This window comes from Lepeophtheirus salmonis, chromosome 6 (assembly GCF_016086655.4).
Source record: "Lepeophtheirus salmonis chromosome 6, UVic_Lsal_1.4, whole genome shotgun sequence".
Lineage (NCBI taxonomy): Eukaryota > Metazoa > Arthropoda > Copepoda > Siphonostomatoida > Caligidae > Lepeophtheirus > Lepeophtheirus salmonis.
In genome coordinates, this window is record NC_052136.2 from 5514049 (window position 1) to 5658227 (window position 144179).

General features: G+C 32.0%; 10 protein-coding genes and 1 long non-coding RNA gene across 15 annotated transcripts; 7 read left to right on the top strand and 4 right to left on the bottom strand.

The window, feature by feature from the left end:
- Positions 1-7175: 7175 nt before the first annotated feature.
- On the top strand, positions 7176-40561 carry LOC121119349 (macrophage mannose receptor 1). Its single transcript, XM_071889163.1, has 26 exons — positions 7176-7296; positions 7366-7520; positions 8441-8526; positions 8589-8710; positions 10711-10740; positions 11435-11590; positions 12909-13133; positions 13196-13357; positions 17007-17225; positions 17292-17492; positions 18314-18535; positions 19829-19867; positions 19929-20315; positions 22075-22470; positions 23366-23551; positions 26302-26570; positions 27853-27968; positions 29603-30088; positions 31356-32397; positions 32785-33120; positions 34732-34924; positions 36464-36716; positions 37624-37809; positions 37868-37927; positions 39988-40188; positions 40440-40561. Exons 1-22 carry the CDS (start codon positions 7245-7247, stop codon positions 36517-36519), a joined length of 5136 nt encoding a protein of 1711 aa, XP_071745264.1. The 5' UTR covers positions 7176-7244; the 3' UTR covers positions 36520-36716; positions 37624-37809; positions 37868-37927; positions 39988-40188; positions 40440-40561.
- Positions 40562-49076: 8515 nt separating this feature from the next.
- On the top strand, positions 49077-53035 carry LOC121119857 (uncharacterized). Of its 2 annotated transcripts, XM_071889164.1 has the most exons (3): positions 49077-49292; positions 49385-50069; positions 51241-53035. In XM_071889164.1, the coding sequence occupies exon 3, from the start codon at positions 51275-51277 to the stop codon at positions 52334-52336; it is 1062 nt and encodes a 353-aa protein (XP_071745265.1). In that variant the 5' UTR covers positions 49077-49292; positions 49385-50069; positions 51241-51274; the 3' UTR covers positions 52337-53035. The 2 variants fall into 2 exon arrangements, with proteins under 2 accessions (XP_071745265.1, XP_040570605.1); XM_040714671.2 differs by having other exon boundaries at positions 49077-50069.
- Positions 53036-62936: 9901 nt separating this feature from the next.
- Sardh (Sarcosine dehydrogenase) lies at positions 62937-69423 on the top strand. 2 transcript variants are annotated; one of them, XM_040713966.2, is made up of 15 exons: positions 62937-63161; positions 63213-63288; positions 63363-63619; positions 64514-64796; positions 64851-64933; positions 64993-65398; positions 67106-67311; positions 67374-67583; positions 67647-67892; positions 67948-68196; positions 68260-68450; positions 68510-68656; positions 68731-68993; positions 69053-69181; positions 69387-69423. In XM_040713966.2, exons 1-14 carry the CDS (start codon positions 63114-63116, stop codon positions 69100-69102), a joined length of 2715 nt encoding a protein of 904 aa, XP_040569900.1. In that variant the 5' UTR covers positions 62937-63113; the 3' UTR covers positions 69103-69181; positions 69387-69423. The 2 variants fall into 2 exon arrangements, with proteins under 2 accessions (XP_040569900.1, XP_040569901.1); XM_040713967.2 differs by lacking the exons at positions 62937-63161; positions 63213-63288; positions 63363-63619 and adding an exon at positions 63684-64359.
- On the top strand, positions 65799-67001 carry LOC139905744 (uncharacterized). The gene is made up of 2 exons (XR_011780773.1): positions 65799-66263; positions 66330-67001. It is a non-coding gene; the product is annotated as an uncharacterized lncRNA (long non-coding RNA).
- On the top strand, positions 69418-73096 carry LOC121119335 (lysoplasmalogenase TMEM86A). Its single transcript, XM_040713973.2, has 3 exons — positions 69418-69554; positions 72326-72641; positions 72702-73096. The coding sequence occupies exons 2-3, from the start codon at positions 72328-72330 to the stop codon at positions 73060-73062; spliced, it is 675 nt and encodes a 224-aa protein (XP_040569907.1). The 5' UTR covers positions 69418-69554; positions 72326-72327; the 3' UTR covers positions 73063-73096.
- LOC121119334 (lysosomal phospholipase A and acyltransferase) lies at positions 69453-71771 on the bottom strand. Its single transcript, XM_040713971.2, has 4 exons — positions 71629-71771; positions 71206-71577; positions 70470-70992; positions 69453-69959 (listed from the first exon to the last, which is right to left on the bottom strand). Exons 1-4 carry the CDS (start codon positions 71705-71707, stop codon positions 69689-69691), a joined length of 1245 nt encoding a protein of 414 aa, XP_040569905.1. The 5' UTR covers positions 71708-71771; the 3' UTR covers positions 69453-69688.
- Positions 73077-77853, bottom strand: LOC121119330 (gem-associated protein 5). The gene is made up of 3 exons (XM_040713965.2): positions 75600-77853; positions 73227-75539; positions 73077-73150 (listed from the first exon to the last, which is right to left on the bottom strand). The coding sequence occupies exons 1-2, from the start codon at positions 77391-77393 to the stop codon at positions 73227-73229; spliced, it is 4107 nt and encodes a 1368-aa protein (XP_040569899.1). The 5' UTR covers positions 77394-77853; the 3' UTR covers positions 73077-73150.
- Positions 77854-78815: 962 nt separating this feature from the next.
- On the top strand, positions 78816-80261 carry Taf11 (TATA-box binding protein associated factor 11). The gene is made up of 2 exons (XM_040713976.2): positions 78816-79175; positions 79234-80261. The coding sequence occupies exons 1-2, from the start codon at positions 79171-79173 to the stop codon at positions 79553-79555; spliced, it is 327 nt and encodes a 108-aa protein (XP_040569910.2). The 5' UTR covers positions 78816-79170; the 3' UTR covers positions 79556-80261.
- LOC121119333 (armadillo repeat-containing protein 2) lies at positions 80226-87313 on the bottom strand. Of its 2 annotated transcripts, XM_040713970.2 has the most exons (3): positions 86031-87307; positions 81366-81428; positions 80226-81302 (listed from the first exon to the last, which is right to left on the bottom strand). In XM_040713970.2, exons 1-3 carry the CDS (start codon positions 87244-87246, stop codon positions 80521-80523), a joined length of 2061 nt encoding a protein of 686 aa, XP_040569904.1. In that variant the 5' UTR covers positions 87247-87307; the 3' UTR covers positions 80226-80520. The 2 variants fall into 2 exon arrangements, with proteins under 2 accessions (XP_040569904.1, XP_040569902.1); XM_040713968.2 differs by having other exon boundaries at positions 80226-81428; positions 86031-87313.
- A 6603-nt stretch (positions 87314-93916) lies between these two features.
- LOC121119350 (general transcription factor II-I repeat domain-containing protein 2-like) lies at positions 93917-94621 on the bottom strand. Its single transcript, XM_040713996.1, has one exon. The coding sequence runs from the start codon at positions 94619-94621 to the stop codon at positions 93917-93919; it is 705 nt and encodes a 234-aa protein (XP_040569930.1).
- A 37562-nt stretch (positions 94622-132183) lies between these two features.
- Positions 132184-135286, top strand: LOC121120539 (uncharacterized). Of its 2 annotated transcripts, none has more exons than XM_040715422.2 (2): positions 132184-132262; positions 133066-135286. In XM_040715422.2, exon 2 carries the CDS (start codon positions 133086-133088, stop codon positions 134253-134255), a length of 1170 nt encoding a protein of 389 aa, XP_040571356.1. In that variant the 5' UTR covers positions 132184-132262; positions 133066-133085; the 3' UTR covers positions 134256-135286. The 2 variants fall into 2 exon arrangements, with proteins under 2 accessions (XP_040571356.1, XP_040571355.1); XM_040715421.2 differs by lacking the exon at positions 132184-132262 and adding an exon at positions 132279-132970.
- Positions 135287-144179: the final 8893 nt, after the last annotated feature.

Sequence of the window (144179 nt, forward strand, 5' to 3'; positions counted from 1 at the left end):
ATGATAGTGGTGCATAAGTACGATAAACAGTGCTACGGCTGCATCCAAACTTCTTGGATATGTTAATGGAGTACATGCTGTGTGAGAGAAGTTTCAAAATTTCACTCGGTTGTTGCTCCATTTTACTCGTTCTTGTTTTTTTTTGTTTTGTCGGTCGACAAACGAGAACGAGTAAAATGGAGCAACAACCGAGTGAAATTTTGAAACTTCTCTCACACGGCATGTATTTAGGGATGTTGAGTTTATGCCCTTCCTCTCATAGCTCCTTGCTGGTATTCTAATAATAATTGGCCTAACCTTTTTGCTTCTTCAAATTGAAAAAGAAGGATTATATTCTTATGTTTCATTAAAGAAAAGGAACTTTAATGAAGTATTTGAAGTTCAACAGTAGAACTTTAAAATTGTAACTTCTGAATCCCTTTACAAATAGAGAATATGGTTTAAAAACTATTTTCAAATAGCCATAGAGGTAAACTAAAAAACATCCTTTAAAGATTGTAACTTTACAATTATAATTTTTCATTAAATACAGAAGAAGATCGAATTAACAGGTCACTCTAAAAATTAGACACCTTATTAAGCACGCTAAAATAAAAATTTAGAAGAAGTTGATCTTTTTTCTAACCTTCAAACGGTACTTTATCAACTTAAAATGTTATATGTCAATTGCTTTAAGCATAAAAAGGCTTTAGTGTCCACAACATTCTCGAGTTTCTTTAAATTACTTTGAAAATTAATTATTAATTAAAAAATACGTGTTCATGTGTGTAATTTTGGGGGGAGGGTTGGCCGGTTTTTTTTTTTTTTTTTACTTGAATTAACATCCCCTACTATTAAACGTCAGGACAGCCAAACTACTCTCAGCCCCAACATCCTAGAGTTTCATGTCAAAATCACAGACATTCTCTCGATCCGTGATAATATAATAAACATACAAATGATTGTCTTGTTCTTGTTTTCCATGATTGCATTCCAAATTGAAATGTTCAAAAAAATAGTAAAAGATTTCCACAAAAGATAAAAATGATCTTATCTTTTGCCTCAAAGAATTGTGTGTGTGTGTGTTTGTTTTTTTGTTGTTGTTTTTTTTATCAGCTTTATATCCTGTGGCAACAAGTTTAACTTGATTATGAAGAATCAAAATTAAATTGTTTTATTTAAAAAAATATATATATTAAAGAAGTAAATATATTTTAAATATACACTTTTTCTAAATAACATTCAATGAATTACAACTAATCATGAAACTGTCCAATCCCCATATTTAGCTAAAGGCGTCTGACAGGCAATAATACAAATTGTGGGTGCCTTCGACCAAAAATTTAAATTTTCGTTGTGCCTTTTTCAATAATTTTTTGGGTAAATTAATTGAATTACATTTTTTTTTAAATAATATTTATTTTTATTATTAAAATTATCTTTTTAGATTAAAATTTTTTATGAAAATTTCATATCTGTGTGAAGATTATAATTAAAATATATACACAGTGAAGATTTTAAATTTGGAAAATTTAAGGATAATCTATGTATGTTACAATTTATTTCCCAAAATAAATTCAGTCATTCAAAAATATTTTGGTCTTAGATGATAGGGTCCACATTGAAGTCATTCAATTATACCAACCAGCTCCGGCTTCAACCTCAGCCTCCCACCTGTCCCTGAACCTGTTACAGACCTTTACGGGAAACTCCTTTTGCATGTTGGGCACTGGCTCGAGAATGGAAGCCCGAATGGAGTTAAGAGTGTTATGTGTACGTTTATTGGACCCTTTCTTCAAAACGCCGCAAAACATAGTAGTCAAAGGGGTTTAGATCCGGAAAGCGAGGAAGCCACATTTCCTTTGAATTTTTGCTTCAAGAAGTCTGGAGGGCGGTTTTTTTCTTTTCTTTTTTGCACTCTAAGCCTTAGCAACATCGTATACAATTGATTTGGGCAGCTTTGTAAGTTCAATAATTTCCTTAGGCGTGCACGCAGTGAGGAGGCCCATAATAATGGCCGCACATGGCTTGCATTCGGAAGACATCTCAAGTATTTTGTATATTTACTGATGAAGTTATATCAGTTAAATTTGATGAGGCAACTTTCATCCACATAAATCTCAGGGTTACCAAATTATTGAGGTCTAAACTTGTTCCGGATTTTAAATCTCAAACCTGTTTATACTACATGCGGCTTGTTACTACCAGAATATACCATAAAAATTGATAGTTTTCACATAAAGTGTGTCAATCACCTGAAAATTTTAATTTAGAGTTGTATTTGTGTTTTCACCTCAAGCCAAAGGCAGATACAAATATTAGCAATTTTTTTTTAATAAATCTGTTCATGACAACTCCTTATAATGGAAAACTCGTTACAAGAATATATCAAATATGTATGATCTTTTTATATCCTTGAGTTAGGGTGGTCTTGGATTACTTTGTATAGTAATTATTCTGAAAAATTTCGCTCTTTTCATGGGTCAACAGTATTTTAGGTAATTATTCAACTTGCTTGGGAATGCTTCTTTAAGCACGATCTGTTGTTGACAGTATATCGATACAAGAAATTTAAAGCTATAGACCTGTCAAATTATTGGGAGGAATTGGGGGGGAATTAAGAACTTTTGCAGAATATAATCCACAATACAATATTTTCGAAGATCATTAAAAATATGTACCTTTTATTAAAATCTTGTATCGGTGAGATTACAGGTTCTTGAATTTACGGACAGAAGCACAATATAAGAGACCCATCAGGGATGTATTTTGTTCTCAGCTGTAAATTCCTTCTTCTCCCTTGATACGTCATGACTACTTCATAGTTCATTCTTTTTGATAAATACACAAAGTAATAAGTTATTCTATACATATGCTCCGTTTCGTAAAGTACAGGAATACAATTTCTTGCTAATCCCCTGTCGTTAATATAATATATATATTAGCCAGTTTATTATTTCTATGAGGAAATTTCGGTGGTTTCTTCAAAGAAATATATAATAACTACTCTTTTAATAAAACATTTCTAAGCAATATTGTAATACATTATCGACTAAAATACTACGTAGATTTTAATAATATCTAATTCATTTTAAAAATTGTTAAAAATAGTAAACGACAGTTGGTATGATTTACTTATTTGGCAAACTACCAGATAATTTTGGCCCTTTTTTCTGTGTTTTTTAAGGGAAAGGTTGCGTGATACAATAAAGGTCACGAAGCGATATATAAATGTACCGGAGAAATTACGTTTTTTTCCAAAATCGAAAATTTATTTTGTGTCATAAATATCTATTATGACTTAAGCAACCACTATAAAATAATTATTCGGTTATTTGTTCTCAGTTACTTCAAAGTAATCTGTATCTTTTAAAAAGATTTTATTCAGTATCATCGACTGACAAATAGTTATGGATAGGGAATTTCTTACAAGTTGCCTGTTAAAATGCTCAGTTTTGCAGGGCACAATAACCCTACATAAAAGCTATTCTAAGGAAAATCTTTCTTCGATTTTTAAAGAAGTCATAGAAGAATGGAAATTATCAAGAACAGAATATTGTAAATGCCGTCAAATATACATTCTGGGGTAGACCCACAGATTAGCTATTCATCGTATACATTAAATGAATAATATACCGTGTATATTTTATATTAATCTTTATTTTTTTAGAGAAGTTAGGTATATTTAGGAATAATATATTTCTTCAGAAAATAAATTATTAAAGAATATACTATAAAAAAAACTGGAAAAATAATATTAATTCTATTTAAAAAGACATGTTACTATTATATCTTACCTTGCCGGGAAGAGGGTGTACCGCGGTTCTTACAGAATTGTGGGTTTAGCGTATCGTCCAAACCTTACTTAGTATGTCAATAAATAGAATCCCTCCCCCCCATCCTTTCATATTATCAAACATTTGATAGTTGATTGAGGTGGTTAAATTTCATAATCAGCATTCATTTAAAATATATGTAATGCTCTTTTTTGGTTACTCATGCAATGATAAAATACGTAAAGTTTTTACGAAGTAAACTCCTTCCATTTTTATAACTACTAGGGAGTTTTAGGAGAGGATCAAACCAAAATATACAATTTAGAATTATTGGTTGTTTTTTAAGAACATGTATAGCCTCTTCAATTGTAAATAGTTGGAAGTAATATTATACATTGGCTAATCCTAGGAATACAACAAATATAGAACTAACGTGGTTTTTTTGTTGATTTTTTTGACATACTAAGGGATTTTTTTAAAAAGAAAAATATTATGAATTGGAAAAAAAGGGAAATAAATAAAATCAATCATTTAATGAATGTCTCAAAGTGGGCTATGAGTATTTATTTGGTCTAGTCCAGTCATTAGACTTCCGACTATCAGTTCTTCGAACTATCAGTACTAGAACAGGTTAAAAAAGAAGAAATAAAGTTGAGTGACGTCATCAAGGAGCAAACTTTATAAGTTTTGAGACAGATATGCAGAACTGAACTGAACCAGGATGAAACTGAACTATACAGGACTGACAGTGTTCAGTGTTAAATAAAGAACGATTCAACACTAGTTATCACTGGTCTTGTATAGATCCTTCTTTCGGACCCCAGTCCTGCCCCTCTAGTCGGTCCTTTAAATAAGGTAAAATCGATTCCTTGTGACGTCATTGAGGGTGTATTTCATTTTTTAAGTATTATGTTAAATAAAAGGCCAAATTGTATATCTACATAAAGAAATGCTACATAAAAATGTTCGGTATAGTTATAATAGATGATTAAGAAAATTAATAAGTGAGTACATAGAAAGATTCCTTATAAACATATATACAAGAGTGGATTAAAAAGTATCTACGAAGTCCAAATGATGACACTACTGGTGTGTATGGAGATTATGTTTAGTTAGTAGCATCTCATGGAAGAAAGCATACCAACTTTCTGCCAGATCGGTTTACTTCTTTTAGTTTAACATTTGTTTGAATTGAGGAAGTGGAGTGAGTTTCAAAAAAAGGAAGAAGAAATGTTGATTATTTCTATTTCTATTATACGCATAATCCTTGTTGATAAAGTTGAAGAATAATAATTATTTGGCGAATAATACAAAATATGTAATCCCGAATCAATTTTGAGAAAAATCATTCTAGCTTGCATTTGTGTTGACGGCTATACAAATACTTTGTAATAGTGATGGGACAATTACGAAAAAGAATCCCAATGTTGATTCGGATGCAATTTTGATAAAGGAAATTCCAAAGTCCAAAACTATTCACAAAAAATTTAATTTTTAGTATAAATATTTCCAAAATCCATAGATTCTTACAAAAAATGATTTGTTTTGTAAATACTAAAAAATTCCCAGCTGTTCCCAATAAAGTAATTTTTTTGGAAAATAAATTTATAATATAAATTTTTGAAAAAAAAAAATTAAATATTGATTTTTTTAGAGAAAATTATAAAAAACTATTTTTAGATCATTAGAAAAAACGTAGCTTTTTGGTAAAAAGTTTGAAAAATTAATTTTTTGGTAAAAAGTTTGAAAAATTAATTTTTTTGGTAAAAAGTTTGAAAAATTAATTTCTTTTATATTTATAAAATTTTTATAAGAAATTTTGAAAAAGTAAATTAGATTTCAAATATTAAAATTTCTATTAAAAACAAAAATTCCTTAATTTAGGGGAGTATTTTTTTTTTTTAATCATTAAAATTTATTTTTTGCAATACCGATCCCGATTCCATTAATAACACCCATTTCTCCGATTCCAATTAATCATCCCATCACTGCTTTGTACTAACCAAATGTGATTAGAAATTTATCTAAGTTAGGGGTATACACTTTTGTTCAAACTCGAACCAAGAACGATTTTTTATTTATTTATTTTTTTGTGTTCAGTTTTCAGTGATATTTTCTAGATCGATTTGGACCCATATTTCTGTCCAGACTCCAATATTGAACCGTACACCGAAATTTAAACGTTTTAAAATTTTGAATTTACTTTTACAATTTCAATATAAACAGGGTACGATCGCTATTGACGCCGTGCTTAACATTTCACAAAACTTCTCAAACAGGACTGGACACGGGTCCAGGGGTTCACGACGTCCTTCTTTGGGATCTTGGAGAACACGTCCAATATGGAGACGATGAGATATTCCTTCATCCTATGGTGGCAATTAGTTCCTTTCAGCTACGCTTTATTCAAAAACGTCCAGGGAATTAACGTAAGGGGAACTTGGAGCCAGACATCCTTCTCCCAGTTGTAGGGGAGGTTCTTGGAAAGCCACTGCTGGTTATTCTTCGAGGTGTGGGCAGGGACACCGTCTTGCCAGAAGATGTATGACTCTTCCCCTGCTACCTGATCCATCCATTGTTTCCTCACCTAGAAGCCCAATATCCAAATCTCTTGAGCTATGACCTTCATTGACATTTCAGAGATATCATTGATGATATCATAGATTTTAGTGACAATATCGTTGGCATGCACGCCACTACGGCGCTTTCCATTCTCCCTCTTCATATCAAAGCATTAGGATCACCAGCATCCTCAAGTTACTCCTTTCAAACTTGTCTATAGTTCTTGATGGCATTGTAGGAGATGTTGTTGAACTCTGAGATCTCTTAATTGTCTTGTTTGTTTGTTTGTTTCGAGTGGAAACCATTTAACATGGTTCCTCTATGAGCCATCTGTATGCAGACATTCTTAGTTTCGACTCAACCAAAACTGTCCTGTAAAATCCTTTTGTATGTAAATCAGCTGATACTCAAGTTAATCCAGTACGGCAATTGCATCCCTTATCTAGCAAACTTTTTTAGGTCTAAATCTGTGTAGTACCGATTATTTCGCTATCCTGATTTACCGAATTTTACATTTTTTTCTTCATAACGGTCTCAGACTTAGTTTTCCATTCATAGTTTCGTCTCATACGAAACCGTCCTGCAAAGACCTTTTGTATTTAAATCAGCTGATTGCCAAGTCTGCCCAGTACGGCGATTGCACCCCGTATGTACCGACTTTTGTAGGTCTCAATTTGTGGACCCCCGATGATGTCCCTGTCCTGATTTACCGAATTTTACTTCTTCTTTTTTTTCATAACGATCTCAGACCGGTTGTGTTTTTCAGATCAAACACCAACACTAGAAAATGACATAATTTTAAAAAGATAACACTTTTGTCATAGTATTTTACGTACCAAAAATTCAATAAACCGCAGCTTTTATATTTGATAATAATATGTTATTGAGCATAGGGACAAAAATTCTGGATTTTAGTTTTAAAAAAACATGTTACGAAATCACATCACAACTGTATTAATTCTTCTCCTGCTTTTCGATTGTAATACATATTGTTTAATTATATACTTAAGGCCTATTTCTTATTTCTTTTTGCTGTTAATCCTTGTAGGGAGAGGCGAGTCAAAATTATTATGTAGAAATGGCTGGACAAAAATTGGAGGGTATAAATGTATTAAAATGATGGAAACAAAACAATCATGGACTAACGCAAACCAACATTGTATATTGGAAGGAGGTCAACTTTTAAGCCTGGATTATTTGACTGTAATCAAGCATCCCGTTTGGATACATAACTAATAGTGATACGAAGGTTGGCATGTCTCTGGGGAAGTCTTCTTGTCAAATTTGGCAATTCCCATTTTTTTTTTTTTTTTTGACAAATTTGCAATTAACATTAATAATTGAGTAGAAAAGAAAAAAACAGATTAATTCTTTCATTTGAATTTTTTGAATTATAAATTTCTTAAATTCAATTTAGAAAAAAATTTTAAAAATCCCAAAAAAATTTTCAATAATTCCAAATCTTACATTTTTTGCAAAAAAAAAAAAAAAATGTCAAGCTATTCCCAAAAAAGGATTTTTTTTGGTAAAAAAAATCACATATGAAATATTTTGCTCATCCGTATAATTTGCCCGAAAGACCTTTTTTTTTTTTTAATTTTTCAAAAAAATATTCACTTATTTTCTTGTAAAATTTATCATACTGACCAAAAAATTCTTAGTAAAAGCAAACATACCTTAATACAGTTAATAGACCTCCACTTTCAAATACTCTATTTGAAGCATACATCCTCTTCATCCAAGGCCTTAGAGATAAATTATATTTTTTTGTCGATCACTTTTATTATTTTTTGAACATAAAAAACAGAATATTTTACACGTTACCCCTCGTCCAATGGCATTTTTATCCCAGTAACTTTCTTAAAAAATATGTTCAACCAAATGTGGCTGGATTTTTTTTTTTTTTTTTTTTTTTTTTCAGAGTGCTTAAAAGATACTCTTACATCCAAAAAGATGGGTTAAAATTTAATTTCCTTATTTCCATAAATAAATAAATTCAGACAAGCTTTGTTATATCAATATAGATATGACATTTAGACCTTGCAAGTACCCCAGGCCGGCTATAAGTCCAACTACGTATAACTAATATAACTATATATTAAATCATATTTTCTTCAAACAAGGATACTACAAAACTTGCTCACAATGGTACAATTCACGTTGGACCTGGGATAGATGCAAAAGCAGAAAGCTCAAATACTCTATTAATGTTTGTAGTATTCATTTTATTTATATATTTTGTTATATAACACTCAACTTCTTGGATTTCAGGCCTGTGAAGAGTAACTCTATGGAATTTGGTGGCTCATGTTTGGAGTGGGTTAGTGAAATGGACTTGATTCGGGATATTGACTGTAATGACGTTCCAAATTCATTTACTTGTATTATTGAAGGTATTATAATTTTGCTAAGTGATGACCCATCACATAAAAAAGGGGTCCTCCTCTACCAGGCTTGGAGAGTGAGCATAAAATGATTGTCATTTTTAAGGAACTGACCAGGGGGGATTTAATTAACCAAGAAATACTCATAACATAAACACTTTTTTCAAGTGTAACTGTAAACTTGAATATTATTGTCAAAAAGTCTTTGTCATCTTTTTTCTTCTCTGAACATTATAATCTCCTTTAAAAAAGTGTACAGGGATACATACCAATATGCATCGAGAATAATTCTTAGTCATTTACTATCTTTATTTTTTCTTTTAAATGAAGTAGTCGTTTAAAGTCAAAAAGTATGTTATTAAAAAAATGATCTTTTAAAAAATTGCCCTAACCATTTATTAAGGCCTTAAAAACCTACATGAAGATGTTAGCAAAATCTAATTTTTGGTTTGAGCTTGATTTTTTGCAAAAAATTAAAAAAAAAACTGCTATTCAAAAAAAGAAATCAAAAAACCACAGGCATTTCCAAAAAATGCAATTTTTTGTAAAAAAATAAAATTATAAATTAAATTTTAGATACAGTTTTTTTTTTGGAAATAATCTAAATTATTTAAAACAACTTCGTAGAAAAATTTCAAATATTCATAGCTATTCTGAAAAAATTTAATGTTTTGAAATTTTTTTTTGAAAATCTAGAGCTATTCAGAAAAAACTGAAATTTTTTACATCAAAAATTGTAAAATTAAATTTCAAATATTAAATTTTTCGTAAAGAACTTCAAAAATCTATTGCTTTTCACAGACAATTTAATTTTTTGAAATGTTTTTTGAAAAATGTTATTCAATTTTCAAGTAATAATCAAAAATTCCTTAATTTGAGAGGGGCTACAGCCCCTTTCAGCTCCCCCCCCCGTTAGAGGCCCCAGATTTATTATGTACTGGTAGGAGTACCCAGTAATGTTCTGAATTATTTGACGTCGATGAGGAGATAAAAAGAGAGGTGTACTTCACTTGAATAATATAGATTTGTATTTACTTTTTCTTTTTTAATATGACAAGCTGAGCTTTAGCTACACACACTCGTTACTACAACTCTTCTTAATTCACATTCATTATTTTCAATGTTATGTACGCCCACTTTTCTGGAGAGCGTGCTAAGCTTTAGCTATCCATGTTCGTTGTTTAAACTGAGTCATCTACAGAGAGGCCTATAATCAAAATAAAAAATAAAAAAACTTTTTAATTCACTAAAACTTTCATTAAATGGTTGTTTTAATACATTCCTATATTTTCTTTTCATTTCAAAACTATTCATCAAAATCATCTATCAGGAAGCTGATACTAACAAACGTCTTAATTCTGTAATATCAATTGTCTCACTCCCATCTTCTCCGTGTGTTCTTTAAAAAAAAACCATCTCAAGCAATAATGCTTACTTACCACGATTACCTATTAAATAAGGAACAAAAAAAAAAGAAGAATAGCAAATGCAACAAAAAGTTTTTCCTTTTCTAATTTTTAAAGATAGTTTTCTGTTATCCTTATTCTTTAATTCTTAAGAAAAACACCTAAATGTAAAGTTACAGTGAGTGACTGAGAGTAACACCAATGATTTCTTGGGGTGGTATAAGTGTAAGTCCTTGTTAGACTCAGATTATAGTTTAGAATCGATATGGAAGTAATTCCTACCTGTTTTCTTGCTAGATAAAGAGAGGGGCTTGCGTTTATTTCCATCCTGTCATAGATGCTTATAGCTAATGAAATAAAACACCATGCAGCTAAATTGCTCTCCGCCCAAAAAATATTTTTCAAATTGTCAGGGTTACCTCGATAATTTTGGTTCTTTCAACGTAGGAGGAGGTCATAATTATAATTAACCTGGGACGTATTTGAGGATAATAAAGTTACATTTTACAATCCCCCCCCCCTTTAAAAATCTTATTTGTTCCACAGATATACTTATAAATTGTGTAAATAACATTATTAATCATATCATTTATTGATTCAAAGAGTCCCAAGAAACAAGACAGCAAGATGCAGGTAAGAAATCATTGCACTGTGTGTTATACCGGGTGTTCCATTGAAATCCAAACACTTACTAATTAAAAATTAATTAAAGTTCATTCATATTTTGATATATTAAACCATAAACAATTGATTAAAAAACAAAACAGACCTGACCTCTCTAGTTTACGTACAAGTCCAGAAAATGACAATTGAACGTGATCGACAAATTTCCAATCATGCACTCCAAGCAGATGGGCGTCTCCAAGACCACCATCTATGTCATCAACAAGTCTGAAACGTCGTAGAGGAAGTAGGGCTCTGTCAAAAAGTCCGAACTGGATCCATAGGAATTAAAGAAAATAACCCATGCCAACAGCTCAAGTCCATGAGGGCACATGCAAGAGAACTCGTGGTTACACACAAGACTGTTTAGAAAGCTATCAAAAAAGTGGGGGGAAAGAGGTATCAGGTCTTCTACCACCACCTGGAAGCTATGATAGTAGTAGCTAAGGGCGGTTATATTAATGATTAAGAGGGCTCAGAACTACATCTATTTATAGTATTAATTTTACTGAAATTCTATATTTAATTCTCTAAAACTTTTAATTTTTGTAAACTCCTGTTGATGTTTAAAATTGAAAGTGTTCAGATTAAAATGAATGAACTACTCGGTATTTAATTAATGTTCCACTAACTTATTCCATTTATTTCATAACACATTATTTAGTTAAATGCAATGACGGATGGATAGAAACTCACAATCAATGTTTCTTCTTTTCAACAGAGGAAGTTTCCAAATATGAGGAGGCCGAACTTAAATGTAAAAAACTCGAGTCAACGCTTGCTATTATTCGGAATGAATACGTCAATGATATTGTTAAGAGTAAGTATTTATGGATAGAGTTCTAAATCCTGAGCATGTACCATATGTAAATAAAGAAGATTAAAAATCAACATGGTAACCCCAACATTTTTGAAGAATGACTGGGAAAAGAGAAGGTTAGCGGTCGTGACGATTCATTAGATCTCCTCCAAGGTGCTGCTACTACGGATAGAGAGGGAGGAATAAAATAAACAAAGACATAGGGGCAAAGTTAATTGAAATACAAGCCCATACCATAATGCTTTTCCACTTTAAAATAGCTGCATGTTATTCAAAGGCAAAAAATCGCCGAACACGCAAAATGCTTATTACAGTTATACCTCTCACAAACAATCTAAACATATTATTTAGCTGAAAATGTAAATACATGTTTGTGGCGAGTGTAATCATAAAAAAATAAAAAAATCGAGCTTACCAAATGAACGTTGCCTGCAAAATTTGAAAAGTCGCATTACCTCCAATTTATTTTAATTCAATTTAAAATGAGAGGATTTATTCATATGCTATATGTCATATGGTAAATTGATTAGTGTTATTTTGTAGAAAAATATTTTTTTAATAATTATATTAGTTAATGATCGTGTACACAACAAAGTAGAAGAATACCCATGGATTGACATAATAATATCAGACAAAAAAAGTTACCTTCCCACAGAGTTGCCTGCTCTTGTCTGATATTATGCTTGTTCGTCAACCCATTACAGACTTTCCACATCGCCGGAATGTCTTGCAAGAGTTCATGTCAAACTCATAGGACAAGTTATCCACGTATTAACTATTGTAGCCTTCAGTGACTCCATATTTGTTTGTCAAGTTTAGTTGATTTCCCTATCCATTGAGCCTACTGAGCAAAGTCCACCAAATTCAAATCTGGCGAGGAAGAGGGACATCTATCTAGCCTCCTGGCCTTCATTACCTCTGTCATTAAAGGTGGCTTGGGATCCTTGTATACGAGGAAAATCCCATATCGCCCTTTACTGACCTCTTGAGGGTCTTAACAACCACGGAAAAGTCGTTGGCGATGCAATTGATCGATTTGGTGCGTTCTTTCTCCAAGATGGAAAGTAACTCCTGATCCTTTTTTAAACTGCCCCCTTCACTTTCTGCTTAGTTTTTTTATGCAAAGAGAATGGCTGAACCAGAATGTCAAAAAATAATCACTACACCTTTTTTATTCACGCGAAAATTAACATTATTTGAGAATTAATGTTTCGCCGTAGAACCCTCTACAAATATTGATCACGTGGTCTTTGTTTAGCCACTTTCATTATTGTTATTCTCTATGACATCTCATGGCTGTATTTTCTTCTTCTTTCAGATCAAATTGGAGGGACGGCATACATTGGACTAATAGCCAATAAACCAAAGTTGTACTTTGAATGGGCGGACGGAGCAGTATTAGGACATGGAGACTTTACATCTTGGGATACAAATTATCCAGTGAAGAATGATACAATTTTATGGGTGGAAATTGATAAAAATGGTAAATGGAGAAACGTGGGTTTTGAGGAAAAGAAATTCTATGCTTGCTCCAAGTATAAAAGTAATCTTAATAGATCGTTCTTTTAAAAATACTAATTTGAAATTCTCTATTTAAACCCATAGTTAATTGCCCAAATGGATTTTTACTTTTTCAAAATCAATGTTATTATGTTTCAACGGACTCTAGAAACATTGACGAAGCAGAGAAGGATTGTGAAAGTCGTGGAGTTGGCGGTGCATACTTGGCAAATATTCCTAATAAAGAAATAAATGATTTTATTGCAAGTAAGTGAAGAAGTTAATCGGTAGAGACAATAGAATTCTAGATACATGGAATAATCACGCATGCAGCTTATCTTACTTTTCTTCATTCCCTCTTGAAGGAATGGAGTCAAAAATGACGTAGACTCCTTTGCTCTTCTTTTTTATTATTTTAGCCAAACACTCCTTTTAGTTTCCTCTTATCTGGGAGTAAAAAATATGCGGGATTATTCCAGATCTCTGGAAATCCATCGTAGATACGTAAATGATAACTTTCTCCCGGTGCCTGTAAAATAATAATAATTGGATAAATTGCCAGCATGCTCATTCCAGAGTAATATTTTTTTTTTTTTTTTTTTTTTTTTGCTCAATTTACAACTAATAAGAAAACGAAAATATAAAAAGGGCAAAGAAAGCTCTAATGTAATGTCTCGAGCCTAAGTTATTTGCTACAGTCCAGTGTTTATATTGGTTCTTAGGTCTGTCAGAACTTAGTAGTAGTCTTTAACTGTCGGTCCTTGGAATTTTTCATACAAAATTCGATGAGTTATTAACCTAAATAAGATTATGTATAAACAAAGAACAGTGGTCATATCATGCAAAAATATTAATGTATAAATTATAATTAGTGATGTGCCGGGAACTTATTTTTGCTACTTGAGTATTTTTGAGTTTATATTTTAAAAAAAACCCCCGTGGACGCCTCTGACTCTACCAAAAAAAAAAAAAACTGTCCACGCTAACAAATTCGTCAGTCAAATAATCTTATTTTATATAGGACTATTGAAAAAAATTCAATTAAAAAAAGTGTTTCTTTCCCCTTCTCTAATTAGTTATAATGAGATTCGCATTATGAGCTGGCTCAGATGAAGCAGCTGTCTTCCTTTTGTGAACGCAAAACTTTTTGAATCCAAATAAAATAAAGTATTTTTGTGAGAATTTACATGCTTTAATATTCTCAAAAAAGAAAAAATTATAGAATTGGTTTTTATCAAAATCAGATAATTAACTTAGGAGAAAATTCATTTATTTTAATCGTTTTGGTTGATAAATAGAAGTGATGATACCATAAAAAAAAAATCAATTTTTTTTTGAAAAAAAATTGAGAAATTTAATTTTTTGGTATTAAATTTCAAATCCTAACATTTTTGAGAAAAAAAACTATCAAATATACAATTTCATAGTTAATATTTTTTCTAAAATCCAATACTATTAACGAAAAATTTAATTTTTTGAAAATAGTATTTTAAAAATCCACATCCGTTTACAAAAAATTATTTTTTTGAAAAAAAAAAATCCAAACTCCATAGATGATCAGAAAAAATTAAATTTTGTAGGAAATTAAATTCAAAAATCTACAGTTGCTCTCAAAAAAATTCAAAAATTAAATTTCTTTTGTAAAAAGCCAAAAAAATTTAGTTTGGGGGAAGGGGTCTATTTTTTTCATAATTAAGAGAAATAATAAAATAGTAAATACCAGTAATTCTTAATAATAAATAAAAATAAATAGATCCCTATATGCACCCAGAAAAAAAAAACCAATTTTGCCATTCCCGATTCCGATTACTCGTTCCATCACTATTAAATATAGATCGCTCCCTGTACATGAATCCCCCTCGTATTAGGGGTGTACTCCTACCCAAATTGAAACCGATTCGGATAACATCATTATGAACGATTTTGACTACGAGATATATATAAAGGAATTACATAAACGAGTAACAAAATGATTTCTTTTTTATAATGTTTAACTTTTTATTAGTTCAGACTTTACGAGAAAATACATAAGTATATCAATCATAATTATGATTACAATATGTTATAAATAATTGGAAATTGAAATTATTTAAAAAAGTTAGTTATTTTCTGTGCTCAGAAGTCAATTTATTCCTCGTTCGCTCATATATATTGCTCAAAATACTGAATGGATTTTGATTTTCAATAGATGGTCCCGAATTTTGTTATAGAGGTCTTATTATAATTAGATAAAATTGCACTAATTAAACAGGGGAAGAATTAGGGGGGAGGGGGAATTATGTATAAAGGAATATATGGAAATAATTGAATTTATCTATGAGCGCCGAATCAAAAAACTGATCTCAGTATTTTACTTAGTCATCTGAATTCTAAAATATTTGGAATTGTAGTAATTCGGGACCATTATCATTCAGAGTCATTTTTTACCGTTAAAACAACCCCCAAATTTAATGTAATATTAATCAAAGTAAGATTTTGAGAATAAGAGATTGGAATAAGGGTATACTAGCAAATAATCAACATTATTATTAGATACATTCAATTATCTATGAGCTCACGGACTTAATAAAGAATCCAAAACTGATCTCAGTTTTTCTCTCAGAAGGCCCGTTTTAATTTTCGAAATCTTTTTACAAAAAATTATTTTTTTGATGAATACTGGGAATTTTTATTTAATTTTTTTTTCAAAAATTTTCATCTTTACAATTATTTTGAAAACAGCTGTGGGTTTTTAATTTTTTTTCAAAAAATTTGGATTTTTTGATTTTTTTCTCAGTCATCTGAATTTTGAAATATCTGGAATTATAGTAGTTTGGCAATATATTCATTCAGGGTCATTTTTTACCATTAAAACATTCCCCACATTAAAAGCAGGATCTAGATAACTTATATAAATATATTTTTTATGATTATACAAGTGTTTATATTGTTTCTGTATCTCGTTCTGTACCCGATATATTTCGATTTTTAGGCTTAAAAATGATGAAAAACGACACTCTTCTTTTGAGCCTTATATCTTTATTCATAATAGATTGTGATGAGAAATGTTATAGTTATATCAGGGGTCGGCAACCTATGGCACGTGTGTCACTGTTGGTACGCAAATCAGAACATATTCCTGTGGTGTACCATTATTGTTGATAGTGGCGCACTCATTGATTATAAATGTTAATGTTGGCACTCCATGTCTCAAGGGTTGCCTTCCCCTGCTTTATATTATAGAAAAATATCCAATGAATAATTTGAAAAAATTATTTATAAAATATGCATCTCTAATAATTTTTGATCCATTGCCATTGCAAGTTTGTCAGCATTATTATCATATTTCCCCCAATTTCAATGCCAATTTTATGACGTCATGCCTCGTAAAAGGAAGATCGAGGCTATGAAAGGAAGATACTTCTAGCTTGATCATCCATCACAAGAAATTTTTGAATTCAGATTCCGAATTCTACAAAGGACGATAGGAGGAGAATTCATCTGAGGAAATCTACCAGGCCTCAAAAGGGAGTCAAATGGACTATTTCCTTGGGAATGAGATACCATGTTCGAAACAATAAATTGATCCTTTCAGATGAGTAGAGAATTTGAATGTTTGAAAATGGAGTCACTTAAATAATACAAATTTGAACAAAAATCCTTGGAGATGCATATTCTTAAATAGAATTGTTTTTAAAGGCCTATAGTCTTAAGCGAAGGTTAGGCGTATAGACTAACTGATCCTCACTTCTTTTTATTGGTTGAACATTTGAAATAATAATTTTTTATATATATTTTTTTGCTTAATAATATATACAATTAAGTAAGCAGGGTTATAGGTAGAATCGGCCCATTGAGCCCAATCGGTACACCCCTACGTAGTTTTAGTTTTTAATAATTTACATAATACCGCAAAATTAATTCCTTTGGTCCCTAGAACAACTCAAGGGACAAATCACTTTTTTTGGATTAACTTATAACGGTGAAAAATTTGTTTGGTCTGATGGAGGTGACATAAAGGAGAATGATTTTGTTAATTGGAGTGAAGGGATGCCAAAACCCAATCTTGGAGCGTGTACTGCCTTTGACGAAAACAAGAATTGGATAAGTACTCCATGTGGGGTTTCACAGAAATATGTCTGTGAAATTGCTCCTCGTAAGTAGATTTATACATAAAAATATTGTTTCTTTCTTCAAAACCTTTATTCACTTATACATCAAGATGAGCCCCCAAGTCATCATTGCAATTTTGATGATAATATGAACTGGCTTGAAAATCCGTATAATGGCCGATGCTATTTGATAATGAATCGAAGACGAAACTTTCAAGAGGCTGATGCAGAATGCAATGTGCACTCAGAACAAAACAATCAAGCCAGGTTGTTATCAATTCATGATCCCACGGAACAACAATTTATCACAAGTGAGTAAATGCTTTCCACAAAATATTATGTCATCCAAGGCCAGTTTTAGAGAGGGGCACATGTATCATCTTCCCGAGCTCACCCCTCTACTTTTATTTATAAAAAAAATGATTGTATAACATTAATCAACAAAATTTCAACTTTTTAGGTACACAGTATGAGAGTAAGGATATTAATTTCTGCGTACGCATAGATATTTATCTATTAACTTATCAAGAGAGAGGGTATATAATTAATTTTATGTCGGTTCCTATTTAGGACTAAAGTTCAGACTAAGTTCAGTCTCTCTCTAGAACAGTTCAGTCCTGCATATCAGCATTAAAACTCATAAAATTTTTAAAATTTTGTCCTTGATGGCGTTACTAAACTTTTTTTTTTTTTTTTTTTTTTTTTTTTTTTTACTGTTCTAGTACTGACAGTCCAAAGTACCGACAGTATTAAGGACCGATCCCAAGAACTGATAGGAGCAATAATAAGACTGTAAAAGTCTAAATAAATAAGGACCAACATAACACTATTTATAACTCATAACTATCCTTATTTTGTACTCTCAAAAGTATATTTAAGTTTAATAAAGTGAGGGTTAAAAGCAATTTCCTCTACGAGCCTATGTAGTGGCTATGTTACAATTTGTTTAGCCGCTGACTATAGTTTGCAGGGGCATGCTCATTGCAGTTTATTTATGTTATGAAATTCCTGAGAGAACAGGATATCGCCACTTAGTGAATGAAAAAATTGGACCTGTACATATATCTTAGCCAAGCCCCGCTAACACTGGCTTTTATCTATAATACTTCATTAATTATATTTTGTAACTCAGGCGCATTCTTAAACCTGGGTCATAGAGGATCGTATTGGATAGGGTTCAATTCTGAAATGGATTTTTATCAATGGACGGATTCAAGTCCCTTTAGCTATTCTAATTTTGTCAGTAATGATGTGAGTAAGACTTGTTTAAAACTGCCTTTGAGAAATGTATATGGCCATTGGGTTGACGCCGACTGCAATAATGAAAAACTTCCGAGTATATGTAGTAAAAAAGGTAATGCTTATCTAATTAATCAAAAAATACATAAGTATTGAGGGGTTTCATGCAATGTTGCAGGAACGTCCAGAGGACTATATTTTGGAGGTTTGGTTTTTGAACTTTTTTTTTTTTTAAATTACAATTTTTTGGAAAAAAATTTAAAACAACCAGAGCTGTTAACAAAAGAAAAAAAAATTGAAAAAATTTCTAAAATTAAATGGCAAATGTTTCGTAGAAAATTTCAAAAATCATGCATAAAATGTTTTGGAAAGAAAATTCAAAGCTATTTTCAAAATAATTAAATTTTTTAGAAACAAAGTTCAAAAATCCAGAGCCATTACAAAAAATTATAAGATTAAATTTCGAATAGAAAACTTTTTGCAAAAAAAAAAAATTCAAATATGAAATTTTTTGGAGAAAAATTCCACCATACATAGTTTAAATTAAATTTTTGGTTAAAAACTAAAAAAATTTAATTCAATTGACTGAAAAATATTATATTTCTAGTAATAATATTAAATTATTTAATTTGGGGGGAGCTATAGCCCCTAAAACCCGCCTACCGCGGACGCTTCTTGGGTCAGTCTTGTTGATTTCTGCTATTTTGTGAGAGACCTAATCAATCACGGGTTATATCAGTGATAACTATTTTTTCATTAATTCTCCGTTAATTAACATTCTTTTGAATACACGGTTAGTAAATTGGGTAAAAATACACCCCCAAAAAAATAGTAATTTATTTATATGAGAAATAGTTGAAAGATTATCATAATTACATATTTCAAATTTTCTTTCATTTTTTTACTATTTCTTCCATTTTGCAGACGTAATTGTGAATAAAATTACAAAAAAAAACATACGCATAACACTTAATTTTTACACTAAACCTCATTAAAAAGTTGCTGAATATACGAATAAATTTTAAACAAGGTATTATCAAAGTAAATAAAGAATGGCATAGGATCAGCATACTTAAAATTAACAAGTTTTATTCTTAGATACACGATGCATATACAAAGGAATAAGAAGCATTTTATAAATCTCGGGGTGTATAATATTCCAGTTCAGTAACGGAGGGTTAAAGTGTAGGAAATGATTTAATTGTTGTACGTCAAAATATATTCGGATTTTCATAATACTATATGAGACTGAAAAATATGGGTTCACGGTGGGAGACTGCGGTCTGGACCCAAAAATTGCTCTAGAAAAAATCACTATGTACCCGTCTCAACAACCCAAAACCATCCTTATTCGCAAATGATATTATAATGGCTTATAATATTTATATTTTTAATTATATACCTTTAGGCAAACACTATAAAGGACCTCCTCCGATTCCTGATGCAAGTAAGTTTTAATGTCATTAAGCATTTGGCTGAGTCATTACCACTTCTTTATCGAACCATAGATAATTGTCCAGAAGGCTGGCTCAGATCTGGGCATCAATGTTTATTTTTCTCATCCATCAAAGAAAACTATAATAATGCAAGAGCTAGTTGTAAAGCAAAAAAATCTACTCTTGCTTACATTTTGGATGAAAGAACAAATTATTTTATTCAAGGACAAATAAATGATGGCAGTGGAGATGCCTATTATTTCGGCTTGAATGATATACAAACCCAACATCAATATGTATGGCCAGATGGAACAATATTGAGTGGCTATAGTAATTGGGCGCCGAACGAGCCTAATGATAATCATCATGCTCAAAACTGTGTCGAAATGTTCATGGATGGTTATTGGAACGACAGAAGTTGTGATGGTGAAAGAAAATATATTTGTGCAACACAATATAGTAATTATTCTTAATGTTAAATGTGAATGTCTATGCGTGTCTTTGTCCTTCAATCACAACCAAACTAATGGATTGATTTTCCTGAAATTATGACTCCACAAACAGTTTCGGAAATAATTTTTCTGGCGTCAATGTCATGACGGCCTTTAAATAGCATTTCCTAGGACTTCACATGTAGTACAACATGAGGGCCGGGCTGTATTTTGAATATAGGAAGGGTTCTTTGATTCTGAAGGAAGTCTCGGTTGAAGAATTAAACCTGTCTGAGGGACCCGCATCTCATATACACCACCTGTGGACGAGATTGTATTCTGGCATATTAGAAGGGGCTCTTAAGTACTTATAAATGCGGCGGCGAAGCTGTTTCTTAATAATCAGGGAAACGATGGCGGAGAAATTTAACTTGCCTTGCGGCGAGCACTGGGGTAAATTATAGCATATTTGAAGGGTGAAGCTATATTTTGGTCCAGTACTTCACTTGTACAGTATAATGAGTGTATTTTGGGATATTTGGAGAGTTCCTTGATATTCAAGGAAGCGACTGCGAAACTGCAAGTTTCGCAGCTGATCACAAAATAAAGCAAACACTTCCTCTTTGAGTGAAAGAAGATATATAATGCCTATATATTAGTATAGTCATACTCATAAAAATCAATAGGAGATTAATTCATTTTAATTTCTTAATGACACAGGCAACACCTGACAGGCCTACTATAGTGCTTCAGTATAATTGAATGTCAACAGTTTTCCCTTTTGGATAACTTAATTTTCCAGAGGTAGCTTGGATTAGACACACCTAAATGCTAAGCCTACGTATGAAATTCTGCTCCTGGTTGAATCCATAAACAAAGAAATACATGGAGTGTGCGATGTAAAATCGCCGACTTAACTTTAAATCAATCTGGATTATTTTAGAGTGAATATTTGAAAATACCAGATTGTGCTATTAAAAGTAGTGACTATTCCAGTTAATTAACAACTAAAAAAAAGACTTTCAAAGATCAACAACCATTCAGGCCATAGATGTAAAAAGAAAAGTGTGTCTGATTTGATTCACACCCAAGTGAATCTCAAGGAGATCATGAATGTTGTTGGGTTCTGATTATCAATTATTCTATTCGAATAGTTGTCGGGTTTATATAATGTTGTTTTTATTATTATACAAATTTTATAATCTATTTTGTCCCTGGTTCGAATTCATAACATAGTAAGATTTTTTTCCTGTATGCATTGAAATTATTCCAACTTTAAACAACCAATTAAGTCATTTTATAATAATACACATTACGTATTTTGATGAAAAGATTCAAGATCGTTAGTTGAAGCGAGAGCTAAAAGTCTGGACTTCGCATCAGTAAACAATATGATCAAAACATTTAGAATATAAATTTGGTTCCGCACCCTATACAGTTAAGCCTGGTCTAACAGGCACCTGATTTTAGCGTGTTACAACACTAAGGGGCTATATTAAGTTTTCAACTTTATATTGTCTCAAAATCGGAAGTCTGGTCTTAGTGTACACCTTCAATTAGCAGGTGTGTGTTTTTTTTTTTTTCAGTTCTTGTCTGACCGCTTAATATAGGTTTATCTGTAATTAAATGAAACTTATTCTATTAAATAATTCCATGCGGGATAGTTCGTTGTAGAAAACCCCATAAAATCCGTAATCCCGACAGAGAAAACCAACTATCCCCCCAAATATATTTGTATTAGATACCTATAATTGAATTATTCTTTTTGTCCATTTCAAATTCCATAGATGTTTGTCCAGCTCACTGGCACTCAACAAACACCCGCTGCTTTTATACCTCAGATAATGATTGGGATTATGAAGAAGCTCAAAAAGAATGTACGAATAAGAACTCTTATTTAGCGAGTATTCATGACGAGCATGAAAATCAGTTTATTGCTTCCACTTTGCAACATCCTTCTCAGTCTTATTGGTTGGGTCTTCGAAAAGAAAAATTACATTCCGAATACGATAAATGGCTAGATGGAAGTGAAATTGACTATACAAATTTCGCCCAAAAAATAATGGAACTTCCGAATGAAGACAACTCCTCGACCTTTTATGGAGTTCATATGAACCAACAGGGATTGTGGAGGCCCTCGGAATCAACCACGAAGTCTCAATTTGTATGCTCAGCAAAACAAAGTAAGATTTTACACTATTACGGATAGGTCCAAGTAATATTCATAGGAGTAACCCGGTGCTCTTCCGGGTAAAATCAAAAAAGTGTTGGGATATGTATTTATATGGGTATTTTTAATATATACATCAGTAAGGATATGAAAATTATTGAAAACTTAGAGAGTGTAGAATCCCTACCTAAGATAATGTTAAACGACATATCTACTGACAGAGATACCTGCAGTGCTCTTGGCCTGTATTTTCAAGAATGAAAAAATAATTGATACGAGCAATAATATACTTTTCTTTCATGCTCGCCAGGATTTTGACAGTTTTCACATATTTATTTATCCCTATTGACAGATAGTTTTGAGTCTTGCCCTTTTGTAAGTATACTAGTATGAGCCTGCCACTTGAACGGGCGAATGGGGATGATAATGACAGTATAATGTGATGTAATGTTTGCTTAGAAATGCATAGATGTTTGTAACCTCATCATGTATAGAAAGATGATGTTGTCTTAAGTAATCAAGAAGAAATATTACGAAAATAATATATCAAATGTCACTATTTGGCTTTATTGAACAGATTAAGTTTTCATAAGTCTTCATGTGAATTACAACAATCCCAAACGAACCAACTGGCTAATGTAATCTTCCCTTCCCTTCTAATTTTTAATAGTAATGTGTAGAACAAAAAATGTTGCTGAGCAGAAAAAACGGAGGAGGAGGAAAATTCAAAAGATTTTTTTTGTATATAAGTGAGTACACAAAGGACTCATATTTTTGTAAATTTAAATACTATGTTCTACTCGAGCCCGAAGTACAGTTAACCATGTCGAAAAAGATACCATAAATCCATCCCTACATTTTTTATATTTGTATTATGTATTTACTTATAATTTAATTACACATTTTAGCCCATTTTATAACCTGTCCACCTGGTTGGAAGAAGTCTCCTTCTTCTTGTTACATTCTGATAAAGTTGGAAAAAACTTTCCACAAGGCGTCTCGGGAGTGCAAAGATAGAGGTGGCTATTTGGCTAGAATAGAAAGTATCGAAGAGGAGGATTTCTTAATATCATATATTTTCGATGAAAAGAAAGGTAAGATCATTTAGAGGAAAGATTTTTGAGTACATTTAGCAGGTAAAAATTATTGTTGAAACCGTCTAAAAAAAGACTTCAAACCATTCAGTCCAGCCCTAATAAAATTTTTACAATAACTACAACAACTGAAATGACGTAGTTACTTACTATTTATCAACCAAATTATACTTTTCCAAAAATATTTTAAGTTCCATATATAATGATCATGACCGGCTATTTTGCCTCTATAAGATCTTACCGTACGACAAGTTTTTTCGTACTTTGCTGTTGTATCTCAATCAGATCAAGTTTTAAAAAAATACAAGGTTATAACATAACGTATGTACAACTTCCACCACACTTTATAATAGTTACGTCATAGAATAATTTGCGTGTATTGTCAAAATCTGTTTTCTTGCCCAGCAGTCAGTCCGATACATCAAATTGAAAATTCAAACAATAGTATTGTCATAGAATATGATTGGTTGCGTGATTTGTCAAAATATGTCTGTCTTGCCTAGCAATGGGTACTGTTCATCGAATATAAAGTTATAGCAAGCCCGATTTCATGATGGTCTAACCTTGTATTTCTATTAACCATGGATAGGATTAATTATATAGTTAGGATAGGGAGAAAAAATAATGAAATGATTTATAGTGAATTAGTTCTTATACTATTTGGAGTAGTACGTAATTTGTTGTTTTGAAAAACATCATTCCCGATGACAAATTCCTCTTGATCAACACATATGAACTGTGACTAGTTAAAAAGCTATAATATTTATCATCATTGTAATTTGTATATCAATATCACAAGGTATTTTTAGCAACTCTTCCATTTTTGGACAATACTCGTATTTTAAATCCCTAAAAAATGAGGGATGGACAGAATGTAAACAGCTCAAAATCGAATATATATGATAAATCAATCATTTTGATATTATTTTCCTATTTTATTCTTATCCTTTCTATTCAATTAATCTGATGGAGATGGAACAGTAAAGTTCGAACCGACAATATAGTAACATAAAAAGGGGGCAAATATCTCCTCCAGGCAAAATACCAAATATACAACTATAGACAACTCTAAACGAATATGGACAAAAAAATTACTCTCGGCGAAAATGTTCCCGGCAAAATTATCGAATATTATATACATTTATCTGAAAATTTTTTATCGATATTTTATAATATTATCATTCAAGGAGTTGGTATACTCTTTGTCGCTTTGTTTACAAACTATTGTAAGTAAACAATATTCATGTCTCAACAGGGGGTGTCCATAGAATTATATTCTTGTGGAAGGGCTTGTTTTTTGTAAAAATTGTCATTTTGAAAATTAAATTTTTTGAAAAAAAATTTCAAATATTATATTTTTTGAGAAAATTAAAAAAAATCCATGTCTATATTAAAAAAATTAGATTTTAAATGTAAAATTTTATAAAAAAAAACTTAAATATGAAATTTTTTGGAGAAAAATTCCAAAAATCCATAGTTATTCAGAAAAATTAATTTTTTTTTGAAAAATATTATAGGTACAAAGTTAGTCTTCAAAAAATTTTTTGAAAAAAAAAATTCAAATACACTGAGCTGTTCAAAAAAAAAAAATTACGAAAACAAAATTTATAAAACTACATTTCAAAATAAGATTAAATAATAAATTTATCAGTCAACAATTTCAGAAAGTCAAAATTATTCACAAACTATTAAATGGATTCGGGGAAAATTTAATTAAATTTCAAACTTTCTATCATTGTGAATACCACTAGATATGAGATGCATTTACTAGCTAGTATTGTACAATTTTGTAAGCAAAATACAGGGACTACCTCCTTATTGTAGTTTTAGGGAACAAGAAAAATTCGGTTTCTACGGAGACTTTTTTGAATTAAAACCCTTAAAATGGGAGAAATTATTGTTCAAAATCCACTTTTTACTTTTTTTCTTTTTTGATATTTTTAGTATGGTTGGTTTTGACATTAAAAGAAACACATTTTATTCATCATAAATTATTTAAAATAATGTATGACGGACAAGAAACTTGTAAAAAAATATATTTATAGGGTAGTTTCTTGATTTTTTTAATTTGGTCATTTCAATACTATAAAATTTTAATAATTAAGTATATAGTTGTATAATAAGTAAGCCAAAAGTTTTAAGTCTGGGTATCAAATCAAATGCTTACTTTAAATCCCTACCTACTAAATGAATATATGGCATAATACGAACGAACTCATCAACAAATAAATAAAAAATTGTTTACATTAAGATATAGTTTTGTTATCATTTATTATCATTATATAAAAAGCACGACATCCGGACAATATACTGCACAATAAAGGATCTGAGAATAATTCCGCATTATGACAAATCTGCGGTGTTTGAAACAGCGTTATGCAGGAACCCTTTGTATTTTAAATTCAGTGCTAAACTTTTGCTGTCTGGTTTCTATTGTATAATAAAGTTTACATTCCGAGGATATAAAACTATTTTATTAAATTGATATCACTTTATAAACTTGGAAGTTGATCATCTTTTGATTTGTCAATTCATCTCAAGTAGCTTTACTCTGTTCATGTTTAGCTAATTTATCAATTTCTTCGTCTGTCATCGGCCCGTGTTCTTTATTGAACTTTATAATGTAAAAAAAGAGGTTAGTATGTTTTCCTACTGGGTCAACAATTTTTATTCTAGAAGGTTTAAAAAGCTCACATTTTCATTGCTCTCGTTATTATTCAGTCAATAATTATAATCTTTCATAATTAAAGCATTGGGCATTGAGCATGTTTGGATTGGATTGAAGACAAAAAAGAAAAGGAATCACTATTACACCTGGGAGGATGGCTCTGATCTGAGATTTTCAAATTGGGAGAGGAAATATCCGATTCAAAGCGAAGATATCAGCTGTGTTTGGTTGAATGAAAAGTTGGAACGCTTCTGGACAAATGTTAAATGTAGTTCACAATCCGCCTATATATGTGAAAAACCCCAAACAATAACTGAAAACCCTCCGCCTGAGGAAAGAGGATGTACTCATGTATGAAGGGCTGTAATGTCGGTGGGTCAGCACTAAAGGGTCGTAATTTAGTACAATCTAATAACACAAACTTTGAAAAGTCGATGCTAGAGGGTTATGTCGGTTGCAATTTATTTGGTTCAGTACAGTCATTCTTTTTTTAAATATGTCTATGGTTTATTATTTCATATAAGATATTTGAGATATATCTTTTTTCGAATTTCAATTACGGGTACTCCGGAATATGTGTGATATGTTATAGAAATGACCCATGCAAAACTTAACTGTCCTACAAGGTCATCTTTAGGTCACAGATCTCGATCAAATTATAAAGAAAGACAAAAACTCTGTACTTGGTGAATATTGATACTAAGAAATCATTTTTAGTTATTTTACGTTATATAATTTTGATAGACAATTTTCTAACCTATAAAAAGTATGACTATTTTTTTTCTTTCTAAAATTGTATTATTGAGATTTAGAAAAAAACTTTATTCTGTTTTTTTATGGGTTAACATAATATCTATTTTAATTATCTAATGCAAAATATTGATTAAAGCTTTAATTAAATTGTATTGAATAAATAAAAAAACCTTTGTCTCCTTTCAAATTTTGAATTAGACGTGCTACATAAAAGTGGTAACGTTGAAAAATGACATTCTACTTAGTTTATTTTCTTACCACCAGAAACACCAAACTCTACAACTCTAATAAAACATGTCACATGTCTAGTGATAAAATCATATGTATTGTGGGTAGGTAAAATAAACGAAAGCTAACAACTTGAAGAGAAGGAGAACAGCTTAGCTGTTATAATGTTTCATTGGATCTGCTACAACCAGCTGTGGCAAGGGGAGGAAAAACTAAAGAAGGACACATAGGCAAGAACTTAACTCTGCAACAAATCCTCAAAGTAAATCCCCTTCTTTTATGAGATCAATTGAATGCTCACTCAGGTTTGTGAATATAATTTAATATAGCAGAAAAAAAAATTTAACAGCTCAGGACTTAAATAATACAATAGACAACAGCCGAGTAGAAGAAAATTCAGTCAACAGATACCCAATTCCAAAAACAACGACCAACTTAAAAATACAAACGATTTATATCACTACACATGTGCCGCTTGCAACAGCCCTAGGTAGGAATGATTAAGGACGATTATTACAGGGTCAAAGTCAGTTGGTATGGGTTTATAAATTATAATTCGTATATACGTACTAAAACTGAGTGATTCATTATGCTGACCCAGTGATATGTAACCAAAACCTCTGTATTACGAACAAAATATATATTCTTCTAGGAACAAGTTCCTTACCAAGGTAATTGCTATGAAATTTTTCTGACCCAGAGAACATTCGACGAAGCCATCCATGCTTGTGCTGAAAAACAAGGCAGTCTTTTAAAAATCAAAAACATGTAAGTAACTAGTATATCCAAAAAAAACGGGGTTCTCAACCTATTGTAACTGCCTCATTTCGAGGCACGCCTTTTTAAATAAATGAATCAAATCCCTAACATCCTATTTATAGAACAGCTAATTATTTGTTCTCTGCCACTGTCAGCCTTAATGGCCAAAATACATATTTACTTAACCTCAATGAGACACTCGGACTTGCCTCTGGGTAATAATAAAATAAAGTCAATATGGTTTGATACACAGGGTAGTATTCAAAGTTGCTTACAGTTTCTTATTTCGGGGGCTACAGCCCCTCCACCCATCCCTATGCAGATGCCCCTTGATATGAATTGGTTGAGGCGAAAGTCTAGGAAAATTCGATACCTTATTTCGAAAAAAAGGGATATTGACTAGCAGACAGTATTCAAAATAAAGCAAAGTATATTTCTATGATTTGAAACTTCATACTACTGATAGTTCACTTTGCTTAATGATAATATAAAAAAAGCTTTTACCACTGACTCTGTTGCGTTTAGGTTGAGAATCCCTGCCATAGAGAAAGAAAGATATTGATAATACAAAGGGATTTAGACCAACAGTTCAGCATAGTTAGGATTTAGAAGATTAAAAACTCTTTAGGCGTGAACTTCAACTTTGACAAAGGGTATAAACAGAGATACAGGGAGATCTGCAGGGGGGTATGGCTGAGCCCCCCCCCCCGGATATACTCCATTGGATGCCCCTTTAATATTTAGAGATACGAGCTCCCCAACATACGAGTTTGTTTGTTTTAGGTACGAGAGTTAGTAACAGGACGCTAAAACTTCATATTTCTTAGGAGATAAATAGATTTGACTTACGAACTCCGTCTAAGAACAAATTAAACTCGTATGTTTAGCTATTACTGTATAGTGTTCTATCTCTGAGTAGAAGGCTGTAGTATAATTTTAACATCAACTAAAGGGGAAAAGTTTCATTAATTGTTATATCCAATAAAGTTATTAGCCTCTGAATGTAAGGGAAATAAACAAATGTGACGTTATTTTATACCCCCTGTTTCAGCTGATATAAAATGTATTTCTTTCTTAATGCTACAAATCCTTTTATAATTGGTGAAGTAAATAGTTCTGAGTGTTTATTTGTTTTATTTTGCCAATAAAATTAACATACTTAGGATTATCCGATTTAGATGGTTCCAAAAGGTTTTTGGCCAATATTCAGTTCCTGACCAATTGAATAAGTGCTCATTTACCTCGACTCAATGCTTCCCATTATTTTATTGACATTTACGACTTCCATTTTACCAGAACGGAATCGTTGGAACCACAGCTTTGGTTTTGAATTCGATACTGGTTTGAGTCCATAAACAGCACAAGTATTGGCCTCCAGCTCCAGGTTTTAACTTATAGGATGTATCAAGTTTTTTTTCTTTTTTTCACTTCCGTTTTGAAAATCTGTAACTCACAACTTGCTTCACCAAACACAAAGCTGTAAATGCACCTTTTTAAGTGTACGATTAAGCATACTCTAAGTTATTTTTATAAAATGTATTAATTGTGAGATATAGCTCCCTAAAGACATTTACCGACAAACGCTCATAACTTTTTACTTAACCTATTAAATTTATTTAAAATATTGAATATTGAATTAATAGGGAAAATCAAGCCATGCTTATCTCGATCATTCACAACACAAAAGGAGATTTTTTTTTGGGACTGAAATATGATGCAAACACATCTACATGGACTTGGCTTGATGACACCTCTTTAAATGGATATTCAAATTGGGGAGATGAGGAGCCCCAAATAGGAGACATAAATCCTTTGAATGTTTGTGCTATTATGACAAGCCAATCCTTATACACCGGAGTATGGAAGACAGCAAAATGTAATGATCAACATGATTTTATATGTCAATCACCAAGAAAAGGATTCACAAATCCTCCTGAACCAACGACCCCGCATACTACTATAGATCCCACCTTCAAATGTCCTGAGAATTATGTTTTCATCGATTCTTTATGTTACTATTTTTCTCCGTATAGGAGACATACTTTTGAAGGGGCTGAGAAGGAATGCTCGCTTATGAGAGGACATTTGGTTTCCTTCAAAGATTACGAACATGAAGATCGAGTTTCGGAGTAAGTAATGATCTCATTTAATTAAATACTAACCGAATACTCTTTAAGCCTTTGTTAGTTAACATCACTTTTTGAAGTACCAAGTGGTCCATTGAAATCTGAGCATTTACTGTCTAAATAATTCATTTAGGTTGAAGGATTGTAATTATTTCATACTACAAAATATATTAAAGCAACAAACAATTAAATAGCATATAAAAGAAACCTGAGCTCTCTTAAGTACAAGTCAAAAATGACACTTGAACGTGATTCACGAATTTCTATTCGTGCACTCCAAGCAGTTGGGCATCTACACAGCCACTGTCTATGCCGTTAGAGAAGAAGAACAATTCTGTCAATAAGGCGAATGAGTTAAAGAAAACAGCCCAGGTCAATACCCTCATGTCCATGGGGGCTACGCAAGAGTTTTACACCAGATGGTCCAGATAGATATCAAAAAGGGGGCAGAAAGAGACTTCTAAAGTTGTAGAGTGCACTTTTGACAGTAGAAATGAAAGAAACCTATCTACTGTATAGCAAAACTCTTTTCAATCAGGTTTTTTAACTCTTTTTGAACACTTTTGGTCCCCATAAAGCCAAGCTGCCAGCCCTTTTGACTAAGCCTTTTGAGTGTATGTCGAGGGGAAGGCTTATAGTGCCTTCTTCCAAACATGGAGGCCCTCAAAACTACTTTTAGCCAACACTGGAACGCCATGGCAAAGGACTACATCTTCAAACGGGAGTAGTCCTTCCTCCCACTGCCTAGAATTGCCGCTAAGGGAGGCTACATAAATGATTGATTAAGAGAGCTCAGGCACACATCTATTTAGTGTATTAATTTTGTTGAAATTCTCTTGTTAATTTAGAAATTATATCACTTTAAGGTTTAAAAATCAAAATGTTCATATTTTAGTGGACAACAATTTCCTTGCTCTCCATTAAATCATTGTATTATTCTTAGTGTTGTGTGGGTCCTAGTTTATTCAGTGGTGGTGTAGTCCAGTACCATCTTAGGACCGATCCTTAAGACTGTCAGTACTAGAACTGATATAAAAGAAATAAGATAAATAAAGCTGAAAAGCAGAACTTTATAAGTTTTTAGGACTGATATGCGAGACTAAACTGGGCGGAACAGCGGTGTTCAGTCCTAAATAAGGACCACCTCAACACTTGGAGCTCCCACTTTTGAGTTTATTCAGAATAATAAAAGAAAATGTGGAATAAAAATATATATATATAGATATTATCTAATTAATTAAAACTCCTTTAAACTTTAATCCAATTCCAGGGAAATATTATCCTTCTTTGAAGATCAGGCTTACATTGGACTAAGAGAATTTCCTCAACTTGGAGGATTTCATTGGTTAGACCCTTCTTTTCCCTATGGGAGCTATACTAACTGGGATGATGGACAACCAAACTCTTATGGTGGATCTCAAGCCTGCGTAAGCGTTCAGAAAAAAAAGTGGACAATGACAAACTGTATGAATGAACTCCCTTTTATCTGTGCCACGACTCCAAGCGCAGATCCCTTCCCAACCCTACCACCTGATCCAACTGTTAATCCTAAATTACCATGTGAAGGAATGGATAATAGTTGGTTTATGTTACCAAATCAAATCGAAAGTTATTGCTATAAGTTTAGTAGATTTGAAGAGACTTGGCACACTTCTTTGAGACAATGTAGAGATGAAGGAAGTGAGCTCGTATCCATTCACAACACTGAGCAAAATAACATACTTTGGCATATCCTCCAACATTTAGCTATAAAGGAGTGGTTTGTATGGATGGGTGTTAATGGTTTGAACGAAAATGAGGAGTACAGATGGACAGATGGAACTCCTATGAACTTTGTGAATTGGAAAGGTGATGACAGTGGGGAACATTCAAGCATGAAAAGCTGTGGGGAAATGTTGATCAGGGAAGGTGGACTCTGGCAAAAGTCTCATTGTGGAATAAAGAGACGATTTATTTGCAAAAAACCACAGCATGGTAGTTTTCCTTCACCTGCTCCTCCTATTATACCCAGAGGGCATTGCAAAGTGGGGCTTCCAGAGTACTTGGGATACTGCTATAGTATATCCGTCCAAGAATTTAACTGGAGTGATGCTCGAAAAAATTGCTTATCGTCAAAGTCTGACTTAGTCAGTGTTCACAGTATTAAAGAAATGTCCTTTTTAACCAGTAGGGTTTTGCCTCTATTAAATACATCTTTGTCGTGGATTGGATATCAGGATTTGATTCATGAGACAAACTTTGGATGGAGTGATGAAAGTCCTGTTGACTATACAAATTGGGCAGGAAATGAACCTGTCAGTGGATTCTCAATAGTAATTTCTTAAGATTTATGTCACCATAATTAAAATAGTGTTGGGTTTCGGTCTAGAAATAGTAGAACGGTTGAGACTGTTATAGTTTTGTAAAATCAAAATGATTCGGTCTTCAGTCGGTATGAACCAGACTCATAGAAAAATTCGGCCCGACCTAAAAATTACCCTTTTTATTTTTGAAAAAGACTTTTCGGTCTACCATTTAAATTTCAATATGAAGTTTACGACTGCTCCCTGGAATAAACTATTAATCCAGATTGCTATAGAAAACATCAATTGAGTTCGAACCGGATGAGAAAATTGGTCTAAGACAGAGTCTCAACACTAATATACATATTTATTTTATATACATTTCTAACCAGCTAATGTTGGCATTCTTATTTACAGAATAATGACTGTGTCGGCGCTTATACAAGAGATCCTCATAAAATAGGGAAATGGGCGAATATAAAAAATGATACAATGCTTAACTTTATTTGCAAGACTAAAGCTCAACCTTCTGTAACAGAAATGACATACAAACTACCAAAATGTAACGAAAATGAGGAATTTGATGAGTACGATGGGAACTGTTATCTATATGTTAAAGAACAAAAGTCTTGGTCAGAGGCTAAAAATTACTGTAGAAGTAAAAAATCGAACCTCGTATCTGTTCAAACCCTGCAGGAAAATTCCTTTTTAACTGCATATTTGGAGAATGACTCTTGGATAGGCCTTTATTTCGTAAGTTTACTATATTTTGCATTTTATGGGTTATTCCTAGAGGTGTAAATAAAAATCATGGCTTGGTTTCAGGTAATTTTGTCCCATGTATTTCGTTCTTAGAGATTTTTCCGCCTTTCTTTGTTTTGATATTATAGATTCAAACTTTTACGCTTTGTAGTTACTGTTAAGACCTTAATTTCATTCTATGAAGGAGTTTCTTCGAGCCTCAACTAAGATCATGATTATAATTCAATAATGACCCACAAGACCATGAGTTTCTTCAAACCACAGAGTGGTTGAGATAAATTTGGAAAATCTTTAAAGCCTTATAACTAACGAACAAGATGGCATAAAAACATTTCCTGTAATATCTAGTGTTGCAACTTTTGTAGAGGTACGTAGCACGCCTCGAATTCCTTTCGAGGTCCTATGTTTCATTCTTCGTGCTATTTATGTCATAACTACAAATCTTACGGCACACTTTTACTTCAAGAATTAAGATTCATTATTATGCTGATTGTCCACTGAAATTATAGTATTATTTAACACGCACCGATATTCAGTTTTTATTTACAGCTCCAGTCATTCCATATAAGATCTCCTATAAAAGGCAATTCTTCACCCAACCATCTCAAAATTTTGGAGAAATTTAGTAAAAAGTATATTTTTTAGGCCTAATTCCAAATCTATCTTCATAGATCCTGCTTAGGATCAAATTTTTGTATCTTACTAATATAATTTAATTAAAATTTCAAGACCATCATTTTAATCTAAAGAAAAATTGATCAATTAGACCAATGGCATAACATAAATTCAGATAGAAATTTGTCAACCAAATGCAAAAATGTGGAATGCCCATTTTTCTGCTCCTCTTTCCCTTATCAGTGTTTCAAGTCTTGATTAATTGAATTCAAATATCCCCTTGTTAAGTTATGAACAATTACCGACAATGATTGAATAACAACTACATAGTTGCAAAGAATTGGCTAACCACCAACTGATTTTGAAACTTTATTCTGTTCCTCGATCAAAAAATGACATAGCAAAAAAGTGCAATCCTTGTCAATAATAACATAAATGATTTTTTGGGGTTTACTTCGCCCTCAAGACCGATCATACAAATTAGCTCCTACAGGAAAGGTAGTGATATAAAATTACATAATACACTGGTAGAGGAAAGGCCGCATTGCAGGGCTCAATGGGGGGAATATAGAAACAAAGAATGGGGGTGGAAGAAAAGAGAGAGGGATGTAGAAAAAAGGAGAAAGAACACCCTCTTTATGAACTCGGAGCCTCCCCCTCCCCCCAAAAAAAAAAAATATATATATATATATATATCATAGGAACATGTATGTCATATATTATATATCTTCTTAATAAATTTGAAACTGATGTGTTCCACCATTTTGGATTCCATATGTGATAACACTAAAAACAGACTTATAAATATTGTGTATCTCTATAAGATTTCATTTCTTATTCAAATCCGAATTAGGTACCAATTTATTTGTATGCATGCCAAATTTAATTAAATTTTGTGATGTTGAGATGAAGAACGGTGGGTTATTTGATGTGTAATGATCGTAATATTTATAAACCTTTCTTACTTTTTAATCTTTGTTTGTGTAGACTAAGGAGAACAAAGAGGTGCAATGGACTGATGGGAGTGAATATATTTATGAAAGCTTTGAGTTGGATGAAATGTTGGATCCCAATATTTTAAATTGCGTTTCCTTAAATTCAGAAACTGGAAAATGGAATATAAACATTCACTGTGATAATTATGCTAAGAAGTCGTTTTGGTGTAGCATCAAACAGAAAAGTATTTAATCATAATTAATTAATTAGGGATGTGAAAAGGTCGAAGTCCCCAGAGTATAATAATTTTAAAAAATACAAAACATAAAATATCTTTCAATAGTTTTGTAAATAATTTTCTCTGTAATTTATTTTTTATTATCATTTTTTTTTTCTTTTTCAAAAATATAAAAGCATAGAGAACACCTATAGAGTGTAAGACAAATTAAAGATTGTGGACATGTGTTCCTACAAAATAAGTTTGAGAATTGAATTCAAAATTAGAAAATAACGGGTTTTTTATCAGAACTCGTATCTTGATCAATTTGAGAAAAGACATTGAATTTTCAAAATAAGAACGGACAATTAATAAGTGGCAACAATATATTGTAGATTGCTATCGCTAGACTTGGAAATGACCGGTAAAAAAAGGCAACCAAAAAATAATATGCTAATCCTGACAATTTGATTAATGTTTGAGAGCTGAGCTGGCATTTTGTTTAATTAAATAAGCTGTGATATGAAGAAAATAAAACACAAGGCATTAATTCTACACTTACAAGTATAACGAGTGATGTAACTCCGTTGATTTTTTTTCAGAAGTCAGTTTTTGTTTTTGTTTTTTAATTAATAATTTGAAAGACTGAATTTTCTTTTCCTTAGCAGTTGTCATTATTATTTAATAAAACTTCCATTCTTAAATATATTAAATTATATCAAAACCCTGATTGAACATTCGTATGTTCTCATACAAGACGGAGAGCAATTCCGGGGATTTGTTAAGGTGGTATAATTGTAGATCCTGGTTTGGCCCTTTGAATTGGCTGAGGCGTCCTCACGGAGAGAGTGGGCTGGAGTGGGTGTATCCTCTCTTGCCAAATCAAAGAGATTTTAAAAAATCATAGATATGAAACAAAAAATTATAGATGTTGTAGAACAAATTATCAGGTGAAAACGCAAAAAAAAAAAAAAAAAAATATCTAAAAAAAAAGTTTATCAATCAAATTATGCCCTAGAGCAAATATATAAAACCAAGCCCCTCCCCCTAAATATATATATATATAATCCTGCAGATACCTCAGATTGGGCATCGACAACGGAGTATTTCTAGAAAATGTCCTATTTATATCCTTTTCTCCTTCCTCCCTAGTCACATCTGATCTAATGAAACGTCATAAGCATTATTCTTTCTCGCCTCCACAACATTCTTCAAATTGTCAGGGTTACCATGTTTGGGGTTCTTTTTTTAACATTCCCATTCTACACTGGATTTTCATCACTTCTTATAACTCTTCAACAATGCATCGGCGTTACTCTCCGTCATTCATGAGCACACCTTCATATAGTTTCTCGCCTCAATAGGGATAATAGCTTTAGAATATTAAAAAACAACGTTTATGTTGTCAACAAAAACAACAATCCCACGCTAAAAAGGCTTAAGAATCGACATTCCTACCCATAACTACATTTTTATTTTTTTTATTCTTCTTTACGCTCCCTAAGAGTTCGACCATTTTCTCATCTCTAGTCATATGCAGGATATTTAAGTCATTTATCAATTAAGGAGAACCAACACCAGATTTGGTGGGGGAAATGCCCAGAGACTCATGGATGGGTTAAAGGTCCAATAAACCATTGCTACTTCTTCGGAGAGAAAGTTGGTCTATTTTATACGGGAGCTGAAGAGTTGTGTGCAAAAGTTGGAGGAACTTTGGCCGGAATACACACAAGAGCAGATAATGATTGGCTAAAAAAGAATGCTAATACTAAACATAAGGGTCATTGGATTGGTATTCAAAGGGTTGCTTTAGAAACAGGTATGAGTATCAATATTTTATCCTCTCCGTTAACACGAAGGCAATCTTGAAAAAAAATTAAGAAAAGAAAATATTACCAATATTTTAATTAAATTCATAAATGTTCCATTATGGATTTCTCAATACTTCATTAGACACTTTATAAGAAAAGGTCATTCAAGTAAATATATCTTTCATAAAAAAAAGTAATATTACTTTTTATAAAAAAATGTTATCAATAGCTAATAATAGTATGCTAGTAGATTTTTTATCTGGGATTGAAATGAGTTTCTGATGAAAATAACTTTAATACTACAAAATGTATGTTTTTGGGTGTCTACAGAGAGTATTATTTTATATAATACTCTTGATAACTCAATCTATCTTACAAAAAGCTGGAACTAAAATCTTTAACATTCAATATTTGGATGACTATACTAATGCCAATATTGAACTTAGAAGGGTCAAATTTTGCTATCATCATTAACATAATCTAGTCATTAGATTTTAAGTTTTTTATAATCAAGACCCTTTTATAAATAACCAATTTATACAATAAGAATTCAACAGCCCTAGACAGTTTTATTTCCTTTGAATTGTAAAATGAAGTTTTTATTTCAAAAATATATAACTATTTTATAAAAATGAAACACAAAAAAATAAACAGTCCTTTCCTGATGCCGATCCCGATTCTGATTTTTTTTTTTTTTTTTTTTTTTTTTCAAACAACCTTCACCAATGGTTACCCACCCCCAAAAAAGTGAATAACTGTTTTCTATATTTTGCTAATTAGTTTGTTTTCGTGCCGCGTGAACAAAATATAATCCTGACTCAATTTTGAGAAAATCATTATAGGTTGTGTTGAGAGTAGGCCCCCAATGTATTTATTATTGAGATTAAAACACTAGTGAGTTTCATTCACTTTTAGGGGTTGTCGAGGAGGATAACTTTTATTGGGCTGATTCAGAACCATTTAAGGGAGGGTTCCATAGTTGGGTTCAAGGCTATCGAAATAAAAGGGGGACTCATGGAGAATTTATTCCAATCACAGGAAAATGGAGCTTAGAAGAATCCAAGAACGTACGAGATCATTTTATTTGCAGCGCCAAAATGAGTATGTTATTTTGAAAAATATTTTATAGACTTTTTATACATTTTTTTATTTTTTTTAGGCTTTGTTATGAACCCAGTGCCGAGCATCCCAACATCAACTCCTCCGGAGAACACAAATGGTAAATATAAACAAAATAAAGTACTTTTTATGCTTTATACAAATTGTAAATTGTATTCATAACTATGGATTTAAAAAAATCTAAGAATATTTGTTGTTTAAAGTAAAGTTGTTGTTTTTTTGTTTGATTTTTTTTAATGTTCCTTTAATTGGTTAGAATGAGCTGCACTGATTAAGAATAAGTATAATTTATAGAATTACATTTACTCTGTCAAACCCAGGAAGGAATCTTGTGTGAAGTCCATATACATAAAGTATATTTCTTTCTCTAGGAATGACTGAGGCACGAACCTACTCACATTGAATTCAAGAGAACATCTTATCCGAGTGCATTGTCCATGCGATACGACAATTCCATAATTAAAACAATATTTGCCAAGAAACGTAAAAAAAAAACTATGTCCCGGTGTGTGTAAAAAAAAAAAATAATACCATGTGGCAATCTGCTTATTTTAGAGGAATGTATTTTTTTAATTTTTCTTATTTGCTGTTCCATTCATATCATTACTTGACTTACAACCAATAAAAAAACGAATATATCGTTTTAGAAAAAGCAGGGAATGCTCTAAAGCAGTGGTTCTCAAATGGGGGTACAGGTATCCCTTGGGGTAATTGGAGGCACTCCAAAGGATGCTTAAGATTTTAAAAGAATATTTACAATTTAATATTAGAAATTTAATTTAATTTTCTGTCAATAGCTATGTTTTTTAAATTATTTACAAAAATTTAATATTCATTTTTTTCTCAAAAAATTAATTTTTAGTCAACAATTGAAGATTTTAAATTTTTTTAGAGAAAAAACTTATTTTTTTGAGAATGGATATGGATTTTTTTTTTTAATTAATACTTCTTTTGAATAGCTAAGGATTTTTCTTTTTTTTTTAAATATTTTTTGACAATAGCTTTTGATTTTTGAAATTTTAAGTTTTGGATTTATTTTCAAAAAAAAATCCAAAGTAAGCCTCTCCCCATTTATTTTGCGGCACCTTTAGCTAAAAATGCTTTCTGCTGGTACTGGGGTGCTTGTGTTAAATAAATATTTTACAAGTCGTACATCACTAAAAATAAATTGAGAATCTTTGCTCTAAAGTAATCCCTGCTATGCTTGTAGGTTGTAAAAATTAAAAACTATCAGTACTTTGGAGAAAAAAAAGTGATATAACAACATGAATAGAACATCCCTAATCATAGCTGCGGCCTTTGCTAATTTATTTGTATACCTACCAACACTACCACCAATGTTTACACAGCTTGGGTAAATGATTAAATCCGATTGCCAAATATTTTTTTTTTTTTTTTTACGCGCACCGGGAGAAAGCTTTTATTTACGTGTCTGTAATTATTAGATTAGCCACAAGTTGATATAAGAGGGGGAAAATAAAATTAACACAATATCTCTCCAAAAACTCATAAATGTTACTCTCAGTCTTACATTAGCACAAATTACTTTTCAGCATGTGGTGCTGTGCTATATTTAAGACCGCTCGTCGTTAAAAATGAGTCCTCCGGGCTTATATAAATAGGTTTATTTTATATATATACTAGCAGAGGGTACCCACGTTGTAGGGCGCAATAGAGAGGAATAGAAACAAAGAATGGAGGTAGAAGAAAAGAGACAGTGAGAGGGATGTAGAAAGAGACAAATGGAGAGGAGAAAAAAGTAAAAGACAGAGGGAAGGAGAGAACTATAGAAAGAGATAAGGAAACGATCGTTTTATTTCGGTCAAAAACAGGCTCTTAATGACCTTGGCGGCTTTAAAAAATATCATATATACATGTTTGTTTATTTTATACATCTACTGGCTAATTTTAAGACTGATTTGTTCTACCATTTTGGATCTCATGTGTAAAAACACAAAAAAGTATACTTATAAATAAAAATATATAAGATATGATTTGAAAAAAATTGGAGCCACCCTAAGAGTTTTGAAGCCTCCCAAAAAAAAAGCCAATGGTTGTAATTAAATAAATGTGACGTACAAAATAGAACTTGAATAATTTTCTTGTACAAATTACAGCTCGTGATATATAAATTACGCTCAAAATTATAATAATTTATAGGATTATCTGCCGGAGGGATCGTGGCCATCATCCTTGGATCATTGATTGCAATTACCGCTGTATTTGGGATTGTCTACCTAAAAAAAAATAATCAAATGAATATTTTTCCAACAAATATCTCTTTTTCTACTATATCAAATCTATTTAGAAAACGTAACCCAGGCTCACAAACGTCTTTTTCCAATGAAAATTATGCATTATGTAAGATAAATTAAGGAATAATTGATGCAGGGGCGCGCATTCTTTTTCTTTTTTCCTTTTTTTGACCAACTAAAGGCTATTTTTTATTAGTAACACATGGGATAAAATGAAGCACATAGATGGTGCTTCTGTTTTTGTTGGTCACAAAAATGGGTTTTATGAAAAAAATGCATGTTTCATTTATTGAGTATTCCTTGGATTAGTTAACTTTCAAATCTCTTTACTAATACGTATTTTTATATATATTTCAGGATTTATTTTATTCTAAAATACCTACATCAATCAAAATTATATCCAATCCATTATAAACTGAAAGTAGAATTATAATCTCCTCTTAAGGCATCCTGATATTTATGTGTGTGAAGCGAATATCCGAATTTCCCTATCTTTTTTAATACTATGTATCAACTACTGAACATGTCTGTGCAATTTTAGTAAAATATAGTCATCTTTAGCTAGAGCACAGAATCGATTAAAATCTTGGAAAATATGGCAAGCGCTATAAAAATTACATTTTTGGATTGATAAATGAGTCTAAAAGTTTAAAATACAGTCATTAAATAGTGCATTTATTTAGTTGAAAAGAAGAATTTAAATATTTACATTTTTTGACACTTTTTTGTACTAATAAATATTAATTGTTCGAAAAAATGATACTAATATTATCTAATCATTGTATCCTTATCTAGAATATATAGTTGGCAAAAAAAAATAAAAAAAACTTTAAAACTCAAAAATGTTCAAGTGTATAAGAGAGTTCAAAGGAAATATAAATATATTTACTTTACAATGAACAGACGAGTTGATTAGATGTTCAATACAAAACATAGTATCAAAAAAAAAAAGGATTATCCGTCCAATTTGGATAATTTATTAGACACCAGCGAATTGGAGCCAATGGACAATTCGACACTCACAAACTTGTCAAATTTTATATCATGAAACTTCATATAATTAGTGAACAAATATTAATGTACAATAAATTAATATATTTAAAAAAAAACCTAGAAAAAAATGTATACTTTTTTTAATAATCTACAATAATTTTTTGTATTCTTGTTTGTACATTGTATAACATAAATTTTTAAATATATTTAGTCAATTTTCTATCCAAATATTTATGAAATCATTCTAGTTAACACTTATTTTACAAATTCATATCCATCTCATTTTTAGATTTTTTAAATTGAATATGCGATACGGTGCCATTATCTTGAGCAAGCAACACGTTTTATCCTTCAAACGCTCCATAAATGCTATGTAATAACTGCTGTTTGGCCCTAGTCGAGGTAATCAATGACTATCTAAGAATATTAACATCAAAGACATGCCCTCGGATGACGGTCGATTGGACTCTGGAATGTAGTGATTATTAAATTTGAATTACACTAATAATGGCTTCTATCATTTGCTTTTGATCGATTCTGAGCTAAAACGGCACTCATTGAATGTCCAAATATTCGTGAACTATATGTTCTAAACATTACTTCCATATCAAGCGAGTCTCAGCTATTTCCAGAGACGTCCGCAAGATTTTTTGTTAAAATCAAATTTTTGTAAAATAAATTAAAAATACACAGATGTTCACGAAAAAAAAGTTGAAAAAAAATTAAAAATCCAATATTAAATTTTGTGCTCTATTTCCTAATTAGGAGCCCGAATGAAAAGGATTTAATTAGTTGTCACTATTAATTTATTGTTGAAGAGAGAAAAATAAGCATAAAGTAATCAAAAATGTGTGAAAGAGGAAGAGTAATTCTAAAGATTTGTTGTGAAGTTAGAACTGGTAATACTTGTTGGACTTGAAGTGGAATTGAGTAATTGGAGTATTTCCTGGATATATCATTGATGGATACAGATTGAATTTGTATTTATTTCCTCCATCTGATAGCTGCTTGTAAGGGTAACGGCGTTAATTTTCGGGTTTCTTTTTTTTTTTTTTTTTTTAATATAGCGACATTTAATATTATTTGAATAATTGGTGATGGGCAAGGTTGTGCATTTATCACTCTAGCGTTTCTAACGGTTCAAGCAGTTCCGGCTCTTGAACCACTAGAACCAGAACTGACAAAGTTGAACCCAGACCAGAATCAAGATTGTAATATATTGATTACACAGGGGGAACAATTAGAGAGTCAAAATTACCACGAATATAATTTATCTCTGAGCGCAAAATCCAAAACTGAAAGAAATATTTGAGACTATTATTGTTAGATGGACAAATTTTTAGAGTATTCAGAGATCATAAGCTTTTAGTATCGGCGATATAAATCTGCAATCCCTCTTGTACTCCAAAACAATTCCGTATATTTCATAAGTAGCAGAGTTTAATTGCAGGATTAAGCATGTTCCAGGAAAATTAAGCCACACCGTGGATATTCTTTCGAGAAATGTCAACAGCATCAGATTAAGTACCAATTTTCTTGAGGCTGCAATTACAAAAAGAGTACACCTCTGTGTATGTTACTCTTTGTAATATGGGCATGAAACATCTGATCATTAGTTCACAACTATATATATATAAAAAGGCTCAGTTTGGTAACAGACACTTAAAACAAGAGGTGTCGCTAGAAAATTCGTGCCCAGGTAATATATATAAGATACAAACAGGGCCGTAGCTATCTTATTGCATTAGTGCCCCAAGCTCCAGCAGTGAAAACTAAGGTTGCTTAAGACAATGGTTCTCAATGTGGGGCGGGCCATAAAAGGAGGCTAGGTGAAGGAGCGTAGCTTAGGAAGAAGGTTGACTTAGTTGCCTAACTACCAGATAATTACGGTCCTTTATTCAGCTTCTTTTTGGTAGAAAGGTTGCGTGATACAATAAAGGTAAGGACGTTTTTCGTTTACATAAAATTATTCATAAATTAAAATGTTATAAATATACAACAAACGAAAATAAGCAAAAGAACCGAGACTCATAACACAGGGGAACACCAAATTTTCACCAATGAAATTAAGCCAAGAATATAATTTATCTTTGAGCGCAAAATCCAAAACTGATCTCAATTTTTCTCTGAATTGTCAGGTTTAAGAAATATTTGAGATTATAGTAATTCGAGACTATTATCTTTCAGGGACATTTTTCATCATGAAGACAATCACCAAATTGAAGTATGATGAATCAAACTGATGTAAAAAGGTCTTTTATGATTATAAAAGTGTTTTTATTGATTCTGTATTCTCTTCTGAACTCGAATTATTTCTATTTTTAGGCTGAAAATGACTCTCTTCTTGAGACCATTCATTATAACTTATTCATCATTCATAGTGATATATTCTATTTTTTATTTTTTTAAATCTATTTAATAATGACGTCATACCCCGTAATAAGCATATACATAACATAATACCGCGCGCTTCGGACTAGTTGAAATGAAGTAAATACTAATTAGATACATTTTGAATATTAAAATTATCTTCTCATGAAGAATGGATCTCTTCTTTGTTTCTATCCTAGAATCCCCTTTCCCAATGAAAGAGTCCACTCTACTTACTCTCTTATAAGACCTTGTAGTTTCTTTCGTATTAATGTTCATCCTGTCGTAGAATACAGAGTTCCGAATAAGACTATGAGCATCTTTGGAGATGAATGATTAAGCTAGATATGTTTTCCTTTCTTCCTAATTCTTGGAGAATATAAAAGTCCACTTCCTCAAGGATTCATGTATGAAGAATGATCTTATGCTCCAAAAATTGTCAAAGTAAAATTGCATTTAAATTTCAAATTGTTGTACATTTTAGTTTTATGGCTATCACTTCTCATTGATGTAGTACATAATTAAAAGATTATTAGTTATATATTTCACTTTGAGAGTATTTCATCTGAATCTGAAAAGAAACGGATCCTGTCATAGTTTCAACCGTTAAATACCTATATCCATTGGTCTATATGGATGAAGATATTCCCACCAAAAGAAAGAGTCGACTCTACTCTAGTCTGAACAAGCTTGGACGTTGAACGGAAAAACGAACGGTTTTCACTCGTTCTGTTCATTTTTTAAACGAATGAAAGACGAACGGAAAAAAAATAATTAACGATGAACAAATAAAAAAATACGATTTGACGCTCATTTTCTTATATTCTATAAGAGGTAGCTTTTCGACTTTTTTTTTTTTTTTTTTTTTTGAAGATTACTTCATCTTCTTTTCTTAATTATGTGTTTAATTATAATCTTTGATGGGTGCTAAAATATAGTTTATTTAGTCTTTTTTTCTCTCAATACGTTGCTTCGTTTAATTGCACCCTATGTCATCTTAAGATAGCCTTCAAAATCACAAATAAAGTGTAATGGATCAAATAAGAAGGTATAATGTATTTATTTATCTAATATTTTGTACAGTTTTTATTCAATCTGTCAATCCATAGTACATAAATTTTAATCCAACATTAGCCCTTTCAATCTTTATAGCTGCTCAATATGAAAGTATTTTGTCTTAATTTTTAATATCTCCTTTTTCTTCAATATCAATTACTCGAATTTAATATTATACTATTTAATAGCAGGTATTTAAAAATATCAACTTTTACACAATACTGTAATTCCTGAAAATTTAATTCAATTCTTTCGATGTTTAAGAAAGTTGTGTTGTTTAATTGAAATATCATATTTTATTAAACCACAGAATTTGGTGTTGGAAATTCGAGAGTACGAATATCTCCTCACACTCTCCAGACAATAGATGAAAATTATTGGAAAAAAAAGAGACGTTAAAAATAAAGACAAAGTACTTTAATATTGTGTAGTAATAAAGATTAAAGGATGCTAATGTCGCGTTGAAATTGATGACCGTCTCAGGGACAGGTTAAATAGAAACTTTACAAAATACTAGATAAATAAATATTTTTTAGTCGAACATAACTTATATTTGATCCATTACACCCCATTTTTAATTTTGAAGGCTATCTTGAGGATGGCTTATTTTTCAGCAAATGTGCAATCAAACCAAGCAATGGATTGATTTTTTTTTTTTTTTTTTTTTTTTTTTTTTTTTTTGTAGACTGAGCATAAATGACATGAATTTGATTTCTCCCATTTAAGTCATGATTTGGAATCCCAAAAACACATTCTATACTTCCGTGCACACCTCCTTCAAGTTTTTTTCTCTCTGTAAATCGGTATTTTGTAACATACCTACTTTATTTCCTCTATTTTTGGAGAAGGTATTAAATATAATTTAAACTTACGTTTAGAAATTCATCGTGAACTCCAATCCAAGTTAATTAATTTACTGAAGTTCCAAAACACTATGAAATCAAACCACCATATATTTGGGAAGTTGCCCACCAATAATGATTATATAAATTTAGAAGAGGCATGTTTTTAAGACCCAGTAGCATACACAGCTTGATGAATGGGCCTAACAAGCTGTGGAGGATTTATTCTTGCAATATTAAATTCAAATCATTTGTATTCAACTATAATTCGCAGTTGCGAGTCTATGAATACCATCATTCTAGTCGATTTTATAGCTTTATTTTCGAGTTAGTTAGATTTACTTACTCATTTGTGGGCCTCAGGCAAAGCCATATGAAAATTTAAAAAAAGGCAAGTGGATGACGTTTGACATTTCTCCCTACTCTTGTTTTTGTATTTAAATTCCATTTATATGATATTGTTATCAACCATGCAACTGAACAGTGCCAACCCGAATCAATTTGGCAATGTATGCAAAATATTAAGCACTTAAGGCTCATTTTTATGTATTATGAAATAAAACGTGCTTAATATATTAATGAGTATTTTTTAGGTCGGACTTTTTATACTAGATAAATATTAAATAAAAATTCAAAAATGAACGATGGCACGGAAAAATGAAAGAATGAACGGGGAAAAAGAACGAATGAACAGCGAACAGAAAAAGAGAGAAAGGTTACAAGTCTGAGTATGAAGGGTTTTATTCTGCGGCTAAATTTTAATCCTGTTACAACTCCGTAGGTATTGGAATTCGAGCATCTCTTGTTGAGGTTAAAGTATCTCAGGTATCTTGTTTTGTCCTAATTCATAAAGAAATTTTTGTCTCTAATGAATGAAGATCAATCTATGCAAATGAAAAACACTTTTATATTAATAATTTGTTTCTCCATTTACTCAAATATTTTTGCATGTTGTTTTTAATATATTGAAATTTTATAATTGCAGATTATGTATAATATTCATGTTCGGATAACACGTAGTATTTTACTCAATTATAATTACATATGTCACATCAAGTCTCTTATTTTATTCAATTAGAATTATAGTGTCAAGAAGAGGATGCATGACTTGACATTAACCATATTTTATCACGTACTAATAAATGTAACTTATAACTGTTTTTAATTATCTTTTTATTTTGAGTTAATAGGTAAGAAACATTAATAATATGAAGACAAGGATATTTTGAGATGCATTATTTACAATACGAAATATAATTTTGAAAAGAGTAGATATATTTTTGGTCCATCAAAAACACCAGCTTTTATTTTCTCAATTGAAAGTTTTGGATATTTCGATAGAATGTATTTGAATCAATAGGGTAGGGCTTTGATAAATTGTTTAATGAGCCCTAGTTTTATGTGGAGAAGCGAGAAAAAAGAATAATTTTCTCCCGTTCAACAAACGACACTTAATAATAATTTTATCTCCTGGGTTTAAATTTAGTCTCGGTGACCAAGTAGTTTTAACTCAATGCTGGTCTCTAGTACTACTGTCCTATAAAAATAGAAAACAGGGATATTTCGTATAACCAAGGTGTTGGCCGAGAAGAAAAGACACCACTTTGAGATCATCACAGAGTATCATCCCCTTGTGTTTATCATATTGAATTAGTTCAAGAATTTTTTTAATGTTCTCATACACTTCAGAAAGAATAACAATTGGAATTGTAACAAAAATATTTCCATATTACTCATTGGCATTTGAAAAATAGGCCAAGTAAGTATTCTTTGTTAAATAATTACTTGTCCTCTTTTAAAATGACAATAGGTAATCAAAATAAGTCGATCCCTTAAAATAGGGGGGGCCTCTGGATACGACGATAAATTTCCATTGGAAAGTTCCTAGATTTTCTATTTGTAACCTTAGAGTTTTAGTACCGAGAACTTCTACTGGATTATTTCCATAACCAAAGATAGGTGGCATTTCTACACGAATGAAATCTTTACAATTTGTCGGAGATATAACGGAAACCGGAGCACCCGTATCTACAAGAGAATTTATTTATTTGATATTATCTTTCATTCATCAGAAATTTGAAAGTTTATTTAATGCCCTGGTCCCATGCAATCGAGGACAATTTAGTTTCTTGGAGTCAATGAATTAAAATGACAATCAGGATCAGAGTACACAGTTGTATTCAATCCAAATTTTGAAGAATAAAAACATACTTTTTAAATTTTGCAGATGTTGAGGACTTCGAAAAAACTAAACAAGGTCACTTCTTCATCAAAGGTGCGACAGTGGGAGAAGAAGATGGATCCTCGACAGTAGAAATGGAAGTGTTTATGACTTCCTTCGCAACCGTACACAATTCCGCTAATAACTTCTTAGTCGTAAGTGTTGATTGTGCTCCCAAATATCCCTGTTGTTCCTTTGGAGCATTCTTTATTTGTACCTCTTTAATCAAAACTTTCACGTAAATCCTTTAGGTATTCATCTTCCAGAAGACGTTCAAACTCATCTTTGACCTCCATGCTCGAGAGCCCGAAAGTATCAACCATCATGTCAACTACTCTTTTTATCCTTGCGGAAAATGATAGCCCATATCATACTAATATGGATTTCTTCGTCCCTCATAAGTGAGATTCTCCTCACTAATAGGAATAATATTGAAAACCTCACCCGGCAATCCTGACGCCATAACACCATATTTAACTTTGGTATGACAAATCTCCATCAACGCAAAATCAAGTTCAATTTTTGGGAACCAGTTCTCAACATTCAAAGAACAGAACCTAGAAAGGTGGAGTTCTGTAATGGCCATTGCTAAATTCACCTCTTCTGTTATTATCGACCATGCTTGTTTTTGGGGAGACACAGGTGGTGAAGTTTGTTTTCGGGGTATTTTTCGAATCACGTCGGGGTCACCAATGTAAATATTTAATGTTCAAATGTCTACTGATTATATTCTAGATTAATAATAATTATAAGAAAAAGGAGAAGTGATCAACTTGATCAAATCAAACTTCAACATATATATAAGAAAATAATCCTTATTTATCATTATGAAGAAAAACAAATTCTAGCCCAACGAAATAATTCGGATACACGAACGATCAAAACCACTTTACTGACCTTATTGACCCGATTACTATACGTCATAAAAGGCTGATTCTTGCCAACTTTGGCCCAAAGACATATACTCCTAAAGTATATATGCTAAACAGATTCCCACATTTTATTGGGGGTTTCCGTGGCTGGGGGGGGAGAGATGGTAATCCGCCAACGTACCCTTAAGGTGTATAGTAATAATAATGATTTAGAGTTTTTTTTCATTTCTTTTTGTATAAAAAGTTGTGTGGTACAATTTAAGTAACAACGTGTATAGAGATAAAAACTGTATTATGATTACAGTCAAATCCGGATAAAGGAAAATCTTTTTTTCAGATGAAAAGTTGACTATATCCCAAGTAAAAAACCCACCATTTTTGGATTCTTATGTATATAAGTAACTTTGAAACTCCCCATTTCAAGGTAACCCGTGTTTGATTAGAGCTTGTTACTCACAGATAATCGAGGATTTTTAGCTTATCTTTCAGTAAAAGTGTTTTCTGGGAGGCACTCATGATATGTGCCTGTATTGAATGAAATGCAATGTGAAATGAATGTAAAAAGAAACATGGGCAACAAAATTTTTGGCTCCAGCTCAAGACTTGTAACTATAAAATGGGAAAATCCTAATAGGAATTCGTCCTTTTCGTGAATTCCTAGAAAATTGATACCAAAAAAAGGGAAGAAAGTGTTGACTTTATGCAGATTTTTTACTTGGTGTTTATTCTTGCCGAAGTATTTTATTATATCCGGATTTGACAGTATTTTTATGCCCCGAGTATTGTATGGTCAACTGACGATGTTTCTGCTAATCAATTTCCTCAACACTGATCGATTGAATTATAATTATTTCATGTTAAGTCGTAAACAATACCTTACACTTAATAAATAATAATCGCATAGTATTCTCCAGGATCTCTCGTAATTCCCGTATCCTCTAATTTCAGGCCTTTATTCTGTTTCTTTTCGGGGTAGGTTGCGTGATATAATGGATTGAACGGATAGAAATTAATTTTAGCTCGCTCATCATGTCAAAAAATTAGAAAGTGAGGCCGAAGCTGCATGATCGAGTGTTATGTTATTTATTCAAGACGTCATGAATCTTTATTACGTCAGAGCGTAAATAGGCAGAGTGAGGCAGATCTATATATATAATATATTATATATATTAAATGGTTTCTTCATTTAAAATATTTCTTCCTTTTATATTATTATTCTTAATATTGTGAGATAGAAGAAACAGCTTAATTTCCCCTCTCTCTTTCTGTTTATTTGTTTGTTTCTCTCTCTCTCTCCCTCCTTCTTACTCTCTCTTCCTTTCAGCTAGCTACGCCGTACGTACGTCTCTTGAAGCTCGCTCTCTCTTATTTCTATTATAATTATTCTTCTTATATCGCACGACTTCTCTTTCTCTCTTCTCCCAGCAGCTCCTCCTTCTCTAAGTAGTATTCCGAAAATAAATTGGGAAAGTAACTCGTCCATTTACTTAGTTATGAAATAAATGATGGAAACCATTACTACCATGGATATTTGTAATGTCTGGAACTATTACGTTCCTCGGAATTAAAATGGATTCGTCCTTCTCTAAGTCAAGCTGAAAAACATGCTTTAATTATTATTATTACTTATTAGGTAAGAAACGAAAGGATCATTCGAGGAGGAGTATAAGTACTTGGCCTGTCATGATAAATGTGCGGCTTATATTGTAACAGACCTTGATGACATTCTACGTGGGGCGATCAACTCAAGGATTCGATTTCTTACAGTGTTTTGTGAAAGAAAGAGTTTCACTTTCACCATTCATATTATTAATCCATTCCTTCGACTCTCCCATGTTATTTATTGTTTGAATCCTCATTTTCATTTGTTGATCTCTTGGCCTTGAGTTCGAAAAGTGTTAGTGATGGAGGGTTCCCTTATGACAAATACAGAGTCTGTTACGTTTCTGTAAATTGACAAAATGTCTCGTCTTGCCTGCTGCATGGAAGATTTATACGATTTGTTTCCTTGGGACTTAATTAAATTACATTTATTTTTCTCAAGAGATGAGCAGCCCTCTACGTACTCCCAAAGCTATCTCAGAAATTACCATTTTTACCAAATATATTAATTAATATATATATTTTATGTACAAATTGCGAATTTGAGTAATATCAGCAGATTTTGACTCATAACAATCAAAAAGTTGTATGACACATTTTAAATGAGAGTATAACTTGGGATGAGGATAATGGAATAAATGAAAATTTGATTAGATGTTGGATATACATACTAAAGAAGGAATTTTTTGACTTTTCTGATTATATTTACTAAGTATTCAATGGCACATTGTGATGTTCAATGTTATATTATAACTCCTAGAAACATAATAAACAAGCCAGATCAAAATGAAATGATAGCAATGTTATATAGTTGATATTAATTAAGATGGCTAACGTTGTAATTAAATCAGACGTACAAGTGTCACGTGTGCATTTCATTAAAGAAACTTAATTTTAAATGTACTTAAATGCATAGAAATATATATAATATATATCTCCTAAACATATTATGACGCTATAATGCAGAGGAATTAGTTAATAAAACTGAATGTTCACCATTTTGTTTTTAACATTGAGAGTTGTCAGGGTTTTAATTGATTGAAGAGTCTTTAAATGTCGTGGAATGCATCGAGAGATGAACGATTTTTATTTTTAGCTCTGCATGCCTATAAAAAAGCCGTACATTAAATACATGCACTAGCCTTGTTATATGTTACCTCGTAACTCATAAATAAGTATTAATTATTTATTATTAATTTCAGTTGTTATTTTTGTTAATATCATCATTGTCATAAAATGGAAGGTGATGACGAACTTGGTGATCAAGTATTTGCTGCAGAAGCAATTACGAAAAAGCGGTTGAGAAAAAATAAAATTGAATATCTAGTCAAATGGAAAGGATGGAGTCCTAAATATTCCACGTGGGAGCCTGAAGAAAATATATTAGACCCTAGACTTATAGATCAATTTAATAGAAAATTGGCCCTAGAGCCTCTTTCTTCAAGAAAAAGAGGACGCAAGCCAATATCATATTACGACAATGAACAGGGAGGTGATTCTTCTGGTGGTGAGGACCGTTCTCGTGGAAGAAAGGATAACTCTTCCTCTGGAACTCACGGTGAGAAAAGCCAACAGGCTGAGAAACCCTTTATTTTGCCCACACAGAGTGGAAGGACTCCTCGGCCACCTGAGCGTTATCAGGAAAAAACAACAGATCACCACCGTAAGAGACAGAAACCTAGAGCGGTTAATGTTCCGAACAGTTGTCAGTCAACAGACGATGAAGAAGAAAAAGAGGTGTTTATTAATCATCGGCGTAAGATAACCAAGAAAACTCTATCCTCTCAAATGCCACCAATCTCTCCTTTTGAAAAGAAGGGCAAGATAGGAATCACTATTAAGAAGAGCCCTAATTCCGATAGAACTTTTCAGACTTCATTACTCGGTGAATTTGATCACGATGAAGAGGAAGAAGAGGAGGAGGAGGAGGACTATGACGAGGATTCCTCGGATGGTTCCCTATCCATATCCGGACCTAACAAAAAGAAAAAAGTCGTATTTTCAGATAAGAAATTAGTAGAATCACCTCAAATCACTCTAAGAAAAGTGGACGATGAGAGAGGTACTAATCACAATATAGTTGAACATTCTGTATGTATGAATGAATCCTCTGATTCAGAGTATTCGACCGAGGAAATTTATGAACTCAAAGAATGGTTCCCGCCCGACTTTTGGAAGGCAAAACAAAAGTCATATAATAATACCGATGATAACTATGTCGCAGATGTTATGGTTAATGATATAACTGTTACTCTAGTGGAGAGTCGTTCTTCCAACGGATTCTTTAAAGGACTTTAGATAGTTAAAATTTAATCACCCTTCTTTCCCATTTTAATATATTAGTTGTTTCTATGTTCATCATTAGACTCTAGTGATTAGATCACATTTAATTAACTCAATGTAGTTATAAACTCAATGTTTTCTTCTTCAAACTTTTTTGTTTTGTTTTTTAACTTTCATTGTTCAAAGACGTTACTTTTCAAATTTATATAATCTGTCTTTATATACCTATTATAACTCTATAATAAATATTTCTTGCTATCCTCTCGCTATATTATTATGTTCATACTAATACTGATTAATTAAGTCTTCCTATTTTGAAAATCATTTTTAAACCCTTTAAAAAATTGTTATCTGATTTTAGTTCATGATCTGTGTTCTTATAATTTCTTGCTATTTGATTAATCTATCTTATTATAACTCTTGGTGTAGGATTGGGTATATTGTTAGATCTCACTTTCTTCCACTTTTTCTCTCTCCTTATCATCACAGTCAAATAATGGTATCCTTGTTATTAGTCTATTATTAATTGATTCAAGTATTTAGACTGCAATAAACATACATTAAGATATAATATGTGTTTCTTCTTATTAATGTTAGTTTATTATAATTTAATAAGTGTTGTTGCCATTGCATAAATGTATGTCATTCTTTAATTATAACGTTAATTTATTATTATAATTTACACTCAAGCCTAATAAACATTTAATCACATTATATTGTATTACTAGTGCTAGTACCTGGAGTTATTACAAAGCGACGAACAGAAAAAACTTTGCTTTAATTATGTAGATTCACTTTATTAATATAAAACATTTTTACTCATGTTATAAAGTGCATCAAAGGAGACTCCATCATGGGGGCTCAAAGTTGATAGTTTTACTAGGTAAAATGACCAAATTAACAATAAAACTTCATCAAATGATTTTATTAATAAAAAAAGACTTAACGCCCACATTGAATACTACTTGATGAAATGATAAACACTGATATTTGAATACAATCAAAGTAATATTTACTGAAAATCCCAACTAAATTGGCTAGATTTGTACATTATTTTTGTTTTGTTTTTGATCGATTAGAGACGAGAAAAGGATGACAATTAGAGAAAAAAATATTATTTTTTCCATAATTAAAAGCCAATTTCTTATCTACAAAGTAGAAATAAGATTGTATAACGATGAAGAATTTTTAATACTTTTTAGTGTCCTATATGTAATGAAAGTAAGCATTAGAGGGATAGACATTAAAGTGTACATCCTTTTATTTATTGATCCCATTTTAACATACAATAATTCCCTTTTTCCTAAGCATGAATGAAAAAAGGGCTTTGATTGTTATAAAACTTCGTTGTTTAGACTCCCTAAATGAACGATATAAAAATTGTGAAGAACCGTATAAACCCTCTATAAAAGTTAACTCTCCAAGAAATTCTCATCATTACACGACGTTTTTTAATTGCACAAGTAACTACTCAATACTTAATTATTATCTCCTAAAGAATGATAACAGGTTGAGAAAATGAATTAAAAAATTGTTCAGGTGGCCAACAACAAAACTCGCGCGATAAAAAATACTTAGGATTTACAAAAAATGTATAAGTACTATTTTTTTTTAATATGAGCTTTAGATACACAAGCTTGTTGCTAAAAATGAGTCCTTCACTCATATTTTAAACAACTAAAATTTTGAATTGGACAATTGGCCTTATCTATAACTAAAAACACAAAAGCTGTTCTTGGAGCTCAAGGAGACTAGATAGGGGGTTATGTTATAAATAAATAAGTGATAAGCGTCTCAAAAAAACAATTATACGAAATTGGAAGCTATCTAAATTTAGTCCAAAAAGTTGTGGGCAAAAAAAAAAGTTATCGAGCAGAAAGGGGCATACTTGGCTTAAATTGATGATAGTAACACTTCTTATAAAGCATTCAAGCGAAAAATATGAATATAACTAACTGTTTTTCGGAAAAGTCCTTCATTTTTTTTTTCTTTAGATTTCTTTCATTTTTCCTATTTTTCAATGTGAAAACTGACCTTAATTATATCAATCAACCTCACCTCCAAAAATATACATAAAAAAGTCTAAATTCATTGAGTAGTTATCCAAATAAATCAATCACACAAGTTTTTTCATAGAAATAGTAAGATGGTCAATTTATGTAGTGTCTTGACTACACTCTACTAATAATTCACTTTAGAACATAATTAAATTTATAAAATAATATTTACATCTTCACTCGTTCAGAACAAAAACACTACTCTTTTATTATTAGCCGTACAAGAATAAAAAGGATGAATAAACAGATCATCACAAACTAGTAAACTCCAGAAAGTTATATCATAAAATAATAATTATTAACAATGATTAGAGGCACCACATATATCCATACAGTGATGAAAATCCGGTGTGTTTTTTTAGTTGGCCTGGGTTTTTTGGAATTGGTAATCTGTCGAATGAATTATATTTTCCTCCGTAGTTTTCAATATTATTCCATTCCTGAGTAGTGAACATCCTTTCCTAAATAGATTCAATTATGTTCAAAACCTGATTGAATATTCGAGTGAGCTCATAAAAGACAGAGTGTAACCCTGACGATTTGTTGCGGAGTTATAATTGTAAGTCTTTGCAGGACTGGTAGTGGAAATGGGGATCGATATCGGTGTCCTTCGGTGTCGGTATCATTTTCTCCTTCCTCCCTTGTCACTGCTGATTTTAGCTGATCTAATGAAACGTCATGATCGTGATTCTTTTCTCTTCCAAAACATTCAAAATGTCAGGGTTACCATGTCAATTTTCTGTTTCCTTTTTTTAACATGCCCATTCCACACTGGATTTTCATCATTATATATATATCAGGGCGTTACCTCAATAACCCAAAAATACACAGTTTGTTGTCAGCTGTCGATATTTCTGCTTATTTTTGCATAATTAGTGTACTGAATGTTGATTTGATGAGTTAGAATTAGCTCTTGTTAAGTTGATAACACTTCTTCACAATTACTGACTAATAATTCTATATTTGGGAAGAATTGGCACAGAGTTGGCTAACCACCAACTGAATGGGTCTTACAATAAATTTAGGGACATGATATTATTTTTGAGTTCGCCAATTAACGCCGTGCTGAGGCGTACAATGGCAGTTACAAAATTAGAATAGTAAAGCTTTTATTTTATATAAGACACTGAAAATTGAATCGTACTAATTGGATTCCCGAAATTCGCATAAGCAGGGGCGATCGGAGTCCGCCCTCCTCCAAATATCCAAATTTATAAAACATTTAAATCTTCAAAATAATTAAATTTTTCAGATTTTTTTTCAAAATTTAAAATTTTTTGTCAATAACTATCGATTTTTGAAAGAAAAAAATCCATTTTTAATTTAAATCTATTTTAATTTTTTTTCCAAAAATTAACTTTTTCAAATTTTTTTAAAATATTTAATTTTTTGTCAATAGCTATGGATTTAAAAAAGAATATAATCCTGCGGGCACCCTTGATAAATAATTTGAATATTTTATAAAAAATAAACAAAACCAAAAAATAATGTTTTTACTAAAAGAATGACAAATTAAATCTTCAAAACTAATTTTGTTCCGATTATTTTAAAATTCGAATTACTATTTTTTTTAACATGTCTTATGTTCATACAAGCATTTTTAGTATTTTAATTGATATTTACGTCTGCAAAATGGAGGTAGTAGTTTTAAAGCAATGATACATAATTTAAATGACGTATCTCCTACAATTTTCCAACTGTTTATCACGTAATTAAATACGTTTTATCTTTTGGGGTTTTTATACAGTTTACTAACTGCGTTGTATAAAGGATGTTCACTAACGGAGGTTAAGTATTTCATTTCGATATTCAATACTCTAGGCTTGTGAACGGAACGCAAATTTAAACAGCATTGCAAGGAATTTGCTTTGAATAAACGGAATACTGAATGGAACGGACTTTTTTTTTTCAACGCTGAATGCTAAAAATGTGAATTTTGCGTTCTGTCCCAATAGACATCATTTGGCTGTAAATGTAAGCAAATGGGCCAATAAAAATAATAAATCATGTTATCTTGTGTTGTAAGGGCCGCAGTATAGTTCCCCAATCAGTGTTTATAATTGCAATGTAAGTGGAAGTTATTTTCATCGAATAAGGCTGAATAACCGTATTATTTGAGAAATATGATTTTTTCTGTCCTATGAAAGAGAGTTGTGGCTCTTTAGAGGTGAGATGTTGTCCCGTTTAAAGAAATTAAAATAAGCAAACATTCCTTAACTTACACAAGTAATAAATAGTTAAATTTCAGTAATAAATAAAAATCGGAATCAGAAATTAAGTTTTATTTTCCTGATGCCGATTCCATAAAAAAGACCCAATATTTCGATTTCCGATTAATCGTCCCATCACATGTTAACAGAAATCGGAAACATTCTCCTCGATCCATTGCTGCATGGTGCTACCCTTGTGCCCCGGGGTAGAGCCCTGCTGAAACACATTGTTTCCCTATGGGTAGTTGGACTTCGCCCAGGCCAAGACCACCTCCGTGAGAACGTTTTGGTCACCCTTAGTCCCAATTTTCAGACCTTTCGGAAACCAAAACGGGTGAATCCTCTTGCCGTTTGATGCTACAATTTTCAGCAGCTTAGTACAGAATATCTTTTTAATCAACAAACAACAACATCCCCAATGTGTGATTTGCACTGAGGTACTTACGCATGAGAGCCTCAAGCCGTCAAACATGCTCTGGCACTTGAAAACCAAGCCTCTGTCACTCACTAATAAACAATCCGATTTTATCTGCAGAAAGAAAAAATACACGTGCCTATAAGTATAAGCCTACTTTAAATGGAATTAAACACAGAATTTGAGTCCTCCCTATATATGCAAGAAATGTATAAAATAAGAAGTACTCTATTTTGAAATAAGTAATATTATATAGCTGCAGTCTTATAGCTAAAAAAGATATATCATAGTTGACGAATTATTCAAACTAAACATATGAGCAGGTCGGACACTGAAACTCGGTACAAACCACCAGTAGCTTCTGCTCTGTTCAAGAAGCTGCGGCACTGATCTTTCAACAGCTGTGACCAGAGAGACTCTGTGTTTTCACTGTTTCAACTGTTAAGAAGCATTCAGTGACTGATCAGCTGCTTCACGTGAACAAGCTCTGATCTCACTTTGTGCGTCGTTTGAGTGAGCGGGACACCTTGGCCTGTGCGTACGAACGCTGTTTGGGAGAACAGACACACCTGCACGCTTAGTGCATGTATATGGCTGTGTGCAATATTATAAACCAAGACCAGTGTCTTTGGGGGTCGCAGGCTGAAAAGTTTGGGAATCCTTGACTTAGATGATTGGTTGAATACTTTTCAGCATGAGGAAAAACTAGAACTAACCTTACGAAATATGGTCATAGCAGGTTTTTTGAGAAGCAATTACCTATGGATGAATCAGCCTTTAGTCTATACAGCAAAAATATAAACGTTTCTCGTGTGAACAGCACGACCTCTAACTAACACCACTTGGAAAATATCAATGAAGTTGGTTTAAATTATTTTACCAATAATAATTTTTTACAAGTATCAGTCTATTATTATGTCAAAAATAAGTTGTCTGGATCTCGAAAAGAAATCGAAAGGCAGCCATGATTCCGATCTAGGATCTAAAAAAATTAGTCATAACTGCTCGAGTGTGTGTGTTTTTTTTTTGTTTTTTTTTTTAAACTCAAAAATAATCATGCAGCAAGATTCAGCTCGCAGCTAATTTAAATATTCAACCGTTATACTCATGTTGTTCATTGATGACTTTTTCCACACTCAAATACATCTTTTCTTCACCATAGATCATTTCAGTATTTCGATTTTTGATAGAACCCACATTTTCAGTATAAGGTGCTAATATTGTTCTATGAACACAATAACCGGGCTCATAATGGATAATAGAAATACAAAGTTATACGCATGTATGACTGGTGTTTGACTTACAACACGCTTTTTAATAGTGACGTCATAGAATATGATGATTGTTTGCATGTTATTTCAAAATCTATACAATACATCCAAAACAATATACCAAAAACAACTTGAAGTGCGTCTTTATGTCGTTCTCACTTTTTTTTCACACAAAGAGGCTCAGACATTCTTCCTTTGATGTATCAATTATAACCAAACATGGAAATACGGTATGCTTTTTTAGCTGGCCCGTTAGTTTGTAATTGGTAGTATAATGAAGTAATTTGATTTTCCTTAGCAGTTGTCATTATTATTTAATTCGTGAGTAGTGAACATCCTTTCCTAAATAGATTTAATTATATTCAAAACCTGTTTGAATGTTCCTGATTGCTCATAAAAGTTGGAGCGTAACCCTGAGGATTTGTTGCGGAGTTATAATTATAAGTTCTTGTTGGACTTAGAGTAGAATTGGTGATCGACATCGGAGTAATTCTAACAAATGTCATATTTTATATTCTTTTCTCCTTACTCTCTTGTCACAGCTGATTGTAGCTGATCTAATGAGATGTCATGAGCATTATTCTTTCTCTCCTCCAGAACATTCTTCAAATTGTTAGGGTTACCATGCCAATTTTCTGTTTCTTTTTTTTAGCATGCCCATTCCACACTGGATTTTCACCTTTCTCATAAGTGTTTATAAGAATTGCAGCAATCACAGACGCATTAACTGGATAATGCAGTCTTTCCTTCATGTTACTACCTGAAAAATTGCACAGCAGCATGAGGTGGAAGAGGATACAAAAGTTTATTTTTTGTATTTATAAGATGTATACATTTTTTTTTATTATTAATATTAGGGTCAATATTACAAGTAATGACAACTATACTTAAAATCCACTCTGTAATTACATAATATAAGAATATTGATTTAAGGACAATTTTATTTTGTATATAAATGTTATGTACATGTTGTGATGTCTGTTCGAATTGGAATTTGTATATTCACATTGTACAAGGAGCAAATTCTTCGTCTGAAAATGTACTGTTTAATTTCAACATTGTTCATTCAAATAATGATACTATAATTCCATTTTGACCTATTAAAATGATAGGGACGTTATGTATTTATGAGTAATATAACTTTGGGGATTTGAACATTATAATTTGTCAAAGAATATTTATATTTAAGTAATTCGTATTAAATAAGTCAAAAAATGATACTATTAAGATATTCATCATCTGTGGAATATTCAATTAATAAATATTAATCATATACAAGTTGTAACTAACATTCATACGAGAGTGGTCTGAAAAGTTTTCGATCTAACAAATAAATATAACTTTTTTTCTGATTCTTGTCTTTATTTTTCAACATAGACTTCTTGTAACTCTACAAACTTCTCTCAGCGATGCTTCCATCGGAATGTGTAACCCGTCCAAATAGTACAGGCCTTTTCCTCTGCAAAGTAATTCTTCAACAAACACTTTTTGTTTTTGGTTCAATTACTCCGAGTTGGGTTGATATAGATATATTATCTTGTCGTTGAGATTGGAAACTTTACATCACTTTCCATGTCTGGAACAAAATATGTATATTAGAATGACTTTTGAGCAGGGTTACGGAGTGGGTACATAAAATGCCGCCTCCGACTCTATTATTTTGAATGTCACCGACCCCAACACACCATTTTTTAATAATATATTTATAGCCAATATAAGTATCATTAAGTTATTTGAGTCTAGAGACAATAAATATAAATTTAATTTATGGGAATAGGTAATTATTAGTTAGATGTAGTAAATAATTGTGCCAGGTATAAAGAAAATATTTAGAATATAGCAAGATCAAATGAAATGGATCAAAATCTATATATTGCTAATTCATTCACAAGTTTCTGAACATAATTTATGCACTCGTAACAGAGGAACGACAATACACACAACCTCTCATTGCAAAGTTATACTTTACCCTGATAATATTTACTATTCAAATGAACATTACATATAATTTAGACTAAAGTTATGTTATGAATTGAACCTTGTTACCTATTAATACTTATGCTTATATAATTTTGTCAGATGATAGATGAAACATATTGGTTGAATAAATTACGTTTCAAACAAGCGCTAAAAGTACTTTTTCGATAATGAATACGGTTATTCGAGAATTAATAATGTTATTTATTTAGTATTTCAAAAAATACGTAAGAAATAAACAATAATAATTAATAGAAGTTGTAGCACATACATAAAACTACAATTTAAAATAAACAAACATATGTTTACCCAGTCCTAGACATAAATTTAGGATTTTTTGAATGAAGAAAAGATGCTATTATTATGTTCATAGAAATAAAGGGTAAATATTGGATAGATGGTTCATGCCAGCTTTATAAAATTTCGTCAAATGATAGATGAAATATTTTGGTTTAGTAATTTATGTTTAAAACTAAAATAATTATAAAAAAAGAAAACTTTATACTTATTAGTTATTCTAACCTTGAAAAATATCACCCTTATTTTGGAAAAAAGCCAAAATCATCACAACTATGGGACATTTTGGATACTAATTTGAAGGGAGTTAATTCAATCACAACCTTGTTTTTGAGGAATGAACTTTAATAAAACGGACTTATTTATAGAATAAGGACAAAACCAAACTATAATGTGTTTTTTTTTCTCAAATTGAATATTTTTTTTCTCAAAAACATCTTATAACTATATATATGTTTTCTTCTTTGAATTATCCTCAGTATTTGTCATCAAATAAATTAGTCTTATTCATCCTTTGGGTGTCCTGTAAATTATACTTAAAGGAGCAATAAAAGTTATATAAGTATCTTACATCAAATTAAGGTTTACAACTAGGTCTTGGGTATCTACACTAGGGGCGTCGGCACGGGATGGGCTGTAGCCACACCCATTAAGAAATGTTTACTTTTTTTAGAAAATTTAATATTTGAAATTGAATTTAATATAATTTTTTCCCCAAAAATTAAATTTCCTGAGAATAGCTATGGATTTTTGAAATTTAATTTTTGAATTTTTTTTGCAAAAATTTAATTTTTTGCGAACAGGTGTGGATTTTAAACTTTTATTGCACAATTTTTTTTTTTTTAAATTTAGTGTTAATAATTCAATTTTCAATTTTTTTTTCTACCAAATTCAATTTTTTTTTCAAAATTTTTGATTTTTGATTTTTTTTCCAAAAAAATTCCAATAACTAAGCCTGCCCAAAATATAATCCTGAGTACGTACGCCCCTGTACACTCATCCACGATATTTTAATCATAAGCCCTTAACTAACTTAAATATCCCTCTGAAATATTTGGGGTGTATGGATTTCCTTCTTTTCTTGATGTTTCCATGTTGAGGTATTACTTTAAGGATTTTCAAATATGCGTTTCCTTAATTTATGATAATTTTATTTATAGTAGGAACATAACACTACTATTTATATTTGTACAAAACAAGATTATAAGCTGTTTTTTTTAATAACAAAATTCTGGTTATATCCAGATAAAACTGCTCTTTATATGCTCAACTAATTGTTTTTATTTCACATATCAATAATCCTGAAGATTTTGACCAAAGAAATAATGATTACGTTCACCCTCATTGATTAGTTGGATTGAGCGCCTGTTAATGTATGATATATTTACTATTTTTCTATTGATATATAATTATTTATGTACAAAAAAGAAGTTATTCCTGTTCACAAATTTTTGTAGAAAATACATTTTTCATTCAATAATTGTATTTTTTTAAATTATATAATATGAACAATCAAACTGTTGAGTCTTTATTTAGCCCGTCAACACAAAAGCAATCTGGAATGATTTTTCTCAAAATTACATTTATCAGCAATGATCAATCTGAGTAACCTTTAGATGTGCTGCAAATTCGTCATATATATCGGCGGAAATATAAGTTTTTTAAATAAAATAAAGATTCACAACTATAGTTAAAACTCTTGGCTATCTACTCTCATCCTAGAAAGTTGAATAATAGACCAATGATTGACTCAAATATGCCTATGAAATATTGAGTTGTATGTCTATATGAAGTAAAAAAATGGAATTTTCTTCGTTTCTTGATTTTTGTTCAATATTTTTTTAATGCTGACGCACCACATATGATAATAGTAGACACAAAAATCCTCAAGTCATCATTAGTCCATCCTTGGTACAGTTGAAGTCCCCAATATTTCATTTTAGGAGTAGCTAAAACATAGAAAACACTACGTACTTTAATTACATAGTAATATTTCAAGTTCGTAGTTTTTATATAAAGATTAATTATAACTGGACTGGGAAAGACATATTGTTTACTACGGCATGGCTGACATTTTTTGTATTTTGAGATAGTCTTATATAGCTTTCAAATTTTGTATAAAGGAGAATAAAACACACGTCTTGAAAACGATGTAAAAAATACAATTTAAACTCTTAACATAAGTTCAATAAAATGATGTTTCTTAATATGATTCCTATTTGTTGGATGATACGCTCATATGACCGTAAATGAATGATCAGATGTTGGGCTCTTGTTCTTTTAAGAAGAAAACGTAATAATATGTTTGTCAAAACATTAAAGAGAGTTCGCACTTCCTTCAATCTTATGTTTATTATTTATAAATAATAAACATATATCCATCACAGCGGATATGCTGTTATAAGAAAAATTTCGGGCGAACTTCGATTCAACAAGAGTTTTCTTTCATTTGAGTTTTGTATTATTTGATCATTTATATTCAAGGAGTAAAGGAAGGAACACACAGACTCGAATACAGTATTAAATATTATACCAACAGGGAGGCATACAAAGAACAAAATAATAATGTTTTGTCGATGCTCAAAGTTCTTCCATCATCGCCGTCAATCAAAAGTAATATATTCCCCTTTTAAATCTATTAATATACCATTTTATTTTTTATAGATAAAATTCCATGGAAATCGATCATACTCTACACCAAATAATGAAGTTAAAAAAGAGGCTGACGTAGTCATTATAGGTGATTTTTGCCATTTAAATGTTACACAAATGATTCTTCTTATTAAATAAATTACTTATTGCTTAATTTATCAGGGGGTGGAAGTATTGGATGTCAAACAGCATACCATTTGGCCAAACGAGGGGTCACAAATGTAGTTCTTTTAGAAAAAAATAAACTCACATCTGGAACGACATGGCATACAGCCGGATTATTATGGAACCTTCGGAATTCAGATGTTGATAACCAACTTATTCATCACTCTGCAAAGGTGTTTAAAAGCCTAGAATCGGAAACTGGAGTATCCACTGGTTGGATAAATAATGGGGGATTGTTCATTGCCAATAATAAGGTGAATATTACAATAGTTGAGAACAGGGGCGTTGCTAGCTTTCATAATTAGGGGGAGTTTCGCTACAAAAAGGGGCTAGCAACGCCACTGGTTGAGTATTCATACAGTTTTTGTCTTTTATTTTTATCGATCTTTTAATATATATATATATATATATTTGAGAACTAATTCGGCAATCCTCTTAACTTTAGATAACTTGAGGTCAACAGTGCTCACTTAAATAACTGCTAATTTAGTTTTGTGTGACATATCGTCAACAAAGTAGTTGAGTATTGTTGGTCGAGAGAACTCTCTTATGTAGTAAGAGATCACAACTCCATACGCGGGATTTTCGAGAGAAATGAAGAAATTTCGGAGGACCCCATCAGCGGCTATGCTGGATTTCATTTTGTAATTTTTTCAGCAAATCTACCTTTAAGAAACTCGTCGTGGACTGGAAGACATTAAAGAATAATTTTACATTTACAGATACAGTTTTGCCAAGAATACAAGGATCTTTCATCGGCCAGGCCCTTTTCTTAAATGTTTTTTTTTTTCAGTGACTCAAATTACATAATATAATGGAAGACATGATTTTTTTAAACGGATTTTTGTTCCCGAATTTTATGTTTTTCATGTGATTTAAAAAAAAATATATCAATTAATCCAAGGGACAAGTAATACAAGAAGAATTACTCTGTCGTCTTCGTAAAAAACTACTTCTAAGGCGTCTCTATATTTCTATTTATAGAAGGAATTAGGTGAGGTTCGAGGTTATTTTTTTAAATAAATATTTTAAATTTCTCAATAAAATATGTTAACGTGGACGATTCGGTTTGTAAGATTATTTTATAGCTTTTTCAAGGAAGAAGTCAAATATATTTTTTTTAATATATCATGTTTTAAAACCCTTAGCAACGATTAGATGAGTACAAAAGAATGCATACTTTAGGTCGAGCAACAGGGGCTGAGTCATTTATTATTTCTCCTACGGATACAAAAATAATTTGTCCACTATTGAAAGTAGATGATATATTTGGTTGTCTGTACTCTCCAAACGATGGGACTATTGATCCTAGTGGACTTTGTCAAGCTCTTAGTCGTTATTGTGTCAATAACGGAATACAAATATTTGAAGATACCTCTGTTGTTGATATTTTGACTGAAGAAACTAGTCTCTCAGGCAGAAAGATAAAAGGTTCCCATTTTGAATTACTAAATTATATTCCCCTATTTTAACATTTATATATAGGAGTTAAAACATCAAATGGTTTTATCAAGACAGAAAATGTCGTCAATTGTACTGGAGGCTGGGCAAATTACATTTCTCGAATGGTACAATTCCCCAATTTCAAAAGTACCACAACCCAATCTCAATTTCTAATATTTTTTAGGTAGGTATCGAAACCCCTTTGGTTGTTATGAAACACGCGTATGTAACAACCGATCGAATTGAAGGGATTGAAAGATATCCAAATATTCGGGATCATGATCTCTCTATATATCTCAAACTACAAGGAGATGCTCTTCACATTGGAGGCTATGAAAATAATCCGATAATCTTGGATAAATTAGATGAAGAGTTTTCTTTCGGTTTATATGATCTGGACTGGGATGTTTTTGGGATTCATTTGGAGAATGCTATAGAAAGATTGCCTGCATTGGAAATGGTAGGAATAAAATCCACCATATGTGGACCAGAATCATTTACTCCTGATCATAAACCCATAATGGGAGAAGATCCAAGAGTACGGGGATACTTTCATGGAAATGGATTTAATTCTGCAGGAATGATGTTCGGTATGTTAATAATTTCATAAAATTAGTGGGGATCAGAGAATGGGTGAATAATAAGGACACCATTTAAGAGTAGGGGAGGCCGTAAACAATTTCGACATGCCCTTTTTCTCCATATCAAAAAAGTTACATTCCCAAATAATTTTGTCGACTTTTCTTCGAGATTGAGGTTGAGAGTTGAAAGTAATTTTTTTGGGAGACAATATCTTTGTAATTGTGTCTGCTGTAAATTATATTAATTGAATTATTGATTGTTTTGATAATAATTGAAATAATTTAAGCAAAATTCAAACTCACTCATTGCGGATAAATTTGAGATATTGTAACACTCAGTACAGTTGCAAGAAGTGTTGTTGAAAGGTATATTCTTCTTAATTATCTTTTTTCGATAGTACTGGCCCTCATTGTTCCTATCCGTTTTTCATGAGCTCAACCTTAGATGTTCTCTCCTCAAGAATAAAAAACAATAATATTAACAGCTTGAGACAGCAAATTTCACATGACGTGATGACACTTTAGTCTCTAGAGCGCTACCTGCCTGAGCTTAAGCTACGGACGCTCCTTAATAAACCTCATCTAAATTCACATTCATTATTTAAAATTCCCTTTTCTTTTTTAATATGAAGGCATGCTATATGCAAAAGGGCTGCGAGATTTTATGAATATGACTACATTGTTATTTCTTAGATCAAAAATGTCTACGCGGATTACATGCAGAGAAACTTTGCTTTCTTAATTTACATATTTTTTCGCTTCACTCAGCTAACATGTTTGTTTGCCAAAGCAGGGCCTTGAAGATGGTTGTGAGAGTGAACTTCTCCCATCTATAATATTAATATAAAGATGTCTTAATCTGCTATAATACATTGTAAGTTAATAATTCAAAACCTTGAAGGGTTTATTTATTTGTTCCTCAAAAATTATTATTTAGCAGAATTATCTTTACTTCTAATTTAAACTAGTCCTGTGCTAGTCCTTATTATTCGGTTCAGTCCAGTCTTAGGAGCGGTCCTTCGGACTATCAGTACTAGAACGGATTAAAAAATGAAGAAATATAGTTAAGTGACGTCATCAAGGACCGAACTTTATAAATTTAAGGACCAGACCGAGACGGCAGTACTAAATAAGGACTGACACTAAACTATTTCAAACTGAATTTTAATTAAATGATTCTACTCTCCCCGGCTACATTTGAAGAGTCGCAATGAAATACAATTTGTGAAAAAAACTACTGACTGGTCAAATCTCTAAAAAGTGGACGTATGTTGCAACAATATGTTCACTGACGTAAAAAATCATGCCATTTTATATTTCGGGAGAAAAATAAACATGCTATATTCATAGTTAGCCCAATTTTAATTGATGTGAATACTTTATTCGTTCTTATTGATGTCAAATCGTATACTCATTCCTTACTTCTGAATTATATAAAATGTAGCAATTAGACGGATAAAAATTTCAAAATAGCACAAGAGATATATGAATAAAAAATTTATTTTCCCTCTCGATAGATGACATCCATATGTCCAAATATTATAGCCTTTACGCAATACTGTATAATTGATTAACTAAAGATAATTAATGAATACATCAACTAAGAATCTCACCACCTAATATCTTATAAAGATTTGAGCTTTTCATATACAAGCACATATTAGATTGTATTTTTATTTTTCTACTTTCATGCGTGTGAATATTCAATTTGATCAGGTGGAGGATGTGGAGATCAATTAGCAGCATGGATAATTAACGGTCGTCCAGAACTAGACATGTATTCATTCGATATCAGAAGATTTTGTCCTGAGACGACCAAATATAGTAAATGGGTTGTAGAGCGAAGTCACGAAGCTTATGTTAAAAATTATGCTAACGTTTTCGTTCATGATCAACCATTGGCCGGGAGAAACATAAAAAAAGTAGCTCAACTATAATTAATTAAATAGATCATTCCATGAATATGTATATTGATTATTTTTAGGATCCTTTTCATGATGTACTCGAAGCAGACGGTTGTTTCTTTGAGGAAAGATTTGGATGGGAACGGCCAGGATGGTTTTACGATGAGCCAACTACTGTTCGAAAATATGATTATTATGGGGCTTATGGTAAAGAAAAGGAATGTGATTATTCTTACATTCAGCATTTGGAGAAGGATTACACATACGACTTTCCAGATAACCATAATGAAGTAATCATAAACCCATGTACCATAGCCCATTCCTCACATTAAATCTTATACCATACATTACAGATAAGGAACGAATGTTGGGCTGCAAGAAACACGGCTGCACTTTTTAATATGACATATTTTGGAAAGTTCTATTTATTTGGTCCAGATGCTCGTGAGGCTGCAAATTGGATTTTTTCTCAAAATTTAGACTCAAGTCCAACCAACAAAGTTATTTATTCATGTATGCTCAACAAAGATGCTAAAATCGAGGCGGATTTAACGGTTTCTCCTCTTCATTCTTCGATTCATTTTGGTCCAAAATTTCAAGTGGGCCTTTCGAAATATTATCTAGGAAATTAATTATTAAAAAAATATTTTCTAGGGTGAAGGATTCTATATTGTTACTTCAGGAGGATCAGCTGGTCATAACAAGACTCACATGCTAAAAGCAATTCAAGACAAATCCTTTAATGTACAACTTTTAGATATATCCCGTAATATTGGTATTTTGTCACTACAAGGGCCATTCTCCAGAGACATCCTAAAAATAGCTTCAAATAATGAGGATGATTGGACTAATGAATCCTTTCCAGTATCTTCTCAAAAAGAAATTGATATTCAAGGCATCAAAGTAATGCGAATATAATATTAATAACTCATTATGATCACAATATTGAATATTTTTTATAAATAGGTCCGTGCTCTTCGAGTAAGTTTTGTTGGAGAAATGGGCTGGGAGCTTCACATTCCAAATAAGGATTGTGTTCAAATTTATAATATATTGCATGAAACCGGTAAGAAATTTGGCATGGTTAATGCCGGATTTAGAGCATTAGACTCACTCTCCATTGAAAAGGGATATCCTCATTGGCATCAAGAGATTCGGTTTGTCACTTATTATTACCTTCAATTTGGTTTTATTAAATATTTGATATTTTTTACAGTATGGACGACAGTCCTATCGAAGCTGGTCTTTTATTTTCGTGCAAGTTAAATAGCGACACGGATTTCCTTGGGAAGACTAAATTAGTAGAAGAGAAGAAATTAGGGGCTCCTCTAAAAAGAAAATGCTGCTTTACCCTGGACGAATCGTATGTGTATTATATATTAATCTAATCCATTCGCATGTATCCATCTCTCTCTCTCTATTTTTTTTTTTTTTAAGTCCGGAAGTATTTCTTTTGGGTAACGAGGCAATCATTCGCAACGGAGAAGTAGTTGGATTCATACGAAGAGCGGATTTCGCATTTCATCTTGGGTGCCCCATCGCATACGGCTATGTTAAAAACTCTAATGACAAAAAAGTTACTATCAAATGGCTCAAAGAGGGATCTTATGAAATTGAAAGAATCGGAGAGAAACATAGGGCCACTCTCCATATAAAATCTCCATTTGATATAGAGAATGAGAGAATTAAAGGATTATATGGTACGTTTACAAGTAAAAGGATATTTTGATTTGTAATTAATATATATTTTTTGTTATAGGAACAGCTGAGGGAGATCAGCCAACAGATACTGGAGCCGTCATTCTTTAACATTTATTCAATTTAACATGTGTTATTTTTTATTTATTCGAGCATTTATTCTATTTTATTATCCTATGTTTTCCTATTTATGCACTGTTCCGACCTTTAGGTTTATTATATGTCCAATATATGTTTATAATTAAATATAATCAAATACTTGTTTTAAAATCGTTTATTGTATCATCAATTTCATTAATTATTGTGAGGTGTAAAATAGAGCTATTTTGTCAAAGTCAAAGAAAGATTCAATATAAAACATAAGTTTATCTTAAGAAAACGAAATATTATACAAGATGAATCCCTCTTAAATGATTAAACAATTTACAAACATTTCACTAGATAAGAAAAATCAACAACTATTTAACAACTTAGTCAGTTTGTTTACTATTATAGTCTACGATAAAGCTATAAGACAAATAATGATATATAAATATCTATCAGAGGAAAAACATTAGTACATGGTAAGCAATCATTTATTTTAATCATTAAAAAAAATTAGGAATTAATCCTGACGTTCTCATATTACAGTGGATTTTGAATAATAATTTCCTGTTCACACCATTTGGAAGAAGCACATATCTACATATAGATCAAATTAAGGTACAACAGTTATTTTTACATCAGAGAATAAATCAAGCTCAGAGTTCAAGGTTTTAAGAATATCAGTTGTGTAATTTACTACACCAGGATCTCTCAAAATAGTTAAGTGATCAATTCTTGGGAATACATGGTGGTGAAGGGGTTTATTCTGTTCTTTTGACCATTTATTACAAGCCATTAGACTCCTCAGATTAACTGTACCATCTCCATCCCCAGTTCTGAGCACAGGGTCACCCATAGGCCAAGTCCCAGGTGGATAAATTAATCTTAAAATGAAATAGAGTTGCTGTAAATCATGTTGGATATACAGGGACGTCGACAGGGGTGGGGGTGGCCCCCTCCCAAATTAAGGAATTTTTGGTTTTTTACTAGAATTTTTTAGTCATCCGTGGAAATTATGGAGCAGAGCAAAAAATGTAATATTTGCAAATATATATATTATATTGTGACATAATATAATATATATATATGGATTTATGATTTTTTTTTTAAATTCCAAAAACCAAGCACCCTCCCCCCAAATATAATCCTGCGGACGCCCCTGATAGAATCTATTGGGTATTACATATACCTAATGTTGTGTCGGTCCTTATTTACGACTAAAGATAGCAGTCCAGTCCAGTTCAGTCCTAAAACCTGTTAAAATTCTGTTCTAGACGTCACTTAACATTATTTCTCCTTTTTTAATCACTACTGAACGGTCTTAAGAACGAGTCCTAAGCCTGAACTGGACCGAATAAATCAGGACTGATACCACGCTAAATATATCTACGTACTTGGAAGTAGTGTCAACCTTTGTTCCATGTAGACAATATGTATCTACTTGAGGGGCTTTAAGTCCTTTATTGATATCCCTGACATCCTTCCACATTTCGTAGGAGTCCAATTCATTAAAAGCATAATAGAATTCTTTAAAATCCGAGACTGTTAAATTAATCTTTCCAGTAGAAACTAAAGTTTCATTTGGATGCCAATAGTCTGAACTAGGCATTAACCAGGCCAATGATGGAGATGTCCTTTGCTCAACCATTAAACTTTTACTATTTAATATCCAAGATCCCAAATTATCTCCCATCGAAAAAACTTTCATAGCTCTCATTGTCCCAGCCCATACACCAGCCAATGAGATGAAAGATCGAATATATTTATCCTTCCATTCCTGGGTTTGTTGATTAAAGAAATATAGAGTAATTGGACAGCCCATGCTGTGACAAATGATAATGACTTTGATGTTCTTATTAGTCGAATATGCTTTTTCAATTAGATTTTTATAATCTGTAAAAAATGATCCAAGTTCATCTATATCAAAAGAAAAATAAGGAAAAAAAAAACTGTTAAACAAGTTTTATAGTAGTAGGACATTTAAGTTCAAATAACTATGTAACAACATCAGATGGCCCCAGCGATGAGTGATCATAGATAAACCCACAAGACTTATCATCACAATTACTGGTTAAATTTTATCATCATAAATACTATTTCTATTATTATTTCGTTATTGAACTTACTTACTAGGAGCTTTTCTAAAATCATAGGGTGCACCAAAAATATTAACATCTCTTTTGTAGCCAAGGGTCAGGAGTCTCTTTACCATTTCCGCAAAATATACAGAAAACCCTCTTTCTGACGTATCCAAATATTCAACGGATGCAGATGTCCCAAATCCAGGAATACGAATGTTAACACCATCATTATTTCTGGTGGTACGAGTCTTAGAGTCATAGAGTAACTTAATGTTATCTGCCCAGCAGTCTATTACTTCGGGAACCATAAGCTCCAAATTAAGCCACAAAGGAAACCAATCGCTGGTTTTCGAGCAAATGTAATGAACGACCGATGTTTTGTTTAACTTTGCTTCGACTTGTGAGCCTCCATCCCCCGGAACTAAAAATCATTAAGGATGTAAAAAATCAAGATTCGTATAATAATCCTTACTGAGTACTACGGGGTATACGTCCTCGGAGAGAGAGGATTGAACCAGAGAAAAAAGGAGTAATATAATAGTTAGTGACATATTTATTCGTTGAATCCAGAAAAACTACTAAAAAGTAGAATAAATAGAAACGCAGCTCGTTTTTTTATCTCCTTCCCCCGTGACCCACGATCCATTCAGATTTAAATAAAACATTGTACGTCAAAAAAAGAAAGAATTTATTATTATTAATTCCTTCCACTCAGCTTCTCATTTTTCTTGCTAGCTTATTTAGTTAATAACAAAACGAGCTACAAACTACACATTTTTCTTGAGTTACAATTGTTGTCTTGATCTGCTTCGGCTTCATATTTGTAGTAATAATTGGAATTAATATTATCCATTTGCGAAATTGCACATCCCCAGGATATATGAATGGACTTTTTAATTAATTAAATTCAGTGGGAGTAATATGTTTATATATAAATATTTAAAGTTGTTTAATCACCAAATATATAATTATATAATGTCCTTTTTAAACACCGTTGTACATAATGTACAATAAACAGGGAGATTAAACATATTTGAAATTGCACAGTAATGAGTAATACTTTGAATCATTGCGCTAATCACTAATGTCAAATCAATTTTCCATCATCCCACCACCCAAGCAGTTGGTAAACAATGTTTATATAACACTTGTATGTATGTACTTTTCAGAAATGGAATGGACCCATCAGCATAGAAAGCTATTACCATTTTATTTCTTCCAAATTATATATTGGATCATACGAATCCAATCAAAAGAAATAGAGTCCATTGAGTCCGTAATCATAAAATGCCTACCTATTGGGAGTCTTTTATTATACGGTCTATATACTAAAATCCAACCGAATCAGAGAAAAATATATTACTCCACTCTTCTGGGTCTCTTCTTCTGCTGTATTGCAGACGGTTTACTTGTATATGAGAACATGTTTCTTTGGGGTATGATAACTTTTGCAATAGGACACATATTCTACCAAATAGGCCTAGGGTAACCAAAAAAGAGACGAAAAGCTAAACAGACATTAATGTTAACTGTATTATTTTTCAGATGGAATAAATTAAAACCCAAGATAGGACTTGTCCTTCTGGCTATAATGGGAGCTGTGATGGTTTTCATTATACCTCATATCACAAATTCAACCATTCAGATGATTACTCCAATATATGGGCTTTTACTAGCTTCCAACGTGTGGCGTTCAATCGCCCGAGCAAGCAATTTTATAGAATCGATGTCTGGAATTGGATTCGTATTATTCGCCATTTCAGATACAGCTCTTATAATTACTAGATATTATGTAGATTTAAAAATGATGGGTTCTATTTTAATAATGGCTACGTACTACTTGGCCCAATATTTCATTTCCCTTGGAGTATTTGCTAATATGGAACTATCTAAAAAAGTTTTATAAAGACTGAAATACACTTTTAGTATATATAAATGTATTTTTACAGTAACTATTATGATAAGCCAGCTTAACAAAAAACGAAGAAGTGTTCCTAAAAAAAAATATTTTTAATTATATTAATTTGGAAGATTATTTATACTTTTTAAAAGGATGTAAAAAGCAAATACCTATGTTAGTTCCATAAAATATTTCTGATCCTTAGTGGCTCCTTTCCAATAAGCCCATGTAGCAATATCCTTAATTCTGCACTCAACCATACCCTTGGGGTCTCCCAAATTCTTTTTGACTCCTTCTAATAGTTTTAGAATGTCCTTCAAAGCCTCAGTAATATCCGGATATGGACAAGTCAAAACATTAGTCCGTGATTGTTCCCATTTGAGCTTTTGAATTTCTTTGAGTGCATTGATTTTAGTTGATTCACAATTATCGTAGAGAAATCTTTCCTTAAATGATTTGGTTAGACCCATAGGAGGAGGCATGTCAGGCATATCCGTGCCCGAGGGAGGAGGTATGTCAGACGCTAAAACAGTTTTCCAATTACCCTCACTCGTCAATTCCATTGTCTGGGTGCTATTTCCACCATGCGGAGTGCAATGGTCGGGCTCTTTTAGAGACAAAGCCTTCATATTTGGAAGAACCAATTCTTCCACTTCGTCCCTCTCTTCCTCAGGCTCTGTTTTAATCACATTTTCTTCCTCATTATCAAACATTTTCATTGCTTCATCCGCCTCCTCAATGTCATAAAGAAGCTTTTGGGAATTAATTACGTCTTCACGCATCAGATTAAAGGATATATCCTCAACAATATCAGCATCACAAAGGTTGACGTGTTCATTAAAATACCTTAATTTTACATAGGATGTATAGCATTGCAAGGATTCCAACTCTTTCCATCGACATTGCCAAGCAAGTGGTTCATTCCATAAACAAATACCTACATTTGGAGGATCTGAGTTTCCATTTGACAGAAGAAATGCATGTATAAGCTTGGCAGCAAACTCTGCTCCAAAATCCAAGGATTTTTCAATCGATTTGACAAGATGTAAAATACTTCGTTCTTTAGAATGTACTGAGAGGGCGCACATAACTATTTCCTCAATATAACTAACTTTGGAAGAAACGACGCATTGACTTTTAAAACTGGAATAGAGTTCCTCATAGTCTTCCGGTCCTTTCAAATCTGTAAAAATTGATTCTTGAAGAATAATAATAAGTCCTTTCTGATTATTATTGGGTATACTTTCTTCCGACCAAAGAACCTGCAAACTTGCCATAGATTCGTCCAACAAATTTTTAGCAGAGACGAGTAAAGAGAAATAACATTTAATTGTCGAAAGATCTTTTCCCCAATCAATTAAATTATTGAGAGACTTCCAATCCCCTTTTTCGATGAAAGAGGAAGCTGCTTGAACTCCCAAGATTTCAGCTTTTTCCAGCTCGCCATGGCGATGGTATAATATACCGGCTACTTCCAAACATTCTGGAGAATCTTTTATTTTGGCTAGAGTACTTGCTGCAGTCACAGATTCACCCGCAGCAATCCAACAACGAGTAGCTAATTCATAACGACCATCGCACGAAGTTAACTGAGCCCACGAAATGTACACTTTCCTCAAAAGTTCTTCATTCGAATTTAATCGGCCTTTAATTAAAGAAACTGCACTTCTGAAATATTTTCCATCCAGCAATACTTGAACAGCTTTTAAAGGATTTTGACCCATTAAGAAGTAAGAAGATGCCTTAAGGTAGTCTGATTGAATTTTAATTAGTTGTTCAGCATAAGATTCACAGGCTTCTATCCACAGTTGCTGTCCAGCACTAGCAGCTAAGGACACTAACCAATCGTTTAAACGACCATTAGACATTGCTTTTCGAACAATGGTTCCTAAATCTGCCGACACCCATAGACCTAGCGTTGCTGCCGTTTCATATTCGCCTGAGCTTAAAATATTGGATACTTCATCACTCGCAAAAGTTTCATCATCAATGACGGAAGGAATAAAATATTTGAGATGAGGCTTTTTCTCGAGAATAGATTGAGCGGAAGTCGAGCCTTTATTATTGTCAGAGCTATTTAACTTGTCTAAAATAAGAGCATCCTCGTGGATGAAGGACTCACTTTCGTCTTTATTACAGAGAGGGAAAAAACTTTTTTCATAATTTTTTTGTTTCAGTGTTTTTGTATTGGAATTGGAAGGCTGCTTAGGATTATTACTCTCAAAAACATTGGACTTTTCTCTGGATTCATCATCCTCATAAGTTGCTGGGGATATATCCCATTTAGTATTAGACTTTTTGGTTTTTTTAAGTACTGGAGGGACTTTATGTTCTAGTTCTGAAATCTTCCATGTATACAAAGTAGAATCATCAGCACCAGTATATATTACGTTTGGATCCGTCATACTCCATGATGCACATAGGAGCCTTTTAGTATGACCACGAAAATTAGCCAGGGGTTCACCTTTGATAGCGTTCCATATCTTTAAAAAGCAAAAAAAACAATCAATTACGAAAAAATAGAAAAAATAAATTATGATTACTTGAGCAGAGAGATCATATGATATGGATAATAGCTTTGCTTCATCATGAGGACTCCAGATAACTTTAACAACTTTGGCATTATGCCCTTTTAATATTACTGTTGGTTTAGTTAGGAATGTATTTTCTGTGGATGTTTTTGAAAAAGCAAAGTCCAAGTTCCAAATGGATATATTTTCTTCATTCGTGGATGCAGCCAACCAATTAGAATATTTGGAAATATCATCATCATTATAGTATAAGGGATGCCAAGACACACAATAAACAAGTTTTTGGTGATATTTTAGTAATGCAATGGTTCTGTCTTTTGAGAGGACAGATACTGTACCATCCAGATGTCCCAAGGCAAAAGTCACCTCTTCATTATCCTTTCCTTGTAATGGCTTACATTCCAAGTCGGAGTAGCTTGGAGAATCCTTATTATCATTTTTCGCATAAAAAGGAGATTCTTCACAATTACTCAAAACAACTGAGGTTGACTTTGTTTCGTGCATAACAATAAGTCCGTCACCCGCTGAATAAAGAACATGTTCATTCGAAGTGGAATCCCACATCTTCAATGGCGCCCAAAATATCTTATAGACCGGACCCTTGTGTTTGTACTCATACATACTTGGCTCTGGATTCCGAGAAGTAATATCTATAACACAAACATGCCCCTCTTGCATCCCAAGTCCAATCACTCCCTCTTTGTCCGGATGCCAGGCAAGGGATATTATTTTCATCATTTTAAGCTTTCTCCAAAAAGTTTGAACATCCAAGACACCTTCACTAGATACATGAGAGTTCCAAATTCTTAATTTTCCATCTCCCCCGCCAATAGCTAGAGTGGATCCTTCTATAGGATTGGGCAGAATGGAGTAGACACCAAGTGAAATAGTAGGAAGAGTGAATTTATGTGTCTTGCTTTCGATTTCATATGATATTAAATTGTTATCCGAGGCAAAGGAAAGGATATTTGTGGTTTTTGATTTACGTGACACGAGGGATATGACATTACTTTCCGGACCATGCAGACTATGAAGCACACTGGACTTTTTTGTGCTAAGATCCCATTGAAGAAGTTGATTGTTGGAGGAGGAAATAAATACGTCCTTGGAAGGCCATGATAAATGGACTTCTTTTTTGATTCGTGAGTGATGATTGAGATATAGTTTATGCGTGAAGTGATTGGAGACAAGAGGGTCCCATATGAGTATTTCCCTGCAGGTTGCAGATGCAAGGAGAGACTCTCCCCATACGAGAGAAGTAATGTCAATTTCATGATGTTTAAGGAACTTGATCACCTTGGCTTTGTGAATAACATAAATGAATTTAGAGGCTGCAATAACGTAAATATCCTGTTTTTGGGGATGTGCTTGGATGAGATGGCCCTTGCACTGTGAGGAAAGAGGTTTGTAGATTTCAATATAATTTAACTGTGGAGTGTAAGAAACAACAGATCCATTGAGATCCAGAGAATAGAGAATGGAGCCGTGTCCCCAGGAGAGATTCATGATGCCATTGGACCCGTGGCCTTCGTGTCTACCAATCAATTTAAACTCGTAGTTTAGGAGGAGAAGGTGCCCATCCTCAAAGCCCAGTGCAAGGCGGGAATCAGACTCCTCAGGGCTCCATTCCAGAGCATTCACCCGGCTATTCCCTTTGAAAACTTGAATGGCCTCTTTAAGGCTCAGGAGATGAATCACTGTGTTCTTGTGTCCATACGTGAGGGTCCCCTTCTGAGAGAGGCTCATACACCTCTTGGACGGATAAGGAGGGAAATAGTGCTGGATAGATCTGTTAAGGCCTTCCATTTCATTCAAATCCAATATAAGATTCAGTTCAACTCTTAATTAACTATTTCTCGAACTCTATGAGATTCAGTAGGAATCACATCAAATGCTTCTTGAAAACAAATGAAATTCAAAACTGGGAGTCGGCAAATGCTTTCATGACGTCACTCAACTCATTCCCTCTTCTCTTCACCTCTGTCTTTATTTGCCCCACTCAAAGCGTTAGTTATACACGGTATATATCAATAGGTACCTCGCAACCTTTCCCTCAAAAACAAAAAGAACAAAAGGCCCAAAATCTGTCGGTAAATAATTATTCCCAACTGTAGAACTATTATTCAATAACAGTTCAGAATTGTTGACGACTGATTATTAGTAAAATCAATTCAACTAATCAATGTTCAGAACACTTATAAGAGGCAAGATACTTTCTTGATAAGGGGTAATGAAGTAGAAACATCGGCAGCTGATGACCAAATACGGGGTAATTTTTGGTTTGTTCGAGTATATTGAGGTAACGTTGCGCCTTTCAGCATAGAATTTCCTTCTATATCTTCGACCAAGGAGTACAACAACTACCTGAGAAACATTTGCTAAATCACGCAACCTGTTTTGTGGAAAAATATTATTTTTGATTATATATAATAAAACTAGCCGAAGAGAAATATTTAAGTCCTTTTATTAGCTGTTCCCGTTTTATCATGCAATAACTTACTCTTTTTCTTAATATTATTCAAAAAAATGGTTTTCATTGTCATAACTATGGATTGTTTAGGCCAAAAATGGTTACCATCAACAATATTGACTCCAGATAAAATCATTCAATATGATTTTTGGACGTTTATTTATATCAATACAACTATTACATTTTGTCGTAGTTGTTAAAGTTATGAACTTGAAATGAACTCAAAATAAATCTGAGGACACGGTAAAATAAATTTAAGGACTGGGAACTTCTGAGCAAAGATTTTCAACCCAGACTTGCAGTACAACAACTTTTTTTACCTCCCTCCCAAGCACCAACAGGATCGAATTTCTCATCCAATATTAATTATAATAACATATATAACATTTTTGACCGGAATAGGTTGAGTAATTTTGCTGTTGCACTTCCAGTTAGTAATATAACTTATTTCTTTATCCTATTAATCCCTAGCAGTTTATGGACGGCCGAATACAAGGTGACTATATATTATATATAGTCACCTTGGCCAAATGGTACCAAAAGAATGACATGTAAACTGCAGCAAACTAGCTATAAAATTACAACCATAGAGAGAAATATAGAATGACTAAGTGAAGAAAAAGGGAGAAGAAAAACGTTTTTTACAGTCAGCTGTCGTAGGTAGGATTTTTTATGTTATGTTTTATAATAACGAATCAAATTTTAGAGGAAATAAAATGAAGGAGAAAAACCTTTAAATATAATATATATCCTACCAGCAGCTGTTTATACAGATACACGTGATAACAGCGTCTTCGATCAGTTTTTATGATTAATTACAACTCAAGGTAAACAAATAACATTATTGTCCTGTCCCATTTTCATTGACTTGAAGAAATAATCGAAAATGTCAGATTCCCCATTGGATAACACCGACACAGATCGAGATGAATCTCCTCCAACAAAAAAGATTAAAGAAGAAGTAGTGGAAGAAGAAATGAGGAGGAAGAAGATGAAGAAGAGGAGGGACTCATTCCGTCTCCCCCTACTCAATCCGAAAAACAACTTGCAGAACCTTCCAATTCCGTGCCTGCGAAAACCAAGGAGCAATTAGAGGAGGAAGAGCGCGAAAAGATGCTGTAAATAATATTAATAATTATTAATTGATAACGCTCTAATAAATGGCATTATTTTAAGTGTTTTAGTTTCCAATTTTACGGAGGATCAGTTGGATCGCTATGAGATGTTCCGTCGCGCCGCATTCCCTAAAGCGACTGTCAAAAGAGTTATGCAAAACATCACTGGATGCTCGGTTGGGCAGAATGTGGTTATTGCAATGGCGGGTATATCTAAAGTATTCGTTGGAGAGATCATTGAAGAGGCTCTTGACGCATTGGAAAGATCATGCGGGGAAACAGATCCTGGGTTACTCAAACCTAAAGACTTGAGAGAAGCTGTACGTCGAGTTGGAATCCGAGGAGGCATGCCCAAATCCAGAAAAAATTGTCCATTCATTTAAAAAACATCACTCCATTGTTATCATTCAATAACTGTATCACAACGAAATGCATTCTTATATTATTTCAAGAGACATACTCATCTCATCTTTTTTATGGAGAAAATCTTGAAAGAGTTGATTATTTTGGATATTTAGCTACTCTATTGGATCAATCCACGCCAAAAAATTCAATTTTTGATTTATTTAATCTTTAATCTACTCAACTGGAAGAGTTCAAAAGCTGATTCATGGAAATGTCATTTGTATTTTCCATTTTTTGTAAATTTGTTGGACATTATTCTAAGCTATTTTTTGAGTTACTAATACTAATCATCTATATTAATTCATTTTATAATCATAAAATTTACATTTTCGGGATTAATATGGTTTACTTAATCTAGGCATGAATTTTGAATATAATTGGATACAAATTGAGCAAGTTATTGATGTTGAAGTGAGAGTTGAATCCATTTTTGGCTCTTCTTTTTGAGGAAAATATATTTGATTGACCAATTGATCTCAAATTTTCAGTATTTTCAAATTAACTAAATTCTAAGATATTTGGCTCACTCTCGTCGTAGTTTTTTTTTTTTTTTTTTTTTTGCGTGTAATGACCCTTAACGGTAATATTTACCATCACAAAAAGTGTATTCTAAAGTTATAAAATAAGATACCTACATAAAATTCAAGATTTCATTTGACAGAAATATATTTCATATTATTATAATTCTTTGATTGCACGCTTTGTTGGATTGTTCTCTATCTTTTTCGTACAAAATTGTCTTGAACTTCGAGTAATCCCATTGGATACATACTTTCTTCTACTCTAAATCAATGCCTCATAATATTTTATAATCATAAATGGATACAAAATTTTAAATGCTACACCCTTATAGATCACTTTAATTCATTGATTGGAATTGATAAATATTTACATATTATATTGAAATCCTATAATTGGCCAGTGTATCAATGTACGAATGAAGTCACTCATCTTCATGGTTGGATGATGATTCCCCACTTAGCGAGGACACTATTTTGTTATATCTAATTAAAAGACCCTGAGATATTGAATATAGATCTTCAAAATCATCTGTATCAATAACAGTTTCGGGAAGATCATCTTGTTGTCTTTGATATAAAACAATGGATAGAATGTCATTGAGGTCCGTGATTTCATCGGCATTGACGTGACATGATTCTAAGTCAATGGAGTAGTTCCATAAAGCTTGGCATACCAGAGTACAAAGTACAAAATCTTCTTCTTTGATACCCTCTTCCAAAATTTCTAATGACTTTTGAAATCCATTTCCTTGACGAAAAATGGGTCTATGTGCAGCGTCAACCATCATATTTACCATCACTCCATAGGTTGAATAATCGTATTCCTTGTTCTTTGACGGTATACTAATCAAGAGACGTTCTAAATATCCATCTGTAGCAAATCGATTGCGTATTTCCGTCTTCCGGCTTAGGTTTCCAAGAACTCGCATGGACTCGGTGGCTAATTGAATATTATCATGAAAGGAGAATTTAGGGATCAATTTGTCATATACGCAATGATGAGAGAAAATAGGATAGAATGATAGATTGTTGAGAGTAGAAACAGTGGATATTAAGAGATCTAATCGACTGTCACTTTCATTAATATCTAAAATACGGAGGATAGTTTCAACGAGATTGGGACATATGGCCATTTCAGTTCCAGCTTCAGGGTTGATACTAGCATTTGCAAATATTCGAATTATCTTCACTGCCACGTCATCTCCTTTGGGTTTATTAAAATAAAATGCCAGTAGTTCGGATAATCTATTAAAAAGATCAGGTTTACCATCATCAAATCGGTTATCATACAAATATTTGCGAATTTCGTCATATTGTCCGAGTAAATTTCCTGGAAATTATTTAAATTATAACGTATTATTACTTTTAGTTATTATTATTTTAATCTAAAATCTAAGGAAAAGTAATCATTAAAAGCAGACTCTAGTAGTGCTGTTAAAGATCATTAATTGCAAAGCTCCCTTCTTGTAACAATTAAATTTTATAGATATATGTATATGGTTGCATATTTTAATTAAATCTAAAATGATATTATGACAAATATATCATATACCATATATTTCATATAGGAAATTAATAAGCTTTCTTTTACAGAAAAATATTTTTATATTCATTAATGATCATTTTATAAACACAACACAGTATTAGTAGTTCGAATCTACTGCAGACGCTTTTCTAAGTACCAAGGACCCTGGTGGCGTCATTGGGATGCGTCTTGGTTATTGATACTACATAAATTAAAAAAGTAAAAATTTAAATAAATTATATCATTATCATAGAAGTGGTTACTCTATTTTTCCTAAGAGATGTTTTACTAAATATAATGCCGAAATTAAGTTTTTAAATTTAATAAACTATCAAACACTAAGGATCAAAATGATGAGCACAAATGAAATTCTGGCTTCATCAGTATTGAATTTGTCTTTTATTCGACAAGCCAAAATCCAAGCCTTCCCTCTTGCAAGGTCTTTCGGGAATCGGTGGTATGAAAAGCCTTTTAGGTTTTTACAAATAGCCACTACAAAGACTCTTTTCGTTTTTTTACCTAATTAAATAAAATATATGAAAAATCAAAAAATATTATAACACATTTTTACGTTACGTCTATGTCTTGATAATTTATGAAATTTAAAAACTTACTTCTGGGATTATATTTAGTAAAATATCGCTTAAGAAATATCAAGTAACCACTTTTTAAATTTATCTAGTATTAATAATCAAGACTCGTCCCAATGACGTCACCAGAAATAGAAAGATTTATTTAATAAATCTGCTGTGCTTGCCGAGCCATTTTCTTGTTGCTAAGACTTGTTCTAGTAAAATTGCTTTAGATGAAGTCTACAACGAGCGTGTGTGGGTAAAGTAGCGAACCAGTGATCGCTCTAGAGACTAAGTACTCATTGCCTCATTTCATCATTTTTTTTTTCTACATGGTGTAATTATTATTCTTTCATTCTTGAGGAGAAGAACATCTAAGTATTGAGTAACTACAAGGTGTGAGGGTGTCCAAGGAAAACAGAGAGTATCACTGATGATTTGTTGGGGAGTTATCTTCTATATTATTAAAGCAGAGTGTGTCTGTTAGTCGACGCACAAATTACTCTGGGTAATTCGAGGTACTCCTGCTAATAATACAATGCTAAGGCTCGGTTTCTCTAACTCAAATTTTTATTCAAGTAGTGCTTAAATTTAACAAAGATGACGGAGTGACGTCATAAGTTCCTAGTTTCAGTTCAAGTCTTATTCTCTATGAGATGGTACAAATAATTCAAAGCTATAAACCAATTTGGTAAAGTCATTAGATTCTTTGTTTAAGTAAAATATTTTCAACCATCTTTAAAATACTCTCGAGAGGATTTTCTTTAATGACGTAGGAAATTTGTTATTTTCTTTGGAGATACAATTCTTGTTGATTCAATTAAAAATGGCAAAACCCTTGGAGATTGCGTAGTTCGTCATTATAGCAACAATGTAATTAGTCCATATCATAAGGTATGGCCGTGGAAAATAAAATAGTATTCTAATGACGTCATTGGGGTAAGAAATAGGGCATGAACAAACTAAAAACCATAAATATCTGCTAGATGGCGCATATGTACTAAGTTGTTGTAATAAACAAATAGGTTAACAAACTACTAATAAACACAGTTGATGGTACCACAATACTCGGACATTTTAGTAAACTTGTAATAAGTAAACAAGGATAATCCTTAGTTTTTGTAAATAGTGCGTATTTATTAGCTGCCCGTTTTTTGGATCTGAAGAATGAATTTTCTTTTCCTTAGCTGTTGAAAATTATTATTTAACTTTTTTTCTTATTACATTCAATTATACTCAAAATATATGTAATTAAACATTCGTGTGTTTTCATAAAAGACAGAGAGGAACTTTGAGTATTTGTTGGGGAGTTTTAATTTTAAGTCCTCTGTTGGACTCAGAGTAGAATTGAGGATCGACATCGGAATAATTCTTGCCAATGTTCCTGTTTATTTTATTTTCCGCCTCCTCCTTCGCTACAGCTGCTTGTAGCTGATGTAATGAAACGTCATGAAAGCTAATCTGCTCTCTTTTAAAATATTCTTCAAAATGTCAGGGTTGCTACGTTTAATTTTTTAACATACCCAAAATACACGTAATTTCGTTAACTACCGATTTTGGTCAGGGTGTTTATCCTTGCAAAAATATACTATTTGTCCAATTTTAGACAAATGGGAATACCAGAGCCCAATAGGGAGCCCTTCAACGTTTAGACCTTTTCGAAAGATCCTCAAAATTCATTAAGACATAACTCCGCTCAGATATAATAATTGCTTCACAATACTCACATTAGGAGGTGCTTTAATTTAAATTTAATTAACAGATGTATTTGCTCAAAAAAAAAAATAGCATGATAACATTACCGTGAAATATTAAAAATAGCAGCCCAGTGAAGCTACAAGTTCAATTTTACAAATTGTTCTACTCCAAAACATACTAAAAAATGATAGGTTACCATGTTGATTTTTGGTTTCTTTTTTTACATCTCCAAAAATCACACGATTTTCATCACTACTCATTCCCGATTATGAATATATTTATTATGAAATCGTGCTGAATATTGATAAATAATGTATTGAACAAAATATTTAAATACGTTCAAACCTATTTTTACCATCATTAAGCTAAAAATAAAAAATATATTTATATTCCCAGCTTCATATCCCCGTGACGTCATTATATAGTAACACAGTTAGGAATTACTGCAACACAAGGTTAATAGAAATACAAGGTTAGACCATCATGTAATCGGGCTTACTAGAAATTTCAATCGGATGTATTGTACCAACTGCTGGGCAAGATAGGTAGATTTTGAAACCTCACGTAACGACTCATTTACTATGACGTCAATATTAAAAGCGTGGTGGAAGTCAAACATAAGTCGTACACGCCTTATGGTGTAACCTTGTATTTCTATTAACCGTGTTGTAACAATAATGAAGTAGTTGACAAGATAAACATTAAATTTCCTACTTCCCAGACCTAATCACAAGTACCTTGGTAGTATTCAAGAAACCCCAACGTACCTAGTGAACAGAAAAGTTGTCGCGTGTCCAACTATATTGTGTCAAGTATTAATCATGTGGTCTTCATTTCGCCACTTCGCTTATAGATTTTGTGGAACTGGGTCTTATTATATAATATGGAACAATAATTAACAAACAGTGGAATGTGTAGGCTTGGATAGGGGGTGAGAAAGTTTTTTGATTAAAAAAAAAGATCATCCCCATAAATAGGGTAAATTTTAGGTTGTAGAAAAAGTAATTTCGTATTTTCCACCTTTTTTTTAAATAAAGTATATCTTCTCCTTTATGGGTCACATCGGATCATATGGTAAGTTTTTGTAAAGGTGTGATTGTATACTACAAACACTTTTTGAACAAAATTGCGCTTGGCAGGTTCAGTCGTAAATTATATTGACTCGAGTATGGATGTCTCAAAGGAAGAAATTTGCCATATTTTACATTTTTACTATCTGAAAAGGAAAAACGAGTCGAAAGCAACCAAGAAAATTTGTGATATATACGGGGGCAATACTCTTTCGATTCGTGTTGCAGAGCAGTGTTCGAGCAATTTTTGTTTCCGCTCAATTCTATCCTCTACTGTAAACAATTCGACCGTTTGAGCCTGGTGAACGAACAGCATTGGTGAATAGGAGACAACAACACATGATCAATATAACACCAGACCACACATATCTTTGATGGCGCGCCAGAAGCTCCGGGAGCTCGAATGAAAAGTTCTTATGCATCCACCCTAGAGTCCAGACCTGGCATCAAGTGACCACCCCTATTTTGTCTATGACCTACGCGTTCGGGGATACAAATTTGGCCTCAATAGAAGCCTGTGAAAATGGGTTATCCGAGTTTTTTACCAGTAGGTACAAAAAAATTGGCTTCTAAAAGAAGGGTTGGATTCTTGTTGCAACAAATGGGGCATACTTCTCTTAAATCAGATGATTGTAACACTTCTTATAAATCATTGAAATAATGCTAAAAATACAGAATTACTATTTCCTCAACCTATTATATTTGCATATTATTTTTTTTTCTATTCGAGATCTGGAAATCTGAATATCATGTGGTACACAATGTCAGAAGTCTTAGAACCACTAATATCTATATTAATCAATCAAAGTTTTCCCTCTGTTTGTTTGTAAATGGCTCATTTTGAGTGTGCGCTTAATATCTGTCAACTGCGTGACCACTTGATCTAAGAAGTAACAATGTAACTAAAGATATATAATAAAAAAGAAAGAAAAGAGTGGACATTTATATTACTAAAGCAAAGTTTTTCTGTTTTTTTGTTGCTTCACCCAGGACTAATAACTCCGAGCAATGCGGGATACTCATGTTAGTAAAATAATAGTTATAATTAATCAATCAAGAATATTTACCTAAGCTGTAAGCAAGCCTTACAACCACTTCTGACTTATTTGAATATTTAAATAGAGTTTCAAGAGTGACAGTAACGAGGGATCTGCTCTCCAAAAAGGCATCACAAACTTCATCATCCGCAGACATTACACTAAAAATTCGAGACAAATTGCACACCACATCCGGATCGTCAATACAGTATTTGAGAATGATTTCCAACTCAGGAAGGCCATTCACAGCTTTCAGTTTATTTCTACCTGATGCAGAGTTTAATGCATTACGAAGCGAAGCTGTCATTTGGAACAAAGCATGTTGAATATTATCGTCTGTGAGCTCAGAGCTTTCTTTCAGAAATTTAGCAATGATTTTAAGATGTAGAACCAAGAGATCCACAAATCCATGTTTTTCAAGTATGTTTAAAATTACGGAATTCATGGATAAGAATTTGATTGTTCCATAGCCATAAATAAGTGCTTGGGGCTCTTCTATAGGATCACCTAAGCCCATAGCTGTAAGAAATTGCTGTAAGAAGTCCTCTTTTTCCACAAATAGTCCATCATTGTCATCTTTTTTGGATAGTTGGAAGGCCGTTTTGAATATTTGAAGACGAGAGGAGCTCTTTGATTTATTATTTTCCTCGTTGATTTTGGATAGAAGGATGTGAAGTATCATAATGATTAATTCCGGTCGCGACTCTAAAAGTTCGAGAATAACACTTACATCTCTTTGGGATATGGATTCACCAAGTATTTTCTTCTGTATACACTTGAATACTTTGAGATGCTGACTCTCCGATTGGGAATTTTTCAGACTTTGACACATGTCATACAGGGACTCTTGATCATCCTCTTTGACCAACTGAAGACGAAACTGTTGACGAATAGAGGAAGAACTCGAGGAGGACGAGGATATGCATGGTAATTTTGAATTAAGAGTGGATGAGTCTTTAGATCCTCCTCCGGATTTTTGTCTTTCTGCAAGAGGTTCTAATTTGATTCCCGAAAGAGGACGGCATTTGTCACCTCCTCCATCAATGGAGGCACTAAAACTTTTATCATAAGAATAGTATCGCTCTTTTTGTCGTGGTGTGAAAGGGCGTTTAGTGGAGAGGGGTCGCATGAATTTGACTTCATTTGATTCTTTAAGACGGACAGATGCTTTTGCTTCGGAAATGATCTCTGCAGATGTCTTTTGTCGCTGATTGAAATAGGATGACAGCACTTTATTCTCATTCATTACGATCTCAATCTAACTATATAGAACACAGTTCTTACTGTCGAGTACTTTTTAAAGTTTGTATTTTGTGTTGTGTAGACTGGATGAAACAGGTAGGTATATATTGATTAATTTCGTGAAAGGTACTTAACATTAACTTTCTGGTCGATTGTTATTTTTATAACCCTTCTTTTTTATTCTAGAAATTTTTCTGATAATATCTACATTCTACAACTAAGTGTTTTTTTACGATACGTGACCTTTTGAAAGCAATTTAAACAATAATTAAACTATAAATAATCAGGGGCGTCTGCAGGATATTATATATATATATATTTAGAGGGGGGGGGGGGCTAGGTTTTTGGAGTTTTTTTAAGATAAAAGAAAAAAAAATCATAGCTATTCACAAAAAATTAAATTTTTTGGAAAAAAATTTCGAAAATCCCAAAAAAAAATTCCAAAAATTAAATTTCAATATTACATTTTGGGAAAAAAATTCACAGCTATTCACACAAATTTTCTAATAGTAAATTTTTTGCTCTGCTGGATAATTAGCCCGAATGACCTTTTTTTAAGAATGTAAATGTTTCAAAAATAAAATTTCACCCCTATCTTTCGCAAATTATTTTTCATCATGACCAAAAAATTTCAAGTAAAAAAACAAAATTCTTTGTTTATTTATTTGTTCTTTTTTTTGGGGGGGGGGGTTCTACGGCCAACCTCCTGCGAACGGCACTGATAATACAGTTGAGGAGTTTAATTCCAAAATAATCTCCATATTTTCTACTTTTAGTGATGTTATAGTTTGTATTGTGTTTAATGATATAAGTACAAAGTATATCTGTTGTTTTTTTTTGTTTAAAAGACATCTATTGTTATACAATATAAAGAGGGACTTCATGAATCATTCCAAATCCAGTTAATTCCGTTTAAATTTTGTTCTAATAATAGAATATTCCAATGTTGATATTCTATTGGTTAAAACTAGTAAAAACCTTTTATTTTCCTTGTATTTGTTAAGGGTCAAATTTAGTTATTTCCATGTAAATAACTGTTATATCTGATTGATTTTTCCTAGAACAGTACAGTCCTTAAGACGGCCGATCCTTCGGACTGTCAACAGATTAAAAAAAGAAGAAATACAGTTGAGTGACGTAATCAAAGACCAAAGTTTATAAGTTTTTAGGAAATTATATGCAGGACTGAAATAGGCCTTACCGGGACTCCAGTCTTCAGTCCTAAATAAAAATCAACACAACACTAGAAATAACTGTCTTTGAGATAAAAGGAATGTTTCAGTTGCTTATAATGTACCATGGTTACCAATCAATTTGTTGGGAATAAAATCTGTTATATAATGTACATATTATTATTTTTTTACTTTTAGATGCGTTATTTATTTTTCAAATGTTAATCATTAGTAGAATTGACATGTTTGTAATGAAAGAACTACCTTTAAAAATTATATAAAGGAATATTAAAGGAAAATAAAAAAAAGGAAAAATGGTTGTTGTGTGCACTCTATCTTCTTTTTTTATTCATTATTTAATAGTTCGTCGTGGTGTTACGTTCTACCACTGAAGTAAGTATTCTTGCCTATGTTTGGTGCAAATTGTTTTAAAAATGTATAATAACATAAATAAATTTGAATATAAACATGATATTTTCCCTGCATTAACGCTTTATTAATAACATCAATCCATATTTTCTCCCCTAAAATCATATAACGGGCAGGTTATATTAACAAGAATCTTAATTCAGTAATACCATATGTCTTGCTCCTGCTTTCTCCTCACGCTCTTTTTTCCTTACAAAAATGTCAACTCCACCAATATGCCATGGAAGATTTTTTTTTTTTTTTCAAAATTAGAAAAAGTGGAAATATCCCCTCATATATGTGTGATGTCAAACAAGGATTTTCTTATCAATCCAATGTTATAATAAAGGAAAATATTCAAGAAAAATAAGGTATTTATTATTATGTTAAATATAATATTTTCCAATTATAGGTCTAATTGAAGGTTACTCCATTAAGATACCACTCTAATGTTGTGCACACTTATAGGTTATAATTAGGTTTAAAATTGAACTTTTAGCTTCGCTGGGCTGCTATTTTTAATATCTCACGGTAATGTTATCATGCTACTTTTTTTTGAGCAAATACATCTGTTAATTAAATTAAAATTAAAGCACCTCCTCATGTGAATATTGTGAAGAAATTATTATATCTGAGCAGAGTTATGTCTTAATGAATTTTGAGGATTTTTCGAAAAGGTCTAAACTTTGAAGGGCTCCCTATTGGGCTCTTTGTCTAAAATTGGACAAATAGTGTATTTTCGCAATGATAAACACCCTGACCAAAATCGGTAGTTAACGAAATTACGTGTATTTTCGGCATGTTAAAAAAATGAAACGTGGCAACCCTGACAATTTGAAGAATGTTTGGAAGGAGGGCAAGTTAGCTGTCATGACGTGTCATTAGATCAACTAATATCCGCTGTGACAAGGGAGGAAGGAGAAAACATATAAATAAGGACATTTGTAAGAATTAATCTTACGTCGATCCTCAATTCTACTCTGAGTCCAACAGAGGACTTAAAATTAAAACTCCCCAACAAATACTCAAAGTTCTCTAACAATTCTCAAAACTTTTATATGCACACATGAACGTTCAATCCGGAAGGAAGTTGACTACTTAGAAGTTAAATAATAATAACAACAGCTTAGGATAAGCAAATGGATTCTTCAGATTACCGACTCAAAACGAAAAAAAACTGTACTCAATCCACCCGATTTTCATCACTAAAAATCGGTGATGATGACAGCATAAATTTCCATATAGACTTGACAAGAAATGTGTTTCTGATTCAAACCTTAATCTTTAAAAGCAATTTAAACAATAGTTGTACATATATAATATATTATGTCAATAAAGAATTTTCTTATCAATCTAACGTTATAATATATTTAAATTTGATCTTCTGTTTAATTACCCTTCACTTTTATTCCTCTCATAAATACAAATCATTCCATTGTTTCTCAATAGTATAAGTTATGTACATAATATCAATATTATCAGTTGTCATCAACAAACAATTTAGATCTCCTATAGTTATGAGAAATATGATAGAATTATGTGGCACTCGTTAAAGAATATAATAAATTTATAGCCAAAGATAAATAACAGCTGCAATTGATCTAATACAATGGTTCCCAATTGAGATTTTTTGGAGTCTTTGTTCTGTACACGCCGTTACTATCATTGTATCACGCAACCTTTTGTCCGAAAAGCAACATAATTTTTTTAAAACAATTCTTCCCAACTACTGCATTTTGGGAGTAGTTCACAGCTTCACAATTTAGCCTTTTTTAATAAATAAATATTTTAGAGGAATAAATTATCTTTCAAAAGTGTTGAATCAATTTTCCTACAAATTGATTAGTTTCTATCCATTTTTTTTTTTTTTTCAAATGTAGAAAATGGCGGAGCTCACCAAAAGACGCGTAATCTTTGTATCGGTCAAAAACAATCTAACAATACATACATTGTAGACATGTCTACCAACATAATAATAATAAAAAAGAGAATCGAATTAGAAATGAATTTGAAATTAGGAAATAACGGCTTCTTATTGATCAGAGCCCCATACAAGTACATCCTTTAATTATAATGTACTTTTGATACTTGGACAAAAGAAATAAGTAGAGATGGAATTTTTTTAAGGGCGCGAGTAGAAGCGAGACATATGGTACTGCTGAATTAAGACCCTTGTTAATAAGCACCTCCTGTTAAATGATTTTGGGGAAATAAAAAGAATTCCTGCAATAAAGATAAGTATTACAATTATATTTCAATTTATATATAGTTATGCATTTTTAAATCAATTTACAACAAAGATAGTCGATAATTCTTTTTTAAGACTTAGATGTTTACATACCCAAGTTCCTTTTTAAAATAATGAAAAAAAAAAAAAAAGAACACACATATTAATTGTTTTTCCTTTTTTAATCGATATAATTAGTTTTTTCTTTACACAGATCCCTCCCTTAGAAATATAAACTAAGAATCTAAACCAAATAACTGGCACATTATGAATGTGTCAGGTAAACTGTTCCATAGTGGGACACAGTTTCCATATTTGAAATATACTTTTTTTTTTAAAGCAAACATTAAGGACGTCTTATATTTTTATGTAAAGAGTTACATGAGTTCCAATGATGACCGAGTTGGCTTTTAGGATGCGGGTCGGGTTATGCATTTCAAAAAAAAAATATATTTATAAATATCTCATTATATGACTTTGCTATGATGATTTTCTTATACATTAAGGCTAACGGCAGTTTATCTCAAAATCAAAAAATGACATTATTAACAAATGTTTAAATCTGTTTTCCTGTTTGTATTTGAGATTAAGAGTAAGGTAAAATATAAAGGAGCCAATAACAAAGTTCATTCAATCTCGTATCAAGAGGATAATATTTACACGTTTTCAATGTTGCAAACTTTTTAGTCCCATATTTTATATTTTGTTGATTAATTTGTTATCAACAAAGTTATGTTTTTGGCTCTGCTTGTTTGTTGATCACCAGGATTATGACAAAAGTTACGGCTCAATTTTGATCAAACTTGGCACGAAGATTATAAATGGTCACAGTAAGAGACTATTTATTTGTGATATGTCAATGTCATAGGTGAAAGTAACACAAAACGTAACAAAATGCAAACTTTACTATAACTTTGGAACGGATTGAAATACATAACTCAATTCGATTTTAGGAGGAGGGGAGATTACGTTCTACTGAGTGTCCATTCTAGTTTGTTTTATTTATTAATATTAGGGACGTAACGGTAAATCGGATTTGGCAAGAGCTGGTCTTTTTTTGAAGTATTGGAATTGGCTCAATGATCACGTTTCTCCAATACCTGTGCTTACAGAATTATATATATTATTAAGCAAAAAATATATATATATATTTAAAATGGTCAAATAAAAAAAGATGGCGAGGCAAAAGTATATAATACTGAAGGATTAAGGCTAAGGGCTCCTACTTGTTGAGGCCCCGGATAAAATTATGTTTTCTCTGATTTTTACGCATAATAAATGCAATAATAATAGACTTGCATAATATAATTCAGGTCCATCCATTAAAAATGAAAGTCTATTCAGTAATGCAGACATCAGAAATCAGTATATTTGAGCCAAAAAGGAAAAAAAAAAAAAATGGCTCCTGATGACAGAGAGGGACAGACTTAAAAAAATAAATTCAAATGATTTACAGCTAATTATAGTCATAATTATGATTGATATATTTATGTCTTTTCTCGTCAAGCCTATGGTTAATAGAAATACAAGGTTATACCTTAACATGTGTACGACTGATGTTTGACTTCCACCACGCTTTTAGTATTGACGTCATAGTGTATGAGTGATTGCGTGTTTTTTTCTTCAAAATCTGCCTGTCTTGCCCAGCAGCCCGATTACATGATGGTCTAACCTTAGTATTTCTCTTAATAATGAGTGAAATATTAAAAAAGTAAATCATTTTTATTAATGTAATTCCTTTATACAAAATATTACTATGGAATCGGAATCAGCTGAAACTTTGCTGTCCGTACATCCCTTACAAATATCATTTAAAAAAATTTCATCGAAAAGTATTCATGTCTCTAGCTTTCAACATTGAAAATTCCAAGTTGCTCACTGATTTTACTCCAGAGTTCCTATTAATTCCACTCATTTGAAATTCCCGGCATTTTGCAACCTTAAGAGTATCTAGTGATGCCCTAGTTGATTTTAAAGTGCTATTAAAGTGTTTTTTTGTTGTTGTTGTGGTTCGAATCGGATTGCAAAACTCAAAAAAGTGAATTATTAGTGATTATATTGTGAAGATAATGATAATTTAGAGTATATAGGCACGTATAAAAGTAAATTACTAGTATTTATGTTATTATCTAGTAATACAACTTTTATTTTTTTTGCAATTTTCAAGAGCTTAGCTCTAATAATTGCCTCAATACGAGGGCTAATTCCCTTGCAGACCTTCACTATGTAGTGAGACTCAACCTTAGTCCACTTCTTTTTATGGAAACCTCTATAGCAGGGGTGGACAACCTTTTCAAGAGCAGTGCCATTTTTCAGAAGGCAAGAATTGTCAGGGGGGGGGGGCACATCAAAAAATCCGGATTTGGTATTTTTGTTTTCATTTAAATTTGAAATAATAACATATATAACTTGGATATAAAATAATAAACATGCATGTATTTTATTTATGAATGACAGGAGCTATTAAATGCATATTTTTATAATATTCATAGTTAGTGAGAAGCTTGATGTTGGATGTTTTTAGCCAATTGGTTAACGTTTGGTTCTATTCTTGATGTGCACAGACGCAAACTATGCAGCAGATGACTGTCAGTTAAATTGTTTCGCAGTTTGCTTTTCATGTGTTTCACTTTGGAAAATAGTTACTCACAGGTATACGTACTTCCAAAAATGCATACAAATCTTCTGGCAAACCACTTTAAATTACAGTAATCTGCAGCTGGTAGAGACTTATAAAAGTCAATTAGGGACATCTCTTTGATATTTTGTAGGCGAATTTCCTCCTCCTACAGTGCGTTCAATTCAAGTTGGAGCTGTACATCTGCTGAGCTTATCTCTCAGGTACAAGGCAATGAGAAGACAGTCATCTAACTTCTGAGATTTCTGAGTTCTGTAAAACGAGAGGAAAACTCCTCCCTAAGTACTGCCACTCTCCAAGGATCCAGGATCTCATTGTTGCCATTAAAGACCGATTTAAGGGTTGGAAAATGGTCAACTTTTTGTTCACACAAACTTTGTTCATGGAGTTGAAGATCTCTTTCAAATGTTCGGAGGTGCTTAAACAAATCTTGTACCAACTTGTTTTCTCCTTGAAGCTTGACATTGAGCTGAGATAATTTTTGAGAGATATCATTTAAGAACGCGAGGTCCATTCGCCAGAGAGGTTCACACAGTCCTTGAACCTCTTTTTGTTTCAACTTCAGGAACAGAATGATCTCATCTAATAATAACCAGAAACGTCGCAATGTTGATGCTCTGCTAAGCCAGTGAACCTCTGTGAAATAAATAACATCCTCAGACTGGCTCTCAAGGTTTGTCAAGAACTCTTGAAACTCTCTATGGTTTAGTCCTCGTGAGCGTATGTAGTTTACTATCTTTACTACAACAGAGTTGACATGATCCATATTGATAAGTCTAGAGCTCAGGTTCTCCTGGTGTATGACGCAATGAACTGCAATAATAACTGCCTTGAACACAAGTACTTTGGCAATGAGGCCATTGTGACAGCCAATCATAGATGGTGCGCCATCTGTGCATAGTGATGCACATTTCCTGAAGTCCTCAATTCCCATTTTCTGTAGTGATGCTTGAACACCTTCAAATATATCTACACTCTTGTAGTGCCTTTCAATGGGTTCAAGTCAAGCAGTTCTTCAGCTACATTGAAATCCTTATCTACAGCTCAAATAAATACAGCCAGCTGTACTCTCATCTAATCCAAGTGAATCTATGTCCGAGCCCATATCTTCTACTCGTCTGACTATAGTGCGGCGTGAAAGAGATACATAGAAACAGTTTTTAGCATAAACTTCAGCATATTTCTGTAAGCACCTTTTACTATTTGACCATCAGAGAATGGCTTTTGGAATTTGGAGATAATCTTTGCAATCTCAAGACTCACTATAGTATTGGCAATGTCACCCTCAGATGATCGGATTAACACTTTCTGCTGCCCTTGTAGGTTTTTGGTCAACTTTTCTGAAAGCTGTATCATCTTCTCCTCTATGTTATACTTGCTATACTTTTCACCATGATTTGTTTCAAAATGTATGCTAATGTTGTATTCCTTAGTTTGAGCTACTGCATTCTGATAGATTAGTTTTGTTATTTACAGATGTAAACAAGTATTTATCCATCCATTCAGTATTGAATTTCCTATATTCTTCAGCCACAGTTCTTCTTCTTTTAATAGGCATGATAACTAGACAGCACTTAATTATAAACCTTTTGGGACCGACGGGATATGAGAGTCCCAACACCTTCAAATGTAAAAGATATCTAGTACACGATGACTCGATAAATATGTAAATAACTCTTGTGGATTAAATCCATAAGTCTCTACTGGTTCCAAAAAGAAGGAAAAATATCCTTTTCCACGTGTATTTTTGTATGGATATTCTCTTATTTAACACTCTTTGAATTGCCGCTGTAATCTTCATACTTGACTCAAAATTTAGTTGGAACGATAATTGCATTTCAAAGAGGTAAAATACCTTATGACTTTTTTCTGGATTTGTATAATATTAATATAATTTTCATATTTCTTAAAGTAAACTGAATTTTTTTCCGAGTACATATCTATAAATAAATTACAAGGAGAGGAGGAAGGGCTGCAAAATAGGTTGCAAAGGACCACGTGCGGGCCACACGTTGCCTGGCCCTGCTCTAGAGACTAGACACTCCTGTGAGGAGTTGTACTCACCCTCTCCTTTAAATACTCTTAGATAGAGTCGTCAAAGGGTTTCGCGTCTGGACAGGAGAGTGGTCACATGTTGAGGCCCCCAAAAATCCAAAAAGTTGTCTCTCATGAAGGTCTGGGTCTCGATGCCAGCATCTACATCCAGCCGCACCTTCCTCAACACAAAAATGGGAGGACAGACTCCTCAACACCCAAGACCATGGTTCAGGCTGGATTTTTGTTTTGAAGACATGTCTCACAGAAGCTGAGACATAGTCTGGATTTTCGATCTTGTTTTACCTCCTGTTCTGTTTATTCACTGCGGAATCAAGAGTGAATTTTTTCTTTTAAATCGGGAAAGAGCAAAACTTTGCCCGGATTTTTGTTGTCGTTGAGAAAATTTAGAATCTTCTTTGTTCTTTCTAACCGTCTCAGCTTGCTCTGTTCAGAGATGTCTTGGTGTCCTCCTCCGTGATTTTACACCAATGCCATTCTCGATTGGAAATAATAAAATGTGTAACTCTAGCTAAGATCAACTTGTATTTCTAGGTACATTTGAATATTGTACAATTCGACAAGAACGTAAAAATAAACTATTTATTATGTGAAGAAGTTTCTTTCTATTTTTTTTATTTTTTTTCAAGAAAACCATAAATAATAATAGACCATTTATGGACAGGGTTTTCCTATCTAGGTAAATATCAAGAATATGACATAGATTTGTATACAATATAGATACATATATTATCAGAAGTGGGTCATGTTTCCTCAGAAACAAAAAGGACACTCGTGATGATGGACAAACATTATCAGCGTTCTACCATGTACTTTGAGAGGCGCTCGGACGGTTCTACTGTTTTTTACAACAATAATAATAATGAAACTTTTATGGCTTAATGTGGCGCTGGAGGGGATGTTCTTGAAATGATGATTCACAATTATAAAGAATCATAAATTGAAATCAATTTACGATTTTGAGTTTGATATGTGAGACAAGCTTTTTTGAAAGTTCTGAAAGAATGCCCTTTTTTTTTATAAATGTCAAATTTGACAAAAAACCTTTTTGAAATATTATTTGGAAGATTCTAAATTTGAAAAAATAAACAATTTTTTTTAGAAACAATGAAAACAGTTTTTATAAAAGAAGATCATTTTATACATCATTAACAGTTAAATTTTTGCTATATACGAACGTTGCTAAATGAATTCGCAAGGTTTTAAAGTATAGACTAGAGGAGTGTTGTCCAACCTACCTTTTAATATAATGGGCCGAAAGGCCACTGGAAAATTCTAATGGGTCAAATAACCTATCAAAATAAATTTTTATAAAAAATGGCTTCATAAAGCAAAACTATTATATAAATTTGTATTTCAAATTTAGGTTAATAATGAAAAAAGACAAGATCTAATTTTTCAAGGCCAAACTCCTTCAAAAAATGCCAATCTGGTAAACCCGTGTTCCGGAGCATCTGCAGGATTATATTTTGGGCTGGATTTTATTTTTCTAAATTAAAACTTTTCTTCCCCTGTATAATTTAATCAAATGACATTTTTTCTATGTTTAATCATTGTTATTTTTTCCCCCAGAGGAATGATTATTCAAACATTCTTTTTATTTGGGAGGGCTAAAAAAAATACTAATTAAAATCATTATGGGTTCTGGCCCTACACTTTAACATTAAGTGGGTCGCAGTACGGCTTGTAAGTCCAGAATATTAAAGTTGTACACAAAAAACAAAAAAACATACTGTACCTTGACTTATATAAAATTTGTAATTTTTTGTAAATAAATATGGATTTTTTAAATTATTTTTTCAAAAAAATAAAATATATTTGAGTGTTCCCTTGTTACGTCTGATTGTAGGTGATTTAATGAAACATCATGACATCTAAGCTTCTCTCCTCCAAAACATTCGTCAAATTGTCAGGGTTACCATATTAATTTTCTTTTTTTTAACATGTTCAAAATACACCAGATTTCCATCACAATTATGCTGTATTATGTGGTAGATAAAGTATTGGAGACACTTACTGTAAGGTCTTGCACTTAATCTCTAAACATATTTTCAATAAAATGACCATGGCGTATAAATTTATGAATAGGAATATTTTAAATATTAAAAGAAGGATGTTTGGCCATGGATCATTCACACATATATTCTGAAAATATTACGAACAGACAAATTTTCTCTATATTTCATTATCAGCCGTCTACGTTTCTGCTTCTTTTCCCTTAATCCATTGTTCTGAATATTGATTAATTGAATTAAAAAATTAAAAAATCCAAAATCCATAGCTATAGATAAAAAATTGAATTTATTGGAAAAGAGATTTTTTTTTTTTCTTTTTAAATTACATTTTTGTAATATTAAATTTTTTAGAAAGAAATTGGAAATTTTTTGAAAAATCCATGATTGTTTTGAGTAAATGACATTTTGGAAAAAAAATAACATTTTTAGGAAAAAAAAATAATTGAGAAAATCCACAGCTGTTCACAAAAAAATTAAATTTTTAGCAAACAGAAATTAAAAAATCCATAGCCATTTATAAACAATTAAAATTTTTTCATCCCAACCAAAAAAAAAAGTTATAGTAAAATCAAACATTCATTAATTTTCTTTGGGGGTGGAGCAGCCCATACCCTGCAGACGCCCTTGAGTATTGCAAACTGATTTAGAGCCTTTTTTCTGCTTGTTTAAGAGTAAAGGTTGTGTGATACAAGAAAGGAAAAAAACGTCCCTAAAGTCCAGCATTTTCCCTACCATAAACGAAGTACCAACACTTTATGACCCTTTGATTTTAATGTCGAAAGCATTCATATATTTTATTTCATTATTGCTTGTCCAATTTGTGGACCACGTGAGAACGAGAGCAAACAAAGATTATTATACAGGACCCAGAGGTAAAAAAAATTAGAATGATAATAAAAAGGAGAAATATTACTGTTGTAAAGTGTTTGAACAACATAATAATTGTTCCTTCATTCAAAAAGTATAAATTTGTGATCCGTCAACATAAAATGGTTGTTCTCAAAATTGAGTGAAGATTAAATTTCTACTCTTTCATAAATTATTATCGTCAATTTCCATGTCATAATTATTTCTGTAGGGATTTTTGTACTCAAAAATTTGAATACTTAATATTTAAAAAAAAAAAAAAAACCTTAAAAAAGTAAAACTCATTCAAAAGAGGCTGGCAATGGGATTCTTTCATTGCTGGTATCAAAAGTAACCTCTCCACTCTCACAAGGCCCTGGCCCTTTCCACTCACATTTTTGATAGCTCTTAGGACGATATAATGATCTCTCTTGCATGGGCCCTCATGTATTTGAGGGATTGGCCTGTGATGTTTTTTTTTTTTTTAACTCTTCCGGATCTAGTTTGGTCACACTTTATAAGAGTCCTTCTTCCTCTCCAATGTCTTGGACTTGCTAACGGCATAGAAAGGGATTCTAGAGACAACCAACTGCACAGAGTGAACGAATAGAAATTTGTCAATTACATTAAATTGTCATTTTCTAAACTTTTAAGTAAGTTAGAGAGCTCAGATTTATTTTGTTTTGTAATTCATTATTTATACATTTATATATCGAAACATGAATTTATTTCAATCCCTCAACCTTCATTAGTTATTGCCTTAACAAAATCAATCTTGAAAGAAAAGAAAAAAATCTTACTTTTTTTTTTACTACATAAATACATACAGTCAATATTTCATAGACATATTTGAGTCAATTAGAGGCTTATTATTCATATTTGTGGGATGAACTAAGATACTTAAGAATTGTAGATATAGTTTAAAAAATTTATTTGATTTAAGGGACTTATATGGTCTCCGATATAGTTTTTCAAATATAATCTGTCAATTTAGCATACATTAATTGTGAAGTTGGATTTGCCTAGTTTTAGTACAATTTGTGACACACTCAAAGGGTTAATCAAAGTAATAATATAAATTTATAGAAAATTGACCGAAGAAAACAAATGTCATTCACACACAATTTTGAGAAAAATCCTTCTAGTTTGTTTTTGTGTTGACAGGCCTCATTTCTCATTTTCTAGATTTTTGTACAAGATTGTTTTTGCGTTCCCTCACTAGTACTTACATATGTATATTATATTGTATTGTATGAATCAAATCACTTTCATTGTAAAAAGGATAAATTGTTTACAAGAGACTGGATGCTCGGAATGTTTTAAGGCTCTGGAAAAGGAACGAAATTCAATAAAAGAAAATGAAGGAAAAACAACAAACAAAATAATAAAATGTCATTGATTGGGATTTAAACTTGAAAAAAAGCGGGTAATAACCTTAGTGTAGATCAGACCAGAAGCGCAGATGTAATCTCCTGTTTTTCAGTTATCATAAAGTAATTGGAGTTGGATGATAGATAGATAGAGACTGGAATTTCTACCATTTGTTTAATTCACAATTGCTTATTGAGGGAAAAAAACACCGTATAACCCGTTGGTGAATATGTCTCTTAATGCAACAACAGCTGCATATGCTCTGTACATGTTGTGATTTGTACAAGTTGCAAAGAAGAATGAGATAAAGCATTTCATATGAGGATTTTTCTCTGCATTTGATTGTAATTAGTATATTCCAATAAAATTATTAAAATTCCAAAATATGGTCAATCCGGAACATCTTTAACTATATCCTGAACAATAAGGACCGCATTTAATTCGGGTATTTCAATTATAAAGTTAGAGGTTGAGCCTTAGCTTTAAGTTAGTTGCACAACTTACAATTCAAAACAAGTATTAATGATGGAGGAGACCCAGCGGAAAACCATCATTGAATTAAGTTGGGTGGAACGCAGGCCAGTGTATATCTAAAAGATGCTCAGATATCCAAAGAGCACAGCCCAAAATTTTTTGCTTTCTACTAAATAATTTAGTATTTGGAAAAATTAATTTGGATATCTGAGAATCTTCTAGTACGTCGAAGAGACTTCTACAACCGCTGATAAAAACGCACTCCCATATTCCTCGTAGACCTGAAATGTTCCTACCAATAATCTCCTGGGACTCCGATTAACGCTCTTGTCAAAAAGCGCCAACTAGGCCGTGCAACAGTCTCTAGGGCCATAAATACTGACCTGAGGATGAAGGCATACCGCCTCTACAAAAGACATATCCTGACAGACAAAATAAAGACCGAACAGGCTACCACAGAAGAAATTTTCTGAGTGATTGGAAGTCCGAATACCTTGTTGGAGAATATGTCTCTTAATGCAACAACAGCTGCACATGGTTTGATTTTTACAAGTTGCAACTAATAAATAAGACGAAAGCAAAGAGGTATATAATTCCAAGACTATCCGATTTAGAATAAAAATTATGCTTGAAATTGTAATTTTTTTAAGGGTTACATGTATCACGCCCCCTGTGCCATGTTTGGTTTGTCAATTAGGGTTACTAAGGTATATTTCAAGACTTTGTATCGAGTTTTTTCATTTATTAAAATAATTATTGATTTCGTTTTTTATTATATTTAGGTTATCTTTACCTTAAGTATTGGGGATATTGATAATCATTTTTGAACATAATTTTTTTTTATCTTTTCGTTAGGACCATAGTGGTGTGTCAGTCCGTTCTAGTCTTAGGCCCAGTCACATTAGTCTTTGAGACCAGTTTTTAAGACTGTCAGTACTATATCTAATTTAAAAAAGAAGAAATAATGTTGAGTGACATCATCAAAGACGTACCTAAATAAGTCTTAGGATTGAACTGGACCGCACCGAGACTGAACTGGACTGTAGTCTTTAGAACTAAATAAGCTCAAATTCAACACTACGACCGGAATCAGGGATTTTGGTGCCTTAGATTTAAAAAGGATTTTAATTGGGAAAGGAGTCTAAAGGAAGGCAGGAAGTTGAGGAAATGGTTTGAAGCCAGATGAAACATTTCTCAAGTCCCTGGAAGCCAAGATCAAGGAAGGTCCAACAGCTTATATGAGTCGCTTGGCTAACGAGTTCAGCGTGGAAAAGATCACCATCAGGAGTGCCGTTCATGATAATCTCAGCCTTAAGAGCTTTTTCAGGACTCTCAAAGATATTTCCTCACAGACAAGATGAAGGGATTAAGGTTTGAGAGATGCAAAAAAGTCATTGATTAACTGATGAGTAATCTCAGACAAGAGTTAATGCAGCTTTGCATTTTTGAAACCATGGACTCGGTGGTGTTCATTCATAAGTATAAGTAAAGGGGTGGCAGTGGTTTTTAACTTGCCTGGTGGTTCTTTCATTGCACAAAACAAGTTTTGGGCAGAGGTATTCTTTTTTTGTTAGTAATTTTCCCAATGGCAATTTTCCACTCGTAATTTTCTGTGCAGGCAATCCTATATATAAATCATCTTTTTATGACCAAATTGTCCATTCGCAAAATATCATTCTGCAAAAATGTTTTCAGGGGATTGTCCTAGAATCGGTAAATTAATTAACTTATCCTCTGTTATGGGTAATAAAAATGTTTGGATGTATTTAGCCAAAAATTTATTCGGTTAATGTGTAAAATAATCCCCAATGCCCCTTCCTAAAACCGTCAATCGCCTCCTGTTCCTGCACCTTTAATCGGCTAGTTTAAAGGGCTTGCGGATATATTGAGGAAGCCCTAGTTCTACAGCAACAACAACAACATGTGGACAGAGATTTGTTTAAGAAAAAGGGGATTAGTCCTCTTTCATATTCTTCTTCTTGTATTATTATGTTATTGTGTATTAAAAGAAGGAATTTAAGTGTAGCGTGTATGTCTGAGTAAATTTCTATGCATTCAAATCAATTACTGCATCCATCCTCTATTGGGGATGGGATAAAAGATTCAACAGATGGGCTACTAGTATTATGTATGTATGTATGTACACTAGTCAGAGAACAACAGAAGGGAGAGCAAAAGAGGGATCCTGTTACCCGTCCCCTCATGTTAGAGTAAACACAATAAACAGCTCAAAAATTGGTTTCATGACCCAAATACATCATAAGGAAAATAAATGGAACAGCAATAAAAATTCGGAAGTTATTTTTTACTCATAAACTCATCATATTATTATTATTTTAAGGAAAGTGGATTCAATAACTATTGTGAATAAACTAATGGTCTAAATCTTTGTGGTAATTCAGTCCTAGTTTGATAGACGACATATCTTTCGACTCCAACCCCCCCCCCCTTTATTTTTATGGGTAGTTCTTTTAAACGTTTGCAATTTTCTCTGGTCTTATTCCCCTGCAAACTGGTTTTAATGCAAGCACAGACTAATGGAGGCTGATATGAATGTCACTCTACAATGATATTTGCTCATTATGCTTTCTTACAACAACATACCCCCAGGGGCGTCTGCAGGATTATATATTTATATTTTTGTTTTGGGAGGGGTTCAGAATTTTTTTTTTAAATCCGAAAATCAAAACTTTTATGAAAATAAAAATTATATTATTAATATGATATTTTTGGAGAAAAACTTAAAAAATCCATAGTTATTCACAGAAAATTAAACTTTTTCTAAAAGTAATTGAAATATTACATTTTCTTGTAAAAAAACAAAAATCCCCAATCCCTGGGACGGCCCCGACCCGTCCTCTTTTAATCAGGAACAAAAAAAAAGATGTTTTTTTTTTTTTGGTGCTATTTCAATGGGAAAATAAACAACACGTTTTTGGCTAAAGCGGTCGGGTGCACTACTTTATTCGTCCACCAAATTCAGAAAATGTGAAATTGAGAAGAATCCCGGCCAATCGATGAATAAGATCGCTGACAGTATTGACGTAGCGTTCTGTTCAACTGTCCATTGTGTCATCAATGAAGAAGATCTACGGTACCACAGCTATGTACGTTTTGGCCTCATAACTCACCAGAATTGAACCCTTTAGACTATTTTGTCTAGAGCAATGATTGTTCCCAAAGAACCACCACAAGATCCCTGTCGTTTGAATTTTCAAAATATAGGGACACATAATTAATTAGAGGAATAATATCTTGGAGGTTACCAGAATTTACTTTTTTTAAATGCATGCTCATGAGGATTTCAACGATTATCTCATCCCCTATACGAAGTATAGAGGAGCGTGCCTCATTTCGCAGGAAAGTTTTTGTGAGTGGGGTCCTGGAAAATATTCAGATCTGTTAGTAAATAATATACTGTTAAATTTAAGTATTTATTTCTATATTTTAAGGCTCATTTTTGATTGAGCTGATGGTTGTATAATTGTGAAATACCCGTAGGTGTAAAACCCCGATAAATCGAATAAACCACTATCCCAAGACACATAAACCCTAGGCAACAAACCCTTCATTGATTCAGCCGGAGATGGCATGTTTTTACTTTATGTCTGGGGGCTTTTTATAATACATTCATCGCAATTAGTTGAAAAATGACTTGACATAAAAGTAAAATTACTAATAAAAATAACTAAATTCAAAAATATGTTTTCAAAAACCAAATAATAATCAAAATTTAAAAAATATATAAATGAAATTTTATTAATTTCAAAATGTTGAAAAAATAACAAAAGCTTTAAATCGTTTGCTGATCCAGCCATGTGTTTTCTTTCTTGGACAATAAATTATTGACAGTACCTAAAACTTTACCAATTTACATATTTATTTTTATCTTATTCCTTTTTTTAGAATAGAGCCCAAGAAACTTTGTTTCTTGACCCAAATACATCATAACATACAATAAAAAAATGGATTTAGTATTTCTTACTCATAAAATCATCATCATTTAAAAAAAAAAGTGGATACATTGATGGACCAGGCCCTTAACTTAAAAGTTTTATTGATTTATTGGTATAGCTATTGTGAGCAAATGACAACTTCTTCGCCTTAAAATGCATTATTTGGTCATTCTTATGATCAATTTTTTGCCATTTTGATCACTTAAAATTACATGCTTAATGTGTATTTATGAGTAATATAACTGTGGTCCTTTGAACTTTATAATGTGCCACAGAATACTTATATTTATCGGGAGTTATCAGGGGCGTCCACAGCCCCCATTCCCCCAATTTAAAGAATTTTTGCGTTTTACTATAATTTTTTTATGCAGCAGAGGAAAAAAATATATAATTTGAAACTTTTTGAGAATTTTTTTTTAAAATTATATTCCTGAAATATTTGTCTAAAAAGATTATTTTTCTGTGAATAGCTATGGATTTTTAGAAAAGTTTAATAATTGAAATTTAATTTTTGAAACTTTTTCCAAAATAAAATTGTATTTTTAAGATATTGTTTCTATTTATAAATAAAAGCAATTCCAAATGATTATTAAAATATTATGGAATCTCACTTTTGTCAAAATTTATATCAAAGCTCAAGCTCTGAGCATTTATTTGGGCTGTAAACTTAAATATGCCCCTGGAGTATATTGGGAAACGCCCTAGGAAACCCACTTCCTTGAGCGTATATTTTATACATTATTATTATACAAATACACCATTTTTCACGGTAATCCGCTTTCAAAGTTCGAAAAAGTTTGATCAAACCACCTCCACTCAAAAGGACATACCTTATTTTAAAATAGGCCGTTTAAAAAAAAAAAACTTTTTTCGAATTTCGATTACAGCTAGTTCTTTAAAGTCGGGTAAGGAAATCGCCTCTCCAAAAATTCCTTTTTCTACAATGTTATCTTTAGGTAGAACATCTGTTTCAAAGTTTGAAGGAAGACGAAAGTTCTTTATTTCGTCAATAAATATTGAAATACAGAATTAATCATTATTTTACATAAAATAAGGATGATGAACATTATTCTAACCTACAAAAAATATTAATACAATTTTTTTCTAAAGCAACCCTATACAGCAAAAAAAGAGAATAATATAAGAAAAATTTGATCTTTCCTTTATGAAAACGTAAAAAAATGCCGCGTGCTGTACCCGGATCATCAAGCTTTCCTTACTTTTTTCTCTATTTTTTGTTCAATAAGAGAACTTAGGAAAAAAAAGTTTCGTACTTTTTATAGGTCTGAAAAGTGTCTATCAAAATTATTTTATGTCAAATAACTAAAAAGGTATTTTTAGTATATTTATTCACTAAGTAAAGAGTTTTTGTCTTTTTTTATAATTTGACCGGGATGTGCGAACTAAAGATTAGCACTTTGGACCAAATGCAATTTTGCATAGGTGATTTTCATACCATATGAAACAACCTTGAGATTTTTGGATGACGGACACTGCAGACCTTCCCTCCACATGGAGGCAATAGGTGTAGTCAAGTTTGTTGGCATCTGTGCGGTAGAAAAATAGTTCAAAAGAACTGAAAGAACTATTTCAAAAAAGTATTGCAACGGAGGAGGTGGGCCTCATTCATTACTGGTGTCAAAATTGACCTTTCCATCCGAAAAATACTTGGGGTTCTTTTCTTTGTCAGTTTGTCACCAGGAATCCAATAATTATTTACTCCATTGTATGCTCATTTTTTTATTATATAGAAAATTTATCTGATTCATACTGCAATATTATGTCATTATTGCAATGATTTAGTGTTTATTCATTAGTTAGAATATCTGACTCTAAAATTAACCAGATGTGTTTGTGATTTGACAAGGAGCGCAGGTCCCTCCAAAAACTATTAATGAAAATAATCAGCCAGGAAATTTAAACATTGACAGAAGACAACAACAAAATAGACTGTCAAGGAGTGGTCAGATGGGGAACAGGCCCCCCGACCAACTACCACCTGGACCCTTTACCCCCCCCAATCCTTTTCTATTTTTATTATTGAGAAGTACAGTTAGTAAATGATAGAGGGCCAAAGTAATAAATGAATGTTATGGTTGTTTGCAGCGGTTGTTGGCAATGCAACTTTCAAGCCCGAATTGGACAGTAATTACGAGTTCTATAAACCATCAAAATTTAAATACTAAAATAAATAAAAATTTCAATTAATATATATACTTAGCCTGATTGTTTAATCATAGGCATGATATATAAGATACAATAAATATTTATATTAATACTTAATCTAATTTCCTTAATCCCATAATAAAAAGTTGGTAAAACATTGATTTAGGTTATTTATATGATTAATTTAGGGATTGAATATATATTGAACGAGTATACACATAATGTTATAATAAATGTCTGAGAAGTATTTTCAGTTAACGTCTTAAATACTGTAAAATAGAGTCATGCATATCCAAAACAAATAAGTTAATTATATCTAATTTTTAATATATGTGTTTCAACATCTCAAAAATCAAATAGAATCATTCTCAATTAATATCAAGAGTATATTTGCAATGGAAAGATTCAAAATACTGATTTAAATGCATTTAATTATTATCTCATATATTTGATAAGATATATTAATTAATATTAATACCTATCACTAATATTTACGTCATTAATTTAAATCAAGGACTCCTTGGTTCAATTAATAATTACGTTTGTATGATTGTTAAAAAGTTGACGTATGGTTGCTGTTTATTGTAATAGATGGTGAAATACTGGGGGTAGATGGCCTGGGGGGAGGGGTGAAAGGCTTGTGGGTAAAAGGAGGTAATTGATCGGGGGTTAAAGTATGGGGGTAGTTGGTCTGGGGGTTTGAGCCCTACACCCGTCTGATGGATCCTGTATTGCAACCAGCAAATCTGATGCTTGAAGCTCAAATTCACCTTGCAGATGATGTAGACCCAGTGAAGTTATTGCAGCCATCTAATTTATAGCCTTTGAGAAAGTGGATTCAAGAAGAACTTCCCTTCCTTCTGTACAACCGAGAACATTCTTTACATTTATAGTTGTTATACAGATTATTACTAGACAAATTAGTATTTATAATTTTGAAATGTGCTCTACATTTATTCAAAGCCACAAAAAGACTTCACTTCTACTTTAACCAATGACTTAATTGAGTGATATTGAGACTTGAGAAATATACGGAGTGGCAATTTCTTCCTCAAATTGTTCGAACACTGGCTTTATTTCGCTTACTACTAACCCAGATTATTACTCTTCACTTTAAATTACAGGAGGAAGGTAGGATCTTAATTTTGAATTAGATTAGGATGAAAGATGACGGAGGGGCTGTAGCCAAGATAGTTGTGAATAGCTTTTAGCTTTTCAGACCACCCTCTTTACGATGTGGAGGCACTCCATATTTCCTTCAAAACTTTATACAACGTGTATTCTGATAGTTAATACTAATTAATTAATTATAACAACAAACAAACAACTAAAGGAGGAGGAATGATGTTATTCAACATCCTTTCATCCTCTCCCACTTTGTTATACCTCCATCAACTAATTGATTTCTCAACTCTTCCACCTAGGTACTGATGTCGATGATACCTATCATTAATTTGAAAGGAAAAAAACAAGGATTTTATGGACCTAGGAGTGTGTTGTACATGTGTTTTGTAACGTTTTTTTCCTCATGATGATAGGATTATTATATGTATTATAGTATATATTTTTTTATTATTCCCTTATGCAAGTTAAGGGGTAAAAACGAAAAAATAAATAAGATCTACAAGAGTAGTGTACAACTAACTTTTATGTTGTACAAACTGATTCTACAATAGCGTGGCCTCCCACAGGGTTGGGCTGGGGGCTGTATCTCCCCTAAACTAAGGGATTTTCTCTTTTTACTTGACCTTTTTTCGTCATTCGGACAAATTATGCAGGAGAGTAAAACATTTAATATTGGATTTTTTTTTGTGTATTGATATGGATTTGTTAAAATTGGGCAAGGGATCTAATACTTATTTAGTGCACTGTATGTGTTGGAGCCATGGGCGAACGGGGTGAGGGTAAAGGTGACTAATGTTTTTTACGTAAAAGTCCATCCATTGGCACTACAGGAAATCAATTTGAAAAAAAAAGTAATAAAATAATACCCTTAATGTACACCTTTTTGCAATTATTAACTTGTTTTTATCCGCTATACCTATACATGAATGAAATTTCCCACACTTTTTTAAAACCCCCGTAATTTAAGAAGGAGTCCCTATCTAACCTATAGGTATATAGTAGTCTTCTAATGGATTTTACATACAAGTCATCAAGTTTCATATTAATCTTTTGGAATACATATAAGTCCTTTGCAGTTGTTAGTTACATATGAATAAAAGGAATTGGTTCCACGAGAAGTAATCAATCACATAATGCAAGTTGCAAAGTAATTGATTTATTGAGAGAGTTCTATGTATTTAACAAAAAATGAAAATTATAAATATGTACTTTTTAGATGTCCTGTGGAAGTCCTTATTTATTCAGTCCATTCTAGTCTTAGGACCCGTGCTTCTGACAGTCAGTCCTTGGAACTGTCAGTGCTAGAACTGATTTAAAAAAAGATATAAAGCTAGTGACGTCATTAAAGACCGAATTTTATAAGTAGTCTTAGCTCATCTGTCAAACTACTTTATTTCAACATAAAGTATTCTTTATTTTTTGTTTTAATGACCTTATTATTGACCTTTTCCTAGCCTCCGTCGATGACATTTTTTTAGAAAACAATATTTATCTTTGTCTATTTATAAAAAGTCCGTTTTCTAAAAATTGATATATCTTATTTCTTCCAAAGGAGGCTTAATCCTAAAGGACTACGACAACTAGTACTGTCTCGGTCCTTATTTAGGGCACAGGTCCAGCCCGGTCCCATCCAGTCCCACTAGTTGGTCCTTAAAGACAGTAAAATCGATCTTTTATGACGACATTTAGTGTGTTTTTCTTTTTTTTAAGATTATTCCGTAAAATAATTAAATAAATTATATAACTCAATAAAAATATAATATGATCGTATTAGGAATATCTTTTGCAAGATATTTGCAATTTTCTTAATCCACATCTCATATACCTTATTTGGCTTAATAAACCATCATCCTTAACTGTTATTCCTTCTAAGAACAGGTTCCAGATACCTGAGTCTAGTCCCATCCAGTCTGGTCCCTCTTGTTAGACCTTAAATAAGGTAAAATGTAGCCCTTATGACGTCATTAAGGGTATTTTCCTCTTTTTAATTATTTTATATAATAAAATAAATTATATAAATACGTAAAAATCTGATATGCTTGTATTCAGGTGTGTCCGTTTTATTTTGGGGGAAGGGGGGGATGGAGGCTTTTTTGAGTTGTTTCACAGTATAATTTTAATTGAATGACTTTTTTTTTTTGAAAGAAATCCTTAAAAATTGTTTTTTTACAATTTTTACAAAAATTCATTGATTTGGGGGAGGGCTTCAGCACCCCATCAACATTTTCAAGAAAAATGTCCAAAGACCAACACTTCAGGACCTGTCCCACCTAAGGTCCTAAGGACCCCTAAGACTGTACTGGACCCAATAATTAAGGACCTACACAACAATATACCACTAGTATACTCAATATTCAGACGGGTACATGCGCTGAATATCATATAGATTATAATGGGGAAAAAAGATTTTTTTCTTCGATTGAAAGGGGGGTATAAATTTAAAAAGATATAAACATTACATTCATTGGATGAAAATTAATATTATTTTAGTAGACTTCTATTCCTGGTTAAATGGTACCTCCCTCTTTTTTTATCTTTTTATTATTTTATTTTTTTCATAGACGTTAAAAAAGGTTATGGGCGGTTTAAATATATATATATTTCAAAAAAGATTCTAAAAATAGCTTTTTTGGTCCCCTCCTACCAACCGATCGCAGACGCTCGCTCTTCTCATCTTAAAATAATAATAAAAAATATATATGTATAAAATGACGGAGTCATTAAATATTTCTCTATGAAGAAGGTTTTCATGTGACGTCAGCATATTTGATGTCATAACCAACCACGTTTTAACGAAATAAAAATATCTCTTTTCCATTGATATTAAAAGGGAATATTGAAAAATTCACCGGTGGTTTTGGATGTATATATTTTTAACTTGCCTAAACGAATTGTCCTTCATTTTCTTAGATAACTTATTCAAAATTGCTTTGTTCTACGATGTTTAGGTAGCAAATTTAGTTCAAAGTTTGAATGGAGATAAAATTTATATGTTTTGTCCTGAAGGATTAATATTTAGCATTAAGAATGATTTTGCATTAATTAGTTATGAATACATTTTTAGAAAATGCAATTTATTCTGAATTTTTGAATGAATGTAACTGGATGACTTGGACCTTTCATTATCCAGAAGGGGGGGGTTGGAGGGGTTGTAGTACCCCACCCCCAAATTAAGGAATTTTCGTTTGTTTATAAAAAAATATTATTTATTGAGAATAGATCTGGAATTTTGATTTTTTTTACACAAAAAAAATAATATTTTAATTTTTTTTTCCAAAAAATTAATTTTTTGAGTATAGATATGGAAATTGGAATTTGAAATTTTGTTCCAAAAAATTTAATTTTTTGAGAATAGATATGGAATTTTGATTTTTTTTCCTTAAAAAAATAATGTTTGAAATTTTTTTCCAAAAAATTTAATTTTTTGAGAATAGATATGGATTTTTTTTTTTCTGAAACAAATAATATTTGAAATTTTTTACAGAATTTTTTTTTTTTTGAGTATAGACATGGAATTTCGAATTTTTTTTTCCAAAAAAATTAATATTTGAAATTGAATTTTTGTAATACACCATTGTTATCTTGCAGATCCCTTGTGCACTGTGGAGTTCCGTTTATGAATAATTGGTATAGACAAGGGATAGGGAACCTTTGAGACATGGAGTTCCAACTTCAACATTTCGAATCAATGAGAAATAATGTTAAAAAATAGACCCAAACTTCGGGAATATTTTCTAATTTGTGTGTTCCAATGAATATGCCTACACGTGCCAGCATTGGCAGGCGTGCCATAGGTTTCCAACCCCTGTCGTAGACAATAAATTAACTAAATTACATTGCAATTATAATACATTTTTCTTTAATATTCATACTTTTTTCCTCTCTAACCTTTTAAAAAAAAATAATGATAATTATTATAAAATAATGATAATCGGTGTCCGGTAATTTTTGCCTTAAACTATTCATCCTCAGGAAATTTTGCGTTAAAGACTTAATATATAAACACATGAGGTTTATGCGTCGGAATTGTTTATTGATTTGACGTTTCCTTTCAATTTTCTCAATCAAAATATTTATTAATATAAAATGCATTAAATGTTTGTTTTCTCTTGGAATAATAATGGAAATTATTTTATTTCTTCGTATTAAGCTTGTTCGTGAATCCATGAGTCTTTTTTTTTTTAGTATGAATAATCCATAAAGTTTGATGACATGTACTAACAGAGAAGTGATTAAAATTACAAAACGTGTCATGTCGTTCTACGCGTTTTAATGATATTGAGACAATTTTTCTAAACACAAATCCTAGTTGAAATGAGAATGAGTGGTGGGCTGCAAAAAACATTAAGGTGGCCACAATGCGGCTCGAGGACCACGAGTTCGACAAACCTGATGTACCCGAAATAAATTAAAAATGACAATGGAAATAACAATATTATCCTATTTTTCTCGCTAATAATCAATCCAAAACTGTGTCAAACTGTTACTGTTTTCAAGTTGTTTTCAATGGAATTGTTTAATCTTTTTATATCCATAAAGCCATTTGATGGAGTTTTATCAAGACTGATTGAAAATTAGGGCGTATTAACCTGTAGAAATATCAACTATTAGGGGTTTCAGTAGATAGTTTTAAAAGTTATTTTTTTCATCCATATTTTCTCGTAAAAAAATCTCATCCTACGAAATAAAATTATGATAAAAATAAAATAAGGGGAACGCCTGTGAACACCCCTGACTAAGACCCCCCAAGATGGCGTTGGTTTGTTTTATTTTGTAACTAATTGTTTATGCTTTAATGAATCGAAATATGAATGGATTTTAATCTCTTAGCCCTTATTACTTAGTGAATTAGTAAATGTTCGGATGTTAATGGACAACTCGGTAAAATCACATTGATGGAGCTTCATGAATATTTATTGAAAGTTTGTTCATTTCATGGAGTAAGCCTCTGAGCCCCCAAGATGGTGTTCCCTTAAAAAAATATACATTTTATGACGTCAGTATAAAAAAACTATTTCAGAGTGCTTCGTTCTCCTTCACCTCCTATGATCAAAAAATATCAACCATACCATCATGCACCTACTGCTATGGTTGATATTACTTACCTGCATTATTTACCTTTACAATTAAAAATATCCTCACAAAACCAACAAATAAACAAACAACAAAAAAACAGTTGAAGGACATTGAGTCTCTGTTTTTTTCATGTTTGTTACGCAAGATCACAAGGGGAAGAGAAAAGAAAGAACAAAAAAAACAAAAAACAATCATTTTGAGAGCTGATAATGTTTTTTTGCTTTGCCTTTTTCAAGGATATTACAATTTTTTTTACTTTACTTTTGGGGATGATGCTGATTACTGATCCTTCAGAGGATTCATGAACAGAAAGGTTTTTATACATTTAACAAAATATATGTCCCGTCAACACAAAATCATATTTATCAAAATTGATTACGTTTGTACTCTTCAACAACGAATTTCTATGAATAAAATATAGGGGTAGGTGCTGTAATTAAGGATTTTTGGATCCTTACTTGGAAATTTTATATTATTTTTTGATTTTTTTACTAAAAAATTAAATTGTCTGTGTATAGCTATGGATTAATTATGAATAATTGACATGTCTTTCCAAAAATTTAAACTTTGAAAATGAATTTTTGAATTCATTTTCTCGAAAAAAATAATTTTTTGTGAGTAGATATGAATTTTTGAAAATTTTATTCAAAAATTTCATATTTGCTTCTTATTTTTTTTGCGAAAAAAATCAATCCCAAAACCAATAACGCCCGTGATAAATGACATTCATATAATATAATATGTTCATACCCTTAAACTCTTCATTTAAAATGTTCCATCTCATTTTTTGTAAATTGCATTCATACACGGTACAATTTGTACACAGCATATTATATATTTTTTTAAATATGTACACTGAATTTTTTTATAACTCGCGTTGTAAAACTGTTTGTCCTTCAGAAATAAATGGAGTAAAAATTGAGGAAGGGAAGAAAAGAAAGATAATATGGCAACAACTCTCGCAAGATGCTATAATATCCTACATAACAATAACAAAAACGATATAACGTAAACAAGAACCTTCAGAGGAAAAAGAACAAAGAAAAAAAAAGTTAAAAAACAACGTAATAATATATCATGTATGCCATTTATAGCTAAATAACAACACAGGTTTTCTGATTTTATTTGGAGCCTTTCATATAATATATACTCCATCAACACAAAAACAATCCTGAACTAGAATGGGCACTTGGTAATTTCAATTGAGTCATGTATCCCAATTTGTTAAAATTGGGAAATCCAAGCCTATTCAGAAGAGCATCAGGACTGTAAGGGCGTCAAAAAAGAGTCAAAACTCATTCAAAAGAGTCTTCCAACGGAGGAAATAAGCCTTTTTCATTCCTGGCTTTAAAAGTGGCTTCTCCATCCTCATAAAGCTCTTTGGAGAGTTAAAGGTTAACAATCCAAGATCACTTGGATGAACCCTCATGAACTTATGGGGGCCAAAAGTGTTCAAAAAGGGTTCAAAAGAGTCTTACAACGGAGGAGATGGGTTTGGTGTCAAAACTGGCCTCTCCGCCCTCACAAGGCGCTTTCCATCCTCTTATTTAATAGCTCTCTGGACAGTCTGCTTTAAAAACCACCCGAGATTTCTTGCATGGACCCTCATAGACTTGAGGGAATTGGGAGGTGCTGTTTTCTTTCATTCCTTCAGGTCCAGTTGGCCTTTTTGACAGATTTCTCCAATGTTTTGGACTTGCTGATGGTGTAGACATTGATACTGAAGACCCCCATCGTCATTATCTTGAACTATACCTAATCTAAAGAGCTCAGGTTTACTTTGTTTTGTAACTAATTGTTTATGCTTTAATGAATCGAAATGTAAATGGATTTCAGTCTCTCAGCCTTCATTAATGATTGAATTCGTAACTGTTCAGATTTCAATGGTCCACTCCGTACTGTAAACCCTTTATTTAAAATTGGAGATATCATTTTTTGGTTACAGCTAGTACATAATTTGCAACTTGTATAGAGAATATATAACACTTGCTTGCTTGTATATGCCTCATCCAAGATGGGGCTAACATCAACAACAATGTTGACGTCACTCGAAAAACCCTCCTTATTTTTTTTAAGGAAAGTGGAAGATTATTTTATTTTCCTTTCTTGTTTTTTTTCTTCATGCAAGGATGCAGGGAAGGAAATTTTTTTACAATACCTTAAGTATGCATGTAGTGTGCTGTCCTTCTGGTGGCCAGGCATATATTTATATATATACTTATACATTACTTCCTTCACAAATAATAATAAGGAAAATACGGTTTTACCTGAAGGATAATTATCAATTATATTTATTTATTCAGGGTTTTTTTAGCGTTTATAGTACTGGGGATGTTGGAGGTTCGAACCGATTTGCAAACTATTATAGTGAGAAAAATAAAGGAATCCGTTTTCTTAACATACGTAAAAGAAAATAAACGGGTTCTTGACTCACTGTGAATTAGAGTAACCCTAAAGAATGAAACGTCATTACAATAGAGGCTATTTTTCATACTTTAGACAACAGGGAACCAGGGGGTAAAGAGCTTGAATTTTATTGTAGGGGCTCCGAAATTGTATTTATTTACACACTAAATATATAAAAAAACCTGTGATAGAATAAATCTTGTGGATCAGGAGACCCCGACTCTTCTGCAATCTCTACCCATTGATAGTCCGTGGGTCTTATATGCCCTAGGGAAAATATAATATATTTTTAAAAGTCTATTTTTGGTGTTATCAAACAATTAATCCAAAAAGGTGGAAGAGAGGAGCCTTAAGTTTAGCAAGTAGACGTATAAAATAACAAAGGATGTTCCTATGATATTTTTTGAGCCTCTGTGGGTCATAAAGAGCCCCTTTTTGACCGAAATAAGGTAACCTTTTCCTTCTTTCTCTCTCCTTCTCTGCGTTTATTCCCTCTTTTCTTATCCCTCTGTCTCTTTCTACAACCCTCTCTCTGTTTCTTTTCTTCTACCTTCATTCTTTGTTTCTATTCGCCTCTATTTTGTCCAGCAATGCGTGCAGCCTCTGTTGGTTATTAATATAATTGAAGAAGATTTTTTCCCCTTAGGTCACCTCTATGCAGTGATCAAGATGTAGAGGGAGGTGTAGAGAAAATCGACCACTCTAGAACAAGCATCCCTGTTTCCATATTAGCCCCGAAACTCCAATAATCAGAATGGATCGTTGAGTATCCCCCTGGTTTGATTTTGCAACTTGACCACTGTTATCACAGGTGGCCAAGGAGGCGTGGATCCCCCATGCTCAAAATGAAGGATTTATTTTATTTTTAAAAAGGCATTTTGATCAAATTGTGCCGCGGATGAAAAATTTTATTGATTTTTTTTTTTTTTTAATATTCAATAAATCCCCCTCCAAAAAATAGATATATATTTATGTATGTAATTCTACAACACCCTTAGTGAGTACCCCATAGTCACTTCATCCAGGACCCCTCTTAATAAAAATCCACGATGACGACTCTGTAATAGGGAAAGGCCTGCCTCTACCAAGGAGCGTCCGCAGGGACTGGGAGGCCCCCAACTATCAAGAAAATAATAATTCTTCAAAAAATTTATTTTCTGTGAACAATTATAGATTTTTAAATGTTTTTTCCAAAAATTGAATTTTTTTTTATGAATAACTATGGACATTTCATTAAAAAAACTTTTTTATTAAAAAAAAACCTTTTTTGAATAGCTATGTATTTTTAAAGTTTCTTTTCTGAAATTTGTTTCCAAACAAAATAATTTTCTGTGAACAGTTGTTCATTAAAAAAATAATCGTACAAACTCAATTTTTTGTGATAGTTTTAAATTTTGGGCATATAATTGAATATTTATAATGTAATTATTAAAATTTAAAAAAATACATAAACAAAGGCCCTTTCTCCTTGTTCCTGGTATTACATAAGTAGTATTTTTACAGATAATAGGTTAAGAAATAATCGGATCTCCATCTGAAACCTGTTCGATACTGAATCAGAACGGGATCAAAACCCTGAATCACAATTGTTACATCACTAGTTTATACGTTCTTTTTTTTATCTAAGTATATCTCGTTATAATTATAGCTTCCCTTCTCATGTTGTTATGTCCCTCCATAACAACAACTAGGTCAGTCCCCCCCCATTGGGTTACGACCCAAAAGCATTCATAATATGATTATTATTCTTAGTCTCGTTTTATTATTCTACATATAAACAATTTTCGAATCCCTTGTTACTACTACGAAAAGGAGGCTTCTTCAACCAATAAACAAATTTTTCTGTAGGACACACTACCATAAAGTTGTTTAGTAGGGTTCCTTCTCAACATGAATGGGTCTGAGCCATTCTCAGAAGATGTATAATATAGGTATTATATGTAAAACAGGTCGGTGGAATGACTTCTATGTTGAATCTATTTTTTAATTTTCCGCCTGATGACTCATTTTTTCCAATTATCAAATTAAATTCATTTTTCTCTCAAAGTAAGCCATTTCATTAAGAACGATTTATTTGAATTTTAATGAAAATATTAGAGACAAGCCTTGTTTGGACTCTTTCAATAAACTGTGTCAATTAATTGATTAATAGTCAGTTTTTTTTTTAAAGTAGGATTTATGTTTATTTCTAAAGAGGGACTTTTAAAAATAGGTTTATGTTATTTATTTAAAATTCATAATAAACCAATTTTTTTATTTATTTTCGACTCTTATATTAAGTAACATTTTTTTAAGGAGCTAAATTTAAACTTTATTCAAGTCATTTCATTAAACTAATCACAATTTTCCACCAAAATTTAGAGTCACATTTTATTTTTATTTTTTTGAATAAAATTTGATCCCTTGCATTTTTCCCAAAAAGTAAAATAATTAGTAAAATTAGTAATTTGTATGTAAATAATTAAAAAAATTATAAAAATTTTATAATTAGTAAAATAATTGAGAATATGACGGGCTTTTATTATATAAAAATATTTTACGATCATTCATTAAAAAATAAACATATCTTTTTTGGGCTTTTTTCAAACTAACATTGTCAATATTTCCCTTAATGATTGGTGTTTTTTATTCAAAAAAACCTTTTTTTTCTATTCATAAAGAGACCGTTTCTTGAAAATAGAGTGAATTATATATATATTTATTTATTTTTTTCAAAACTACATTCATTTTTGTTTTATTATGTACGACTCAAAATTGAAATAACATTTTTATCCGACTGACATCTCATTATTTGGGACTCTTTCAATACATGGGAGGGAGTGACAACCCCCACATACCCTTAGCACCGCTTTTGTATATATATGTTATGTAAAAGTTGGGCATGACTTACAGTAAACCTTCATACGAAAAGCTTTTCGTCAAATTTGTATATAAAAAAGGTTTTTTTTTCATTTTTTTTGTTATTGTCACAGTTTAGAAATTAACAACTTTTCTGTATTCAAAAATAATATTTGTCCAATTTTCCAAAATTTTGCATCTTCAGGAATTTGTAGAAAAAAACTTCTCCTTAAAACTTTACCCACTTCTCCCATCTCTCTAACCTGTCCAAATAGTACACGACGTTTTTCTCAACAAAATAATTGCTCACAAGACACTTTTTGTTGTAAGCTCAAATACTCCAACTAGATTGACTTTGAGGCGTCAAATTTTTACACAGCAAGCCTTTATATGTCCGTTCTTCTTTGAATCTATTTAAAGGTTATACTTTCAAAACACATATTGAATGACAGCTGGATACTTGATTTTGTCCATTTTCACAAAAACTCTCACATCAAACGACTTTTACAAATTAACTGCATGTACAAAATAGCTGAAACTGTGGTGATAAGAGACTGTCGACAAATGCTAGATAGATGTGACTACCTTTTATATACGACTACCGCCATCTTGAGGTTGAGGTCGGAAAGGTTTCAGGCCCCCCTGTAAGTATTGAGTAGTTTAGTGTGAGAATGAACATTGAGGAGGATGTCGGGGGGAGTTATCTTCTAAATTATTAAAGCAAAATGTGTATGTTTGTCGACGCCACATTACTCCGTACGTGTACTATAGATGGTTTCTTAATACTTTGACAAAATATATATATATATATACTATCTCTGACGTAATCAAATCCCTTGATGATGGAAATCATTAGAAAAAGAGAGAGTAAAAAATGAAATAAACGGGAAAAAATCGTTAAAAAGAAGTATGTTAATGATTGAAACTAAGAAAACGACCTTGAAGAAATTACACATATGTATATGTTATGAAGAATCGTAAACACATTCGTATTTCGTACTTACTAAGACATACATACATATATGAATAAGAGTTTGTTTTCAATTCATCGAATTACAATCATTTAAAAGTATAAAGGAAGAAGAACCCAAGGACATGAGTGAATGAACAGCAGAACGTAGAGCAACAACCACTTTATTATTCCTTCATATTTGTATAAAGAAGAAATAGCGAGTCTGTCGCACGCAGGCTCTTACTTTTCCTTCAATCATATATTATAATCAATGATGCATCAAATATGTCCTCTCCTGTACAAAGGGTCCATTACAATCTGAGCACTTTGAATTTTAATCTTCAACAAGATGTACTTTATGAATTAAACATATAATTTCAACAAAATTAGTACTATAAATAGATTTTTGTCTGAGATCTCTTAATCATTAACGTAGCCACCCTTAGTGACAATGATGGCTTCTAGGTGGTGGTGGAAGCCCTGTTTCTACTACAGATGTAGTTCTCTGTCATGGCGTCCCAGTTCTGGCTGACAGTGACTTGTGTAGACAGAAACTGCGGGTCTTCCCCTCGACATACAACCAAAAGGTAAAATTGAATGGTTTGGGATCAGAACTGTAGGTGGGGACAAAAGTGTCAAAAAAAGTTGAAAAGAACTCAAAAGACTAATTCAAAACACATTCAAAAGATTCTTGCAAAGAAGGAGGTGGGGTTCTTTCATTGCTGGTGTCCAAAGTGGCTTCATCACCCTGACAAGGCTCGTTCCACCCACTCTTTTGATAACCATCTCTGTAACTCTTGCAACGACTCTTCTAATTGGATGAGACATGAGGTATATTCTCTAAAGTTTCAACATTGCCCGTCTGGTGTTGGAATTTATATATATGTATATTTAAGTTAAGGAGTAGAGGAGAGCTCGTTTTTTGGAAAATTTGTTTTGAATACTTTTCAAAAATTAAGATTTTTCCTCCGTTGTATGTATAATTTGGTTGAATGACTTTCTCTTGGAAAATAAATCATTAAACAAAAATTGGGACCCTATTCTCATGTAAATGTTTTTTCAACCTGACGACAAAAAAAAATGTAGTAAAAAAGATCATAAATTCGATTGGCAAATATTAATTTTTTCGGAACTAAATTGCTTAACTTGTTGGGGGTGACAGTCCCACCTTCTGCGGGCTCCCCTGGAAAAAAGTAAATAATTTTTGTTAAATATTCTTTGAGATATAAGATAAAGACTCATTTGGAAAGACTAAACATCAATGGATTATAGGATCAAAATTTCTGTAATGATTTTTCCTCTACATATCTTTGATAATTTACATTATTGATTCGTTTACTATCAGTTGATATATAGTTTTATCAAAGTTGAAAATCAGTTTGTGAGAAGAAATTTGAGATATCTGAACCCTGAGTACAAAGTGATTTGTTGGAACAAGAGCTACAATTTTCCGCGTACTGTATATTCTTCTTTATTGTTTTTTTTATAAATTTATTCTCATATTTGTTAGCTATGAGAAGAAGAGCTCTAAATAAATTTGTGAGAGTACATTTCACCGATCTATACAACTGATTACGGATCTATAGTACATATGTGAAAATATACATTATTATTAATTAATCCACTAAAATACAATAAAAGTTAATTTTTCAGTGTATTCAAAGGTTATGTAAATTTTTATGAATAGCGAATAAACTTTTTTTCCAAAAAAGTGATTTTTCAATTTTTTTTTTAAAGTTTAATTTTCTGTAAATATATAGATTTTTCAACTTGTTTTCGAAAAAAGTTTAATATTTGAAACTTCATTTTTTATTTTTTTATCCAAAAAACTGAAATTTCATAAAAAAGTTTAATTTTCTATGATTAACTTTGTATTTCTAATTTTTTTTTTTTTTTGAAAAAAAATTAGTATACGAAATTTTATTTTTGAATTATTATCCATAAAATATTATTTTTTCAATAAAAACTTTATATTTGTAATGATTTTTTTTTTAAATTTATTTTTTGCAAATCGCTATTTTGAAAAAAAAATTCCAAAAAATTGTAATTTTCTGTAAATATATGGATTTTGAAATTTTTTTTTGATAAAAGTTAGTATTCGAAATTTCATTTTTGAATTTTTTTCAAATTTTATGAAAAAAAAATTCATATTTGCAATTTTTTTCCCACAAATTTATTTTTTGCGAATAGCTATTTTGGATTTTTTTTTCAAAAATTGTAATTTTCTGTAAATATATGGATTTTGGAATTTTTTTTTGATAAAAGTTAGTATTCGAAATTTCATTTTTGATTTTTTTTCAAATTTTATGAAAAAAAAGTTCATATTTGCAATTCTTTTTCCACAAATTTATTTTTGCGAATTTATTTTTTCAAAAAATTGTAATTTTCTGTAGATATATGGATTTTTTTTGAGATAAAAGTTATTATTCGAAATTTCATTTTTTTCAAATTTTAAGAAAAAACATTTCATATTTGTAATTCTTTTTCTACAAATTTATTTTTTGCGAATAGCTATTTTGGAGTTTTTTTTCAAAAAATTGTCATTTTGGAGTTGTTTTTTGGAAAAAAATTTAAAACACAGCCAAAAAAAAAATATATATATATATAATCCCCTGGACACCCCCCCCCCCCTAATAATACTGATCTATAGTTTATTTAAATATTATTATAACTGAATCCGCACTGAAAGGTAATTTTTAACGTATTGAAAAGTCTATTAAATTTACTCCTCAAAAAAATCGATTTAAAAAAAAACAGTTACAACCCTCAATGTATAAAAATAATATAAAGATAAAATTACATGCGAAAGGCAAGTAGTCAACAACAATAAAACTGGCAGGCTAAAAAATCCTTAGTAAATAAAAACTCTACTTACAAGTTTTTTCTTATGAATTTTTGATGACATTTGAAAAAAAGAGGATATTTATTAACCAGAACCTTGCAGAGCAATATCGGATAGTCCATCTATAGTAATAAAGCATAGTTAGTCTGTATGCATGAAAACAGTCACGGTAGTCGCATAAATGAACTATTGCAAGCCTGGGCATCCAACTTGTATACTATGTAAATCATATAAATATTTTTCATATAAAGCATAATAATGTAGTCCTGCAAATGAAATATTGCAGGGGTGTGCATAAATCTTTTCCAAAAGATGTTTGTCTTCCACCACGCTTTTTAATAGTGACGTCAAAAAGAATAATACATACACTATCACTGTTAATCATATAATTTTTAGTACTATAAGCTGTTAATATAGCGCTATTAAACTCCATGGCATCAAATTCTGTCTGTCTTGCCCAGCAGTCGCTACAGTAGCTCAAATTGAAAATTATAGCAAGACCCATTACATGATGGTCTAACCTTATATTTCTATTAACCTTGATGTACATATATCATAATTCATGAGCATTTTCAGTGGTATTGTTAAGATTTAAATACAATTTAAGCACTGGTATGTTGAAATACATTTTCTTTGTTTCTATTAGTGAGCGCTCTAGAGACTAAAGTACGCATTAGTCATCTCTACATATTAAATTCCTTTTCCCATCATCCTCTACTTACTATTCGTTCATTCTTGTGGAAAGAAGACGTCATCTTTCTTGGGGAGTTATTTTCCATATTATTAAAGCAAAATTTGTCTTTTAGGCGACAATACCGGGTACTACCGCTGGTTTGGTATAAGCAAAGGAGAAAATCCAGTGTGGAATGGACATGTTAAAAAAGAAACCGAAAATCAACATGGGTACCCGGACAATTTAAAGATTATTTATTTATAACATTAGTAAATATGCTGTGTACAATTTTGGCGTGCCCAACTACAACACTCTCCAGAACATTGAGCAGAAAACAAAAACAAAAATATGTTAGTAGATTGGTTATATGCACACCAATTATTTTCATTACTTCGATCTCATTCAAATTAAAACGTTGTTTGTTGCTATAATCAACTTTCTACGGTTTTTTTTTTAAAATATAATATATATAAAAATTAAGAGGGAAACGGAAGTGGATAATATTTAATCCCCTGAATATTTATGTATATAATTTTATTTTGTTTTTCATGCTTCAAAGTTACAAACAGTTAGTTCAAACAACATTGGTTGCTTGGTTGATCGGAGGGTTGTATTAATGAGATGTCTTGCGAGTCAATATAAGTGTATTGTCGTAGTAGGCTGTAAAATGATATGAAATCAGATATCTTTTGAATTAGGAAAAGAACAAGAGAGCAGCATCATAAATGGTGATATGAAAGGGCACACAAAAACAAATGGGAAGAGAGAAAGAGAGAAATATGAGGGAAAAACCATGAACCAACCAAGTGAGAAAGGAACACACATCTATTCACTAGCAAATGCATTCAAATCGGGGTTTTATCATTATGAATGATAATATTGATATTTTCATTATATACCTTTATATTTAAAGTCTAGGGTTGACTCATTTCCCGGGAGACCATTGTCCTTCTATGAAATTCCAGGAAATCAACTGAAAGAAAATATTAACAGTTTTGAAAGAATGTTTTTAATGACATTTTGATTTCATTAAAAAAGATAAGTTTAAAAAAAAAACTTTTAAACTTTCTTTTTTTTAAATCTTTTTCTTTCACAATTGAAAAAATTTTAGAAAACACAATTTTAAAGAATAGTTAACTTAAATTTGTCAAAATGCAACTTTTTTTCTAATCTAAAATAACCCTGTTTCTATGTTTGAGGAGATTTTAGTATTATTTTTCATCCTAAAGCACGCTAAATAGGTTTAGTAATTAATTAGTAACTTGAAGGGGGAAAAAATTCCAAAAATCTTTTTTTTCTCTCGTTATATTACTTCTGTGAATCGTTTTCTTACCTGGTAAAATTATTTTCAAGTCAAACAAAACCAAAAAAAAAAACCTCTAAGGGTTAAAAAAGGTAATATTTTTTATAAAGCAAAATAAATCAAACTTTTGACAACATGCAATCCCATTCTCAAATATACTATTTCATTACTTATGTAGACTTACTTTCTTCTCAATTTGTGGCCAGAAGGAATAATCAAGAGTGTTGAGGGGCCATATAAACTTGTTGTCCTCCAAAAAACCTCTGAGCCGCCACTTTTAATGTTTCTCCTTGGGAACTATCCTGCTCCAAGACCGTCCAACTGTTAAGGATCATTTGCAGAGACCTATCTCAAATGAAGGAATTTTTGAAAAAATTACGCTCTGAAAGAAAAACTTTTAATGAAAAATAAAGGGAAAAGCCGTTAAAGTTATCTGCAAGTACTAGGTATTTAAGCGTTAAGTTCGCAGGCCACAGGTTGTACACCCATGGTCTAATCATTGTATCCATTAAAAACCTTGCAAACATTGTGGAAATTGTTATCAACAATATAAATAAAAACTGAGAATTGAATGATAATTCAATTCAAAATTCGGAAATAACGGTTCAAAATTTGATCAAACAAGGAAATTCTTTTTTTTTTTTTGACAAAAAAGCGTTGACCTTTCGACAAATTTGACAAGAAGATTTGTATTCAATTTTTTTCGACTGCGAGGCCCGTTGCAACGTGCCTCTTAGTACCCTCTTTGAAAGACAAATGTTAAAATAATTACATCAAACCCGTGCATGCAACATTCACATCATTGCTCAACGAGGAGGAGGGGGGAACTTTTGGGGTTTCAAAGCCTATTACATGACATTATTATCTATTTCACATACGAGTACATTGTTAATTCCATATAAGACATTAACATAATAGCCCCTAAAATGGAAAAAGAATGGGAGACACTCTTCAAAAAATATATGTTTTTATTATATTAGAGGAATGGTGGTCCTAATCCCCCTCCCCCACCCACACTGCTTGGGTCGGCTGCAAAAAAAAAAAAGTATGCTATAGAAAAGGATTTGCGACAGATGGACAATGGTCGGTTCTTCCTTCGATTGTGAGTGCCTGATGTTGATCAGAGGGGTGAGAGCAAAATCATTATGAGTAAATAGAGTTGTTTAAGATATGACCTGCCCAAAATCAACAGTTTTCAAAATTACATAAATAAAATGTAATTTTTCAAATTTGTTTCCAAGGAATTTAATTTTCTGTGATTGGGCTATCAGTTTTTGAAAAAAGTTTTCCAAAAGATATAATATTTTCTTTTTTAATTTCAAAGATACTTTATGAGCAACTGTTGATTTTTATAATTTTTTTTAGAATTATATATAGCTTCACATAATAAGTGCAAAAAAAGCACCCCCTCAAAAAAAAAATATATATATATTAACCTACGGATGATCTTGGATTAGATAAGCTCTAAGCAGCTATGAGATGAAGACACATCCCACTTCATATCAAGTAAAGACAATTCTACTCCAAAAAGAGAGTCCAAAAAGGACTTGGACTCATAACTTACCTCACAAATCCTCGTTGTTAATCTTCTTTTTTCATGAGTACACGAAAATTAGTGATAACTTTATATACATCAAAAATATCTAGAACAACATTAAGAAAATCCCTATTAATTATTTTACTTCATATATCCCAATATTTGACATATTTGAGTCAATTACCAGCTTATTATTCAAATATCTGGGATGAGATAAGATGTTCAAGAATTTGGGCTACAGTTTACAATTATTATTGATATAAAAAACTTATAATTTCCACGATATGATCCCTTTTAAATATAATTTATCATTTTTATTATGATTAACAATCAATTAGGGCTATTTTAAGTACAATTTGCGATACATCCACAGAATTCATCAAAGTAACCCATGTTTATAGAAATGAACGATGATTTGAAGAAGAATACAAATGTAATCTACACTCATGTTTGGAAAAATCATTCTATGTTGTTTTTTTGTTGACGGGCGAAATGTTTTTCTTCAAGAATGAAAGAATATAATGTATAGTTGCTTTGAAAAATTTGGAAAAATAATTTAGAAAACAATTTGACCGCGTTACGGTCATTCTTTATCAAAATCTTATGTTTCATTAACAGTAATGTGTCTTAAAGTTATGTTATGTACGTGTTGTGGATTTGAAAATGCATCAAAAAACAATTAAAAATCCAAATTAATGAATTATTAAACTAACGGATATAACTTTTTGAAAATAGCTGTGGATTTTTTATTTTTTTCCTATTAAATCCCATTTTTGTGAATGGTTGTGGATTTTTGAAATGATTATTCAAAAAAAAATTTACAAAAAATTTAATTTTCTCTGAATATCAATGGATTTTTCATTTTTTTTTACAAATTATTTAATATTTGATTCTGTTTTTGGATTTTTTTTCCATTAAATTTCAATTTTTGTGAAAGCTGTGGATTTTTGAAATTGTTTTCCAAAAAAAAAAATGGATATTTGAAATTTCATTTTTCAATTTTTTTTTCAAAAAATTTAACTTTCTGTGTATAGGTATGGATTTTTGAAATTTTTATACCTAATTATGTAATATTTGATTTTTTTTTTCGCGTTACGGTCATATTTTATGCAGCTCCAATTATTAATACTATGATGATGAGGAACATGAAAGATTCTCAAACAATTCTCATTACCTTATATTATTCCACTTTCTTTCTGTATTCTTTTTCTTTCTTTTTTTGCCTCAATAGCAGCCCCATCCTATTCACCAGACGAGCTATTGCCATCAAAAAATAGGATAAGAATAACAAAAAGTAGAAGTTGGGGGTGATTGCGTGGTTGTTTACGTTGTTTACTAACGGTTAGAAATGCGCTCAACTCAACTCAACTCAAATACTGCAACAACCCAAAAAGGGAATTTTTTATATATTTTATTTTTAAGGAGAAAAACAACACATTCAACAACTATGAGAGCAAGCCTCCCATAAATAATATTAACTATACGTAATAATAGTAAAAAAGCTACATTCCTTCATCCCCAGAAACACACAAACACTCTTCAAATGGGCCTCTATATTATATAGTTGTATATACCCTGATAAAAACGCATTGGACATTTATTAAAAAAAAAAAGACAAATACAGACGTTAGACATCAAATAAACGTTGTTCAGAATTTAGAACTACATAGCCAAGGCTATGTGTCATTCTGAGCAGACCAGATTCCTAAGATCTGGAGAGCAAATTTGTTTTTTTGCTAATCAGTTGATTTATTTTGTCTTAAAGTTCCTTTATGTACGTGTTGTCGATTTGAAAATGCATCAAAAAACAATTAAAAATCCAAATTAATGAATTATTAAACTAACGGAAAAAGGGAGAACGTATATTGAATACGAATTAAAAAAAGGGAATGAGGAAGCGAATAAGCGAGTTTTTCTTAATATGTATGTTGTTTATTGACAAGTTTGACTAAATTCTGGAGTTATTTAAAGCATTCACATAATAATTTGATGTAAAATCTATATTAGGTTGGGGAAAAAGTAATTTCGTATTTTACGTTTTATTTCAATCCTTTATAAGAAGTCTTACAATAATACAATTTAAGCCAAGTACGCCTTGCTCAGTTCAATAACTTGTTGTCAACGAGGGTCCAACTTCATAATACCCTTATAAGCCTTTGTCCATATCGACAACCAATTTTCATGGGCCTCTATTGAGGCTAAAGTTGTACCCCCAAGGGGGTCGACCATAGACCTTACCAGGTGTTAATCACCTGGTACACGGTTCCGGACTGTAGGTTGGATGCATAAAAACCTATCCATCTGAGGTCCAATGTTTCTGGAGCGTCATCATAGATGTATACGATCCATCATTGTTCTCGTGATGTCTTTTTGGAGGGAGAAATGAATTTCTGCTATAAAAAGTAGAATATTTTATATTTAAAATAACATTAATACGTGGAAAATAGTATTATTATATTTAAATTCATATAATAGGTAGCTTTATTTCAATACGTAAACGATGTCTCGTTCTGTTCTATAACTTTTTGCTAAGGAGAATACAACTTGATAATTCCCCTCTCGTAGAAGCCTTTGTCCTATTGCTAAAAAAACCCGGACAGCTAATTTTTATTGGCCTCTATTGTATCCAAATTATTACATTCACACACGTTGGCCATAGACAAGAACAATTTGTAGTAATTGGGTGCCACGCCCGGACTGTAGGGTGGATGCATAAGAACTTCGAAGGGAAGATCAATGAAGTTTACAAGACCCCTTCCCATAGAGAAGGGTACTGAAAATGCTTCATCGGCGGATCTTCATGCATGACAATGCCCCAAAACATAAGCCCAAGGCAATAACGGAGGTGCTCAAGAAGAATCACATTAAGGTTATGGCATTGCTTAGCCAGTCTCTGAACAAAATCGGCAAGGGATCAAATACTTATTCCCTCAACTGTATATATCATGAGTAAATTACCCCGGATGGGGTAATTTAGAAAAATTTAGAGAGAATGGTTTGTGGATGCCATGCCATGTCTTAAAGAAAGTATTTACTTCCTATTGTTAAATGAAATAAACATCATTCCACTAGTTTGAAGTAAATCAATTTTACTACAAGACCTTTTGGGATAATGCTAAAAAAGTTACCCGACTTTATGAATGAAATTTCCTTCACTTTTTAAAAATCCTATAATTTATGAAGGAGTCTTTATCTAACCTATAGGTATATAGTTACCTTGCAATGGATTTCATATACAAATCTTCAAGTTTCATAGTTATCTTTCCAAATATAAATCAATTATAAGACAATTTTGAAACCTTTTGGCACCCGTCTTCACCTTATTATACCACACCCCAGGAGATTGCAGTGTAGGATATGATTGAGGCAAAGTCCAATGCAGACTCAAGAAAGACTCCCTTATGGCAACCAAATATTCGAAAAGACGTTATACATTCAAGATGAAAATTAGGGACGAGGCGTCTCCACCAAACTGTTAAGGTTTAGTATATATATTAAGACATTTTCCAACTTCATATAGGCTAATAACTATACCATTGCATTGAATATTTCTTAGATCTGGATTCGACAACCGGGGCATGTAGCCCGTCAACATTTTTAGCTCAGTTCTCAGAAAAACATGAATTGATTTCGCTGAATAAATCAAACGTTATCATACATTAGTAGTTGTAATGTTGAAATGAGTTGTAAATCCTAAATATTATTATGAGGATATTCCTTCACTCCCCCTCTAATCTTGGGATATTGAAAATATATCTTCTTCCTTCAAGAATCTCCAATTCCAATTGGATGTGACTTTTATATTAAAAAAGAAAATTTTACTTTTTTGAATGTATTTAAAAAAGTCATAGGACAAATTTTATATAATGATCCCTGATATATATCATATACCAGTACAGAATAAAGAAAAAAACATAAACAGGAAGCACTGTACACAATGAATGAAATCTCGCAGGCATTTAGTTTAAAAAAATAAGGCAGTACTTTATATAAAATAAAAAAAGAAAGGAATATGCTCTAGATGAGATTTGACAACAAGTTAAAGCACTCGCTTGCTCATCAAATAATATTTTTTAAAAACAGTTCTCAATCTGTAAAAAAATAAGACATATTTTCAATATCTCGAGATTTTCAAATCTGACTAACTCATAAATCAGGATACGGGATGAAATTGCAAGAAATAAATAATTTCAGCTTTGTATATTGTTGACCTTTTTTGTGTTCTTTGACCTTAAATTTTGGATTTTTTACTTTATGAAGCCTATTTAAGGACACGAATTTGTGCTCTGAATCCTTAATAGGCTCCAAAGTTATTGCCAATTATGTAATTTAAACGTTTGTGCTAAACTTTTGCTGTAATCCTCGTGACTAACTAATAAACATATGAGAAAAAAACATCTGTTCAACTTTGAATATCCCAAAATGAAAAGACAATTAGTTATTGATTAATAAAATGACTAAAATTTGTAATGAAAAATACATTTTGAAGGTTCAAACCTCTCATAAAATGAGCTGAAATAATATAGATTAGAAATTTAAGGATAATTATTGTGTCAATTTAAGGATTGAATATTCCATGAGGGTAATTATTGACTATTTTTGATGTGTTTATTAACTAATTAATTACAGACAAGAAAATTCAAAAATTAAATTTTTTTGAAAAAAATGACAAAAATCCATTTTGCTATTCTCAAAAAATTACTTAATCTGTTACTGTTGATAAAATATTCAACTTTTTGAAAAAATTCCAATTTTAAATTATTCGAAGAAAATTTTCAAAAATCCATTGCTATTTACAGAAAATTAAATTTTTTGGAAAAAAAGTTTGAAAAATTAAATTTTTTGGAAAAAAAATCAATTATTCAATTTACTAGTAAAAAACGAAAATGCCTTTCTTTTTTCCGCCCCCTGCGGACGCCCCTGAATTATTGAAATTATTCCATGACAGATTCAATAGATCAAGGGCCCACGTTCCATCACAATTAATAGCTGTTGGTAATTAAAACGACTGATGCTTTAATTAATTGACTAAGGCGTTAGGAGACTTCTATAAAAAATATATTATATTTGTGTATATAAAAACTTTATCCAATTGGAATATAGATTCTTCAAAAAAAGGAGAAGAATAGAATGGGATACATAATCAATATCCCAAGACAAAAAAAAAAAAAAAAAATACTAACACTATACATATGGTACATCAGCATAAAATCAATCTTTAAAAAATATGAAGAAAAAGAGAAAATATCTTCAATTGATTAATTTATTAGACACACTTTAGTCAATTAAAAGCTTTACATTCAAATTTTTGAGATGAGTGAAGATACCCAAGGATATTAACTATAGTTTAAAGCATTAATTAGATTCATTGGACTATTTTTGCCTGCTATATGATAATTTTAAATTAATTTCTAATTATTTCATCCTGGCAATGAATTTTTGCAACTTTAATTCTAATTTACAACGTCTTCAAAGATTAATCAGAATAATTTGTAGATAGGGGAATGAACAGTACTTTCTAAGACAGATTTGTGTCGATTATAGACGTTTAATTCACATTTCTGGGATATAGCCACGAATCTTATCTATAGTTTAAAGTATTCATTTGATATATAAAACCATATTGGGCTCCGATATGGACCCTTTCAAAAGAAAGTTATGTAAATATATAATTCTTTTATTGTGAGAATGTAATTTTTCAGACATTTTCAAAGATTCATCAGAATAGTTTATTGATGAGAAACAACAGTAGTTTCTTAGACCCATATGATTCAATTATGGGCGTTTAATTCAAATTTCTGGAATACATTGGTATAGCCACGAGCCTTATCTATAGTTTAAAGCATTAATTTGATATATGAGACTGCATTTGGCTCTGATATGGCTCTTTCAACCATAGAATATATCCATTTCATTTTTTTTTTGGTTGCAATGTTAACTGCAATTTGCTACTAACTCATAGGATTATTACGCATAATTTATTGATAACAATAAACGACCATTCTCAATGAGGATAAGAATAATTCAGGCCTGCTTTAATGTTCACGACGGGCCAGATATATGATATGTAACGAATCAAGAAAGGATTCAATCATCTTACAACAATAACAATATACTGATGTAGAAAGCTGAAATGGAAAGTTCTCCCCTTTTTTGGGGGCAAGGGTAAGGAAGGGGGAGGAAAGGGAAATGAGTTTTGAATCAATACATTATTGCAGGATTTGCGCCCATGAAATGATATTATAATATTTACTAGGGAGAAAAATAAACGTTCAACAAATTATTAGTCTGACATAATAAGACGAAGTAAAATAGAATTCCGCGTAAACAGAAAAGTTCGTTATAAAAAAATTGTTTACTTCCCCTTTTTCAATAGTAGTTTTTGGCGGGATCTCTCCTTTTTTTCAAAAAAATAAATAAAAGGGAGGAAGGATATAACTTAAAAATAAAAAGGAAGAAGGAAAAAAAACGAAAAGTAATAAATAAATAAGTCATTCATTTCCCAATTTATTTATTTATTTCTATATTATCCATAAATGCATAAAGTGTACTACTAAACCCGTTTATCTCTTTATTATTTATAAGTACAGAGTGTTTTCATAAAAGAAAAGAGGGGAACTCGATTATATTATAATAACTTTTTCTTCCTAACTCTATTCGCACGCCTTTCCCCCATCACTCAGTACACAAGACCTTGAAATGAAATAATAATAATAATTTGAATTCCCCCTCTCTCTCTTTCTCCCTTCTACACTACGAACTAATAAACGGGAAAGAGAAAACAACAAGAAGAAACGCGACTTGCAACTTGCAACTCTTAAAAAAAAAAAAAACTTGCACTCACGCACCGGCCCACAATCTTTTTTTTTTCTTATTTTTTTTTTTCAAGGCTACACGCTTCTTTCCTCATTCAAATTCGAACGATCATTTCATCCAAAAGGTAAGAGAATTCTTCTTCGTCCTTCACTATGTTGTACAAAGTGAGATTTTTTCAACATACAAAAAAAAGGAGAAGAAAAAATATATAAAAGAGTTCGCTCTCTCTCCCGTTTTTTTTAACAATTCTTTTTTTAGAAGGGGGGGTGGGAAAGGTTCTTTCACAATTGGTTCTTTATTCTTAGTTATTACTCTTTGGCCCAACCCCTTCTCTCCTTTTTTTCCTTGGAGCTATATATAGTTTTTTTGCGCTTGGATTGGTTGTTATTGGTGGAAAGGGTTAACCAATCCCCCTTTCTTTCTGCTATTTATATATTATCTATCCATCTAAATAAGGAAAGGGAAATGGTTAATGAAGTAAAGGTTGCGTGGAGTATATTTATTAGAGTGGGTGAATCTAAAGACTTAAAGTGCATTTTATGTAACAAATAGTGTGTTGTTATTGTGGGGGGAGGCAGAGGCGGAGGGCGATAGAGTAATACATAATAATATTAAAGTTGCAGGAGGGAGTAGAATTAGAAACAGAAAAAAATTGGAGAAAGAAAGAAAAACTGCATTTTTGGAGTGATGCAGATTCTCTTCTTCGTCACTCACTCAGAACTTTCCACCCTCTCCTCCCCCCCTCCCCGTTCTCCGACCTTGCCTCTGTGTAACAATAACAGTACAACAGAGTACTTTAGTTTCCATTCACACTGCCAATCATTCAGACCACGTACGTCCTATATTAGAGTCTGCCTAAATATAATATATTACTTATTAGAAGTAGTACTTGTCAATTAATTGATATATATTCCTTTTCTATTTCAGCCTAACCGGATGATCCCAGGATGAACTCCGAACCCGAAGACATGGGCAACTCAAAAGAACCTAATCCTACATCCCCCTCACTGCACCCCCCATCACCTGGAGCCATTTGGCAAGCCGTATTCCGCCAACAGCAACTGCAACTCCTATCACACCTCGCAGCCCTAAATCCACTCCTCTTACATCCATCCTCATCTCCTCTACTCCACTCTGACTACCAATACACGAATTCATCCTCGGACTCCAAAGTTGGCATAGACTCTGGGAGTCCGAAACTTACTTTTCGCCGGAGTTCTCCTCATTCCGAAGAAGAAAAGTCCCCTTCCGCCGTCCCACTCAAACGCCCAGCTTCATCATCCTCTTCTTCGTCATCCTCTCTACCTCGGAAAATATCCGGAGCCGGTGATAGCGGCGGACGTGAAAAAGTGTTTACTTGCAAAATATGCGAACGCTCCTTTGGATATAAACACGTTCTTCAGAATCATGAACGGACGCATACAGGGGAGAAGCCCTTTGCTTGCAAGGTCTGTTCCAAGAGATTCACTCGGGATCATCATCTTAAGACTCACATGAGGCTCCATACGGGGGAAAAGCCTTACAGCTGCACTCACTGCGATCGACAATTTGTTCAAGTGGCTAATTTGAGGAGGCATCTCCGAGTGCATACGGGAGAAAAGCCCTACAAGTGCGAAATTTGCTCACATTGCTTCTCTGACTCCAATCAGCTTAAAGCACATCTACTTAACCACTCACAGAGCGGCCTCGTTTCAGAAGCAACTCATCCTCGAGGGTCAAACAATAACAACAACAACTCCAACGGCTCTACCCTTCATGAGTGCAATAAATGTGGGAGCAAGTTTAAGAAAAAACAACAGTTGACCCATCATTCCTGTTCCTCTCTCGGAGTACACCCCATTGAAGAAGAGATATATCCAGAAGAAGAGGATCTACGATCCGAATCCTTTGAAACATCCCCTTCTCTAATTGGAACCAGTGAAATTCACCACCAAGCCTCAGACCTTGCTTTTCTTAAATCCGTACGTACACGAAAGTCCAAGGATCCCAAGAGGATCAACACCGTCATGATGATGATGCAGGAACCACAAACGGAACCGGAGGATCTATCATCCAAAAAAAACGAATTTTCAGCCACTAATCTAATTGATCGCCGCATTGATCTACCACAATCCTAAATAATTCCTCTTTTCAAAGAAATATTATATAACTTTTGACGATTTTTATAGATATATATATATATATTGCATATATAATTAAGGCCCTACTCTGATTCCTCGACTAACGACGATATTCAAATATTATTTATCTACGGGTTTTAATTCATTTTTATATATTATTAAAGTAATCCTTGTTTGTTCGTCTAGTCCCCCTTCCCTCCCAGCCTCCCCAGTTTCATTAATACTCTGATAATTATTATTTATTACTAAAGACAATACCGGTTACGTCAACTTTTTCATCATGGCAAAATCCCATGACTGTTATATCCTAACCCCCTCTTAAAGAAATAACAGAAATTTAGCTAGAAAGTCAGGATGTTGATGATGTTCAATGATTACTCAAAAAACACACGATTTTTTCTTTTTGACATTCCAACTTCTTAGAAAGAGGGGGGTAAACAGAAGACTTTCTTAATAGTTATTTATACAACTAATTTTTATTCAGTTTTGTGTTTACATATAAACACGCACTCCCCGGTTAATTATACCTACTAATTACACAAATCATTATATATGTATATATATATATTATTTAGAAGAATATTTACCTAGTTTGGCGATATATTTATTACAATTATACGTTAAATTGCCACTTTTTGTATGGTTTTTAATCGTGCTTTGAATGGACTCTCTTCAATGCCTCTATTAAAAGTGCATAAATACTCTTTATTTTTATCAATCATTGCTCTAAACCTCTTCTACCTCAGAGAAACTATTTGTCACACAATCCTCCCATCAAACCTCCTTTAATATCTACCTCTCTCTTAATTGTTGTATATTATAATAATTCTAATTTTTTGTCATAATTAAAAACTTACTACGGGTGTATTTTTCATTATATATTTTTTTTCCTAATTACTATGTTTTTCTATTATAATCATTTTTATTACTATCTAAGAAATCTGTATTTATCACATCTATTAATAAATAAATATATTTAAAGAAAGTATATAATTACTGTCTTAACATATAAACAATGTTCACAAAAATCAGTTACTTTTTTATATCAAGGGCCTCAATTGACTTCTTCAGGCCGGTCAAAGAGTCTTCTCATTGTGACGTCGCCAAACTTGTTAAATCGCTCTAAAACATTATAAATGGTCGTTCTGAGGTACCCAAAGAGAGTCCTTGATTGCAGTTTCCTCCTCGAGCTAATTTAGCAATAGTTGCTCTAAATACCATAGTTGTTGTTGATATTTTTGCTACAAATTGTTGCTTAAACTATCACCCTTTCATACATGGCTGTTAATTTGACCACAACAGCCCTATTATTCAATTTAATGAAATCAAAATTTGTCCTGGATGTATCCGTTAGTCGCAATATGTACTAATGAGTATCACGGAACCAAAATATTGAGCTATCACGGGGTTTGGCATATCAAAAATTGCCACTTGTTTATATAAATATCTATGGACCAAATTCCCCAACCCTATTCTGATTTACATTTAACTTCATATGACGTGAAGATGGATTTTGTAAATTTAAAAAAAAAAAAAAATATTTGTAATTTAATTTTTTAAACTTTGCTTTAAAAAATTAAATATTTGAAATATTTTTATTAAAACAATTTACTTTAAATTGAATAGGTTCGGATGTTTTAAATTTAATTTTTTTTTTAAATCCAAAAAATGAATTTTTTGTGACAGGATTTTTGAATTATTTTGAAAAAAAAGTAATTCAAAACCCAAGTCTCCCTAAAATTTATTCCTGCAGACGCCCCTAGTCTTAGATAAGTGTAGGATTTTTATACCTACACTCAACGCTGCTAACTAACATTACCTGAATTTGAGCATTTTTTTGTGGAAAGTTTACGTCGTACAATAAAAGAAAACCACCCCTGTTTCTCCCACAAGTTTAACTCTTCTTTTCAACATCATTATTCATTCTATGCAACTATATGTATGTAAGCGCCCCCAGGTATCAGATGGGGGAGGGGGTGCCCCATTGTTGAATCCTTCCAAATGAATGATGCAACAACGGACAAAGTAATAAATAATCCCTTGAATAATGACCGTTCAAACAGATGCATTTTGGGTCAATTGGACGACGACACAATATGAAATAAATCGAAGGGTTATACACATATTTCATTTCCTTTACTTTTTCAAAAACAACAACTGCCCCACATTTCATTGTTGTTTGTCAGGAGCGTAAGGATAGGAGATATTTACCGAGTGGTGCATTAAAATCTGATCACTTGGAGTTTTAATCTTCAATAAGATACTATTTATTAATTAACAATATAATTTCAACAAAATTAATACACTAAATAGATGTGTTTCTGAGCTCTCGTAATCATTAATGTAGCCACCCTTAGCGGCAATAATGGCTTCCAGGCGTCGGACGAAGCAAGATGTATTACTCTGTCATGGCCTTCCCCTCGACATGCAGTCAAAATGTGTAGTCGAGTGATTTGGCGTCAGGGCTGTAGGTGGGACGAAAAGGTCAAAAAATAGTTCAAAAGATACATTCGAAAGGGTATTGCAACGCAAGAAATGGGGTTATATCATTTTTAGTGTCTAAAGTGGCATCTCCACCCTCACAAGGCTCTTTCCACCTACTTTTTTGATATTTTTGTGGACAGTATGGTGTGAGACCCTAAGTATCACTCTACCTTCATTGATTATTGAATTAGTAAGTGTTATTAATTCAATGGACCACCCGGTATGTAGAAACTGTGTAGTCCTGTAAGTTTCTAAAAAGAGGGCTTATTTAGAATATAATACAAATATTGTACGCTATAGCCTAGATGTATAATATAATATATAATATTCCTCCCACCTTACAAAGATAGAAAACAATAAAAAACAGAGCCGCACCCTTCAGGAGGATCGCACAATACCTATGTATAAGTGGTCTGTCCAGATGAAAACAATCTTGAAAATAATACAAGGAAAAGAGGAATTCTACCAAGATCCAATTCCCAATTAAATGCAGGGGCGTCCGAAGGATTATAAATTCATATATATATATATTGTGTGTGTGGGGGGGGGGGACTTGGTTATTGATTTTTTATTAAAATAAAAAACCCCAAAATTAAATTTTTTCTGAAAAAAATTGCAAATATTAAATTTTTTATAGAAAAATTTCAAAAATTCATAGCTGTTTACCAAGAATAAATATTTCAAAAATCCACAACTGTTCACAAAAGTTTTCAAATATTCAATTTTAAATTTTGGAAACAAAAAAAAAAAATCCACAGCAGTTCACATAAAATTGAATTTAAAGAAAGAAAATTTTAAATATTAAATTTTCTAGTAAAAAACAAAAATTCCTTCATTTGAGGCCCCTCCAGTTCACCCCTGTGGACGCCATTGAATTGGAAAAAATCTTAGAGAGGGAGCTGGTTATTCTGAGAAACTTACTGAAAAAAGGAACAAACCTAATTTTGTATTTTTTTTCTTTTAATAAGTTACTCAACTTCTGTCTTCTTTTACGTCATGATAAAGTTTGAATAATCCTTTAATATTTATTTTTTGACAGGCGATAGTACCCAGCATTGCCTTGAGTGAGTTGATGTCGGTTAAATGACATATTTTGGTTTAATAATAAAGAATGTAACTCCCCAAGAAATCCTATGTGTATCTCTCCGTTTTTCAAAAACACAATCACACGTTACTACCCAATACATTCATATAACGTCTTCTCTCCCCAAAAATGAAAGAATATCATCAGAGTTTCGGAACAAAAGTTATGAGTACTTGAGTCTTTAGAGAGCTCACGAACAAAAACAAACAAAATTATTTTAACATACCAGCGTTTATATTTAATTCAAATCTTAACATATACATAAAATGCATTTGATTTATGAGCCATTTAAGATTGATTCAACGAAAAAAATATTTTATAACCAGTTCACCCTGCATAAATCTTTGATGCTATAGTCACAAGTTTTAAATATTTCAAAAAATACAAATATATTATTATTGATTCGATTAAAATATGTTTATGATATACATCAGGGTGCACTATCTACAGTGCACCCTGTATACCCATTTGATGCTACACCTGCAGTACTTCATTAATAGGACCAGATTATTATATAATAGATAAAAAAATGTTTATGATATATTTATCCTGTCTAATTTTTAAGAATAAGCTTGATTTTGGTTGATTGGCCATCTATATATACAGGGTCGGTAAACATAAAAACGATCTTGTTTTTAAATATTTAAAAAAACCCGAAAATATTCCAAATTTCTTTAGTTTATTTATGCCTAATATTGTATGACCATATATCAGAAAATTATAGGCTATAGGATCAAATTTTATGGAATGATTTCAGATATTTAAGACGGTAAACTTCAGTTCAGACCAGTTAGTTCCAACCAATGCTCCACAAATTCTCAATAATGGTCTTTTTTAAAAATTCATAAAAAAATGTTTATTAAAAAAATTGAAACAATGAATTTGGAACCAACTCGACTTAAATTTAAACTATAAACTCTTGACGTCAATATATACTCAAGCTAGACTTCTCTGTAAGACTGGTCCATGCAACACGGCCTAAATAGTACAGTTTACAACGTCTCCTAAGGATTAAAAAAATCTTAGAAATTGAATATACACATAACAAATTCATAGTCATTCTTAACAAAAATTATTCTAGCTTGTTTTTGTGATGACGGGCTCACTCATATACATATATATATATATAAGTGCTGGGTTTAGGGTACTACAAAATCCAGGATAAATCTATGAGGGTTATGTCTTAGAGTAGAGATTTTCAACATTTTTTTGTGATGTACCAATATTAAAGTATATATTTAACGCAAGTTCAGATTCAATGACAAGGGTGTCTTCGGATTATATTTGGGGTGGATCTTGGTCTGGGAATCTTTTTGAAAATAAACCAAATATTAAATTAAAAAAAAAAAAAATAAAATAATAATTTCTTGGAAAAAAACTCAAAATATTTATTTTTCCGAAAGATAATTCATAATATTAATTTTGTCCAGCACAAACTAGAAAAATTATTTTTTTCGAAATAAATTCCATAATCCACAACTATATACTAAAAAATAAAATTTGTAGAATAAAATTTCAAAAATCCATACCTATTCACAGAAAATTAAATTAAATTTTAAATATTAAACTTTAAAAAAAAAAAAAAATCAAATATTACATTTTCTTTAAAAAAACAGAAATTGCTTAATTTTTTTTTGGAGGGGGCTACAGCCCCTCCATTCCACCCCCTGCGGACGCCCCTGAGTTATGTCCACTTTTAAAATATTCTATCAAAATCTCAAGTACGCCTTGGAGTGCCTCCAAGTACCCCAAGTAAATCTATCATTGAGGTTGGATGACGTCAATGTTCCTGGAACCATAGGAACAAAAAGACATCCCCACTTTGGTTGAACTGGAAAACAGATTTAATGGTTTTGAAAAAATGTGTTCTTCTTTAGTAATTATTCGTTTCAATTTTAGTCGTTGTTTAAAAATTTTAAATCTTCAACTTATACAAAAAAGGTTTTTTGTCTCCTCTATCAAAAATTCGTTTGACCAAATTGCAAAAAAAGGCCACCCCTAAAGAAAAATCTTAGTCATATTCTGATGATGTGACCAGTTTATAATTTGGATACCAACTCGGTATCTAATAATACTAATTATATAATACTTTATACCGGATGGTCTATTGAAATCTGAACAATTACTAATCCAATAATTAATGAAGGGTGAGTGATTGAAATGAATTCATATTTTGATATATTAAAGCATAAACAATTAGTTACAAACAAAACAAACCTGGGCTCTCCAGCTTAACGACAAGTCGAAAAAAGAACAAATGAATTTCCATTGCATAGAATTGCATTTAATCCCTATTCATTTTTGTCAAAAAATCCTTCTATGTTGTTTTAATGTTGACAGATCACATATATGGATATTTAAAAAAAAAAAAGGAAATTTCACTTTTCCCTTCTCTTCAGTCTTCCCTTCCTATCCCTCTATCAACTATCTGTTCCTCCTTTGCCTAGTTATTTATTTGTATCTTATGTAACTAACAAAAACAAAATTTGAACTCTCTCAAGAAAGAGGGGAAAAAACTAGGGATAAAAAAAAGAAAGAAAGAGAAAATAGGGGGAAGGTAATGACTGTGTAGAAGTAGTAGTTGTTGTTATTCCATCAGCAGCAGCAGCAGCATTCACAGATAGATAGCTGAGTGATGATAAACAACGACCCAAGTAGAGTATTCTAATATCGTAGGATATATAATATGAACATTAGGCTGTCCTAATTTTGATTTAATATTTGTCTTACCCTGCTCAACAATTTTTTCTGTTGGACATTATTATAAAAATGACATTAGCAAAACTGCAATTTTTTAAGGCTATTTTTGGTGTGGTACAGATCAATTTTATTTTATTCTCAAAAGTGGCTTTTTCCCAGTTTATCAGTTGAAAAAACTTTTTTTTAATATAATGTAAGGGGCTTTAGATGTGCTCAATGATGTATAGGGTGGGGTATCCCTGTTTATTCCAACTTAACATATTCAAATTTACCCTTTGTTGAATAAGTGATGATTTTGAACAAAAAACAAACAAACATAATCTTGTGTTATGTTGATTAAAATAAGGGAAACTCTGCAAGGCATGGAGTACATCTTAGAACCCATTGAAACAAGGTGCACAAGGTTTTTTCAACTCATAAAACAAACCAGTTTTGACTCACAAATAAAATTTACCTATCTTGAAAAATTGAGAATAATGCAGATTTTTATTTTGATGCACCGAATATAAAAAACTACAATTTTTTTCTTATGTTTGGGAGGATACAAGGGGCCTAAAAAATGGGGGATTTTGACCCAAAAATAGCCTGAAATCCTTTTAACTATGATAAATGTTCCTCCCAAAAATTATTTTATCCAAACTAAAATGACTTGTACCAGGTCTTAAATGGCTTGAAAGGGCTGTAATTTTGACAAAGTCAGTTTTTCATTGTGATCATGTTGAAAAAGGCTTTGAGCAAGGCCAAAAACGGTACACTATAATATACATATTATGCATAAGTAAGGAGTGAGACTTAGGGGGGGGGGGACGGAAATCCAACAAAAAAACACCTTTACCTGTTGTTACAAGTGGTGCCATGATTATTATTATTATTATTACGAACAACAACAACATATCCTCCTCAAAAAGAGGGACTCTCTTCCTTGTGGTGCTGTGGGTTAGGATAGAAAAATGCAGTCAGGCATCCTTTTTGATTATGTTTTGCCTGCTTGCTTGTTTGATCCAAGTACATAGAATCACATATACGCATAACAGGTAGTAGGTAGATATTGCAAAGTACATCATCTTGATCATCAAAAGGAAAAGAAGGGCGCAACCCCTGGGCTCTCGACTACATATGTGTATGTGTAAACAACATGTTTTTCCATTTCTTGCAAGTTCTACTACCTACTACTACGAAAAGTAAGTATATACGTTCGTAATCCTGAGAAAGAGATAAGAAGTTCTTCTTTCTCCTTTCCTGCCTCTTACATTGCTTACTTTACGTAGAAAAATATGTATGATGCATAGAGTTGTATAAAATATAACTTAGAAAAGTGGACATACTTTTTGGAGTTGCTTCTTGATGAGGGTTTTTTTTTATTTAATTACTAAAGTTGTTATCATAATTCTTGAAGGTAAAATATACAGCAACCTTTTGAGACATGAAGTGCCAACTTCAACATTTCTAATCAATGAGTGTATAGTGCCATAGGGTGCCGATCCCTGATATACAGGTTCGCTCAGGTAAATCCGAACCATCCTACGACATCTACAACCGCTGGAAGGAGAAGGGGGTATGTAAGAGAAAAGCCCAAAAGTCCTGGAGCTATAAAAACACACTCCCAGATTCCCTAAACGGTCTGTGAAGGCATCTCCTGGGATTCCGATTAGCGTCCTTGCCAAAAAGTGCAAAGTAAGCCATGCAATAGTATCCAGGGGCATAAGCCCTGGCCGAGAATGAAGATATACAACATCTACAAAAGATATATCCGGACAGAGAAAATTAAGTGCACACAGCTGCCAACAGAAGAAAATTGATAAACGATTTGAATTCCCATACTAAAGGAATAATTTTTTATTCGGATGAGACACAATGGACTGTCAACATATCCCCCAACATCCAAAATGACAGATGGTTGACCACAGAACAGATAATGTCCCCTGCGTCTTAAAAACCAAGTTTCCGGTCAGCATCATAACTCTTGGGATCATTAGGAGCAACAGGAGAACCACTCTCATCATTTTCTTTGATTCAAAAGAGGGAGTGGGTACTGATAGGCACTGTACACTCCTGTATGACCATATGATACCTTGGATGAAAGCTGAACCCAAGGATTCGAGTTCCTGTTTCAAAAAGACTCAGCCCCTCTCACAAGGCCTACAAGATCCAAAACTGGTTGAAAGAGGAGGAGGTCCCACGTTGGGATCCCCGTACCTAGCCTCAAACTCCCCCAATATGAATCCCATGAATTACTTCTTATAGTGGAAGTTGGAGATGAAGGTATCTGCCAGTTCACACAGCAGCATATACTCCTTGGAGACCTTCATCATCAAGTACAAGTACAAAGTCTACCCTACAGACGTGGTCAAGACCTGCAAACACTTTAGGTAGTGTATCGAGCGAATGCTTAGCGAAAATGGTGGACACGTTCAATTAATATTTTGTTTTGTATAATGAGAACTTGTAAATAAAATTTCAAACCTCTACTTGTCTCCCTTATTAATCAGTCAAAGGTGGTCCGAATTTACCTGAACGACCCTTTATTAGTGTAGAGGGCATGTGCAAATGAATGACGGAAATTAACACTTTGCAGCTGTTGGAGAGGGTTCTAAGACAGCGGTTCCCAACCTTGTTGGGAGCGGTGACCCCTTGATAACATTTACTAAGTTGAGGTGATCTCAAGAAAACAAAATTAGTTGATTTGATCTTCTTTCACTCCAATTATGGTACTAACTATTAACGTTGTTATTAAACAAGTATATTGCATGTCATTTGTTAGTATATTCAGCTCTTAACATAAGTCAAACAATTTCATCGATTCCTGGCAACAGCAACTCCTCGGCAAAGGTGTGAGGTTTCTTGGCTTTTGTGATTCTAATAGTAACCAAGCAGGAAGCTTCAATGGCTGTCATATTTTGCTGTTTATATTTACAACCTAAAAATCAAGACTGTTTTTTTGTATGACATCATCTGCTTTGTTTTTAAAATTTTTTTGGAGTTCATCATATATTTACTTGTTTGTGTCATTCTTCCTCTTTTCTCTAAGCTAAAGTAAACCAGTAAAAAAAAAAGATCAGTTCGTATTAATCATAACAACATTTGCAAATTCAAAAAGGTTGAGTGATTGAAATTAATTCATATTTCGATATATCAGTGCAAAAACAATTAGTTGCAAAACAAAACAAACTTGACCTCTCTAGCCAACGTACAAGTCGAAAAAATGACACTTGAACGTGATCGACGAATTTCCATACGTGCAATCCAAGTAGTTGGGCGTCTCTAAGACTACCGTCTACGCCGTGAGCAAGTCCGAAACGTTGGAGAGGAAGAAAGGCTTTGTCAAAAATGCCAAACTGGATCCGTAGGAGTTAAATAGCGTGGCCCAGGTTAATCTCGTTAAGTCCATGAGCGCCCTTGCAAGAGATCTCGGGGTTTCACAATAGACTGTCAAAAGAGCTATCCAAAAAAGTGAGTAGAAAAAGCCTTGTGACGAACGAAGGCCTCTTGTGACACCCATAATGAAAGAAATCCATCCCATTTGTTACACGACTCTTTTGAGTGAATCTTTCGAGGTCTTTTGAACTCTTTTTTTGACACTTTTGACCCACCTACAGCTCTGATACCAACTCCCTCGACAAAACATCTGGGTACATATCAAGGGTAGGTCTGTA

Excerpts from the sequence above, each read along its gene's own strand:
- LOC121119349 (XM_071889163.1), top strand. The coding sequence starts at position 7,245 with ATGTTACGAAATCACATCACAACTGTATTAATTCTTCTCCTGCTTTTC. Across the intron at positions 8,711-10,710 it reads ATTTACTTGTATTATTGAAG|AGTCCCAAGAAACAAGACAG; the intron begins GTATTATAATTT and ends ATTGATTCAAAG. Across the intron at positions 13,134-13,195 it reads TGCTTGCTCCAAGTATAAAA|TTAATTGCCCAAATGGATTT; the intron begins GTAATCTTAATA and ends TTAAACCCATAG.
- LOC121119857 (XM_040714671.2), top strand. The coding sequence starts at position 51,275 with ATGGAAGGTGATGACGAACTTGGTGATCAAGTATTTGCTGCAGAAGCA.
- Sardh (XM_040713966.2), top strand. The coding sequence starts at position 63,114 with ATGTTTTGTCGATGCTCAAAGTTCTTCCATCATCGCCGTCAATCAAAA. Across the intron at positions 64,934-64,992 it reads CAAATTACATTTCTCGAATG|GTAGGTATCGAAACCCCTTT; the intron begins GTACAATTCCCC and ends AATATTTTTTAG. Across the intron at positions 67,312-67,373 it reads CCGGGAGAAACATAAAAAAA|GATCCTTTTCATGATGTACT; the intron begins GTAGCTCAACTA and ends GATTATTTTTAG.
- LOC121119334 (XM_040713971.2), bottom strand. The coding sequence starts at position 71,707 with ATGTCACTAACTATTATATTACTCCTTTTTTCTCTGGTTCAATCCTCT. Across the intron at positions 70,993-71,205 it reads TGATTTTAGAAAAGCTCCTA|ATGAACTTGGATCATTTTTT; the intron begins GTAAGTAAGTTC and ends CTTTTGATATAG. Across the intron at positions 69,960-70,469 it reads AAGGTTGACACTACTTCCAA|ATTAATTTATCCACCTGGGA; the intron begins GTACGTAGATAT and ends TTTCATTTTAAG.
- LOC121119335 (XM_040713973.2), top strand. The coding sequence starts at position 72,328 with ATGGAATGGACCCATCAGCATAGAAAGCTATTACCATTTTATTTCTTC. Across the intron at positions 72,642-72,701 it reads TTCTACCAAATAGGCCTAGG|ATGGAATAAATTAAAACCCA; the intron begins GTAACCAAAAAA and ends ATTATTTTTCAG.
- LOC121119330 (XM_040713965.2), bottom strand. The coding sequence starts at position 77,393 with ATGGAAGGCCTTAACAGATCTATCCAGCACTATTTCCCTCCTTATCCG. Across the intron at positions 75,540-75,599 it reads CATATGATCTCTCTGCTCAA|ATATGGAACGCTATCAAAGG; the intron begins GTAATCATAATT and ends TGCTTTTTAAAG.
- LOC121119333 (XM_040713968.2), bottom strand. The coding sequence starts at position 87,246 with ATGAATGAGAATAAAGTGCTGTCATCCTATTTCAATCAGCGACAAAAG. Across the intron at positions 81,429-86,030 it reads AAGGCTTGCTTACAGCTTAG|GAAATTTACTCGGACAATAT; the intron begins GTAAATATTCTT and ends AATAATTTCCAG.
- LOC121119350 (XM_040713996.1), bottom strand. The coding sequence starts at position 94,621 with ATGGGAATTGAGGACTTCAGGAAATGTGCATCACTATGCACAGATGGC.
- LOC121120539 (XM_040715422.2), top strand. The coding sequence starts at position 133,086 with ATGAACTCCGAACCCGAAGACATGGGCAACTCAAAAGAACCTAATCCT.